The 144,179-nt window shown below is 39.0% G+C and overlaps 5 protein-coding genes and 2 long non-coding RNA genes across 14 annotated transcripts; 4 read left to right on the top strand and 3 right to left on the bottom strand.

The window, feature by feature from the left end:
* Positions 1 to 19,048: 19,048 nt before the first annotated feature.
* LOC140224459 (uncharacterized) lies at positions 19,049 to 21,485 on the bottom strand. Its single transcript, XR_011899732.1, has 2 exons — positions 21,178 to 21,485; positions 19,049 to 19,105 (listed from the first exon to the last, which is right to left on the bottom strand). It is a non-coding gene; the product is annotated as an uncharacterized lncRNA (long non-coding RNA).
* Positions 21,486 to 30,380: 8,895 nt separating this feature from the next.
* LOC109038961 (hepatocyte nuclear factor 4-beta) lies at positions 30,381 to 44,264 on the top strand. The gene is made up of 8 exons (XM_019054240.2): positions 30,381 to 30,598; positions 32,022 to 32,226; positions 33,718 to 33,812; positions 37,386 to 37,516; positions 38,174 to 38,311; positions 39,092 to 39,212; positions 40,537 to 40,671; positions 42,610 to 44,264. Exons 1-8 carry the CDS (start codon positions 30,523 to 30,525, stop codon positions 42,891 to 42,893), a joined length of 1,185 nt encoding a protein of 394 aa, XP_018909785.1. The 5' UTR covers positions 30,381 to 30,522; the 3' UTR covers positions 42,894 to 44,264.
* Positions 44,265 to 59,584: 15,320 nt separating this feature from the next.
* Positions 59,585 to 71,569, top strand: LOC109038945 (uncharacterized). Of its 3 annotated transcripts, XM_072299550.1 has the most exons (8): positions 59,585 to 59,815; positions 60,169 to 60,228; positions 63,528 to 63,608; positions 64,718 to 64,795; positions 65,112 to 65,285; positions 67,935 to 69,663; positions 70,424 to 70,543; positions 71,129 to 71,569. In XM_072299550.1, the coding sequence occupies exons 1-6, from the start codon at positions 59,737 to 59,739 to the stop codon at positions 68,273 to 68,275; spliced, it is 813 nt and encodes a 270-aa protein (XP_072155651.1). In that variant the 5' UTR covers positions 59,585 to 59,736; the 3' UTR covers positions 68,276 to 69,663; positions 70,424 to 70,543; positions 71,129 to 71,569. The 3 variants fall into 3 exon arrangements, with proteins under 3 accessions (XP_072155651.1, XP_072155650.1, XP_072155652.1); XM_072299549.1 differs by lacking the exon at positions 70,424 to 70,543; XM_072299551.1 differs by lacking the exons at positions 60,169 to 60,228; positions 70,424 to 70,543.
* Positions 71,570 to 76,924: 5,355 nt separating this feature from the next.
* On the bottom strand, positions 76,925 to 83,266 carry LOC109039069 (pyrroline-5-carboxylate reductase). The gene is made up of 8 exons (XM_072299548.1): positions 83,111 to 83,266; positions 82,486 to 82,584; positions 81,688 to 81,783; positions 80,638 to 80,794; positions 78,872 to 78,956; positions 78,299 to 78,438; positions 77,924 to 78,135; positions 76,925 to 77,164 (listed from the first exon to the last, which is right to left on the bottom strand). Exons 4-8 carry the CDS (start codon positions 80,668 to 80,670, stop codon positions 77,104 to 77,106), a joined length of 531 nt encoding a protein of 176 aa, XP_072155649.1. The 5' UTR covers positions 80,671 to 80,794; positions 81,688 to 81,783; positions 82,486 to 82,584; positions 83,111 to 83,266; the 3' UTR covers positions 76,925 to 77,103.
* A 5,455-nt stretch (positions 83,267 to 88,721) lies between these two features.
* On the top strand, positions 88,722 to 102,289 carry LOC109038943 (DUF1676 domain-containing protein Osi16). 2 transcript variants are annotated; one of them, XM_072299541.1, is made up of 4 exons: positions 88,722 to 89,116; positions 93,268 to 93,628; positions 97,390 to 97,482; positions 98,952 to 102,289. In XM_072299541.1, exons 1-4 carry the CDS (start codon positions 88,808 to 88,810, stop codon positions 99,332 to 99,334), a joined length of 1,146 nt encoding a protein of 381 aa, XP_072155642.1. In that variant the 5' UTR covers positions 88,722 to 88,807; the 3' UTR covers positions 99,335 to 102,289. The 2 variants fall into 2 exon arrangements, with proteins under 2 accessions (XP_072155642.1, XP_072155643.1); XM_072299542.1 differs by lacking the exon at positions 97,390 to 97,482.
* A 140-nt stretch (positions 102,290 to 102,429) lies between these two features.
* On the bottom strand, positions 102,430 to 121,409 carry LOC109038962 (uncharacterized). Of its 5 annotated transcripts, none has more exons than XM_072299543.1 (4): positions 119,623 to 121,409; positions 114,617 to 114,983; positions 109,536 to 109,849; positions 102,430 to 104,889 (listed from the first exon to the last, which is right to left on the bottom strand). In XM_072299543.1, the coding sequence occupies exons 1-4, from the start codon at positions 119,680 to 119,682 to the stop codon at positions 104,740 to 104,742; spliced, it is 891 nt and encodes a 296-aa protein (XP_072155644.1). In that variant the 5' UTR covers positions 119,683 to 121,409; the 3' UTR covers positions 102,430 to 104,739. The 5 variants fall into 5 exon arrangements, with proteins under 5 accessions (XP_072155644.1, XP_072155645.1, XP_072155646.1 ...); XM_072299544.1 differs by having other exon boundaries at positions 114,644 to 114,983; XM_072299545.1 differs by having other exon boundaries at positions 104,753 to 104,889; positions 109,481 to 109,849.
* A 1,788-nt stretch (positions 121,410 to 123,197) lies between these two features.
* LOC109039057 (uncharacterized) lies at positions 123,198 to 127,774 on the top strand. Its single transcript, XR_002009672.2, has 2 exons — positions 123,198 to 123,880; positions 124,091 to 127,774. It is a non-coding gene; the product is annotated as an uncharacterized lncRNA (long non-coding RNA).
* Positions 127,775 to 144,179: the final 16,405 nt, after the last annotated feature.

The raw sequence follows: 144,179 nt of genomic DNA, 5'->3' as shown, positions 1-144,179 counted from the left end.
CTTTGTTTTGGTTGTTTTGGATGGGAGGGGGATCATTGCCAACTTTTGACGGTTTTCACCAACCGCACTTGCTGCCAACCTTACTACATCTAAGATAATTTTTCTCAAAAATTGCACACGATTAGCCTTAAAAATATGTAAAGAATCGCATAATAGTAGCATTTGGGTAAATTTCTCGTTACGATAAGCAAAGAAAACTACATTTTGAGTCATTTTGCATCACATTAATTTATGGCGTCTACCATTTTTGGGTCCTAATGGCTCCATTCAGCCTAAGATGGCTGAGCCAATCAGAGGTGGTAACACCAGTGGCCTTACTCTGCTCAATATAGGTACTCTATTCGTTGGTGAAGACATCGACCTCCTTGTTCTAATGATAGCTTTGACGCCTGCATCAAGCGACGTCCTATTACTCAAACCAGGTAAGGGCAAATATGCAGCCCAAATTTTTAGCTCAAATCAATTGCGAACATCGCGAATGTAAATTGGAAGAACAGCATTCTGTTTATCCATGCCGTCGGTGGATGTGATACCACTTCAGCATTTCGTGGCAAGGGCAAAGGCAAATTTATTAAACTGTTAGAAAAATGTGGCGAAGTCTCTTGTATTTCTGAGAAATTTGATGAAACCGACTGCATTCAAGATGAGCTTTGTCAAGCGGGTGAGCAACTCGTTCTTTTGCTGTATGGTGCTGAAAAATCAGTTACTGCTTTGAACAAATGCAGATTTCAATGTTTTAATCGTGCTTTGGCAACGCAAAAAACTGAGGTGAAACTGCAAACGTTGCCTCCAACTTCAGATGCGTGCAAACAACACTTCTTACGTGTATATTATCAAGTTCAACTCTGGAGAGGAAGAAAACGGAATCCCAAGGAATGGGGGTGGAAATCTTCGGAACTCAGGCTTCTCCTTGTGCCTATGCTCAACCCGCCTACCCCCCCCCCCCCCCCCAAGAACTTTTACAAATCATCTCATATACATGTTCGAAAGGCAGTAGTATACCGCTGCTTTTGTAAGAGAGCTGGTCCACCATGCAGTTACATTTGTCTACATTTTTCCGGCTTGGGATGCAGCAATCAAGCAGAAACACTGATCGAAGAGGAAGCAGAGGATGAATTGGACCGTGTTAAACAGAAAGGAACCAAGCCACATCAGCTATTGCCAAATTTAACTGGGCAATTTAATTTTTTACGAGAGATCGTTCGTGCGGATTCCTTTGAAATTTTTAAGGAATTTACTACAAACTATGGAGAATTTTCACTGAAATTTGCACGACGTCCCGCACAACCGTTTTCATGAAAAAAATTAACTTGCCCGATAAAATTTTGCAACAGCTGATGTGGCTTGGTTCCTTTCTGTTTAACGCGGTCCAATTTAAACTCCCTCTTTCTATATTTTGTATTGATTCATTTCCTTTTAGTTACTTTGAAAAAAGAAGATTTGTTGTTTGACAAATTGTATTTGAATAAGAAAGCATAAAATAATAACATTATCTTCAAGCGCGACCGTTGACATTTATTAACTCTACAACATGCATGACCTAAAGGGGGAGGGGAAGGGGGGGGGGGGTTCATGATGAAAGGAAATTAGCACATATTTAAATGGATAATATGACTTACCCTCGCGGTAAATCTACCAAAAAAGTGAAGCCGTTTCATCTTGGACCGCAATAATTCATGGCGCGGCCAAGCCGAGCCTCACCGCGTAGGAGCCGCCGTTGGTTCGGACCGCATAGCGCACCGGGGGCGGACCCCCTAGTAAATTCATAAGCATTTCTAGCATGGAAATTTTATGCTCTTTCATTCCGGTGAGAACACTTTTTTGCCTCAGACTCGCCGTTTTTAAGATAATTACAGGTTTTGTTGAAAAAACGCGATTTCTCGCAAGATTTGACTTTCCTAGCCGCAGGAAACTACCGCCATGTCTCACGAACCAGAAGTCGCAACTTGATAAATGTATAGTGTTTCTGATAGGAAATTTTATGATCTTTTTAAAAGGTTCAGTAACATTTTTCCGTAGGATCGATATTTTTCAAGATATAAGCTAAAAACCGGTCGCCGGCGGCGTATTTTGGCCCCCCGCCCCCCCCTTTTTTCAAGATGGCGGCCTTAGCGGACGGCCGATTTTGGTAAACTTTTGATATGTTGTTCTGGTAGCCTAATGCAACATGTTTTCGCAAAAAAACCTTCTATATATAGATTTTCCCAGAAAAATGCTAGATTGACTGGACTATAAGGAGCAAATCGACGGCGTAAGTTCGCAATCACGTATCTCGTTTGCGGTGTCTGTAAATCTCCGTCTTTATGTTATTTTTTAAAGGAGAACAAACTGATACCATTCCTTGAAGTTTATGCAGAACTTTGTTTGCACAGAGATGAAAAATCACGGTAGTTTAAAGAATTGCCGTTGAGTAGTTTTCCGTTTAAAAAGTATAGTAGGTATGACAGGAAGTCTGCGACGTCACAAACCGAGTTGTGTGGTTGCTGACTTACAACGTCGAAATGAATCAGCAGGATTGCCATGTTTTCAGTTTTGGAAACCCCAAACAAAGTGGCTGCCCTGTCAATGTATTATTTGCTCTTTGCGTGGAGAGTTTGACTTGATACAGTGGCGGACTCTCTGGATGGAATGGGACATTCCCTCCATTACAGCATCAACTGTAAGAGTTTTTTTTTCAGTTTTGGAGTTTGGCTCGGAGGAAACCGGTGAAACCATCGTGTTTCTCGCGAAATTGTACATATGAATCAGTACACAAATCGCTAATTCCTGACATATGCAAGATCTCCATCACCTTCCGATGTTACCTATCCTCCTGTTGTGCGCGGGCATCACTTTAATTTTGCGTGCAGCATGATCATTAACAACTTTTATGACTTAACTACAGTAAAAGCTCGTTAAGACGAAAAATGAATTTTTTTTACATCGACAATTATGGAAGTATCAAAGGACCGAAAAAATTTCGTCTTAAGCGGATTTGCGTCTTAACCGTATTTCGTCTTAACGAGCTTTTACTGTACTTTTTTTTAACCTCTAAATATTCGGAAGTAAATAGCCATGGGGCTGGGTAAGAGTCTAGAAATGAAAATGGCAAATTCATGATATTGAAAAAAGGCTGTAGTGTTGGTTGTGAAGAGGACTGGCATTACCGGGCATTCTTCAGCGTATAGGTACATATTGAGGCGGACATCTGCCATATTGGAAAAATAAAAAATGACCCCGAAAAATGATCTGGAGGTCATCGCAGACCTCAAGAAGTTTCGCAGCTTTAATGAGAGTACCTACAGCAGCTAGTGTTGCGTTCCGTAATTTATCCGGCCACGTATGGTACCAATGTAAGTAAAAGTTTGGTTCCCTTGGCATAATTGATGAGAGATTGTCATCGGACACCAAAAGAGTCTTTGTTCACAACATGAAACACAATTTAGGGTTTCCTAATCCGCCTATCCGCCAGAACGTACAATTTAACTGATGTCTAGGGTCACATTTGAAGACAATTATTTTCATGATCTCTTATAAGTCACAGCCAAAGTCAATAAAACCATCCAAATATATTAAAAATAGTCGGATAAACATTTGAAGACTCTTAGCCTTTAAGTAAACTGTCGATTATTTGATTTAGTTGATTAACTTTGAATTGTTTAATTTGTTGAAATTGATTTTCCTACATTATAGCCAATATCATATTAAGAGAATGTGTTTTTTAGATGTATTTATACGTTTCAACCTTTTTTTTAATGTTAGTGTGTATCTAGGTCAATTCATAATGATACATTGCAACGTACGGGAACTTTCGGGCCAGCGTAAGCTTAGTGCGTGTGTGCGGCATGCGGCATGTCGCTTGGGCAGTGCAGAGGACGCGCGCGCGCGTTGCGCTGCGGCGCGTCCATTTTGCCCCAAGTGTCTTTCCTTGCGCGCGCCTTTCTCGGGTGTTTTGCGGCTTTTGTGTTGCAGATACGACCAAACGGACGAAATTTTCGCCCTTTAGGGCCGTAACTCGGCGTTTTCCACTAGAAAACAGTGTTATTTTGTCTAAAAACCTCAAATTTCAACCTGTGTCACTTAAGTCGTTTGAGCACCGGGTAAAAATTGTTTTAAAATTTTTTCCTTGCACAGGGCTTCTAATCTATCCACACATCAACTTTTAAGACCAGGACCTCCTTCGATTTCGAAAATTTAAAAAATAAGAAACACCCTATAGTGGTTACTTATTGCAAAATGTAATCCAATTATAGGAGAAAGAAAGGTAGTGAACAGTTTTAATAAAATCCACCAAAAATAGTTCAAAATAATTAAAGTGAATAAATCCAACCTGCAACTAGTATTATAAGAATGTCACCTACCATTCTTTCTCTATAATTTCTCTTTTAAGACGCGGAGGTTAAAACAAAGAAAGGAAAAACTCTGGATGATAATGAAACCAGGATTAACTGAGGTATTCAAAATGCCAAAACAAAGATATCAACTAATAATAGAAAAGGCACCTGAATATGAATGGGAGGAGGAATAGGCGGTAAAACAGGGACAAGAAAAGGAGCCGCGTGAAAAAAGTGAAAACGAGTGCCGCGGGAGGAAGGAATTTTGAGTTTTCGGGTTTTATTATAATATCAAGGGACGTGACGTCTCTCATCCGGACGGTTGATTTATATCAAGGCTATTTGGGTCCATTCTGCAAAGACGAGACTGCGGTGCCATGTTGAGCGAATATTCATTCAATTTTTTTCTTTAAATGAACAAAAATCATGCCCGTGAAATTGTTACGGAACCGTACCTCACTGGAAAAAAAACACATTAGATCTAGAGTCCAGACTCTTAAAAACATCGACAAGAAAAAGTAATCTTGATTCAATCGGATTTTTGCTTAAATCAAGAACCAAGCCTCTTAATTTGAGCGGATTCCTTTTGATTTACGCAAAAATCTGATTGAATCAAGAGTATTGTTTCTTGTCAATGTTTTCAAGAGGCTGGACTCTAGATCCAATGTGTTTTTTTTTTTTTTTTTTTTTTTTTTTTTTTTTTTTTTTTTTTTTTTTTTTTCCAGTCCTTGTTAGCTAATTATAATTGACCAGCGGAAAATAGTGAGAACTTTTCGAACAGAAAGCTATCATACTGGAGACATCATTCTCTGAATTAAAGACGGACAGTGTGGAAGATTTTCATTATGAATGTTTTTCCCAATAAGTGCTCGAACGTTCCTGTTAATATTGATCGGAGCCTGGACATATTTTGATATTGATGCCAATTTTTTAAGCTACAACCATTAGAACATGAGTTTTGACTAATGCGGTTGACATATTCAAGACTTACTTATTTGATTCAGTTAGAAATGCAGGTTGCTTGAACATCCACAAATTTCCTTTTCTTGACTCAACGTAAGTTACAGAGAGGCCATCTCTAGTTTGAGTCGTATTACACCCAAGTTCGTGAAATGTTACATCTGAAAAACCAATGTCAAAACGACGCTTCAAATGTTCCGATTGATCAGAAAGCGACATGCTCTCTGATCAATCAGAAGCTAGGTCTAGTAAAATTTGATTGTAAATTTTTTTTAAAAAAAATGATACTAATTAGGTGACAATTGAATGTTTACTCAGTTAGTTTTTGATAAAATCGAGTGTATTCAAGTTTATGAAATGATACATGCTTTTTGTCATGAACGGTGGACTATGATGAGAGGACACTTTCTTTGACGCGCGAAGTCACTCGTCCGTCACTTCGGCGGCATTTTCATAAATTGTGCCATGCATGGCAGCGTCGGATGGCATTGACCGACAGAGACACCTTAGTACTTAGGCGATTCTGTCCCTTGCTCTGGTTTTTGGGGAGGCCCTCTGATTAAATATCCGCCGCATCACCCAGGTATAAACTATCGACCTCCACGAGCCGAAAGAAGAGGCTCTGTTTTGATCCCTCGGGATTTTAATACTTTTTAATGAACTTATTCCCCACGACGCTGACACCTAATGTATAATTCAGTCGTATTCCATCCTAGTTTTATTTATGACCACGCTAATACGGATGCACTCTCCGATACATCGAAGCTCCTATACATCCAAGTCGTGCGGGCATTGTACTGATTTGTGTGCGACAAGTTAGTTTGCATGAGGTCCCAGCAGCGTTCAATTCTAAAATAATGGGGAAATTAACAATATTCGTCACAAATGTAACTGTGAATATTTGCAGCAGTATCTGAAATTTTGACGAATTTACCTCTTGAAGTTAATGGCGCTCCGAAGTGCGATAATTTTCGCTGCAGATTTTGAGGTAAGGAGTAGTGGCAGCGTTTGACGGCTACACAATAAGAGAGGAAAGCTTGCTCGCAAGTCACTCTAATCGACCGGTAGGTTTCGTCACGGTGGTCCTTTTTTAAGTAAAAACTTTACGTTTGTACATCAGTTTCATAAAATGTGGTTGGTTTGAAGCCGTGAATTTTTCGTGTCCAACCATTACTCAGAATTAGCCTAACTTCATTTCACGTTCCTTAATTTTCTCTTATTTTATAGTTGCATTTTGAAAAACATGACGCTTCAAAACTTTTTACGTCTTTTACTTTATAAATATTTCACGTCATATGTTGCTTAATTTTCTGTCGAAAAATAAAACATGAGAGAAAGTTACATAGGCAATACCTGATGAAGGTGTACGCTGATTTTGGTTTGAGCCTCCCGAAGCTAGTAAGACCTACAAAAGTGCGTTCACAATTGAACTTGTAAAAACGCAGGATCTAATCATTCAAAACTGTTTTACAATGACCTACAAACATTTTCCTGCTGTGCTTGTCTACTCACTCAGTACGCTCGAGAAAATCTTTGAGTTGAAAAATTGTGTAACCTTTCTACTCCCGCGTTAAAGTCTCCTGATGATAGCGCTCAGTTTTCACAAGGGATCAGTAGATGAGGCACGACTTTAGGCATTCTGATACATGTTTCGTAACTAAGTTTTCAAGGAGAACACAATTTGAATTCAAGAACATAAAACCTATGTACTTCAGTTAAATCGCGAACTAAATGGTACTGTTACAGTCTCTACGGTATTAAAATCTGACAACCTTAAACTCGGCTCCTCGGGTCAGTTATTGCACGTTGTATACATTTTGAACAACACAAAGTTTTTCTGCGACCAGGCAATTCAAATTTTCCGCGGTCAATGTAAAATAAAAACGTAATATCTTAGTTAAGGGTTGATTTCAGTAATTTTCGTTTCTCAAACTGTGTTTTATGTGAGATTTTGATCAAGAAACACGTGTCAGTATACTTCAAATCTTACTTTATCCACTGGTTTATTCATCAGTTTCAGTTCCAGTGCAGTGGAGACTTAATTAAACCACTCACGATGTCCGCACTCACTGTCACCAGTTCGCCTTCAATTAACTGGTATGCAATGTGAGCTACTCAGGAGGAATAATAGTCGCTTGAAGTAGTTCGAGCATGCAGTTCGTCAATTTCAGTTTCAGTCCAGTGGTGACCTGATTAATCCTTTCACAGTGTTTCGCGCTCATTTTCACCGTTTCGCCTTCAAGAAGCCGGTAGGCAATGCGAGCGGCTCAGGAGCAGTGGTAGTTGCTTGCAGCAGGTTAAGTAATTCAGAACACAAAGTAACCCAAACCCTCAGTTGATTTTGAGGCTCCTCAGATCTTCCAGTGGTACAAAAACAACACCGACACTGCCAAATACACCGAAAACTGTATCAAAATTTACACAAAATTTGCGATTTTTTACTTCCTCTTATAACTGAAAGTAACACAAGAACACGATTTTTTTCTCAGTGTAATATTGCACTGTAACATCGAAATGAATAATAATAGTAATAAAATACATCAGTGTATGAGGTATCATATGCGCGATGGTGAATGATAAAAAAAAAATAGATTTCATGAAAGATGCGTGCATTTTAAAATCATGTAAATTAGGTGCGTTTTATGTTTCGCATTTAATTTTGAATGCAGTGGTAAGATAATTTAAGATGAGCCAAATTTAAAAATACCATTGCTCCAGTCCCATAGAGGCGTTCTCATCTTACGGAGTGCATCACACTGAAATGATATATTATGTGAACAAAAAAAATGATAAATTAGCACTATAAATAATATGTAACAAATGGAGTAAACCCGCAAAAACGGCACACAGGAAAAACTCGATTCAGAAAATAATTGATATAATTGGCTACAGGAAAGTAATGGTCATGTTTAACGTTACTTCTACTTCGGTTTAAATCCACTATCAATGAAAATATTTACGGTCTCATGATGACCACCCTGAAGGACTTTGGCAGGATAGGTGACTTTGGCGGCTAGGTGTCGCAGAGCACCAGAAATCACTGTGAAAGCGACTTTTATTTATATGTATATGATGATTGCATAATCTATTGAAATTTCAAATGTTACCACTTAATTTCCTCTCACTATTTGTATTGCGAGTAAACGACAAGTCATTCATAAGACTTTTACATTTAGTGGAGAACGTGGTACTTACGCTGAAGTATCAGTGCGTGTTGTTCAAGTTTTAGGAGTGAAACAGAATCCCGAATCTTCAACGATAGAATATATGTTGTAGAATGAGAATAAGGGTGATTCAGGTGGTCGAACATGAAAAGAACACAAAAGTAAAAGGTTGTTAAACCTGTGCGCGTAGCTCACTTGGCGGTCACCGAGGACCAACCGCGGGCAACCAAAACTCACCGAAACCACGGAACACCAGGAAATCTCGACCAGCATAAATGTGTCAATGTGTCGATGGACGCGAGCCCTAGAACAATACCGCATCGCCAGATTCGACATAATTTACTGATTAATTCCGACGAAAAAGCGGAAGAAAAAAAACCAACGGTTTCGAAAAACCCACAAATTTCCGGGTCCGACACGCGATAAACAACCGCCGACTGAATAGCCGCACCGGTGCAGAATTCCGGGAACCCGAAAAAAGAACCCCGAAAAAAAACGGGCCCCACAAAAAATTATATGTTTACCAAATGAATCGGGTCCGCATGCCCTTTGTTTAAAGCTGAGCCGATCCGTTTTGGGCCGAGATAAATCATAACAATTACACAGTGCTGTTACCAGAACGGAATCGACCGGGGCTAACGGTACCTGGAACTCACCTCCGACCCCCCACCCCCTCTCTCCAGCGCTACACATAATCAGGCCTTTCTTATGCATTTTATCGGGAAAGAGGATGGGACCCGTGCTCTGATTCAGGGCTAAGGTAAGATCTCGGAGCCGGGCTAAGTGACTCCCGGGGATCGGATGAAGGGAGGGGGAGGGGGGCTATTGGCAGTCTATTGTTTCTGGTCTTTTATCAATCAAAACTCCAACTCGAGGCCCGGCGGATTCTGATTTGTGTACACCCTCGACAAAACCCCGGAAACACATTTACGGGCTGGCTCCTGCCGCGGGGATTTATAAAAAAATGGAGCGCGGATGAGGATGAGCGCTTGAGGAAGTTGGTAAGACTATATTCTGCATACACGCATGCAGCCAATGTTTGTTTACACGAGGTATAAGTTACACTCGACCGCTGTTGCCGTCAGGGATGCTCAATTCGAGAGTTTTGCAGGCTCCATCCCAGCACTAATTTTTTTAGTTTGTTGAAGAGAGCTGCATTTCAAGATTTACCGAGTTCGTAAGTCTTCACTGGAAAAAAACACATTGGATCTAGAGTCCAGACTCTTGAAAACATTGACCAAAAAAATACTCTTGATTCAATCAGATTTTTGCTTAAATCAAAAGGAAATCCGCCCAAATTAAGAGGCTTGGTTCTTGATTGAAGCTAAAATCCGATTGAATCAAGAGTATTTTTTCTTGTCGATGTTTTTAAGAGTCTGGACTCTAGATCCAATGTGTTTTTTTCCAATGTTCTTAATGGTGTACTGGAAGAAAAGTAGCTTGGATCTAGAGCCAAGACTCGCAATAACATTGACAAGAAAAAATACTCTTGATTCGATCCAATTTTTCCCTGAGCCGATAAGAGCCGAGCCTCTTGATTTAGGCGTATTTCTTTTTATTCTAAGCAAGAAGTCCGATTGAATTAAGAGTATTTTTTCTTGTCAATGTTTTTAAGAGTCTGGACTCTAGATCCAAGCGACTTTTTTTCTTTTGTGGTGTGATCTTTTAGGGAACATGGTAGATTACGTCATCTATAGTGTTAGAAAGTACCATAGTATATTCGACAAGAAATATTAATATTGATCACTGAAAGTGCACTATTGAGATTAACGTGAAAAACCAATGGGGCGTTCTATTGCGCACGGTTATGGTGTAATTTACATGTCTATCGAAGAGCTATATTGCCGCTAGTATTTGACAAAAAAAAAAAAAACTCGACACTTAATTGGATATTTCTAATTTTTTACCGGCTACGAAGCTCAATTATTAAAGAGCGATTCTGAGCTTGGCACGACTGGCCAGTTTCAATGCTTTTGAAGCCCAATACCGTCATCGGCTGCTAGTATTGGCTTTAAAAATATCTACGAGCAAACATCTTTTGCTTTAATTTAAGTCAGGCTTTACTCTCAGATTTTAGATGAACTTCCGTCATAACGAAACTCTCAAGTTGGTGTAACACTTGTGTTCGAATGTTCATGAGGCAATCTGCAAGATTTACATCACGCTGGACCAAAATGCGTGATACAACTATTTCAACTCCTGAGTCGCTCAAATTGCATCCATTGAGTCGAAGGCGAACTTAATTTCTAAGTCTGATTCGATTCATTAACTATCTTTAGACTGTGCATTGATAGAAATCTATAAGTTAAATTCGGAGTGATTCGCACACCGGGGTTTATTTTGCCCACAGAAAATCCGAGGAATATGAATGAAGAGTGAAATTCGCTCTATAAGGGCCCGGTCCTCTTAACCAAAAGAGTAGGTTCCTGGTTCAATTCTACTCTTATATCACTTGGATTTTCATTTTCTGGTGATAAAATAAGCGCCGGAAGGAAGCGCGTTCTTGATTTTACTGAAAGATTTTTGACGTTCTATGGATTTAAAAAAGAAGCGTTGATTTATCCTAAAAATGTAAATATATCATATTTCTCGCAGTTTTCTAACATCAGCTTCACTGCAGTTCCAAAAAACGGGTGTCAGACGCCACCCGGGCGACTCGCGAATGAAAAGGACAAGATTTTTCCGCAACATTCCTATCAACTTCCGGAAGTGCACACAATTTCACACACGTATACCTACAACAAACAATTCCTCGTGTCAGAAAACTATGAAAAATATTTGGGCACAACCGAGGAGAAAAGCTTTGTTTTCGTTCATTGAAGCACCGGCAAACAAAGACGCTATTCGTGGTCAAAGAATAACTCCTGGTAGGCAACAGCCTCACGAACCCTTTCATCGCGTGCCGAGCTCGGGCAGTTTTGTCACCGTTGTTGGTCATGTCTTAGCATGCTTAGGTGCTCCGGGGTTCGGATACCTCCACGTCGAGAAGATGAATGCCCCCTTTCCCCTCCACTTTCACCGTACCTCTCTCTTTCGCGTAAACGTGTGAGAGTTACCTGGATTCTGGAAGAAATACTTCAAGTTGATTCTTATGCATCATCTTAGCCCTCTATGGCATAGCGTTACGAATTCGCAACAACGTATTTTCGGGGTTTCTAAAAATTGAATCTTTCCTCTGTGCACTGATTTTGCTAAATTTTATAGTTTTTTTTTCTTTTTTGAAAAATTGATTCCCTTAACAGCGAAAAAAATCACAGCGTGATGACAACGTTTGGAACCAATCATTCAATTTAGTTTTCAGGAAAAATTATATAAAAATGTTCAATAAAATATTTTGCGACAACTCAACTCGGGGATCATTGCCGCTGGAAACTTATTATTTTTGAGTGGATGCAATATCTATCTCATATCAAATATACTTTTTCCCCGTGTATCTGAAAATCTTATTAGATGTTTTTTGCGATAATGGTTTCTTTAAAATCGTGTACATATTACAAATTTAAACAGAAAATTTGCAGGTGTCTGAAATTTGATGAATTTCGTGTTTTATTGGAAACTACTGAATGATCTGAACACGAGGATACCCTTGGTTCAAGAATTGAACAATTATTGGAGAAGATATGACAAAATGATCTTATCTAATCTGCTAAAAAAACGTGTGCTTAAATGGGAAATGCCGTCAGATAACGTCACTAAAGCAGTGCATTTTCTCACTTTTAAATCTATTTTTATACTATTTCACATATCAGAAATAAATTATGAAAAATACTGCGAAATCACCCCTTAAAGCTCTTTTAGAAGAAGCACTAAAAAATTTGCTTGCAAATTCTCCATTCTCTTTCGCCTTTAGTAGAAATACATAGTCTCAGAAAAATTATCCTAAAATTTTCAATACAATCCGAAGGCGAAACTCGCCGCGTAGAAAGCACGTTTGAGCTACCTGGCGACAAGTCGAGTGAATGACAATATTTTGAGACAACTCAAATTCGGGATCATTACCGCTCGGAACTCATTGTTTTTGGGGATTTCGCTTTCAGCGGAAGATAGATGTTTTCGGCGGACGCTGTGGATGGCGATTTTTACGGTGGTGTGCTCAGTTGAGTCAAAGGGTTGACAGAATGAATGGATCGTCTCGCAGTCGCAACGACCACCTACTGAGGCGCAGGAAAATCGCGGTGCAGCTTAACAATGGCGCCTTTATGTTGCATTGTTCTAACTGGCTACTGGAATTGGCGATTCTGGTAGCCGGAACTAGAAGATTCTCTGATAAACCACAGCAATAGTCTTGCGATCCACCGATGCCAGGTTAACCACTAAATCAGTGACTCATTAAAATGGGATGGGAATTGAAAATTTACAGGTGTCTGAAATTTGATAAATTTCGTGTTTAAGTGGAAACTACTGGGTGAACTGAACACGAAGATACCCTTTGTTCATGAATTGACCAATTATTGAAGTAGACATGACAAAAGGATCTAATCTGCTTAAATACATATGTTTAAATGGAAAATGCCGCCAGACGACGTCACTAAGCGGTGCATTTTATCACTTTTAAATCTATTTTTATACTATTTCCCATATTAGAAAAAAATTATAAAAAATAATTTGAAATTAGCTCTTTAAGCACTTTCAGTTGAAGCAATAAAAAAGTTGCATGCAAATTCTCCATTAGTTTCTCTTTACATATTTTTAGAAATATTTCCGTCGAACTTCACAAAACATTTTGCAAATTTTGTCAGGATCCATGCAAACTTTCAAAGAGGATATCCGTATCTATAATAAAAAAGCACGTCACTTAATTACATACCTCATTTATTTTGTTATAAAGAAATATTAGCATAGCCTCGTATTCAGGGACAGTAAAATTTGCCCGACTTCTGTGGGCACCAACTTCTTAAACTTAGTGGGGTGATCGATCAGTCTAATAATAATAGGAGGGCTCTGCGTCCAATGAGCAGGGTTTATAAAATAGTAATGAAGTGCATGGTCATGAGTTTTGTATTACCTATTCGTAAAGGAATAGTGATATTAAAAGCATCATCCTAAAAAAGAACAAAGCAACGGGTTCCTCCAGCACTCATGTTCGGAGGCCTAGTAGACAGTACAGAGGGGTAAACCCAGAAAATAATACTCTGGAGATTTTGCCTTCTGGTGACTGATGAGTAACAGGTTGAGCATGAGCAATTTATTCGTTTTTTCCCCCTCTCTTTTTCACAACTAAATTTCACACAAATTTTGAAAACTGTTATTCACAAATCTATGACTCATTAATGTGACGAGATGATTATCAAAATAGTAATGCAAGTTTTCCACGAATCTGACTCGACTCTAGATCAATAATAAGTTCTTGCTTCAAATCCCGGAAATGACGACAAATTTTCACGAAACTTACAATCAAGTTTATCGCAACAAATTCTACTTGTCATTTATCCTGGGAAGCTTGAAGAAAGTCAGTATAATTGATATGCCTGTATTCAGTGATGTCGCAATTGTTTTGTTACGTTCCTTGTTAAAAACGGCTTTAAAGTAACTTGTTTCCCAGCTTACAGTCAAGCTTTGTACTTTTGTGTCCGGAAAGCCACCTATGTATTTGTGACAGCGTTACCTCAGTTGTGTGCTAGTAGTTGCCTAATGGTTTTGTGACCAAAGGGTGGTGACATAACGCGGCGCTGGCGAAGGATGTAGATTGTTTTTCCAGAAACCCTTTCGCTAGGCGCTCTCGAGATGGCTGCCCACAAATTACTAACGCATCATTAGACGGTGTCAAAGGGATGACCAGAATCCTTTCAGCACTGGCCCACCCTTCCTTGGCCGCGTTCCCATTTCCCGATTCCCTTTCTCGCCTGACAATCCAGACGGCTCTCTCTATATATTCCTACTGTCACCCCTTTCCCTTCACGCCTCTTGTGCGCTGACCACCGGTCACTGGTCACCGGCCACTCCTTTCCTTTTCTCGATCACCTGCCGGACGCTTGTTCCTCCTGACTCAAAATCTGTGTTATGCCGTAATTTTTTCAAATCAGCGAACATTGTAATGCAGTGTCTGAGGGTAGTAGCACTGAATATATTGGAATTTGGAGTGTAGCCGAGTGCTAGAAATAGTGTAAAATTTTTTTAAAAGTTTCTAAACTTCTTTATAAGGGTCTAAGTTTGTTAATAAAATGTAAGTTTTTTGAAGAAATTTTACATTATTTCTAGCACTCGGCTACACTCCAAATTCCGTAATTTTTTCAATACTTGCTGAAAATGGACTAGAAAATAAGGTACAAATTCCAGCATTCTGATATATGTTTCTTGACCAGAATTTAACTCCGAGAAGGATTCGCGAGACGGAAATTACTGAAATCAATGCCTACCCAAGATATTAGACATTTTAGTATATCGTCACCCTTCGGCCAAAGTATCACAAGCGTCATGGGACGTTTCAAAATTCCCGCCGCCATTTTATTCTTTTACAGATAAATAGTTCAACGAAGATGTCCGAAAATTTCATTGAATTTTCTTTGGACTGCCGATAAAAAAGATAGATTCAACCAAAAAGTTTTCTGTAAAAGGATAACGTGGTGGCAGAAATTTTGAAGCGTCGCATGGCACTTGTGATATTTTGTAGGGAAGGTGACGATGTATTGGTTACGGGAAGTTTGAATCCGCCGCTCGTAAGAAAAACTGTAGTCTACTTGTGTCATATCATTCAATACAACAGTTTAGACAGATCTCTCAATCGAGGAACGTTTCTTCCCCGCCTTGTGTTGTTCAAAGTTTTAACGAAGTACAACAGCTCAGTTGCAGTGCCGAGCTTGAAGTTACCGCATTTTCAAAGAGACTGTTACGGTAACGTCTAGTGCGCGGTTTGGCTTGCGTCGACTTTTATTTTTTCATGACGGGAGGTTTGAATTCACGCGTTCAGAAACTCAAATATCTTGGTTAGGAGTTGATTTCAGTAAATATTCTTGAACGAATCCTGTTCTACAAAAACAAACATAAATGTAGTTTTTAATAATTTTAACTTGCGCCGCCCCGCTGACCGCATTGCGTTTGGCGCAATGCGTGAAGTATTCCTACAGTCTTGTATGCGCTTTGAGTCCGATGCTGCACGCATACTGAGTTAGACGCAATGCGTGGAGTATTCAAGCAGTTTTGTAGGCGCTGTGCGTTTCACGCCGCCCGCTGCTGGCCGCAGCGACCGCACTGTCTTTGACGCAATGCGTGAAGTATTCATGCAGTTTTGTAGGCGCTGATATGTGTTACATGCCGACCGCCGCGCCGCGGTTTTCTCCTTTTCATCTCAAGTTCTCGTCATCATTGCTCTCTGCGCCGCGCCATTCCAGGCCAAATTCCGTATTCGGTTTCTCTCTTAGTCTTAACTCGACCAATTAAAGGTGCTGTCTATTGTATCACAGAAATACGACAAAATTAGAGATTTCTTCTCAGGAAATGAGAGATTTTGTCACCTATTCTCGTTTGGAATTTTTTTTCTGCATCCGATTGTTCTTTACAGTTACATTTAAAAAAATTGCAAAATTTGCTGCCCCCTAAATTTGCCGCCATGGACCGCGGCCCATATGGCCACCCCCTAAATCCGGCCTTGCTAGAAGGTAACTAAAAATAAGGTATCTCTGGCCAATTTCACAATGAGATGATGGTTTTACTTTTTTTAAATTTGAAACCCTATCACTCACAGATTTCTGACGAATTTTTGCGAAATTTTTGACCGAACTAAAATGTAATTACACAATTTACTGGTAATTAGATAATGTTTTACGATTTTTTTTCTCAAGACTGCTTTAATAGAAACTCATAACTCACTTGTGTTTTATACAGTAACTTGGATGTGCCTGTTGCATATTCAAAAATTGAAGGCGCCTCAGGTGTACTGAAACTAGACTGAGTTGGTCGCGGCGCCTTGATGCTACTGTTCGTGTTCCGCGGATGTGCTTGTTGCATCTTCAAAAATTGAAGGCATTCCTTCTTTTTTTTCTTCGAGAGATGCTTGGGACTTGTCAGTCGTAGCACCCCGATAACAGAGCACCTAATACAACTATATGTGTTTCATGTATGCTGTGGGAGGCTGCAAATACACGGCAGCACCCGAATGACGGAGTATACAGATAGGGAAATTATTGCTATCTGCATACTTTTACCAAAACGAAATTGTCACTCTCTGCTTGGCAGACGAATTTCAGGCGTCCATGGATTTTCTGATTTCCAATTTTTGAAATATAAGAAGACTGAAGATGTGAGAAAAGGGGGATTGCCTTCAATTTTTGAATATGTAACACGCACATTCGTGGAATGCAAATAGTTGCATTGAGGCACCACAGTCAATTTATATTTTAGTGTGGACATGTTCATGCTTCGAATATACTATAAACCAGGACTCTGCGAGGAAAAGTGAGTAAAGATGATGTAAATGAGGAAACAAAGAAAGACATGAAATGGAAAAGATCGTAAAGTTATGAAAAGTAAGTAAGGGATCATGAATCATTATTATAGAACATGATAACGGGGGAAATTGTCACATATTCAGCCTTCAATTTGGAGCGCCAGCATTTGCATGACACGCATCTTTATATGTACGCTGAGTGCGCGTAAGAAGTATATTAATATTTCTGAAACTGATTGTGAGACAAAGCTTGATCAAAGCTTTGTCAAGCATAAAGCTTGCAAGCTTTACATAATCTAAGAGTTTCTCTCACGAAGCATCGTAATGTCTGTTCGGAAGAATATTCCTCTATCACATCTCTTGGTTAAAGTTTGGCTGAAAAACCCTTTGGCTACAGCTTCCCAGATGTAGCTTGCTTTATAAATTTATTTTAAAAGCTTTGAAATACTCCTTAACATTTAAAAATCGATATCAGAGTATCTAGATGGAGAGTGCTGAAATGTCAAAATACGAGGCTCTTAGGGTCCAGATGGAGAGCCAACCCTCTAACACCAAAAGCACTAAAAAATTCCGCTGCCGATCTTTAGATTTCAATATCAAACCAAGATGGCCAAAAATGTTCATAAATGAGCGTCCCTTCGCAAAACTGGAGTGAAGTTTATGCAACAACTAAGTCATAATACGTGCTTTACAAACAACGGGTCGTGAAAATTGGAATAACATATCATTATGGATAATTTAAGTTCATAGGTTGACTGCCTTTTTGGGCCTTAAAAGCTCCATGATCTAACCTCCAGAATGACCGGAAAGTCCGTGCTCTCCCCGTATTACGCTCTTACATCCAATAACTTGCATTGTGACCGAGTTGATCAAAAAGGCACCGACCCACATTAAGTTGAAACTGAGAAAAAGAGGTTTAAAGTTGTTTTCCTGCAGAAGGCTTGATGTAGAAAAGAAACTTAAACCCCTATATTCACAAACTAATTTATTTTTTGTGACGTTCAGATTTGGCAGGAGAACATAAACGACTGGCGGAACTCAAGAACATTCTAAACTCAATTTTTTTTTGGAAATGTGGGTTGGTTCCTTTCTAATAAACTCGGTTCATTTGTACGTAGACAAAAAGTATGGACCTCGAATGTCGGTGACATCGACCCGACACAAAGGTTTTTGTCCGCTACGATTTCATCGAGTTCGTATTCAAAACTCGGCAGCCCGGTAAAAGCGAGCGTTGATGCAACAGCGACGGGAGCGTTGCGCGATGACGTCAACGTGTTGCGCGGTTGTGACGTCACGGTTGTGGTCAGCTGACGCGGGGCTGGCGGCGGCCGTGGCGCTGGCCGCTGGCCGCGACGCCGCACATTGGTTCCAGAGCCAGATCTAGGCGGCATTAATTAGAGTATCACCTTTGTTGGCATGCAATACATGTTTTTATATGTTTTTTGGGTCGCTGATCACGAATCTGAAGTCAGTTTTACTCCATCGTTAACTAAAACATGGTAAATTTGCGAAAAATAGCAAATTCACGCTCAAATACCGGAATAATTATTTGACAATTTGGCTTGGAGCTTGAGCTATAATACATTTGACTAATTTAATGATTAATCATCCAAAACGACCAACGATTTTACTATTCTTCATTTTTGGATGATTATTTGAGAAGGGAGGGAGGGGGGGGTTGCCACGTTGAGTAACTGAACGAAGTATACCTGCATGCAATTGACACGATCTGTTTTCGGAATCTACTTCCATAATTTTGAGGTATAAGAAATGGCAGGATGAAAATAAAGTAAAAAGCGTCCTAATAATACTATTGGACAGGGAGAAAAGGCATTGAACGTGTCGGACACTGGTCCGTTGTTTTTTTAAATTAAAGAGGTTGTAATGTATTTTGTATTTTTTTTTTTTTTTGAAGTACCTACGAATAATCAAGAAGAGCAAGAGTCAGTTTTCGTCCGAAATTCAAGAAATATATTCAAATTTAAAATTCATGTATATTAAAATGTACAACAACTAAATCGCATATAAATTTGATGAATAATTAACATCATGAACACATTTAGCAATCAAAATAAGTCACAAAAAATTACATTGAAAGAAAAATTTCACTGGCTACGAGAGGAGGTGAATATTCTTGCGGGTAATGATCACATTTTATAGATTCAGACAATGGTATGCCAAAAAAAGTAGGTAAAAGTCGCAGCTTTTGTGATTTTTATGTTTTGTTATTTATTGAATTAATTAGGAGTTTTGAACTTGTGATGTCTGGTTGGAGGCTCTCAAACCTGTAACAACAAGAAAGAACAAAGAAATCATGATAAGAAAAAGAAATGAAGTCTTTGCTGAATAATAAAATGGAAAAGCCCTTACTTCCGGGCATATAATAATCAACGAAAAGGAAACACTACACAATAATTTACTATGAATCGATAATTTTAGCGATTTTTTTTTTTTTTTTTTTTTTTTTTTGAAATTTTATTTGCCATGATTGTTTTGAAAAACCAAGTGAATAGACTCCTCTCTAAGTGAATATCAAAGAAAAAAATAGTTTTATATCATTGCTAGAAAGGTAGAACGGTATCACCAACCCGTAATGTGATATAGCCAGTTCTCATGAGAACCGAGCGGGCGACCTTTAAAAGGCTGTATTTAAAAAACCGGCAAAAACTGGCAAAAGATATTTGTATCTACATCATGCCTAGGATTAGTAGTAACTAGAAATGGCCGTTTAAAAGGTGTCGGAGGGTGACAAAGTAGTTATTTTCAGCCACTAAGGGCGTATCAGATCATTTTTAGCACCAACATTAAACGTCTAATCAGTGTTTTGCGGCCCCTAAAAAATTGTATTTGCCATGATTGTTTTGAAAAACCAAGTGAATAGACTCCTCTCTAAGTGAATATCAAAGAAAAAAATAGTTTTATATCATTGCTAGAAAGGTAGAACGGTATCACCAACCCGTAATGTGATATAGCCAGTTCTCATGAGAACCGAGCGGGCGACCTTTAAAAGGCTGTATTTAAAAAACCGGCAAAAACTGGCAAAAGATATTTGTATCTACATCATGCCTAGGATTAGTAGTAACTAGAAATGGCCGTTTAAAAGGTGTCGGAGGGTGACAAAGTAGTTATTTTCAGCCACTAAGGGCGTATCAGATCATTTTTAGCACCAACATTAAACGTCTAATCAGTGTTTTGCGGCCCCTAAAAAATTGTATTTGCCATGATTGTTTTGAAAAACCAAGTGAATAGACTCCTCTCTAAGTGAATATCAAAGAAAAAAATAGTTTTATATCATTGCTAGAAAGGTAGAACGGTATCACCAACCCGTAATGTGATATAGCCAGTTCTCATGAGAACCGAGCGGGCGACCTTTAAAAGGCTGTATTTAAAAAACCGGCAAAAACTGGCAAAAGATATTTGTATCTACATCATGCCTAGGATTAGTAGTAACTAGAAATGGCCGTTTAAAAGGTGTCGGAGGGTGACAAAGTAGTTATTTTCAGCCACTAAGGGCGTATCAGATCATTTTTAGCACCAACATTAAACGTCTAATCAGTGTTTTGCGGCCCCTAAAAAATTGTATTTGCCATGATTGTTTTGAAAAACCAAGTGAATAGACTCCTCTCTAAGTGAATATCAAAGAAAAAAATAGTTTTATATCATTGCTAGAAAGGTAGAACGGTATCACCAACCCGTAATGTGATATAGCCAGTTCTCATGAGAACCGAGCGGGCGACCTTTAAAAGGCTGTATTTAAAAAACCGGCAAAAACTGGCAAAAGATATTTGTATCTACATCATGCCTAGGATTAGTAGTAACTAGAAATGGCCGTTTAAAAGGTGTCGGAGGGTGACAAAGTAGTTATTTTCAGCCACTAAGGGCGTATCAGATCATTTTTAGCACCAACATTATACGTCTAATCAGTGTTTTGCAGCCCCTAAAAAATTGTATTTGCCATGATTGTTTTGAAAAACCAAGTGGATAGACTCCTCTCTAAGTGAATATCAAAGAAAAAAATAGTTTTATATCATTGCTAGAAAGGTAGAACGGTATCACCAACCCGTAATGTGATATATCCAGTTCTCATGAGAACCGAGCGGGCGACCTTTAAAAGGCTGTATTTAAAAAACCGGCAAAAACTGGCAAAAGATATTTGTATCTACATCATGCCTAGGATTAGTAGTAACTAGAAATGGCCGTTTAAAAGGTGTCGGAGGGTGACAAAGTAGTTAAATTCAGCCATTTATGTGGAAAAATACGTGAAAATCACGTAAAATAGCGTTATGTCTAAGGGTTTATCTAAAGCTGTAGACTTAATCTAAAGATATGATTTCAACATGGTAAACCTTAAACTTACCTTCAATTTTAGGATTCCTTTTTAAAAACTGTGCTTTTGTGCCGAAAATGGCGACGAACCTCACATATAAAAATCACTTCACTGTGATAATCGAGGAAACTGGTATGAACTGCAGAAAGACGACCTGCGCGCTTACCTTTGGAAGCTTATAATTTTCTTATCACTCATCCAATCATCATGATATTTGGCCGAGATACTCTCCAGAGTATGTAGTATCGACCAGTGGTGCCATTTTTCATTTTTATTAAAAGTCAATTTTTCGAATTAATGCCGCCTAAATCGGGCTCTGGAACCAATGTGCGCCGCGCCGGCCGTGGTGGGAGAAGTTCAATGGCAAAGCGTGGCCCATATTGGCAAACAGCGAGCGTTCAACCCGTGACCCACTGCTCACGAGTCGACGTTGCCGCCGCCTACTGGCCGATTATCGAAGCTCCATCGACAGCGTGTCCAACGACCCGGCAGCGGCTCGATTATTGAAACTATGTCTCCCTATCGAGAGCTAAGGAAAAACTCCGCCTAACAGGCAATTTGCACAAAAATGAGTTTGCGATTTTGCCGCATTCTACAGTGAGAAAGAAGCAAGCTCTGCCGTGCTAAGGAAGAACGCCGTATGAACCTTCAGGCGTTGCCAAATTTCCTTTGATTAAACACGAATTTCCAGGTATACTTATGGATCTTTTTCCTCCAAGTCTTTCGATAATTTTGCTCGCAATTCTATCGAAAAGTCCTGAAAATTTCAAGGGAAAATATTCATAGCTTTTCTCAAAAATAAGAATTTTATCGAAGGAAATTTGGCAACTCTCGAATGTTCATACGGCGTTCTCCCTCAGCACGGCAGTATAGTCAGGAGACTTTAACGCGGGAGTAGAAAAGTTACACAATTTTTCAACTCAAAGTTTATCTCAAGCGCACCTAGTGAGTAGGCAAGCACAGCAGAAAAAATGTTTGTAGGTCATTGGAAAACAGTTTTGAATGATTATGGTAAAAACAAATTTTCCGGGGAACTTTTTGTTTCTAATTTCTCAGATACTACGGATCTCCATTTCACCTAAAGTTCCTGCAAATGTTAATGAAAAATATTCATAGCTTTCCTCAGAAACAAACATTTTAGCGAGGAAATTGGGCAACTCTTGAATGACCATACGGCGTTTTTCCTTAGCACGGCATAGCTATAGTGTTTTTAGTTTTTTTCATTCCTGTAAGACGCTATGATGCATGGGAAAATTGCAATTCCAACCTAAAAATTACAAAAAAATGGCCAAGTTTTCTCTTCGTCCTGCAAAATTGTCAGTCTGTAGATACGCGGTATTGTTCTTTAGCCATCGCTACCTTAATGAGCCCTATCTCATGTAGCTCTATCTTAACCACTATATATTTCCCATTTCGATGCCTTATCAGGCTGCTTTAAACTTTCGATAATTGGCTCGTTGCTCGACGTATACCATTGAAACTTACGGCTTTGGCGATTGTAATTAATTCCCGAAGCAGCGATTAAGTTACAATTAACATTAACACCCTGATGACTCGAGAACAAACGCTTCGGCTATAAATAAATGTCCTTTCAACCGTCTGGTTGTTGAGATTAGGATTGTAATTAGGAACTACAATTCCTTGCCAATTTTAGAAACGGCATATGTACCTTTAATTTCCCTCTGCAGATGGGTGCTTTAATGTATGAGTTAGCAATTGTAGTTCCTTATTACAAAATGTAGTCCAAATGGAAAGTTCATCTGTAAACGAAAAATTTCAGGAGCGTAAAAAGAGCAGTACTCGTCACAGTAATTCGTGGGCGAGTTGATGCCTCACAGTAATGCAACAAGATGATACTGGAAATGTCAAACCTTGTGTTGGTGCTAAAATCAACGTAGAACACTCTGACGGGGCCAGTTTCCCGCCATTGATCCTTTTTTTCGGAGCGCAATAGGTCAGTTATGCCAGTCACAGAATCGTGTTTAGATGATCTCGGATCATCAACTGATTACGAGATATATTCAAACATTAAGTTCCGCGCCCAGTTCTGACGGAACTACCACCCCTCAAAAAACACTGTGTCATCTACTCTGCCGTGCTAAGGATAAACGCCGTATGAACATTCGAGAGTTGCCAAATTTCCTTCTCCAAAATGTTTATTTTTGGGGAAATTTATGAATATTTTTTCCTGAAATTTTCAAAGACTATGGTTGAAATTGAGAACAAAATTATCCGACAAATTGGTGGAAAAATATTTATAATTTTAACAGGAAAGTCAAGTTTTATCAAATAAAATTTGGCAACACCTGAAGGTTCATACGACGTTCTTCTCTAGCACGACAATACTATACGTGGCGGTGCGTACCATGGTTTCTTACGCCTTTGATACATCCGTATTTAAGTCGAGCAATAAGTGCAAACGTGCAGTTTGTTAAGTGATAGTGTCCTTCCTTGTACGTATCTTAATTTCCGTGTGAGCCCTGTTTTATAAATGAATCCTTGCTCTCTGGGGCTCATACGGAAAACGAGACACGCCATTACATTAAAGGAGCGACGATAGACTGGTGAACAGAAAAATCCGAAACCATGACATATACTACCACGGTGGATGACATCATATGCTGCGTTTTCCTGAAGGCGACATCTCTGCTTGATATTGAAAGCAAAATTTAAGCGTTTGGATATATTTTACTATTGGTATTTGGAGTGTAGCCGAGTGCTAGAAATAATGTATAATTTACTTGTTTTTACTTGTTATTTTTTTAATTGTTTATCAATTGTTACCATCGATGAAATCCTTGTTTGAAATTAAATTATGGCCTTTGTGATATCGATTTTGTGACCCTGACGATGAAGCGTTTGCTTCTGAAAGCTTCGGTCTATAAGTTTGTTAATAAAATGTGAGTTTCTTAAAGAACATTTTACATTATTTCTAGCACTCAACTACACTCCAAATACCAATATACCTATTCAGTGCTACTACCTTTCAGACATTGTATTACAATGTTCGCTGATTTTGATATTTTACTATGTTTCGTTAATGAACAAACTGAAATCAACGAAGCATGGTTCCGAGACCAGCCCTATCGACTCATTCCATGTATCGTCTTGTCAAAAAGTTAGTTTGACCTCAGAGCTCAAATGTCGCATCGCCTAAAGGACTGTATTCATGTGGCATTTGGATTTCTGAGAAGGTGGAAGTACGTTTCCTCATATTTGCGATTAACTCCAGGCCGAACTCTTTGAAATAATGAATTTCTGTGTCTTTTTGCGCCGGCCATGTGAGTCGAGCTGAAGAATAGATCGTATTCGATATAAATCAATCAGGTGATATTGTATCGATATCGATTGGTTCAATATGTAAACATAGCCTTGAAAGTCAATTTAGAAATCTAACGTGACGGGTCTTTTGTGATCGAATTTTTATTCTGTCTAGCATCAAATGTCAATGGTACGTGAAACTGTTAGGAATTTTCTCATTTTCAGCTTTTCTATATTATATCCTAAAATTTTTGTTGGAGATCAGCCGGCCAGATTAGCCTAGTGGTCAGCGCGTCTGACTCTAGACCAATAGGTCTCGAGCTCGAATCCCGATGGTGGCGACAAATTTTCACGGAACTGGCGAGTGGATCTGCAGAAATAGATTCTACTCGATCGTAATCCCTGAAAATTTGTTAGCCGGAGCATAGAGCATGGATGTACCAAAATCCCCATGATGTCTACTGACAATAAAAATACTGTCCATAGTTGGCTGTATACCCCTACACTGGAAAAAAAAAAAAAAAAAAAAAAAAAAAAAAAAAAAAAAAAAAAAAAAAAAAAAAAAAAAAACACATTGGATCTAGAGTCTAGACTCTTAAAAACATCGACAAGAAAAAATACTCTTGATTCGATCAGATTTAAGCTTAAATCAAAAGGAAATACGCTTAGATTAAGAGGCTGGGTTCTTGATTTAAGCTTAAATCCGATTGAATCAAGAGTATTTTTTCTTGTCGATGTTTTTAAGAGTCTGGACTTTAGAGCCATTGTGTTTTTTTTTTTTTTTTCAAGTGTAAGATGGGGTAGAAATGATTAAACCTGCAAAGAAAAAAAAGAAGTTTGAGGTTGCCGGCTAGGTTGGCCTAGTGGTCAGCGCGTCTGACTCTAGGCCAATAGGTCCCGGGTTCGAATCCCGGTGGTGGCGACAAATTTTCACGGAACTGACGAGTGGATCTGCAGAAACAGATTCCACTCGGCCTTAATCCCTGAAAAGAGGGTTATTCATATAGGCGAAAAATGTACCCAGCCCGGAATGTACGAAACTTTGTGAGCTGATAGTACTAGTTGAGAGAGGCTTATCCCTAGCTCCGTTTTTGCAGGAACCCCAGGGAAACAGCGTTGCCATTTTTTAAAGTCGTAACCTTCAAACACCCATAACTTTCGCAGAAATGCAGTCACAGAGCTCGTATTTATACCAAAAGATGCAAAAAATTACGTTCTATCGACCAATGCCAAAGAAATTCTAATTTGACTCCATTGTTGCCACGTTTTGGCAATTTTTTTAATTTTCGTAATTATTTAAAATCACGTTACCGCCTAAAAAAGTGTTTGCGGTTGGTGGGGATTGAATAAAAACCTGTCGGAATTATTGTTCGTTTGATTCCGCATCCATCGATATATTATACTTTTCTGAGAGACTTAGGGAACACGAGTTATAGCGATTTGAAAATTCGGCAACACGCCCTATACCCCGATATTGACGCTCGTTTAGGTACGTTTCGCAACTCCGTGTTAAAGCAAAACGCCTAGAACAAACAAAATTCGAAAAGTCAGTTCATGTTTTGCGCTTTTTTGAAACTTTCACATGATTTTTAGGAATTCAAGTAGCGGCGGTGTTGCCGGTTTTCAATGAAAACCACCGCTGCCATCACAATTTAAAGTAGTACTCATTTAATCTTATCCCAGCTACATTTGCTAACCTAAACTGACCATTTGCGACACGGTGTTGACAACATTGCCTAATTTCCGTCGGAATTCGCGTAGAGGCGGGGTTGCCAGTTTTCATGGAAACCGCCACCGCGATCACAAAAAAAAATGTATTACTTATTTAATCACGTTCAGCCTTATTCTGTAGTTGGAATTGTTTATTTATCGGATCGATGGTTTCATCTATCTCTCTGCAACGGCAGTGGTGCCTGACAGTACCGAGATATCGATACTGTATAGAGATCAAGAGCAATGGATCTAGGCCCCTCGCCAAAACTACTCATCGGACCGCTTGAGTGATTCGGTAGCTTTAAATTTCGATATCTCGTTACTGTCGGTCACCACTGCCGTTGCAGAGGGATAGAAGAAACCATCGATCCGATAAATAAACAATTCCAACTACAGAATAAGGCTGAACGTGATTAAATAAGTAATACATTTTTTTTGTGATCGCGGTGGCGGTTTCCATGAAAACTGGCAACCCCGCCTCTACGCGAATTCCGACGGAAATTAGGCAATGTTGTCAACACCGTGTCGCAAATGGTCAGTTTAGGTTAGCAAATGTAGCTGGGATAAGATTAAATGAGTACTACTTTAAATTGTGATGGCAGCGGTGGTTTTCATTGAAAACCGGCAACACCGCCGCTACTTGAATTCCTAAAAATCATGTGAAAGTTTCAAAAAAGCGCAAAACATGAACTGACTTTTCGAATTTTGTTTGTTCTAGGCGTTTTGCTTTAACACGGAGTTGCGAAACGTACCTAAACGAGCGTCAATATCGGGGTATAGGGCGTGTTGCCGAATTTTCAAATCGCTATAACTCGTGTTCCCTAAGTCTCTCAGAAAAGTATAATATATCGATGGATGCGGAATCAAACGAACAATAATTCCGACAGATTTTTATTCAATCCCCATCAACCGCAAACACTTTTTTAGGCGGTAACGTGATTTTAAATAATTACGAAAATTAAAAAAATTGCCAAAACGTGGCAACAATGGAGTCAAATTAAAATTTCTTTGGCATTGGTCGATAGAACGTAATTTTTTGCATCTTTTGGTATAAATACGAGCTCTGTGACTGCATTTCTGCGAAAGTTATGGGTGTTTGAAGGTTACGACTTTAAAAAATGGCAACGCTGTTTCCCTGGGGTTCCTGCAAAAACGGAGCTAGGGATAAGCCTCTCTCAACTAGTACTATCAGCTCACAAAGTTTCGTACATTCCGGGCTGGGTACATTTTTCGCCTATATGAATAACCCTCTTTGAAAGCCTGGAGCATGGATGTGCCTAAATCCCATGATATGTCTAAGGACAATAAATACTGTCTATCGATGGCTGTAGGTTCCAACGGAATATAAGCCACTAAACCAGCAAAAAAAAAAAAAAAAAAAAGTTTGAGGTTATGTTCTATTGTTTTGAACCAAACGATACATCGAACCAATATCGAATACGATCAATTGAAAACAACAGGAACGAAGAGGATGAATCAAGAGGACCCACGACCCGGATACTGGGAGCAATAAGAGGTGATGGTAGTGGCGGCTCAGCGGGAATGAGAAAACTATTCGAGGAATGAGGAGAGGAGACAGGCTTGTCGTTCGTGCTTGGAGCTTACTGCGTCAGGACACATCCTGGTCTCCGATCTCGTTCTCAGCACTCGAATAATTAATCACGCAATGAATCAAGGCGAGAAGACGGACCGATTGGCACCTGTCGCCTCGCAACTACTTCACACCGTCCCGGGCCTCGCCTAATACAACTTTAATCGTATTCAATGAACTTCAAAAAATGTTACTGTCCAAAATAGAAGAAGAAGAAACTAGAAAAATGCTGTCATCCGTGTCGATAATTGAAACGGATGGTTCCAGAAAAGCCAAACGCTGAGGATTGAAATGTTGAACAGTAGGAAAATTCATTCCAGGGAAGAGATTCTGAGTAGTTTCAAGGAACAAATGAACGTATTAATGCTAAAAGAAACTATGTGGATAGGGTTTCCGTGCAATATGCTTCCATTTAGCAAAATAAGCTCTAATAACCGGAGATGTTATTTATACGCAAATGCTCTTACCCGATCTGGGTGTAGAAATTTTAAAATTTAAATACGGATGGACACAGCAAATCACTCACAAAATAATTTTCCTGCTCCTGGGCTGGGTCAAATCAAGCTTTATTATGCTGTGTTATTCTGACGATGTAAACGGATGGCTCCAGAAAAGCCAAACGCTGAGGATTGAAATGTTCGACAAAGGGAAATTCATTCCAGGGAAGAGATTCTAAGTAGTTTCAAGGAACGAATGAACATTTTAATGCTAAAATAGGTTATGTGAATAGGGTGCCCGTGCAATATAGTTCATTTTAGCATACATATGTTCTCATAATCGAAGATGTTATTTACGTAAATGCTCTCAGCCAATCTGGGTGTAGAAATTTTGAAATTTAAATATGGATGGACACAGCAAGTCACCCACAAAAAAATTTTCATGCTAAATCGATATTCTCAGCTGGGTAGAATAAGTCTCATTCTATTGAGTCATTTACAAACCTTTTTTTTTTTATTTTTTTCAAAAAAAAAGAAAAAAATAGACAGACATTCTCCATGGGATTGCTCCAAGTACAAATATCTATTTGAATCTTCTTAAAAAATTTCAAACTAGCGATTGTCTTTTAACTTTAGCAGATTTTGTCAATTTGGAAACATTTTTCTTCCAAATTCTTTACGAAGTTGAAATTAGGTTGGCAATTTAAAATTTCGAAACAATGTTTCTCTCGATGTTTTTCCCCCCATTGTTTTAGTCAAGACTGTTTTTCTAAATGCAACTTTTTCTTAGTCTCTACTTGGCATGAGATGGTTCACTACCAAATCAATATAAACGCGATAACCCTGTCAGCTACAGCAGTAAATTTTCAACACATTGAACTAATATATAAATATTTGTACAACTTTTCATATCTAAAACTATTTTAAACTTCATGCATGCATCTGGTATCTAAACATTTTGAAGGAGATTTTAGCCCAGTCCACTTACACTCGTGTTCACAGAGAATTCGATCAGTACCTGTTCTGCCCACGGAATCCTACCTATTAAAAAAAAAAAATTGAGTCTGTAATTTTTTTTTGATAACAGATTAAACTGCATCTGTAACATTTGTCTTCATCACGCGAGTATTCATTGATTGCAGAATTTTAAATTCAGTATTTGGATAGCTAAATTAGTCCACCTTTGAGTTTAGTCCAATTTTGTCATGATCTGTTCCGACGAGGATAGTTATCCGACTTGCACCTAATTAACGGCTTCTCTTGGCGGATAATTATGATTTCCAATTGTGGGAAGGTGTGAAAATTCCCACGGTTCTGCGAGAAGATTTGCCGTGTTGAGGAAACACGCAATGTAAACACTGTGACGGTGCCAAAGGTTTTCTAATGAAATAAAAATCTCCCGGTAAACTTGCTAAACTTTTTATTCAATTTACTCAAATTACATTTTAGGATTTGTACTCCATTTTTTCTACTGGGTCTCCAAATTTCTAAGATAATTAGTCGTAAATCTTCTAAAAGAAATGACTATTCAACCGGGGTAACTTTGGCAACATTTAGATGCTTTTACACCGTTCTTTCAATGCAGAGTAAAGCTGGAACTGGTGTTTCTAGTAAAGAGAATTATAATCCTCGCAACCATCCTCTCCCTAAAACTATGACAGAGAGGATTGTAACGCCAAACTTAATTAACGTAACTGATGGGCTTGGAGGACAAGGCGCATAAGTGCATTTTTTGAAAAAATTGCGATATTTATGATTTCAAGTAAAACTAGTCTTGATGCATATACTGTGAAAAATTCGCTCCCAAATTCAAATTTTTTAGCATCAACAAGTCAGTTTTAACTTTATCTCCGTCATTAGGATCCATGTAATTTCGAATCTTTAAACACGTATTTCTGGCAGTATCAAAAAATGCACTTATGCGCCTGGTCCTCTGAGCCCCTCAATTTAGGGTTGATGGATTCTAGTGGGATTGATCCAGCAAGGTTACGTCAGGGAACCACGCGCATACGATTGGCTCTTACTGTCCAAAAGCGTTTGCCCAAACTCCGAGCGATCGCATCTCCTCTTGTCTCGCGATCGCGGGGTTTTCCTCCGCAAACACTTTGAATGAATTTACAATGCATGCGTGTTTTCCATACATTCCGTGCTTCCCCTTTCTAAGAGATGTTGATCAAACCACCCCAGTTTAAGCTACCTGGCGTCAGTTTACCGTGGCTTGTACGTGGTGATTGGACTCCGCTGCAAAGTTTTCGCGGGTGCATTTTGTTTTGAAGACTGTTATCAGTGCGTTGAGATTGGAAATTCGCCTACCGGTGTTGTTTTAGTTTGATCGCTCTATCAAGTGTTTTACCTCATTTTCTTAATGTGATAATGATACACACGGAAATGTATTTTGAGGGGGTGGAAATTTTTGATTTGGATGTTGAAGCTGATCAGATTCTAACAGGTGAGTTCTGTAGTGCTTATCAGTATTTTTAAGTAACTTGTCGCATTCTAAAAGGGGAAGGTACTGACATGTTGGTAAGGTATTCTTTTCTCGATTTCGTGTGTTAGTTGGGACATAAACAAAAATTATTTAATATTTTTAAGTGTCTTAAATGGCCCTTCGATGACTAAATTGGGTCTTAAATACACACAAAAAGTCGTTAATCATCGAATGCGATCTCTATAATAGTATCTAAAATAGATCTCTCTCCAATAGTTGACATATGTTTATCTCATAAGAAGATTTCAATTTTTTTACTTATTTACTTTTTGTTAAATTTTTGCCCGCGTAAAGATAAGGGACCATTTTTAAACTCTCAACATTCGAGAAAAGTGAAATGATCAATGGTAAAGACCAAATTTTGCGGGAAAAAAAAATCAAAATAACATCAACAAGCAAAAAAGAAAGAAATAAAATATATCATGACAATATTACTTCCAGTGACTTCAGATTAAAAGAGTATCAACGCAGTGTTCATGACTACCAAATTCAGTTTTCTTAATCACTTATCGATAAATGACTGCATGTTTAAGAAGAAATTTTTTTTTTTTTTTTTAAACGCGTTAGAAGTTAATTTTTTAGCAACATTCTTCGGAATAAGTAGAAGTTCAGAAAAGTAAATGTATATTCACAAGTAAACTTTGTGCTTGAAAAATCAGCATTAGTAAGATTCTAGCGCTCGATGTTTTTTAAATCACTAGGAGTGTAATTTCATAATGAGCATCCAAAATAAAAGTTCTATTTCATTTTTAAATTAGTTCGATCCGATTAAAGATTGATTCAGGTCGACGTAGTATATCGTGTCTGTTTTTCAAAACTTCGGATATATATCTAATATCTTGAATCAGGTGTCTAAAAGTGTATACTTTTCTTTTTCTCTTTTTCTGTTTTTTTACCACACTCCATATGAGTAGGAATAATAAAAAAATTGAGGTAGGGTGCGTTGCGTAGTTTTTTTTTTATTTATTTATTTAATTTCGTGTCAGTTTGTGTCAGAATTAGTGCGGCGATTAACTCGAGTATGGATATTTGTGCATGATTTTAGGGTTACTTTCAACGGTCAAGTTGTAAAACTGAATTTGCCTAAAATTCGAGTTCTGTTAGTTCCTTTGCCCATACATAAAAGTGAATTACGTATTTTTTCATAGGACGTTGTGCGCCTTCGTGTTAGCGGGTAGGCAATAATACTTCTACGCTTTGAAACTGTCGCATCCTCTGAGATATCTTAAGGGCTTTACGTTCTTACAGGAACAACAGGGCAAGGGCAGAGGGTTTTGTCGTTTTTTTTTTCTTTTTTACCTTCTGTATCATGACTTAATATTTGTTGTATCTCAATTCAAGTATAGTGTATGTTTTTATTAACTTTGGGTGTAATATTCCGCAGGGCAAGTGATAGGAGAAGAGCCAGTGAGTTCGACTTCATCAACACCACCGCCAACATCAACGACGACATCCGACGTGCCTTTGAGCCCCTTCTGCGCCGTCTGTGGCGACAAATCGACCGGTAAACATTATGGCGCCCCGTGTTGCGACGGCTGCAAAGGCTTCTTCCGCCGGTCTATAAGGAAAAACTACAACTACGCCTGCAGGTTCGCTTTTTTACATATCTTGCGTATATTGTATAGCTCAAATCTACATGAACCCCCTTAGCAATTTATCATAAAAAAATTGAAAGGTTTTCATTACTCGCTCATAGACTCTTTAGTATCAAGATTTTATTTCGGCACACTTGCAAGATAATTTTTTGTTGAGGTAATTTCCTTGATTTTAAATTTTTCAAGAGATTTTTGCTCACGATATTTTAACAGGGGGCTATCATTTAACGTACTGCTCACTGGAAAAAAAAAAAAAAAAAAAAAAAAAAAAAAAACACACACATTGGATCTAGAGTCCAGACTCTTAAAAACATCGACAAGAAAAAGTACTCTTGATTCAATCAGAATCTAGCTTGAATCAAGAACCAAGCCCCTTAAATTAAGCGGATTTCGTTCTGATTCAAGCAAAAATCCGATTGAATCAAGAGTATTTTTCCTTGTCAATGTTTCAAAGAGTCTTGACTCTAGATCCAATGTGCTTTGTTTCCAGTGCTGGGTGCTTGAAGAACCATAATTTTAAAAAGTCCTCACGCACTATTCGTTGTTAATAATGTATAACATAGTTTAGAGGGAAATACCGTCCAACCGGCTGGGGCTGTATGGGAACCTTATGGACGGAGCCCCCCAAGCTCTGTATACTTCAGCCCCCCCCCTCCCCGCTCCTCTGTCTTTAGTGCGTTCGCCAATCGATTCCTAGTTGTCAAGACAAGGAAATTAACCGAAGGGATGCCAGGAACGGTGGAAGCACCTAGAAGGTCGCCTGGTTGTTTTTCTTGCCTTGGCGTTTAAGTCTCCTCGTCAGTGACTGTAGCGGAGCGGAACTCCAGCGTCTGAATTGTTGAATCGTTATTGAATGAACTTGGTCTATACACATCCCTATCGTGGCAACGCTAACTCGTGCATTTTTCTATCCGATTAGAAAATTATTGATTTTGAATGAATTATTCAAACAATAGCGATTTCTCAGAATCTTTGGTTTCTATAATCAATATAGGTTACTACCACAAACCAGGTTACCACTCATATTTGGATTGCATTTTGCAAAAAGGAAACCAGGACCATTCAATGTCGCTAAGATTGTGCAACTTTCTTCGCCCTGCAAATATAAACTGATTATCTATTCCAGTTTTACCTTTACTCTGAAGAAACTATGAAATCAAGACGAAAATTACCTTGATAAATTTGATTGTTTTCAATATTTCAGTAATTTTATTGCAAAGAATTTATGTTGCACAATCCTAGGTACATTGGAATGCTCTTGGTGCCTTTTTGCAAAATGCAATCCATTTACGATAATTATCGTATTAACCTTTTTTATTAATTGCTCCAAACGACCAAGTGCGAGAGAAGTTGATGAACCAAACTTTAATTCTTATTTTTCAACTTTGACGAGCTTTAGAGCAAATTAAATTGTGATGATGTTTTTACATGTTATTACAAGACCAACCAAAATACTATGAACATTTCTCACATTTCTTTATGCAGATTTGATCGCAACTGTGTTGTGGACGTTGAAAGTAGAAACCGGTGCAGATTTTGTCGGCTGAAGAAGTGCCTAGAAATTGGGATGAATAAAGATGGTAAGCAACTCTTCTCTGTTTTCCGCTGTTCATTTGGAGAAATGACCATTGCAACACAGATCTACAGTCTCTGAGACGTAATGAATATCATTGAGCCTGTGTACAAAGCATGCATTAAAGAACAAAATGTTCTCTATTCAAAATTTTACGTAGAAAACGCATAACACAACGAGACGTCTGGGAATTGACAGCTGAACAAGAAATCGGTGTTTATGAATAACATTGTTTGATTGGCAAAAAACATAAGTGATGCCATTTTTTTAATCTAATTTCTATTTGATCTGTATCAAAAATACCTAGTCATATCACGATCAGGATATGATTGCTGAGCTTCCCGTTGTGCAAATCGTATTTTGCGTAAAATTTTAAAGAGAAAATATATCACGGTTTTTTATTAGTTCAGTTCTAAAATAATTAGAAAGGGAAGAAGAATCTTGGTACTATAGATTTTTTATTGCAGGTTATTTACTTACATGCTGATTACTAGATGCATGATTACAATGATTACATGCTGAAGGCCTTTTTGGCCTCTCATGGTCATCTTCAGAACAAATAGAAAAGAAATATTACATACTGGTATCAAACAGATGAATAAGCAAAAGAAAAGAAAAATAAACTTTAACAATATAACTGGCAGATAAAACGAATTAGCTACAAATCACAGTGGCCAGTGCACAATCAGGTGATATTTGTGATAACACACTCAAAAAAAAAACTCCGGCGACTGGACCCGGTTGTTCTCGATGTTGGTGACTCCGATGTTATCGGGTCGTGAAAACGTAATTTCTGGGCACAGCAGCCGGAGTCCGCCAGGGGTGCTACGGGCTCCGAGGTCGGTCGATCGGTTACTGCCCAGCCGGAAGCTCCGGCTTCCACGGTCGGAATTTTCGACCCGCCCGGCCGGAGTCCGATAGTCCGTTACTCAGTGTTCGGGAAAATGGCGTCGCCATCGGATTAAAATTGAGACGGCCCGGTGCAAATTCGCAGAAAATTATAATGTTTTACTTCAATTTTATTCAGTGCGTGAATTTAAAGTTGCCGCCAGCCTTCGACATATTCGGGAGCGATCGAAGCCACCACTCAGCGTTGTTTATTGAGGTTAGTCTCTAAATAGCTTTGTCATTGCTGGTCACCGCTCATTACGTGTGTTCGTTTTTCGTTTAATTTTGGAGGTTTTCAATCTATTTTCTTGATTCTGTGTGGTGCACGATTGATTCTAAAGTTCTGTGTGATAACGCTTGTCAAATACTTCCAGAAATGCGACGGGAATGAAGTTAAAATTGTCAGTTTTGGTACCAGTACACTGAGCTCATACCCTCTCCTGTAAGTTCGTTTGCAATTCACTTATTTTCCCCCTACTAAGGGAGAGAACTTAAATCAAAGAAAAGGAATCAATTACCTGCCACGCATCTTCCCACAGAGTAAATTATCGCCACACTAAAATACTGATAATGTAGGCACGAGAATGTCCATTTATTCCGAACTATATTCTGTCACTTACCTAATTGCTTTGTTCTGCCTGTGTAAGAGGATACAGTTTTTATTCCATTTCGATCTAATCTCTAACTCATAAATGTTTTCAACTGTGAGTAGTATTGCAGTCTCTGACATCTCCCCTCTCCGTTACAAAAACAGCTGTTTGATAGCGGAAACTGTACCCGTAAAATGTAGAACCTATCCTGCGCAAATTATCTAATAGTGAGAGCAAGCTCGAACGTTGTTACCGTGAATAATCTCTCTGATTCCATATCCCAATTCTAGGGAGCTCAGTGTTACTGTAATAGTGGTAAAATCCTGTGTGAATCGCGCTTCAGTTTGCTGAAGGGAAGATCTATAATTTTAACAAGTGTGACAATTTTCGGTGGTATATTTCTTCGCTAATATTTTGTGGAAATTGTATCCGGTAGTTATTGCGGAGAGTTATATCTTGAAGTTTTGTCAACTTTTACTACTGAATTTACACCTTGAAATAGTCTCAACCTCATTTTCAAGATTCTGAAGCTCTTCTAGTCGTAAGAAGTAAAAATCTGTAAGTAAGTACCTAGACCTGCGCCAGTGGTTTTCCTTTGTTAATCATTTAGGTGATTTCCTACTTTGCATTCGTATTTTTTATCGAGGGATTTCTTGTTTTTGACAAATTCTGAATTCTCATTGAGTGAAAGTAATTACATTTATTGAGAACGGGCTGCCAAGTGATAAAAATGATTTTTCAGTTTGCATTTTCGCTGCAATGAGTTTTAGAAATTTATCACCTTCGGCAGTCTATTCTACAACTAAAATAGGTAGCAAGAATTTTTGATCCATCTAAATTTGTTCCTTCATGTCTCAGTGGTTGGACTATTTCCATAACGTTGTACCCAGTTAATTGAATATTGATGGCTGAGAGGAATAATTTTCCAATTTTTTGTTTGTTTTATCCATGAAACATTGACAAGTATTTCACAGACTTAGTAAGCAATAGGCAACTGTTTCAAATCTATGAACTTTACTCATCTTTGCCCTAAAAATAAATTCCAAGGTATATTTTGCAAAGTTAAGAATCAGCCGAATACTTCCAAGCCAAGTTCATTCTGGTATCTAAAAATCAGAGTGCTTTATTTTTTTCTAGGAAGGCTTGCAACATTAAAGTTAGGTTTTTGAAAATCTCTCTCGATTTTTTTACAAGATGAATAAGCTAACATTCATGTGCTGCTTTGCTTACTCAATAAGAGAATTACTTATCTCTTTTCTCAAACTTGCTGAACTATCAGCCAAGAAGTTCAAATCTCTCTTGATATCTCAAACATGATCAACAAGCTAACGTTCATATGCTCCTTTTCTTTCTTTCTTTTTTTTTTAAATAGGTATATACTTCTTTGTTAATAGTTCATAACAATTTAATTTCAGGAATGTGATGGATACATCACTGACTGAGAAAGATTCAGATCAGATTCAGATTTCATTTATTTTCTTTATTAATAAATGAAATCTGAATCTGATCTGAATATCTTTCTCAGTCAGTGATGCATCCATTACATTCCTGAAATTAAATTGTCATGAAATATTAACAAAGAAGTATGTACCTAGATAAAGAAATTAGCGTCTGCCCAGAGCATTCCGTGTTTTGATAGCCCGGAATTCGCGGCTATGGAAGCCATCGGTGAATGACCCTCACAGCCGCGAATTCCGGGCTGCGCGTCCGGAGTGGTCCGGGCGTTCGGCGTCCGGAGTGGTCCGGGCGTTCGGCGCCCGGAGTGCTCCGGCCCCCGGACGCGGAACGGACGGTAGTCGTATATAGCCCGTACAGTCCGTGCTCCGGGTCCATTACTTTCGGCTCGCACGGCCGGAGGTTTTTTTGAGTGCAAGAAACAAACAGTTCGATAGTCACGTACAGTCCGAAACACTTTCCCGGCGTTGCTGTCCAATCAGATAGCTGACAATTTCCCAACTAGGGGCAAGTTGTAAGATGGGAGAGCCAAAATGTGCTATTTAATCGCTACGGGTGAGGAGCAGCATTTGTTGTCGTAATTTTTCCACCTATGAGACGCTCTAATATCTTTAATTTCTATTTCATTATTTTGTTGTGCGTTACAGCGGTTCAAAATGAGAGGGACCGAATCACCAGAAGAAAACCACGATCGGAAGAGCAAGGGATCAAGGGGATCTCAACAACAGCCCTTTTAACTTCGGAGAACCTTGTGCAAATGAACTCTCTGTCAGTGGAGGTAACTAAACAAACATATAAATTTCATTAATACAGACATTGAAAGGAACATGAAAGCTCTAATAATTTATTATGTAAATTTGAAAATGTGTACGACGTCCAAAAAGCTGCCATTCAATGTGCGCTGTCTTTATACAAGATTTCAAAATTTTAAACGACTAACCTAAGCTGCTACGAAACTGTTTTCATCCTTATTGCGTTTTGATGATTTTCGGTGCCATTTTGAGTTGTTCTAAACTTTAAACATGATCTACGTTACTTAAATTATCTAAGTCATGTGACTTTAAGCCTATGTTGCATGAGTAAATCACCGTTTTTGTAAAGGAAAACATCTCAAATGTATGCATTTTAATTTGATAATGTACAGTATATTTTGGGTATTGGAAAGAAGTAGGGTTTCAAATTATTGCTCTTCATTCGTTTGATTTTTTTTCTTTAAAAAGAAAAAAAAAAGAAGAAAAAAAAATTGGAGATTAGACTTTTTACTTCTTATCCCTAAGATTCATTGAGGCTCTTCTGAAAAAAACACTTATGCGCATAGGGTAACTAATGGCACATAGGTTGTTTTTAAACCGGGCGGGAATAATGTATAGTTCCTAATTGCAAAATGCAGTCCAATTAATAGCTGTTCAATTCATTTTCATTTAATTTGTTACAGAACAATGAAGTGGGCCCGAGCTTCAAACGAGTCGCAAACGTCGCAGATATCGTTCAATCAATGTCGCAACAGTTGACACACTTAGTGGAGTGGGCAAAAAGCATAGAAGTTTTCAGCAATCTCGATTTTGACGACCAGGTAAGATCATATACCATAGTGTGCGCTCTACAATTCGCTTACTATGAGGAAAAAATGGAGAAAATTCTCTAAAAATTTCCCCTACTCCTATCATATCGACACACAACTGGTCAGAAATTAAACAATTTATCTCAGAAAATTAAATACTTATTTTGCAGGACACCCAATGAGAGAATGGCAACAGGAGGTTTTAAATGTAATGAGGATGTGCGAACTATCAGGGGGGCTGTGAAAAGATAGGGTACCGTAGCAGTTCGGTGTTGCAGAGCGCCAGAGAGCACAGTGAAAGCTGCACTTGTGTATCTTAGAAGGGCCTCATGCGTCCAGCACATTTATCACAGCTTCGAGAATTCTTGAAGGTTTGGCGCCTAAGCCTTTTTAAAATTAAACGATTTAAATATCTGGGCCTACACTGCCGTGCTAAGGAAGAACGCCGTACGAGCCTTCAGGCGTTGCCATATTTTCTTCTAGTAACCACCGAATTTACTGGAAAAATTCTGAATATTTTTCTTCAAATTCTTCAGAAAATTTTGTTCCCAATTCAATCTAAAATATCGGATAATTTTAAGGAAAAATACGCATAACTTTCTTCAAAAATACGTGTTTTATCCGGGGAAATTTGGCAACTTTCTAATGTTCATACGGCGTTCTTTCTTAGCACGGCAGCACAAGTGTTATCGATGATTATGTCGTTTTTATGCCTATTTATCGAATATTGAATACTCCTTGATTTTAGATGAACCAAAAATGTAAGGTAAAATGTGTTTTCAAATGTTTCAGGTGGCACTCTTAAGAGCTTTCGCAAGTAAACATTTGCTCCTAACCGTGGCTAGGAGGTCACAAGATCTGAACGACTGCTTGATCCTCGGAAACGATTGTGTCATTACAAGAAATGTTTCAGGTGAGAATTAATATTCTAACATAATCTCCTTTCTGAAACATATAAATTATCAATGGTAAATTACAAAAGCACTTCCATCTTGCTTTTTAGAAGAGAATCGATCACTCGTAAAGCCTAAAACGCAAAAAAAAAACAAAAAATGATGCATTGATGATTTATTATTGCTGAGGCATAGATGCATCCTGAAACACAGTGTTGAGCAGAAGAGAAATAGATTTTTTTTTTTTTTTTTTCATAACTAACAAAATTTGATTTTGATGGGAGCAAATTCTGAAATGCGATCATTCATTCCCGAAAATCCTCATGCACCAAGTCGTTGTCTCTTCTTTTTTGGGTTAAATTTGACTACAGTTTCTATAATGTTTTCAATCCGATTTTAAATTGCCTTCTTTTAATACATTCATTTTTTTTGACCTCTGAGATTTAGGACAGGATGGTATAAATAGTTTTGTACTGTTTCTCTCTTATTTTTATCTTTGATGCTCGTGTTCTCTTGAGATTGAATGATTCAATTAATATATTCCGTTTGAAGAGAGAAGAGAAACTAACTACATTGCTGAGCATGTATATTTCTAGAATCTCTTTTACGTGGAGGGGGGGGGGGGACAAACAAAAAACGGTGTTTAGTGATTTACTTGGAATACAAAGTACTTATATGCCGGGAGATTTAATATGTCGCAGATTAGTGTTGTTGTAACTTATTTTCCTAGTAAAGTTCAGCTCTCATGGCATTAAGTTACATAATAAGAAACTTGTTACATAAAAGTACATTTTCTACCGGTTACCAGATACTATGTTTCAATTTTCGGAAGATACCAGTGGGCCGATTATTGAAATTGATAGACAAAGCGATAGACATAGAAGACATGGGGAGTATGGAGCGATCCAATTGGTTGAAATGGGTGGTTCCCATAGACTAAGGGAGAAAATGATGGACTAACTATCGGTTCCCTCGTGGGGTGCCGTTACTTAGTCTATTACCTACCTTCTATGTCCATTCCAACCACCTGCTTCCACCAATAGGATCCCTCCATAACTTTTTTGTCTTCTTTGTCTATAGCTTTGTCTATCAATTTCAATAATCGGCCCGCAGGACCGGAAGCGTTTTAAACATAACGTGCCGACAAGTAGCTACTCTCAAATAAATAGCTAGAATGGCAAAGTATTAGTATCTTAGATTTGAGGGGGGGGGGGAGGGAGGGAGTGCAATTTTCATGAGAAAAATTATTAAAAATATATGGGGAAATTTTCAACAATGAAATAGCATAAAATTGAACAAAATTCTAATCTTGCTTATGGTAAACTTTTCTATTATTTGTTGCAGATATGACGGAAAGTGAGCTGGATATCAGTAACGTAGGAGCCGCCGTCATGGACAAAATCATAAAGGGCCTGAGGAAACTAAAAATTGACGAGACTGAGTTCGTTTGCTTAAAGGCGATCCTTTTTTTCAACCCAGGTAAGACAATTCATACTAACTAACGGCAGTGTTAACTTTCAATTAGTCAATTATACTCATGTGGTAAATATTATGAGAACATGGGCTCGGATAATTTGACATGGACTAAAACGGCCAAGCTGGGCCAAAATGAGCAAAAAGTCCGAGTTTTAGCGTTGACAAATGAGGGAGTGCTCAAAAATTACGTAACGCATTTAAGAGAGGGGAAGGGGGCAAGCCTGAATTATGGCAAATTCCAAAGGGGCGGGGGCAAAATTCCAGAGCCGCGTCATGGTCAAGCAATTGCGTAACATTCTGGGGAGAAAAATATTTTTGTGCAACATTTTAACTAAAGTGATGGAAATGGGGTTGGGTGGAGTTTTACCTAGAAGTACATAGGGTGTTCAAAAAGTTTTGCACACTTCCGGATTTTGAGCGGACGAAAGCAGTTATCGATTTGAAATTTATGTGTGCTTAAAGTAGACGTAATTACCAATAAAACAAGACCAAGAACAACTCTCTAGCTTAAAAAATGACAGAGATACAGGGTTTTGAAAATGACATTTAGCGTGACCGCCTCCAGGATTTTTAGCTACAAATATGTTTATCAAGGGGAAAAAAGTTAAATGAGAATTGAGTGTTTTTATTGAAAAAAACTTACAAAATCTTACGGAAATTGACGAACTTCAAGTTTCTTCATCTAATGACACGGGTGACCTAACATTCGGCTGTTTTTCGAAGTATTTTCCACCACTTACAAAGCTTCAGCCGCTCTGTCCAATTCATAAGGATCGTCTTTTCGAAGTCTTCTTGACGGAGGGTTTTGAAGCATTTTCGAACAGCGGTTTTGATCTAGGCTTTGGAATGGCTCTTTCCTGAGTTAAAGAAATTTCTAAGAGGCATACAGTTTGATTCCATAGCCATACTATTTCTACTTTTATTTTATTTTACTTTATTGTCAAAATTAACTTATGCTTATTGATTTCAACCTGCCTATAAAATTTTAGTATGCTAGGGGCAATGTTATCAAATGGCGCACCGCCTTATTCGGATCACACCAGATAGGAGCCTCACATATTTAGAATAAATTGATGTGTGATAATTTTATTTAATGCTTCTGAAATTGAACCACGGAGGACAATGTCTTTTTCTATAATTTAATGGTTTAACGCTAGGGTACTTTTCTCCAAATTGTTCTTTGAAATTTTCACTGAGGAGAGTTCTATTTTCATCGGTGCCCATCTTTTTTGTTGAACTTAAAAACGCACCTACATAGAAAATTTTGTTTTGATAATGCCGTCAAAGCAAAAATTAAAACGTCTCATATCTGCTGAATTCTTTTTAGATTTTTTCAAATCTGCGGCGCGCCACCATTTAATAAAAATTGTATTTTTCACTTTGATGTGATTCGTCAAGCTCCAGTGACGTGGTCGAACTGAATTGCGATATATCGCATCGATTAGGTAAAAAATCTCGGCAGATTTTGGATTTTTAGCAAAAAAAGGACGATTGCCCCCGGACATGAGCCTACAGAATCATTCTAAACCCAAAAATTTGCAAAATTCAGAGGAATGAAAGCAGAATAGTGTTTGGAAAAAAACCTTGCATTTGATTCTGCTATCGAATTCTGTATCGAATGCGAGGTTTTTTCCAAACACTAATCTGCTTTCATTACTCTGAATTTTGCCGATTTTTGGGTTTAGACTGATTCTGTAGGCTCATGTCCAGGGGCTATCGTCCTTTTTTTGCTAAAAATTCAAAATCTGCCGCGATTTTTTGCCTAATCGATGCGATATATCGCATGCCGGTTCGAACACGTCACTTGAGCTTGACGAATCACCTGCTTAGACACAGACTGACAGTTGAACGCTTCTCTAATAGGAACGTATAAGAACTTTCCCGCTATGTTTACACCCGTATGACACTGCTTTCAAGCCTAAAATTTTCTGATGTTTTCAGATGCCGATGGTCTTAATGATGAGGAAACAGTGCATGAGCTCCGAACTGAGGTGGAGGTGAATCTGCAACGCTACATCTCCGAACGCTCCGACTCTGCTGGAAGAGCCATGAACATTTTGCTAACCATCATTCCGTGTCTTCAGTCCATCGCTGACCAGCTCGTCGTTCAAATTCAAGTTGCCGATCTCTGTAATTTGGCCAACATTGATAGCCTCATTCGGGATTTACTACTTGGAGGCTGTCGAACAGAAAAGGTGGAACTCTCAAGTTCACTCCCTTCTTAAATCATAAACACCCAGTTGTTTTCCTTTAAAACTGTATTTGTATCCTATGTTCAATGATCTACGAAATTTCACTTCCAAAAATGTTCGCAGCCGAATTCTGCATGTGCACCAGTGATGAATTGAAGGTTTATTTGATTTGATTGAGGCGTTGGGTGCAGAAAGAGCATTTCTTGGTTGCGTTGTTTCATAATCTCCACTGCTAATTTATAGTTTAGAGAGGAAATGATAGGGTGAAGTTACGGAAATTTGTCGTTTTTAGCATCCTAAGATCATAAAGAAAATTCAGTAAAAGTTTAAAAAAATTCCATAAATTTACTTTTATCATAAGGGATATTGCGTTAGCAGAGATTCTGCGATAACGCGATCGAAACATGCCCTTTCTGCACCCAGCGCCTCAATTACGAGCGTTATACGCGCATGCACTGTATATCTGTCATTTATATCAGGATCATGCTCTCTCCTTTTTCCGAAAATTGAATGATTCTGGCTACCCGGTAAAATTGTATTAATAATCACACATTTACTCAAATAACTCATGTTAAGTTTGTTTGCAAAGTTGTAGAGTTTTGCCATATGAATTAATCAAGTCTTAAAAATCAATACAATTGTCAGAAAATCCGCAGGAGCGGTCTCTTAAGTTACTCAGCTGCATTGTCATTTCCTCCACAATTTTTATCTTTAGGAAAGCATTTATTTGTACATATTTTGGCAATAAATTGTATTCTTAAATTCCAGTCTAATGATTTACGTTTGATACTGCAATACAGATAATCACATTTGGAAACATGAAATATTTGAAAAAATTATAATTTCTCCAAGTTTGAAAAGATTTTTTTTGCGTGTTGAACAAACCTAATTATCCAGAAATAGCTCATCATTCAGTGGAACAATTTACCTTTAAAACATTTGAAAAATTTTGATGGAAAATACATTCGTGGCAACGAAATGCAAAATTAGGCACCGTCGAACCAATTGCATATTCTCTCTGATTTTAAAAGCGTTTAAATTGAAATGTCCATTTTTTTCACGATAGCTCATGCAGGTTCTGCTTGATATTGAATCACATTTGTGGCGAACGCTAAATCCCTAAGTTTCTGAAATTTGATGAATTTTAAAAATATTTATACATGAAAACTACTGAATGAACTAAGCATGAGGCACGACGACATCCTAGGTTTCTAAATTGGACAATACGTTATTGAAATTGTTATGACAGAATGGTTTAATCTGCTATAGTACTCAAGTTTAAAGAGGAAACGCCGTCAGCCACCGTTGAGTCATAAAGCAGTAAACTTTTCTCCTAATAGATTTTTTGCAATTTTCAAAAAAAAAAAAAAAAAAAAAAAAAAAAAAAAAAAAAAAAATTAGAAATGTGCATTCAGCTCCCCGAGGACACTTGTATGAAGTAATAAAATTTTCGCGCGCAAATTCACTATTAGCTAACCCCCGGGTCGTAATGAATCCGGACCAATACCAAGGCTCAAACTTCTGCATTCATTCGTGCATTGTTGCTGCGTCAAGATCTATATCTAACGAGTTTTTGTAATGAACTCAAACCAAAAAGGATACGTGTTTGAATATTTGGCAATTTGTGAGCCTGATTAAAGTTGCATTGGAATACCTTCGATAAGCAAGTTCCACGCCCGTCAAAGTTGCCAGATTGTGCAATTAAATGTGGATATTTTACGTGTGTTTGAATGGGGAAAATCTCCAATTTTTCATCACTATCTAGCAACTATGACACCCGTGCGTGAAGGAAGTTAGGAGCCTTGACATTAGTATCTGCACACGCCTTTGTGCGTTCCGCCATTTTTTCGTAAAACAAAAAGGGGAAAATTCCATCATGAAATTAAACGCTGAAAAATTTTTCCCCGATAAAATCTCAGATGAACGATGGATTGAATTTTCGAAGGAAAAGGAAAAGAATTCGAAGCTACAACCGGATACTTATAGATTTGAAAGGATCGAAGTTTAGTTTTTTTCCTTCGAGTTTGATGATGAGTCTTAAACTGCTTTGATACGAACGGCATGTGGTCATCAAATCAGTTGAGAGTCAAGATTCCATTTCCTGAAAATTGGTTCCAACTTCTTTTTTAGAATCCTCAACGAGTAAAGATTAAGAATATCTGCATTTTTATCTGGGGAAATATGTCAACTAGAAGCATTTATCTGTTATTTTTTTAAAATATTTCTTTATTGCTTACGCATTTCACGAAACTTAATGGCTTATTGACCTATCAAATCTATGCACGTACAAAAGGCATTCAAGAATTAATGTACGATTCCGTTTATTGAATGAACAAAAAATATATCAAATTTCAGGTGAATTTTGTTGAATTACTCAAAACTCACTTTCGGAAAATTGCTCAAGGGAGCTTTGCAAGTTGTAGAACTTGAATTATAAACATAGTGCTGGCAATGATGTGTTGCATTTTACCCTCTTGGGTGTTCAGCCATTTTTATCATCCTGACGAACTATTTGCCTCTCTGGTCAATGGGCTGTTATCCACATTCTACTTCCTTGTTTCAGGAGAGGGTCGAAAGGATAAAACTATGAATCTTCAATTATTATCATAACTGTTTGGAAAAGAGCGGAGTCATCTTGAAGGAGCTAAGGCTATTGGTATAAAACTTTGACGCGGCCGTCAAGTTGATCCTTATTCAGAAATTAGGGTGCCCATGAGAAAACACGTGCTTCAATTTCAAATACTCTGTTAAAATTTAGTTCTTTAAAACTAGAGAGATATTCAAGAAAGTAGACAAATTAGAGGTTGCCATTAGAAAATCAACATGTTTTCATGAACAACGACATGCATCTTCATTAAACGATAACTGAAAAGTATTGAGTCAAGCAATATGCCTAAAAATGCTATTCAAATGCCTCAGATATATGTACTTTTACCATGAAACAGACCATGGTGCGAGATTCCTAAAATGTTATTCCTTTTTCTTTTCGCTTATTTTATTTAACGGGCGTTTAAGTCTCCACGGGAGTCTCCACCTTGTAAGAGACCATTACGTCGAGGTCCCTTGAATCTTATCTTTTTTAGCACATTTTCCTAAACATGGATTAACGTCCCGACAGGATACGTTACGAGTAAAAAGAGAACCGAAGAAACCGGACTTAGAATCGAAAAAACTTCCTTGAAATTACCAAAATGACCATGAGGTGTTGATTGTAGGTCTTCATAGGCACAAAATAATTTTACACACCTCTAGACTGTGACAGAGGATCGACAAACGTTACTTTAACATGTAATGTGAATGGAAGAATCTTGATGGCGGATCTTCTGTCGCAATCTAAAAGTGCGTAAACTTATTTGCCATGGACTACAGGGTGAGTTCGTCTATGATATTTTGCCCCGCCCCCTTTCCATAAACAGACAGCTCAACGAGAGGCTAATATCGATCACAAGTCGTCACCTTCCGGCCAAAGTATCACAAGCGCCATGCGACGTTAAAAATTTTCTCCGCCATTTTATTTTTTTACAGAGAAATTTTCGGTTGAATCTGTTTGAAAATTTCACTGAAACTTATCGGCAGCACAAAGGAAATTCATCGAAATTTCCGGACAGCTTCGTTGAACAATTTATCTGCAGAAAATATAATGACGGCGGAAGTTTTCAAACGTTGCACGGCGCTTGTGATACTTCAGCCGGAAGGTAACGAAGTATCGATATCCCGGGGTAACTTTCACACAAGGGTAAGGGAGGCGCTGCTGATGCAAGAGCTCTGGAATATCCCGTTGGTGCACCAGGGGCACTAGGACATAGCCTTTGACTGTAACTCGTCGCCGGGGCCGGTTCGTGGCGTAACGGACATCCCGTCCGATGATGTAACTGTTTCCTGGAGTAAGTTATGCAACCCTCCGGCAAGCTCCCGGTCACGGCGCCGTTGTGCAACCGAAAGGTCACCCCCTCCTCCGTTCGGCGGGTTGACTCTTGGCGGCGGCTAACGGTTTGGGCGCCAAATTTGGAGGGGGCATCCGCGGCCGCCGCGGTCGGGACCGGCTGCGCGGGAGGGATTTCGCCGTGCCCCGACCCGACCGTGCCCGCTCAAAAGACGCTGCCCGGTGCTTTTGAGCCGGCCGCTAAGTCACGCTAAAATGCAACGTTGCCAAGTGGCCGCCAATTGTTCGTGGAGGTCGAGCGGACGATCGGTAAGGCAGAGGCGGATCTATAGGTTTCCAAACGGAGGGAAGGGGATACACTGAAAAAAAAATCTCTGTATATTTACTAAGAAAAGGGTAAAATTACCAAGAATTCAGGGTTCTATTTGATCCCAGTTTTTTCTTGGTAAAATTACCATTTATGGGATTGGTAATTTTACCGAGAAATCTCGGTAAAATTATTGACTTTCTCGGTAATTTTACTGGACCCCGGTGAAAAACGCCAATAATTTTTATCGACTGTGGTAGAATTACCGAGATAAAATGGCAAAGTTACCGGGAATCGATTACCAATAAAAGTGGTATTCTTACCTGAAAAAAATACCGGTTTTTAGGCAAACTTACCAGTCTGTCTTGGTAAAATTACCAGTAATTGGTAAAAAAAAGTGAGATGTTAAAGGTACCAACGGACCTTGGTAAAAACGCCGATAATTTTTTTTCAGTGCGATCGGTAAGGCAGAGGCGGATCTAGAGGTTTCCAAACGGAGGAAAGGGGATAGAAAAGGGGGGTCCGGAGGGCTTCTCCCAGAAAATTTTCGAAATTTTCAAGCATCCAATTTGAGTCAATTTCGTCATGAACTACACGGAAAATAGCAGTATGTTAAAACCCAACTTAATTAGGGGTAGTACCCCAATATATTAGGTTACTAACCCAAACGTTGCGGTACTGCCACAAATAATTTAAAATGACCATATCATCCAACAAAATGGGGTAGTGCCAAAATTTTACGAGATTTCTTTAACACTTTTCTTCCTTGTATTACCAACATAAGCGTCCTTCTTCTTCCTTTTTTTCATTCCTTCCTTTCTTCTTCCGTCCCTTTTTTTCGAGTAAACGGAGAGGAACGTAAGCCCCTTACGCCTACCCTTGGATCCGCCTACATGACATTAGGATGAAAAGGATTTCGGGAAGTGGGTTTGTAAATCGAGGATTACAGTTTCACGCTAATGTGCGGAATTTTCATTTTAAATCATAAATATAACGGGATCATTTTGGTTTACATGACGTTAAGTCAAAATGATCAGTCGAAGGATTGGGATTGAAAAAGGTAGGCGTTATTTGACGGTACGGGTACGGCAGCATTGACTGTGAGTAGAATTTTTCTAAGTATTGCTAAGGTGACTTGACGTGATGACTTTTTGACCGATAACCGGAAAACTTCCGATCGCTAAAGTGCTTCCACCGGATGAGCAAGCGAACGCCATCTACTGTGATCTATTGGTAATATCTGGCTGCGACATTTGAGACAAGAGTCTCATATCTTTGGACGGGGCTAAAGGTAACCTCGTTGTTGAGGCTGAGAGAGGTGACAACTTTCTTTAATTTTCACCCTATTTTATGCATACATTTTGGTTTCTCAGTTAGTTACCCAACTGGAGGCATTTGCTTAGTACATAACAAGTAATATAGGTAGATGATACAGCCAGTAGGTATAGGCTTTTTCCAGCTAATTATAAAGCGTTCTCTTCAAATGTGGAGACATACACACACAAAAAATGATGTTTAAGTATTACATGAGTCAATTTTTTGTTTCTTATTTACTCTTCCTCTCCTTATTGCACCCGTAACGCCAGCTCAGACCTCTTTTTTGCCTTATCAGACGCGTGGCAGAGACCTCTTCCAATTTCATTGGTTTATTCGACCAAAAAGAGGGTATAACAAATCTTTGAATTTTTGAAATTATCTAAGACTTCTCAAGTAAAATAGTTATGTAACGCACCTAGACAGACAACACTGAGAAAAAAATTCCCTTGGATCCAGAGTCCAGACTCTTAAAAAAATTGATAAGAAAGAATACTTTGGATTCAATCGGATTTTTGCTCAAATGAAAAGGAGATTCGATTAAATTATGAGGCTTGCCTCTCGGTTCAAGCTAAAATTCGATTGTATCAAGGGTTTTTTTTTTCTTCTCCAATATTTTAAGAGTCTGGACTCCGGACCCGAGAGACTTTTTTTCCGACGGAGGATGTCCCTCAGCCGATGTCGCGCTCAAATTTATATCGCAAAGAAACATTTCCTCTCAGTGACGTCATCGATAAAGTACATGGAAAGAAACTCATTGGCGGCAACGTCGGAGGCCATGAGATGCTTGGCCAGGCTGGAGGACACAAACTACAGGGGCAGAACAACGCCGGGAGGCTGCCAGACGGTGCGAAAATGACACTGACGTCGAGGAATCCTCCAGGAAATGGAATGTTTTTCGATGGAGAGCTGGCAGCGTGCACCGTGACCTAGATTCCAGGCTCGTCTTCAAAGTCAACGAACTCTGCGTATTAATAGCCGGAACAGTTACAGTTCATCTCAACCACAACGCCGCGCCATGCGGCCCACAGTGGCGTCCGTGGACGCGCTGCGCTACACCGACGACTTGGCATTGAAAAAAAAGGGGAAAAAACTCTGACCGTTTCCGGGAGAAAAAACCGTTTTTCATACTGAAAAATTACGGTTTATAAGAGTTTTAAAAAAAGGTATATACTCATACCTAGATTTTAAGCGCTCAGCCGATAGGGAGTGCTTTTTGATTTCAACCTATCTTTGGAATTCTAGTATACTATTAGCAGTACGTTCAAATGGCTCACAGTGGTTCGAGTCTATAGGATACATCGGAAAAAATTTGGAAACTTAAAGCTTTTAACTTTGTTAATACAAAATTCTGAGGTTCTAAAAGTGGTTTCATTGATTTCCTCGTGAAATTTTCTTCTCGAGGCACCCCTTGAGATTTAATATGTGACAATGCGCGGTTTTAGTAAGAAAATTCATGTCCGACCTCTCTAATTGACTCGTAGCGTACCATTTCAACAACAAGATGTCAGAGTGGGGCCTAACATATCTAGAATTGATCAATCTTAATTTGTGATTCCTTAATTTAATACTCCTGATGTCGAAGCACGGAGGACAATAATCGTTTTCCTGAAATTAATTTATTTTTTTTTCTTTCTTTTTGCCAGCGAAAGTTTACTTTTCTCAAAATTGATAGTTGAAATTTTGGTGAGCGAGTTCTCTCATCTCAAATTAAGTGCTTTTCCTCTTCGGGGAACTCAGAAACGTGTCTACATAGAAAACAGACAATCGCTTCTGTTCGCACGAATAAGAGCTTTTCCGCTTGTTTTTAGTTACGGATACAAGATATTTAGCTACACGAATAAAACGTTTCAGTTCAGAGACAAAAATGTGGCTGTGTCGCCTATAGAGTTCCTGTCTGAGCTAATATTCTATCTAAAACTTGGGAAGTCATCATTTAAAATCGTTATTTCGATTTGAATGTGACTCAATTTCGGATTTTTTTAACGCTGAGCAAATCCTGTTTTCTTTTCTACCCGTGCGTTAAAGTCTCTGAAGTACATTAATTTTGTAATTATGGACTGTATTTTTTAAAAGAATCTCGGGCACGTACAGTCATTTCGGATTTTTTTAACGCTGAGCAAATCCTGTTTTCTTTTATACCCGTGCGTTAAAGTCTCTGAAGTACATTAATTTTGTAATTATGGACTGTATTTTTTAAAAGAATCTTGGGCACGTACAGTCTTTTCCAATAATTGCGCGGCTATGTTTAAACATGCTCTATCACTGATTTCCCTCCACTGATGACCGATCAAAAACGTTTCGAACGATTTAACTTTGATTTGAACAAAACGTAATTCACCAAATTGGCTCGACGCGTAAGTCAGATCAACATCTATGAGTCATCAAATGATTTCACAAATTGATTTTAATTATTTTCACGCGTTTTCGATGTACAATTGTACCGTTGTAAAACCTCCCTCATGAATTTTGTTTTACATCATTACCTCTGGAGAGCTATTGGAGGTTCTTGCCTATGTATAGTATCCGTTAATTTTGATTTTGATCCATTGTGCGACGTTGGACGCATGGCCTCTGCACCGGACTGGGCTCAAATTTTGAATTTTGTGGCCACGCTTGAATCGTAAGACCTCGCTTGGATATTAGCGGTGATAGGCGAAGGGAGAGGGGAGGGACTTGAGCTCGCGTTGAGCATAGTGAATGGAATCGAGCAAGTGATTTGCGCGGCGTTGGGCTTTTGAAACTTCTAAATCGAACGTTTTCAAAAGTTCTTACGCTTAAGCGTGAATTGATATTTGCTGTATCACAAAGAAATTTTTCAAAAGCTTCTTTGGTCAAATGTAGTGTTGATACTTATTCAGACTCAATCAAAATCGAAATTGACAAAAAAATCGAGCTGTTCAACTTACTCAGGGCAGAAGGTAAGAATAATACAATCAAGACAAAACAATTTTAATAAAATGTAAATAAAATAACAAAAATTAAGACAAAACGAAAAAAAAATAAAAATGAAATTGAAAAAATATAAACTTCAAAGGAAAGGCTTTTTTTAAAAAAAGAATCAACATGCTGTATTTTTTTTTTTCAATTATTATTTAAATAAACTTAATTTCCCTACTCTCCGCATAATAATCTAATCTACACGTATATTTATAATTTTCCATGCAAACGTATCGATTTTGATAATATTAAGAAACCTTATACGTATCATATGACGGCATTTTGTAAAAGTAAAAAAAAATCCAATATTTCTCTCTCTCTCTTAGGAGAAAACTTCCTGAAAACAGTGAACAATATCTTAATTATTGTTTTTGAGCTTCGAATTGATTTGAAATTGAAGTTTAGGAGAGAGAATATAATGAGATGCAAAGAAAAAAGATGATCTGTTCAAAAGTAAAAGACGATTTCAGCAAATTTTGTCCTTACAGCGTGAACTTTTTCTTGACGTGCTAAGAAAAACACCTGTTAAGCTGTGACTTAATACACTGGCTTAGAGAGCGAGGCTTGAAAATACCGTCGTGAGGGCAAGAGACTTCGTGTCAGTGCACGATACTTGTTTTGGCCTCATAAAACGCCTTCAATATGATGGATATGCAACTAATTGCACGTGTAATCGAGATAGCTCTTTTGCATTCAAGCGTACGTTATGCACTTCACGTTCTTGTGTATTATAAAATTTTTTCGTTGAATGTTAAGCAGGTACAGCACGATTCAAGTAAGATTATGTTCAGCATTAAAATTACCTCAATATGCTCGAATTAGAAGCTTGTATCAACTCATTTAGACTCAAGTTACTCTTCTAAAACATTATACGAACTGGATTTTGTGATAAGTGACTATTATGTCTGTTTCATCCATAAAACGGCCTACCTAAATAGCTAATCTAATGGCATATATGTTGTTTTAGAATGAGCAAGAAAAAGTAATTTTTTATAGGAGAATGTAGTCCATTTGTGAAACGACTCGCCAGCAAATCCTCGCGGTTGCATACCACATACTTTAATTTAATAAAATTCAACTTGCACGAACTGTACAAACAAAGGAAGAACAGGACTAGATGGTAGATAAATACTGTTCGATACTTGTTGGTTTAAGAATATATAGCACCCCAGTTTTGCAAAAGTCAGATATGATACTAGCTGCTGCCAATGGAATAAATGAATTCACTGGGGAAAAAAAAAAAAAAAAAAAAAAAACACACATTGGATCTAGAGTCCAGACTCTTAGAAACATCGACAAGAAAAAATAGTCTTGTTCAATCAGATTTAAGCTTTAATCAAGAACCAAGCCTCTTAATTTGAGCGGATTTCCTTTTGATTTAAGCTTAAATCTGATTGAATCAAGAGTCCTTTTTCTTGTCGATGATTTCAAGAGTCTGAACTCTAGATCCAATGTGTTTTTTTTTTTTCCCAGTGTTCGAAAAAATTGAATTTAGGGTTTACACCGGTTGATTTTGTGTGCGATATTCGTGCGCGAAAATTATCCCGATACCCCTCGGGAATTCGCGGCTGGACGGCAACCGAGCCTGATCTCATCGATGATCAACCGCTGACGAGATGCGGTAATCCACCATCCAACGGCTCATCGGTTCGCGATCGGACTGGCAGCGGCATCCATCGTTCAACCGATCTTATAAGGCCAATTAAGAATCGGTTTCGACCTCATCGCTGACTTGTCCAACCTGTTCTTGGCTTCGGTTCTCCAGCCAGCGTTGTCGGACCCTTTTCACCGATGAACCAACCCTAACTCATCGATGACGCCATCAGTTGACAGCTCTGTCGTGTTATCGAGAGGAGGATAGTAACTCCAGAAATGAAGGTTTGAGAAAATGGGCTGAAAGTTGCCTGGTTAGGGTAGGTGTGAACTCCTAGACTGGCCGTACTACATAAAATGGTAAATTCCTGGATAGCTGTGATTTCCAAAATTTAAACTCCTGGGCGAATGAAATTATCTTTCATAAACCTCTGAACGGTCGTTGGGTTGTGTTGCCGATCATTGATGATAATCACAAAATCATCATGATACGAAAATTGATGAAATATTTGGTAAAAAAGTACATGCCTGGAAAAAACTTCTTGCTAGAAAAGTACATATACCCAAATTGACCACACCGTTCTTGCTATCCTCTCCCTTTTTGGTCACGCAACAGGTTATTGAGGATTAGTGCACAACCTTTTGCGCACAACTATTTGTCCTTCATGAGTGCGTTTGAAGTATCATCAAAGTTGAAGGCAAAATGAGACGTCTGGTCTTGACTCCAACTTCATGACAGGCTTAGGGACGACTTTTTTCTATCAAGACGAGATGACAATCCCTGACTTCTGGGTAAACTTACTCTTATTTTTTCTCAGTTCCACGACACAATTGAGCCCAAATCCTTGCGTAAAAAATACCGCTATGATGTGAAAAATCAAGAAAACAAGGCTTCTGAACTCATACGGCTCTTTGATACCACTATTCGTGCTTCATGAATGTGCTTGAAGTATCATCAAAATTGAAGGCGGATTGAGACACTATGCTCTTGGCGCCAACTTTTGGCACTGAAATAAACCTTGAACTATAATAATGACCTTTTCGTTCCATGCTGGGCAAGGATGTGCTATCTTTTGCATGCTTGCCTCCTCACATTTTTGCCAAATAACCAACCAATTCTAGTGTTATGGTGATTCGTCTTGGATTTTCGTGTAGTCATACTGGCATGCGATCCGAAGCATCCATTGAGTAAAATATCTCGACTGATTTCCAAAAAACTGACTTTCTAGCCAAAAAAAGAACGATTGACCCTGCGCATGAGCCTGGACAATCATCCTCAACCAAAAAATTGGCAAACTCAGAGAAGTGAAGGTTGCAGCCTTCTCGGGGAACACCTCACACTCCATACAGTAATGAACATCTAAGTCGAGTGTGAGGTTTTTCCTAAAGGAACTCCTGCCACTTTTTTTCTGAACTTTATAATTAATTTGGTTGAAAACGATTCTTTGCGCTCATACAAAGGGGCCATCGCCCTTTTTCTGCTTAAAATTCAAAATTCTGCCGAGATTTTTCACTTGATCGATGCGATCTATCGTACGCCAGTGCATCCGTGCTTTCGAGCGATAAGCTCTAACTTGGCATAAGCGCCTCGAATCCTCATAAGCCCCGCGCAGGCGCACAAGTGGGCACTATGACGTAGAGGCGGCAACGTCGGACGCGCGTAACTCGGGCAGTGCGACCAGCGAGCGCGAGCGAGACAGAACGAGGAAGCGCCGTGGAAAAAGGCGCGGGGCAGTGGGAGGATGGCCAGCAGGGGAGGAGGGGCGGAGAGGGAGCTGGTGGGGCGGGGGGGGGGGAGCAGAGACTATGGTAATGAACTTGAATAATTGCAACAGCCGCAGCCGGCCATCCGCCGACTTCCAACTTCCAACTTCCAACAACTGGATGATTTGGTTTGGTCAATCTCGCCGGGAGGTCGTTGACTCGGACACGATGTTTGATAGTACGCTCGAGCGGCCCGCCTGCCAAGTCGCGCCGAATCACGGACAAATCCTCCACGGAGCCATTGTCAATGTCGGCGAAATGAGGCTCATCAGCGGAAGCGCTCAGCGGCGCAAATGAATCAGTTTCCATCGGATTTTAGGACGTATAATCAGGTGAGTTCTGCACAGGGCCCTAGAGTCCCTTTATAGAGAGAGTTGAGACAACGCGGCTTATGGATGTCACAAACGGGAATAAAGATTACACAAATCGGACGTTTTTGTAATCTTTGATCAACCCATTCCTGAATACACATTTACGTTTCCTCCCTCATTCCATTCGTTCTTGGCCGTACCCCCAATTCCCCGATCCATTCCAGTTTATAATCTTTGCAGTTGGTGGAACTTTAATCTTTATTACCATTTGTGACGCTGTGAAGGCCTAAAATACGGAAACCAATCAGAAATAGATTCGCATTAACTACACTCTCAGTATGAAGGGACTCTTCAGGACCCTGGACTCCCGTGGGAGCCAATATGAAAATCCGTGAGCAGTTACTGGTGCTGCAACCCGGCGAAGGATCCGCGCACTTAACTGCTATTATAGTAGTTGTTGGAATTCACAAAAAATCCGTAGAATAATATATCTACCAGAAATCGATATTCCTACCCTTCTATACAATGCAGCAGCGGGCCTTTCCATGGTTGCATTACAGGGCATTACAGGATTTGCTTTCCAAAATTGACTGGAAGAATTCCTTTTTTTTTTCATAAAGATGCACCTGAGCACCTCGGTCTCAGGACGAGGACATTCATAAGGCAACCGAAATGGACTCAGGGTCGGATTAAAGGGGTGGCCACATGGGCCGCGGCCCAAAGAAAAGGCGACCAAATCTCTCATTTCCTGAGAGTACAGTAATTTCGCATTGCGTCAAACACAGTGCGTTCAGCACCGCTCGACGTAAAACGCAAAGCGCCTACAAGACTGCAGGAATACTTCACGCATTGCGTCAAGAGAGAAACCAAACATGCAATTCGGCCTGGAGCGGCGCGGCGCGGTGCAGAGAGCAATGATGACGAGGACTTGAGATGAAAAGGAGAAACCCTCGGCGCGGCGCGGCGGTCGGCATGTAACACATATTAGCGCCTACAAGACTGCATGAATACTTCACGCATCGCGTCAAAGACAGTGCGGTCAGCACCGCTCGACGTAAAACGCAAAGCGCCTACAAGACTGCATGAATACTTCACGCATTGCGTCAAAAACAGTGCGGTCAGCGCGGCGCGGCGGCGGAAGTTAAAATTATTAAACCACATTTATGTTTGTTCTTTCATGATTTTTTCGTTCATTTCTTATAAATGGAGGGCCTTGTCTACACAGAGATAGGTTTACGGAACTTAACTTTCGCGCAAAGTTCCGTGAAATTTTGCTGGTAGTGTTGACATAGGGCTTTCGCAAAAAATGTGTCCAACACGAATGAACGCGTCTTATGCACCCCTACCCCTCCGGCACTTGATGGTTTTTATTGATGTTTCAAAACGAATGAGAAGGGGGCGGCAAAATACAGGCGGCCCATGGGCGGCAAGTAGGTGAATCCGGCCCTGAATGGACTACTGGCGTAGATCGGCCGGAGTGTCGAGGAAAGATCACGTTCAGAGTGAAAGGATACGTGAAATTATAGGCGTCGAAAACAACATAGTGCATGAAATTTTCATGAAACATTTTGTCTGTTATGGACATGTGCATAATGTGCAACGGATGCCAGATGATAGATTGCCTAAGAAGGTTGTGGATTTGCTCCCCCCTCCCCATCCCCCTAGCAAAAAACGTAGAGGACGCCCTGCCAAATCGTGGATTGAGGGAATGAGGCAGGAAATGGGGAGATGCGATCTGCTGGAGGAGCTCTGGCAGGATCGCTATCAGTGGCGGTTGGGTGTCACAGAGCGCACAGAAGCGCTATGAGAGTGACTTAGTTGTAGTACACCTGAGCAATTTTGACAAAACATTGTCTAACCTTTTGCATGATATCAAAGGAAAAATCACTGTATTTTAAGTTAAAAATTCCTAAGATTTTCCTGGTGAAAATGCAATTAGCGGTGGAAATTCGGCAACATTGAAATGTGGTTACGTTCATACCTGAAGGAAACGACAACTTAAGGCGTGCAAGTCGGCAACCTACGATAGCATGATAATCTATCGAAGAAAATTGGAGGAAATGGGTGCCAAAGTAATTCTTTTGAAGAATCATTGCGCCAACATCTGTTACTGAGGAAGAGTATTGCTATGTATATCCATAAAGTACCAGAAATGATTTAAACTTATAGACACTGGCAACATTCTCAAAGCATTGTAAAATCTCTATTACTCGGATGCACCTCCTTTGCTCAGTCAGGGTAGTTTCACCCTAATGAATTTACTTAGATGATACTTTATATACCCTCGAAAAAACAGTTGGCACCTTAATTTTACGTCCATAAGAAACAGTAGCAATATAAACTGCTTATAATGGAAGTCTCTTTAGATGTTTACGCTGCCCACTAGAAGAGTTGGAATACCGCTCAACAACCAGACAAAGTCATACTAGAGAAAAATAAAATAAGAAAAACAATATAACAATTGCTTTTGCAATGAAGGTAGATGACCCTCATAAAGAAGTAACAGTGTGCCTCTAGTCTGATACAGTGGTGCTGGTGCTGGTGTAGTCCACCGTTTAAAGGTGATCAATACGCCTTCATTTAGTGAGCATGCAACACTTACTACAAGTTTCTAGGTAGTACCAATTTGGACCCTCATTTGCTGAAATAATTGCATATGCATCGTTGATACGTGCCCATAAGATACATTTGTTGTTTTAAAAATCTCGATGAATGCTTCATGCATGTATAAATTCATTTTTTTGTCCTCGAAAGACGAGACGAATTATCCCGATCGTTATTTGCTGCATTTTAATATACATGTATGTATGTTAAGCCATACATTTCTTGTAGAGCCAAAAATTCAGTAACTACAAATATTTCAGCCGTCTTGGGTGTTCTTGGAGTTTAGTATGTTTTTGCCATTCTCACAAATTATTATCGGAGACAATTATGCTTGATTCAGCGATCTCAAACCGGAATTGGAGGTAGGTTCCACTTGGTTTTGATGAAGCTTATCCTTTAATCCAACCCCTTTGATCTTTAATTCAATCTCTCTACTAATTTTGCTGTTCAAGTTTGAGCGAGTGGGTGTGCTTATTTTAAAAGCTATCAGTTGCTATCTCCATCATTTCAAGTTTCTGTAGCACGAGTATGGATACGATGCTTGTTTGCTAACTCCTAAATGATGCATGCTCAAAGATGCTTAGAAAATTGCCCGCGTAGAAACGGAAGGCGCAACATGAGCAGTGCAGTATTTGAAACTACTCGTGTTTCCGTTTTGGTGTGTCTGTTGGATTGGAGGGATTGACTCATAGGCAGTTGGCTTCGGTCATTAAAGCTGAGTTAAGTTTCACAGAACAGGACAAAGTGGTCTGCTCGTAAAAACTGCCCTTTCTACCTGCCACAAAGAAAAATTTTCATTTGAAATTATTTTTGTTAAATTGCAGGAGCTCTGTTTTGACTGATTTCTGACCAAGAAACCCTTAGTTGTATACAAAAATCATTACCTACTTCTGAATTTTTACTAACTTAACGCCTCTCGCTACATTGAACAAGAAAAAAAAAAACCAAATTGATTCAGAGAAAGGAATCAATTGCAAAAGGATGTTTACTACATGGAGTTTTCCTGAGCAACTAACGAGCGCACCCCTTGTTTGCTATAACATTTGGTCTCTTTTCGGTAACTTGATTTAATGATTTTTGAAACACATCAAGGAGTAAGGTTTGTTAACTATTACATATCCATGATTTTTGAGCAGTCTTTTAATAAATTATTAAGGCTAGCTCTAAGCCTGAGAATGTTACGTTATCTGGAATTATTGCGATGGTAATTATTTCTAGTAAACCTTTGTACAGTTTAAGAGTATGATGCGTCAAGATGGAATTTTAAAACTCAGACGAACAACATAGGTTTAAACTTTTCTCAGGTTAACTATTTATCCAACTTTGAATTGTTTTCCTTCAATTCACCAAATTATAACTTTGTTCAGGCACTGTGCTGTTTATTTCAGGCCAACTCCATTTGGCCTATTTTCGTTTTTTCTAGGGCAAATTATCAATGTTTATGGTTAGTTCCCTTGATTTTTGAGAAAACGCTACCCTCCTGAAGTAACCCAACCCTCCCTCCCCCCATCATAGTATCATCCATCAGAAGCCTGAGGCGGCTTATAAGGATTGAAATCGTGCTTTAATGTAAGACTCATCTGTTTTTCAGCTCACACATTTTTCAATCTTGTTTCGTCAATGATAAAAACATGAGTTACGGAGAAAATACGTCATTTAAACTTGCGCAATACATTTCTGCTCATTTCTTTTTTTGCGAGATATAACCCGGGTGACAGGGAACAGAGTGAAAGTGCGTGTTGTTGCTGCAGTATTCCAGTCGTCAGCCTATTGCTGAAATAAGAGTACTGTGTATTGTATTAACTATATGTAGATTTTTCCAGTAATTTTGGATGATTGTTATACTTTCACTGGAATCGTTCAACTTCAAAGTGAAATAAGTTACGTCAACAACTGGTGTCATGCAATAGTTTAAAGGTCAAATCAGCTAAATTCTTTCAGTTTTGCAGAATGAAGTATGATGAGCGGAAGAAAATTATTTTTAACAACGAACTTGCACTTTAACAATATTTCGTTAAGTCTCCTGTATTTTTCTCATACTTGAATAAATAATTATAATTGATACGGCATGTGCGAATTGAATGTGTGAATGATAGAGAAATATGCAACTATTTAGTCAGTACTGTTTTCTTAGTTTACGTTTGTGACATCAATTCGACCATGAGACTGTCGGTCTGTGTTTCTGGGATATGTTACATTTCTTGTCTCATAGTCTTTGTCATCGCTGGCTCTCAGTCAGGTAATGAATAAATCGCAATTTTTACTATTTATAAGAAATGTGTTGAACAAAACTTAAATAATTACCTTTTAAGCTATGCATTTTCCACGTAAGTAGAAAATGTTATCATTGTTTAAGATATTCTTTGAGAAAGCCCTCCAAATTTTTCGTTTGAATATCCCACTGAGTTGCATATGCTAGCTTGTAAAAACATTGATGATAATAATATAAACGTAATGCATAATAAAAGTAACATTGAACCAAAAGCCTTCCTCAATTAATCTCATTACGCGTATTTAGCACTCCGCTAAGAATGTGATTTTTTAGTAGTTTAGAAAGGGCATAAAACTTGGTAACCTGTGATTTTCTTGCAGGCAGAGATCCTGCCCTCCCAAATGTCTCCTCATCAAAAAAATCTCCATCGTCGTGGCAACGTAAGAAATTCTCATCGATAATATTACTTTAATTTTAAGTGGCTATTCTTAAGATATAAATACTTTGAAGCAATTATTTCTCTACTGCACGCAAGAGATACAGCCATATAAATAGTCATTTCACTAGTAAAATTGAACATTACCGCAATGGTAATTTTCAGACAGTTTGAAATTTACTCGTTAAAGCGCAAGTTGCGTAGTTAAGGAACGTAGTTTTTTATACTTCCTGTGCTGGAGGGGGGGGGGGGGGGGGCAGGCACCTAGCTGGGGAACAAGCAATGGCAACTCGCAACAACTTGCAGTTGACGGAAACTGACAATTCTAAACATAATATTATGAACATAACCTGAACAATGATGAAATAGGGAGATACGTATCAAAGATCACATTTCACTTGTAAATATCACAAACGAACAAAAATAACAAATCGGAATTATCGGCAACCACCAAGGCCTGAAGTTGCCATTTGTTCGTTTCTCGTGACTAGAATACTGCCCCCAGACGCGGGGAATTTGAAAAAGCGTGTTCCAAAATCCGCGATGGTCCACTGAGGAGTGGATTTAAGATTTTCTAATGTAACCATCGTATCGTGATTTTCGTGTCATTTTACCCTGCAAAAGTCTATTCATGGCTGCATCTCTTCCGTGCAACAGACCAATTGCAGTTTTTGCTCCAAATATATTTATAATATTTTTTTTATTATTATCAAAAACTAAACTGTGTAAGTCTTTATTATAGCGGTTCCAAAAGTGTCTACAAAACATGATAAGTCCGCACCATCTTGTGCGGAAATCCGTCTTCTTGAATATGAAAAGTTCAACATTTGTCTTCAGGATTATCTAAGCATTTTCACATGACATATCGCTGTTGATCGTGACTTCTCGCAGGAGTCTGCAGAATCAAGATTTGTTCCGGGGAAAAAATTGGTTGAATATGATCGTCAAATGTTTCAAATGAGAATTAATAGATACCTTTCTAAAATTCAACACCTACTTTGCTCTGTAGTGACGCATGCTACGTTGGAATCAGTCAGAGGTTGAAAAAAAGATGCAAAAAAATGACAATTACAGAATCTTGTGCAGCCAACGTCAGTAACAGTCAAGGTTTTTTCTCTCACCGATGCGTTGCCAAATTATTCACGCAATCAAAGTAAAAAAGCAATTTTTCTGTGTTTTTTATGCATACGAAGCGCTCAGCCGATGGGGAGCTCTTTTTGATTTCGACTTGCCCAGAATTCTAGTGTACTAGTGGCAATACATTCAAATGACGCACCGGCTCAACAACAAGATGGCGGATTAGAGGCCTCACATATTTATAATAGATTTATCTGTTATACCTTTAGTTAATGCTTCTGATATCAAAGAACGGAGGACCATAATCGTTTTCCTGTAATTTATTTTTTTTAACGGTGGTGTACTTTTGTCATAATTGTTAGTTGAAATTTTAGTGAGGTGAGTGTTTTCAATCAACGTTGTTCATCTTCTTCGGGAAACTTGAAAACGCGCCTATACATATCGTATAAAACAGCTGAGTGCTTCTCTCATACGAACGTTTCATAGCTTTTCTACTTTTTTTTTTTTTTTTTTTTTTTTTTTTTTTTTTTTTTTTTTTTATCGTAGCTGTGGAAGGAGCCATGTAGAGCCACTATACAGGGTGTTCGAAAAGTCCCCTCCCCCCTCTAACTTTTGACCTAATTGAGGTAGAGATTTGAAACTTGGAGGGTGTTCCTAGATCAAAGGGAGCTACTTTTTGACCCCCCCAAAATTTTGGGGGGACCCCCCCTTGGGAGGGTTACGGACCCTAACTTTTTTTTTTCAAATAGGAAGACCCCCTTTGTGATACCTCGTTCGAAAGAACATAAAAAAAGAAAAATTTTCGCGCAAACCCGAAGTCAATATCTCAAACCGTTTCAAAATGGCGGCCAGTCAAAGTTCAAAATGGCCGAAAATTGGCACCTCTGCTATTTGCACATGGATTTGCTTGAAACTCGGTGTCTGGGGGTATTTTGGCACGAGAAAAACGAATTTGACGTTAGATTTTTAAAAAAACCCTAATTTTTCAAAATGGCCGCCGGTTTAGGCTCAAAGTGGCCGAAAATTTGACAAACTCGATTTCTTGCCAATGGATTCACCTGAAATTCGGTATCCGGGGGTATTTTGACCCGAAAAGAACGAATTCGACGTTAGATTTCTAAAAAAACCCTAATTTTTCAAAATGGCCGCCGATTAAAGTTCAAAATGGTCAACAATTGGCAACCTCGACTTTTTGCCGATGGATTCGCCTGAAACTCAGCTTATCGTTTTCCTCCTACCCAGAAACACCCAAACACCGAGTTTCAGGCGAATCCATCGGCAAAAAGTCGAGGTTGCCAATTGTTGACCATTTTGAACTTTAATCGGCGGCCATTTTGAAAAATTAGGGTTTTTTTTAGAAATCTAACGTCGAATTCGTTCTTTTCGGGTCAAAATACCCCCGGATACCGAATTTCAGGTGAATCCATTGGCAAGAAATCGAGTTTGTCAAATTTTCGGCCACTTTGAGCCTAAACCGGCGGCCATTTTGAAAAATTAGGGTTTTTTTTAAAAATCTAACGTCAAATTCGTTTTTCTCGTGCCAAAATACCCCCCAGACACCGAGTTTCAAGCAAATCCATGTGCAAATAGCAGAGGTGCCAATTTTCGGCCATTTTGAACTTTGACTGGCCGCCATTTTGAAACGGTTTGAGATATTGACTTCGGGTTTGCGCGAAAATTTTTCTTTTTTTATGTTCTTTTGAACGAGGTATCACAAAGGGGGTCTTCCCATTTGAAAAAAAAAAGTTAGGGTCCGTAACCCTCCCAAGGGGGGGTCCCCCCAAAATTTTGGGGGGTCAAAAAGTAGCTCCCTTTGATCTAGGAACACCCTCCAAGTTTCAAATCTCTACCTCAATTAGGTCAAAAGTTAGAGGGGGGGAGGGGACTTTTCGAACACCCTGTATCTACACTGCGAGGAAAAAAGTTTAGTCATATGAACCAAATGTACAGTGTTCAATGTCGGCCATATTGATTCGTACATACAACCACTCTCTAGGTTGTGGCAACCGTATCTTCGGTTCATGCAACCGAGCCTGTTCGTAAGTTCTGTTCGGTTTGAATGCTCGGTTGCATGAACCGAGGATACGGTTCCCAGAACCAAGAGAGCAGTTACAAGAATCGTACTACACGGCCGATATTGAACACCGTGCATTTGGTTCATATGACCGAAGTTTTTCCTCAGTTTAGTGCTAAAACAAATTTTGCTTTGATATTTCTTTTTTTTAGGTTTGAATTCTAAACAACCACTTGAGCTCGTTAAACAGGGTTCAATGAAAGCGGGAATTCTAGCAAGGAAGTTTTCTAGAGGTATGGTTATTCTTTCACCACATCGAACGTTAATTACTTGACTTTTGAGAACCAATCGGGAAAAGGTTGTTCCATTTGCCAGTGGAACTCTGCCTAGAATGAATCTTATATTTTCATGTATTGATGGGCATGGTTTCGGACGCCCAAATATGGTCGAATTTTTTCCCTTGTTTGTTGCAGGCCAATTGCCGTTGCGTTATCATACGTATTGTATCAGTTGACTTGACAACATTATTAAACTCTAAAACAAAATCTGCGCAATGCTCAGGTAACTTCAATGCCCTCAATTCCTGAAAAGATGAGTAGATTTTATTCTTGGTAGGGTTCCAGTGAAACAGCTTCTTTCATTTTCCTGATAAATATATACGTTTAGGAATAGGTCATGGCCAAATAAAATCATTTGCACTGGCATATTGCGAAGATTTGCTTGAAATGTATTTTATTTATTCAAGAAAGGTTCTAAAGTTTCCTTTCAATCGTTTTTTTTATATTTAATTTACTTTATGGCTTAAGAAAAATTATCTGAAGTTTCTTACGTAAAATTTCCATCTATCAGTGCGAGTAAATAAATGTTGCATTAGGTAAAAACTTGCAACATTTTAATGCAGCTATTGGGTCCATTTGGTTCTGACCTATTCATTTCATAAAATCTCATGGAGGCCAGGTTTTGTTCGTAAATAGGAACAAGCATTGAGTCCATACATTTTGAAACGTCAATTTTTTTTTAATGTTTTGTTACGGTTATGTAAATTCATCGTGAACTAGTATTACAAATAAACCTTAAAAGGTCGTCAGTGAATCCACAAAAACAAGAATCTCGGTTTACGACGTTGCAGAGCTCCCATTTTACTTTCTACATGTAAAAATACTTTACGTCACTTGTTAAAAACTTCCCTGATTTTTACACTCAAGAAGAAGAAAAATCTGTGAAAATTTCAAGCAATAAGGTGCAAAACGGCCTTTACGATTTGAAGAGTTTACAAGAACTTAAGTTTTTTTGTGGGATGTTGCTGAAATTAAATAAAACAACGATTGTTCGTATGGAAACGTTTTTTAAATTAAGTATGGGGCAACAATCTGATCATTATTTTTGTCTATTGTAATTTCAGTTGCCAGTGGTGTTCTAAGAATGAGCTCTGAATATCCTACCTTCAAGGAATTGGATGCAAAATTGCGTGCATTTTCGAGTAAGTATGCCATGTAAGAGCGATTGTTTCGAAAAAAAAAAATGTGAATTTGCATTTTATATGAAATGAACAACCTATAAAATGCGATATTGAAAGTCTGATAGACAATAAGCATGACAATGCACGGGGAGAGAGACTTAATTCAATCAGGTAGAAGCTTCACACATTGCGGATGCCCTGTCTTTTCATTTTATAATACTCCTTAGTCATTCCAGTTTCCTTTGCCGAAGCCGTATACTTACGGTATACAATTTAAATTTACAAAAGAGCGCTGTTTGAGCGTAGTTTTCATATTGAATCTTTATATTTTTATTAGAAGGTGCCCCAGACAAGGAGGCAGCGCTCCAGGATGTGATCTCAATGGGCTCCCTATTGTATTACAAAGAGAGAACAAAATCTACCCCTACTCATACGGGAGACCTTGGATATTCTTCAGACGGATCTGATTCAAAATCAGCGACATCAGCAACACTCAAAAGGAAAGCTATTAGTAAGTTTATGAATTGCATTGATGTTCGTGATATTGGCTTGCTGTTCTTTTGGTAAAATAATATATACTTATTATTACCTGAATGACTTGGATTTACGGATGAACCTAAATTATGGGGGAAAAAACATTTAAGTGAGCTTTCGATGCATATCGGCGTAAAAACTGCTCAGAAAAATAAGAGCAGTGAGTGATCTTGTCTATACAGGGTGTTTCAGACCACCCGTACCAGGCCTTTTTCTCAGTTGGTTTAGGTCGTACGAAGTCGGATATCGCGGGGTTGAATAGGAAATCGACCCCAAGGAATCCGAATTTCGTGGTCCCGAAACCCCCCCACCCCCCCTTGGGGGGTAAAGGGGGGGTCACGATGCTAAAAGTCACGGTTCCCGACCGAATTGCGGATAGATCGCATCAGAATTGAAAAGCACGAAAAATTTCACGTGGAATTGACCCCTAAAAATCCAAAATCGGACCATCCAAGGCCCAAAAATGACCCCCTAAAGAGGGGGACAGTACCCCCCTCCATAATTTCTCTGTGGTCTCAAAATTGACGTAAATTCTCCAGAAAAAGACGGTTTCCTAGGTAATCGACCTCGAGAAATCCAAATTTCATGGTCCCGAAGCTCCTCTAGCCCCCCTTGAGGAGTAAACGGGAGGGCCCAATTTTAAAAATCGGGGCTCCTTTCCGAATCGCAAATTGATTGCATCCAAATTGAAAAGCAGAACACATTTACATCTTAAGTGACTCCTACGAGTTCTAGTAGACCCCCTGAATGGCAGAAAGTAACTCCCTGAGGAGGGGGGCTTCGCCCCCGCCAAAAATTTCTCAAGATTCCTCTTTGGTCGCAAAATTGACGTCGATTCTCCAGAAAAAGACGGTTTCCCATGAAATCGACCCCGAGGAGCTCAGGGAACATAATTTAGAGTCCTCGGGGTCGATTTCATGGGAAACCGTCTTTTTCTGGAGAATCGACGTCAATTTTGCGACCAAAGAGGAATCTTGAGAAATTTTTGGCGGGGGCGAAGCCCCCCTCCTCAGGGAGTTACTTTCTGCCATTCAGGGGGTCTACTAGAACTCGTAGGAGTCACTTAAGATGTAAATGTGTTCTGCTTTTCAATTTGGATGCAATCAATTTGCGATTCGGAAAGGAGCCCCGATTTTTAAAATTGGGCCCTCCCGTTTACTCCTCAAGGGGGGCTAGAGGAGCTTCGGGACCATGAAATTTGGATTTCTCGAGGTCGATTACCTAGGAAACCGTCTTTTTCTGGAGAATTTACGTCAATTTTGAGACCACAGAGAAATTATGGAGGGGGGTACTGTCCCCCTCTTTAGGGGGTCATTTTTGGGCCTTGGATGGTCCGATTTTGGATTTTTAGGGGTCAATTCCACGTGAAATTTTTCGTGCTTTTCAATTCTGATGCGATCTATCCGCAATTCGGTCGGGAACCGTGACTTTTAGCATCGTGACCCCCCCTTTACCCCCCAAGGGGGGGTGGGGGGGTTTCGGGACCACGAAATTCGGATTCCTTGGGGTCAATTCCCTATTCAACCCCGCGATATCCGACTTCGTACGACCTAAACCAACCGAGAAAAAGGCCTGGTACGGGTGGTCTGAAACACCCTGTATGTACATTTTGATTTCTCATAAGAGCAAAAAGCCTGTCCAAAAATTGCCTCTCTCTGGGAAAACTCAGGGATTTTTTACACATGGGGTCTAAACAGCACCTCATGTCCCAGCTTGTGTTCAATGCTCGTTTTTGCAATACAGCGTTGCAAAGTTTACTGTTTTTACCATTGAAAAAGCGTGACTATTTTTAAGTTTCTTGACTGAGGAAACAATTTTAGTTGATTCCTCTTTATTTCCTTAGCCACAGTAATATCAGCTAATGAACAAGTAAAAAGAAATCGACTAAAATTGTTTTTTCGACTAAAGGAATTCCAAAATTTGAACACTTTTCAACAGTAAAAAATGTTAAGTCTGCAATTCTGTATTGACAAAACGAGTCTTGAACTGGATCAAAAACTTTCACTGAAGGATTGTCGCACGGAAAAAAGTATTTGGGGTTGCCTCCTAAAATTGTGGCACTGCCCCAATTCGTTGGATGATATGAACAATTCCAATAAATTGTGGTAGGAGCTCAACTCAAGTTGGGGTAATGCCGGAATGTTTGGGTTAGTAACCTAATTTATTGGGGGTACAACCACGATTAATTGGAAATGTCCATAACATCCACAACCCCTACCTCTATTTTCCGTGTTCATTGTACCGTCTAGGCCGCATTTGAACATAACCTTGAGTTCCCCCATAAAACGGAAGAAGCCCTTATTTGGGGTATTTGGTGAATTTATACCAATTTTGAGGAATTTCTTGGAATTTATAGTGTTGCATCTAGTCTCTTTTGTGAGTTTTGGCTCTCTACAAGATTTACTTGAAGTAGCACTCATATCCTTTACAGAATTTTTACTACCTACAATATACAACATTTTTATCAAAAGTGCCCCGGCACAGGAAATCCTCAATGCTTGTTTTCATTGATCCACACGATTTTATTTTTTTCAAAGATAAAAATGTATCAAACATTTCGAAACGCCACAATCAAAGTCTAATTCTTCCATGATAATTTCATTATCGAAGTGTTTCTGATGTCCAGGAGGGAGGAGCAATTGCAACAAGTACTGTTTCGATATCTATGGTGATATCTACCGCTCAACCCGCGAGATGGACCCACAAGCACCACCATTCGTCGAGGGCGTTCTCATCCCTATCACGAGGGGTTGGGATCTTCCACGGGCCAGCAGCGGTAGGTGGGATATCGTCCGGCGAAAATTCCTCACGCGACAACCCCTCCAGTGCCGTTGCACCATCTCCGATGAGTTCCGCGACCTCCTCACTGCCAACGGAGAGAACCCCGAAGAGTTTGAAAGGTCGTCAAAAAACGAAGCTCTCCAGTTTGTAGAGCAAGCTGTGGCCCGGATCAACCGGAAGGGGTGATTTTTCTCCTGCGTCTGGATCATGAGACGTTGACCGAACTTTTTTCTCCTCAATAAAAAATCCGCCTAATTAATGATCGTCAACGGAGGGACTGAGTTTTACTCTTATATGGCTATTAGTCTTGCGACTTTTGAAACTTCTAATCGGTTGAAAAGTGACATGTTTTCGATATCTCACAGAATAATATACAATAAGTGAAAAATTACAATGAATGATTTATCTATGTAATACAATTTAAAATACAATAGTCCAAATATAATTAAATACACCGCGTTTGTAATTATCTGTAGTCCTCTAATTGACAAGATGACAGCTAACTTGGTTAAAAATTAGCGCATTGAGAGATAATTCGTGAGATTAATCGATCTATTGAATATATAATTATATACTTTATAAATTTTACCTATTGTTACCATTTTAACGTTCAATTGTCAGAATAAGTTAATTTAAAAGTTTTGCTTATCCTGCACTGGAAAAAATATTTTGAAAATAGTTTTTTATTAATAAGTGTTAATGACTACACTTATCTTTGTTAATAACATAGATTTTTCTTGTTGCGTGAAAAATTTGTATCTGTATCTGATTCATTTGTACGACTTGTACGATCCCTTACAGGGAGTTTATGTACCAACTTTAAAATAAATAAATAAATAAATAAAATAAAAAGAAAAATTTGAAGAGAGTTATCCGCATGAGACGCATAACACATTTGAAATATGAATTTTCGCGGTTGTAGGTAGTAGGAATTCAGTCGTGGAGGAAAACTTATTCCATTAAGCAAACTGAGCAGTGCTGTCTGCTTGCACAGATTTTTTTTAAGATTATAACTATACATTTTTGGTATTGATGCAATAATTATCTACCAAAAATTATTCGAAAATTTCGAAATGCATTTCGCTGAGACAGCTAATCTTTGCCATATTTTCATTTTTCACCAGTGTAAAAATGATTCACTTATAATTAATTATTCTTCGAGTTTACATAGCAATATCGATCACTGTGCGGGGAGCTCATAACACGTGGCGCTTACACAGCCGATGTCACACTACTAATCTTGATATCAGCGTATTGGTAAAGGAGAAATGCGTAAGTAGCCTTTACTTTTGAACTTTGTCGTGTAACAACGGCAATGGGCCATTGAAATGAGTAAGGTTTGTAGGTAATGTTTGTCAAAAAGCCTCCACTTTCGGCGATTTCCGAGCGGTGGAGGTAGTTTATTAGCAGCTCCCGTGATGAAGATTGAAATACGGAGAATTTACACAATTTAAAAACAGGCTGAAAATCTGTTTATGGAAGGGAAAATGTCCGGGAGCTGCTATTGCCTTCTGCTGTCGCTTTTGAGTGTCGTGCTGCTGAGATCTAAATTGTGCGCTGTGTTGGCAAGCGAGGTAAGTACGTGGTATCTTAACTTTAGTAATACGTTATGAGCATGGTTGATTCGAGTCAAAATAGTTAGCGCATTGATGATTGTATTCTGCGTCATTTTTTAATTAGCAATTTCTTTCAGGGAAACCCCATATGATTGACACAGTAGTAAAATAAGTTTAAAAAAACATTTTAATGGTAACATCATGAAAAGAGCGAAATTTTACGAGCTTCTGATAAAACTAATGATTTCAGGTTTGGGAAAATTTCTTTTGAGGGATTTGGATGAGTGGATGGTACAAAAAATGTAAAATACAGAGGTTTCGATTTATTAAATTTGAGCAAGCTTAAAGAACGGAATGAGCTTTCTTCAAAAGCTACAAGACCTGCGATTCGAGTTTTATCGAATTTAATGACAGCATACAGAGGGCTTCTTAAAACTTCATTCAATTATGTATAATGTGATCCATATGAGCCACCGCAAAGATTGAAACTGTTCTAAGAACGGTTTTAACTAGTTAACAAATTAAACATTAAGCACAGAAATAGTAGAGTATCATTTTGAATAAATTCTAAAGAATGTGTCTTTAACGTTAAAACCCAACGGAATGGTCAGTATCAGTTTTTAACTTAAAAATACTTTTTACTGCTGTAAGTATCAGGAAATAATTCGATTATATTCATCAATAAGTGGTTAATTAACATTTAGACACTTTATTTCAAAATAAAATGCAAATAAATTACGAATAAGCGTGTCCGCTTACAGATCTCTTCATTTCTTAGGAGTTGGTTCATGGAAAGTCTGGTGACATGAAACTTTCATTTTTCTGGGAATGCTGTAAAGGACATGCTGGTTGTGGACCGAAATCAAAATGTCTAAACTCCTACAAAATGTACATAAAGGCGAGTCTCTTACTTTGATCTACAGTTGTACCAGGGTCAAAAGGGTTATTTTACAGGAAAAGGGGAAGAAGTCATATTGGAGATAATAACCTTACCGTTTAAGATGGAAATATTGGCTTTGGGGTCGTTTTACCGCGAAAGTTCAAATGAGGGGCTTGTAGTGCAGGCGTGTAAGTACAGTTTTTGAAAAAAAAAATGTGATATTTATAATTTCAAGTAAAACTAGTATCAATGCAAAACTTGCTCCAAAATTCCAAATTTTAAGCATCAAAACATCAGTTTGAACTTTCTTTCCGCCATAAGGATCCATGTAATTCCGAAATTTCAAACACGCATTTCTCGAAATAGCAAAAACTCCACTTATGCGCCTTGCCTTCCAAGCCTCTCAAATAGGATTCGGATTTTTTGTTAGCTATTACATGATATATAGGTGACATTTTACATTTGAAACTGCAGTGAAGCATTTTTTCATGAAATTTTTTACCTCAGCTTGTTGTATAAACTACAACTGGGCTCGGTTTATTTGATTTACCTATTCTTCGTTACAGGGAATATAAATGGTCGGTGTGTTGTTGCTTGTTACAGGAGCAAGCGGATCTGATTCGCTCCACAATTGAGCATGACGGCTGCAAGCGATTTGAGACACTGGACAAGAAAAACGATCCGAGGTTCATGCTGGCTGATGCCACTTGCAATAGCGCTTGCCTCATCGTAGCTGATCTCCATAAAGAAGAACATCCCAACATCCCTAGGGTCACCGTCGCCGGTGAATGTAGACGCTCCCTCACCTTACAGTTCAAGTGCATGTGCAAATTCTACCAGGGGCTGTTCACGTGGCACAGTTTGCGTAAGACGGTCAGACATTTTATAGACGACATAATTGACGTCGACAAATGAGCTCATGCATCTGCACTTGGCAAGCATCTCTGAATTGTTATCGACGGTGATTTACCATCGTCCAATGTCAGACCCTTTGAGGCATTTACAGAACTTGTCAATTAAAGATCTTCAACTCCCCCTCCCCCCCCCCCAAAAAAAAAGTTTTTTAGGATTTTTCAAACATTTTATTTAACTTTAACCCACACTGAAAAAAAAACATATTGGATCTAGAGTCCAGACTCTTAAAACATCGACAAGAAAAAGTACTCTTGATTCAATCAGATCTAGCTTAAATCAAGAACCAAGCCTCTTAATTTAAGCGGATTTCGTTTTGATTCAAGCAAAAATCCGATTGAATCAAGAGTATTTTTTCTTGTCAATGTTTTCAAGAGTCTGGAATCTAGATCCAATGTGTTTTTTTTTTTTTTTTTTCAGTGCACGATTTCCGCATCTCTGAATCATTTGCACACTCAGAGGGATAATCAAAGGAAAGCACCGGAAACGGCTTTGATCACCATTACTAGGACATTTGTATGCTGGGAGGAACTATGTTGCACGCAAACTCCATGTACACCGTTCTTTCTAGCATAAGTACGTTCAATTATGTCTAGGTACCTCAATAATCTCCGATAAGCATCGCAGACACTCGGAAAATTCTACCTATGCTCTTTATCGATCATTGGAATGCCTTTGAAAGATTCACGATATTTGTGTACAAGAGTTTTTTTTTTTCATTATTTAAGTTTCCTTTATTGAGAAATTTACATTTAACATTACATGATAAAGACTTTAACAAACATAAGGAGAAGGCAGAGAATTTAAACGGCATATTTGAGAAGGACAAGATTAAAGAGAGAGCACCGGAATCACATTAAAGCATGAGGGGTCTTCGGAAGGTTCTTGATCATTGACGCACCACTTTTACAAAGGTAAAATGCAGTTATTCTCTGCCTTAAAGACACCCGTGAATAGGTCAGTTGCGCTGGTCTCAGATCGTATTTTGATGCTTCATTATTGCAGATTACTTGAAAATAATGAGTTTAAGGTAATTATGGATAGATAGAAAAGATACAAAGATTATTTAAGGTGTTTGTGGCGAACACCCTGTTTATCGACCCTTTTTCCTTAGTTTAAATGGCAGATCAATCTATATATCGCAAAACACACCACGCCTCTGCCTTGAGGTTTATCAGGAAAGTTACAAAATAAGTTTGCATCACGGTCATATGCTAGGTAAAAATAGTCGTAAAATACATCAGAGAACGGGCTAATTTGTCATAATTTTCCTGGGCGAGCCTCCATTTTTACCAGAGACACCGAGCCTCTCCCTGGAAAAGTGGGATCTCAAGCCATCTTCGGAAAATTGCCCCAGATACGCCTATTGGCTATTGGTATACCCCGACATCGTTGACGCCAATCGGACAATGGGCGGACACTGGAAAAAAAAAACACATTGGATCTAGAGTCCAGACTCTTGAAAACATTGACAAGAAAAAATACTCTTGATTCAATCGGATTTTTGCTTGAATCCAAACGAAATCCGCTTACATTAAGAGGCTTGGTTCTTGATTTAAGCTAGATTCTGATTGAATCAAGAGTACTTTTTCTTGTCGATGTTTTTAAGAGTCTGGACGCTGGATCCATTGTGTTTTTTTTCCGGTGCACGTGGATGACACCAATGACCGTGTTTTTAGAAGATCTTAATGAAGACAAAAATTTGGTACTTTGGCAGCCTTATCATTTTTCCATTCAAAAGACACATTTCTTACTTACGAATACAGACTACACTATGGTGGGACTGAGGAGGGCATTTATAACACTAGGTTTGCCGACAGGTTCAACTAGTGGCCCGAGATGAAAGCGAGAGTTGAAAATTCGGCCCGGCTCGTGCGTTCATGGGGGCCGCTCAAAAACTGAGTAGGAGGAAAAGAGTGAAATTAAAGAAAAGCCTCTGGATGAGACGAGGCCAGGGCGGGGGACGGGGGAATTAGCGTGCGCCGTGCATGGCGCAAGTGTGAGTGAGTGACTGCATAAATCTGGGCCAAAACAATGAGTGTGACTAACTTTCTTACGCGGGAAACCAATCAATTACATTCCTATTTCGACTCGAGTTTCGCTTATCCGCCGGGATGCGCCGCGGCCGCGCCGCCAACGCGCTCGGATGGGGCCTCTCTTGCCCCCTCCATGGTTGTGCACGAAAAAATCGATTTTGTTTGTTTGGCACCTGTTGGATCACTAGAAACCCGTTATTTCGAAATTTGACAACGCCGTTGCCATTACGATGCTTCAAGCCTTAAAAAAGTTGCATTAGACATAAGTTGTGTCAAAATGACCTTATATTTGCATTGTAAACACGTTTTGATCCTAAGTAGAAAATGACACTCAAACACAAAGCATACCCATAGAATTTTCATTCAATCATTGTAGTGAGACATGTCTTTGTCAAATTCATGAAAATCACCCGAAATTATCCTTTTTAGATGACATTTGCACGTTATGTAGTTTCCTGTATCCAGGCTTGTATCTTTGTCATGACTTTATCGTTTGAAGCACAACTTTTTAACTTTAAAAAGCTTGAAATAATTCAGATGTACTGGCAGATCTTTTAATTCTTACGAAGGTGTGTAAATCCTATCAGAACCGTGTACTGACTTAAGAGTAGGTAGTTCAGTCAAGTTTCATTTTAAAGCTCACAGAAGAATTCCGTTTTTTTTAAAAAAAAGAAAATGTCCTGAAAAACTATATTTTTGCAGGTTTTATTTGGAGTATTATGTATTTCTTTTTTTCCGTTTTAAATTGTCCACTAGTGCTTGAGTTTCTTCGTCTGATAAAAGTGTTTTGAAAATTGTAGAAAAATGAACACTTAAGCTTTTTTCCGAGCCCCCCACCCACATTTATTTGAGGTTTTTAAAAAAATTTCACGAGTTTTGCTGATACATTTAAGTCAGAAAGGTAACGATAACGACAGGTATGAGCCGTTTTTACGTAGACCGAGTCTGCAGAGGTGGATCAACATGTCCGGGCGCGCGCTCATAGACAGCCTAGCCACGTAACAGCAGCGTCGAAAATGCTGCATCACGGAGGCAGCCCCGAATTTTCATCGGATTCGCTGCTCCAATTCGGGGGGACCCCACATCCTTCACTTTCTATCCGCGGTGGCACGGTGTCGCGTCAGACTCAGATTCGGGATTACTCGTCACAATCCGCGATTCAATACGCACCGGGTGAGGTGTCGCCCCCGTCGCGCCGGCTGCTCTGGGTGACGGTAAACCACAAAACTCCTCGTCCGTGACGTTACCCACCACCCATCATTCGTGACCTACCGTCGAAATCGAACGCGCGCCCAGGACTGACGGCAGTGTGTTAGCTCTGTGTAGAAAAAAATCAATCTTGCGATGAAAAAAAAAGAAAAAAAGGAAAACAGGAAAAAGAACTGAAACACGAGGGTGAAATTTTTGAGGATGATCTTGTATTAAGAGAACACTATTTGAGCTTGAGGGTTGATAATAACGACAGGGCCGGATTAAGGGGGGTGGCCACAAGGGCCGCGGCTCATGGCGGCAAATCTATAGGGGGCGGCAAATTTTGAAATTTTTTTAAATGTAGGTATAGAAAATTCGAATTTAGAAAAAAAAATTACAAACGAGAAAAGGCGACAAAATCTCTAATTTTCTGAGAGTATAGTAATTTCTACTTTTGTCGTCTTTCAGTGATACAAGAGACAGCACTCTATAATTAGTCGAGTTAAGAGAGAAACCAAACACGCAATTTGGCCTGGAACGGCGCGACTTAGAAAGAAACGATGACGAGGACTTGAGATGGAAAAGGAAAAGCCCTCGGCGCGGCGGTCGGCATGTAACACATACTATTAGCCCCTACATGACTGCACAAATACTTCACGCATTGCGGGAAACAGTGCGATCAGCGTGAAACGCATAGCGCCTTCAAGACTGCGTGAATACTTCACGACTGGGGGGTCTTCTGGAAAAAAATTTATACAACAAAAAAGTCTTCCTTCGACCCATAGAACACACTCCTGCAGTCAGACCCGAAATCTAAACTCATTTGTATTCAAACACTAACAATAGTAAATTCTTCAATTTATTGCTCAATCAAGTACTTGACATAATGGTTGGAAAAGGCATTAAAATTTTTCTTTGGTGGATAGCACGCCTAGAAATTGATCAATGCTTATCATAGAATCGTGCCTTCATGGTAGAAACGTAATGGACAAGACATTTTAAGTCACCAATTAAATCTCCACCACTTCCTATTTAGCCACCACATTTCTGAATATAGTACCGACAGAAACATGGCATTCTATAAACACGGTTTTCGATTTTATCAACCGTGATAATGTATATTATGCCTTGCTGCTGTTTCTTTCATTCCATCAGCAATGTGCGTAGAAAAATCAAAGTTCCATTTAAAAGCCGCAAGTAATAGTCTTGCTCTACGTATACGATATCTCTATTAAGGTAGGTGAGGAGAGTAAGAGAATCGATCATGATAGAATTGGGGGATTATTTCCATATCAAAGACAGAAATTCTGAGTAATATCTTCATCTTTTAACGCTGCAATAAAAAGATTCAGGAAACGTATAAACTTCGGTTGTGCAGTTTTCATTACATCGGCAGTAGACCAGGACTAGACAGAATCGCTCGCCTGGAATTTTCACCAGTTCTAAGGCCAGCGAAATGCGGAAGTCTACCCTTGAGTGGTCATTCATTAGTGGCCAGTCGAGTTTTCACTTTCGTCGGCGGCGAAATGAAAATGACATCACGAATTGCAGGGGAAGCAACGGTCAACATTCGTTACGTTTTCCAGTGGCTAATGCTCTTGTGAAGAGTGATTAAGCGCATCAATGACATCATCAGATCTGCCGGTTTTCAATACGCACTCGGCTCCTAACTTCTGTTTCCGGTTGAGGTTTTTTTTTTGTTGTAAGATGAATTCTCAAAGATTAGAATATATTAATTTGGTATGCGATGCATATAATATTAAAACATATTTGTTTTAATGGAAAAATATGAGGACGAAAAAAGCTGTGGTTAGATCTGACGTAAAATCATAGAAGCTCCCTCTTCGAACCGTCCTTATTGGGTCAAACTTGGATCTTTAAAATGCTGGGTAGTAATCGATATGGTCAGTGCAACTTCTAACCATTATGGTAGGTTAATAAATTACGTGCTCCAAAAGACGTTACTTTGATGACTATGAGTGCGTTTGAAGCTCATCATCAATTTGATTATATTTTGCTATTCGGAACTTCAATTCCTAATTCAGTTTAGAAACAACGTACGTACCAAGAACGTATAAATTAAGAGTTGAAGAACAAATTTTGTTATATTTAAAAAAATTGTTCATTCTATACGAAAGGAAGTGACGTTCTGAGATCAGTATTGCTTCAATGTCATGATTTAAAGAAAACACTTTCCGCTGAAATTTTTGTTTTTCTCGCTTCAAAATTTGTCGTGAGAACTGTTGAATTAAAATGAAACTTATTTCCTTCAAAAGTTTTTTATTCATTTGAGCCCAACAAATTTCGAAACGGTGGCAAAAACTGCCAAAATGAATGGGGAAAAAATTAAGACTTGAAATCTCAAGCGAGGAAAACAATGATAGGATACATATGTAACTTTCTTTTTTCCTTGATGAAGTTCACTCCAAAGGTGTTGAATTAACTCGTCATCTCTTTGCTCCTTGCAACTGCTGCATTGATTGTATCCATCATTCCACCTCTGAAACAGCAATAAACTTTTTTGAGTGTGAGATGATAAAAGGACAAAAAATACTTTTAACTTCAGGTGGTTGATTAAAATGGTTAAAATTATTCTCCATTCTCTGTATCATTTGTGAACAGAGTTATTATATTTTTTACTGAGAAAATTTTCAGAATGGCCCCCAACATCTAACTAAATTTCTAGCTCTTGTTAGTGAGACCTTTTAATACCACATGCAATCATTCAAAGTGATAGTGGCAGATTTATTTGGAGCATTGTTGTCAAATTGATAGCAGTTACTAAAGTGGGGGAACTTCTATTGTTAAACCACTAAATTTAATTTAAGATTAATTATTTTTGGTTTATTGCATATTTAAAGCATTTTTTTTTAACTATGAAGTTTTAAGTTGCTCTTAAATACATCCACTCCTAGGTATCGGTTCCTCGAAATGTAAAGCTTCTAAATTTTGAAACTGACATCTTTTCAAAGTGTATGTACGCTTTATTTTAAGTGGGGCAGTTCGTATACCAAAAAAACCGTAAGTAAAGAAAATTTTGAGCTATTTACTAATTTTAGGAGTAAAAATAATCCCTGAAATGTTCAAAAGCAAAGAGTTTTGCATCTATATTTAGCTTTTGCTCACAGTCCATTGACAGTATAAGAAGAATCAAAACAACTTCTGGTCAAATTAATGTGCGATAAATAAAGTTTCAACTTTTTTGTGAGCTTTTCGGCTGCATTTGCTGTTCCTTTTTGCCTTTAAAATGAGAACTTACCGTATTCCTGCTTTTTCTAGAGCGTAGACAGCTGCGATAGTTGTTCCGCCAGGTGAGCAAACCTGGTCCTTCAACTGCCCTGGGTGTTTGTTCGTCTCGAGCACCATTTTGGAAGCACCAGCCATTGTTTGGGCAGCCAATTGGAGGGCCATATCACGAGGCATCCCGTTTTTCACTGCACCATCAGCCAGAGCCTCAATTATTATGAAAATCTTGAAAAGAAGAATTTACGTGAAATAAAATTAAAATACCGATCCATTTTGACATCCTTTCTGTTCGAATGAAAATAAACCCTCAAAAGGGTACGTGCAACAAGGGTCCACTGATCCATTAAAGTAAGATAGAAGAGGTAAAGTAATAAAAAAAAACTCTTACATATGCAGGTCCGCAACCAGCTAAAGCAGCAAAAGTTGGGGTCAATGACTCTGGAATTTCTGTGACAGTTCCATTTTTCGCCATAATTGCTTTCACAAGTGCAACATCCTCGGAGTCCTTTGCCAGTTGATGACAGATAGCTGTTTAAAGGAAAATAATTATAGGAGTAAAGGATCAATAGTAAAGTCTTCAAATTTTGATGAGAACAGAGAGATGGTCAATCTTGCAATGAAAAGCTGCATCAGCGTCTTGTACATACTGACTACGTACCTGACTGCACATACAATCGAACGGTTTGCGCATGTGCAAAGACTGTACATACAGTCGAACGGTTTGCGCATGTGCAAAGACTGTACATACAGTCGAACGGTTTGCGCATGTGCAAAGACTGCACAGTCGGCAGTGGGCCACTGCCGAATGTCCATTTCGCTCACAAGTGTCATTAATTGCACAGTCTGACTGCTAGTGTGACAGCAGCTTTGTATACTCATATAACAGAAAAAATTACAGCACCACCTGAAAAATTCTAAAGAGAAGAAGAGGGAGAGGAATTGTAAAAAAAGTTGTACAAACCTGAGCAACCAGCACCGACCATCAAAGGGGTATTAGGAATGACTCTTACTACCCGGTGACTTTTCCCAAAGGTTTCACCAATTTTCTGGAGACAAAAATTAATTACTTAAATGACGCTTTTTGGTATCAATGTGAGGGGCCAAAAAACTGCATAAGAACTGAGATGACAAAGCGAACGTCAATCACACAGTTTATACTTTGCTAACATTAAACAGTCATTTTAGCTGTCATCTTGATTTTGAAGTGCTTAAGTAAAAAATATGAATTTTGAAGGAAAGATGAAAACAACTTTAAAAAAAAATTACAGAACAAAAACTAAACTTGTATAGTTATTTGCTTGTATGTGTAACAATTGTGTTGGTGTATTGATACTCAACTGGAAATTGCACTGCAAAATCGAGTTTCTCAAAAATGTAGACACTCAATTTAACCTATCAGTCCAAAATGATATGCTGAAAAAAAATTAACCCTCTCCCTAAAAATAAAAGCTACCAATGACATGACGATGCTGAATCCAAAAAATCATATAATTCCGATTGCAATGTTGTAAATTTGTTGTTGTACTTTAAATTTTATTTGCAAAACCAGGCAAGGCCATTTCTTGAAACCTTCCTAATTTTTATTTTCCTCGTGAATCATGTTCTAGGTATGATAGTTATTTTTGATGTTCTTATGGGAATAATAAAATAAGAAATCTTGTCAGACACTGCATTCTATTGAGCACTTCTATTTTATAAAAATAAAAAAAACAGTTGCTGAATTTACATAACATGTGACGGATCATATGGTGACAAATTAATAACTTCATACTCCCGATTTGACACCTTAAATTATACCTTCCCGAATTTGACACTCTACACACATGCCAAGCTCAACAATAAATCTATTTAACAAGGTATTCTTTAATGGTTTCGTCATTAAATCTGCAATATTTTCATTTGAAGAAACCTGCTGGATAGTTATTTGTTGTTCAGCAACTTCTTCTCTCACAAAGAAATGTTTTATTGCTAAATGCTTGGTCCGCTTGCGGGAAACTCCGGATTTTGAGCTATGCCGGGATCACACGCTGAATTTGGCAGCTGAATATGGAAGTCAACAGTCATCGCTCAACAGCTAAAATTTCGCAAATTCTAGCTATTTTCATCCAGATGTGTATCAAATCTATTCGAATAGTTCAGACAAATCCGACATTATCCGATGGTCGCTGAGAATCGTTGCTGAATTTTGCGCTTAGGCATCAGGCCGATGACTTCCACATTCAAGCCACATTCAGCTCCCAGGCTCCCACATTCAGCGTGTGATTGAGGTGCTAGTCTGATAGCTGCGGTGTTATCAATGTGTAGAACAGGAAGCTGTGGTAGGTAGCTATGTCCAAAAAGTCTGTTTAACCCTATAGATTCACTCGTTGCTTCTGATGCTGCAATAATTCATCGTCAACAGTTGTCAAATTTACTTCCTGCTTCTGAAGTATATATTGTTCTGGGCAAGGTTTTTCTTAATTCGTCATGCTCTTAATTTGCTTTCATTTCTAAACCACACCCTTAAAAGATCACATTGTATTTGTAGATGAGGGAACTTGAATTTAACAATAAGGAATCATTACTTTTCTTTTTCGCTGACTTGGTTATGTTTATAATTTACATAAATGATGAACTAAACCAAAACTTTGGAGGCAATTTTCTCCAAAGGTAATTTTTGGACTATGAGCTTCTTGCACATACCTCCTCAATTGGGATTTGTGTTTTTCAAGTCTTGTAATCGATTACCTGTTCTAATGTGCTCACAGTAGTGCCCGCCATGATAGAGACAAAGAGTACTGATTTACTGGGAATTGCTTTTTCACCTTTGAGTCCAGTAGAAACTGGTCAAACATTTGAGGCTTCATCGCTAAAAACACGACTTTAGCTTTGCTGAAAACAGATGCTGCAGACAAAAATTTCCTTGTCAAAAGTAGAGATTAAAATATTCCTAATGAAAAAAATTACACTTTTTTCAGAGTATTTTCATTTTACCTGCAGTATTTTAAATGAATCATTTGTTCTCTTCTGACTGCAGTTTGGTTTGGTACTGGAATTATCTTCTATTACATCTGCAAGACTGTTTTGATTTGATTCGTTTTACATTTCAGCAAGGTGACGAAAGTTTTATGTACTTATTACAGGTATTTTGCTATCCAATATTGTTGTGAGGTAGTGTGTAAAGTTGCCTTGTTGCACTGTGCTGTTGTAAAGTTGCAATTACTTTCCTTGTTTCTTGCCTATTTGGATCTACCCGTAAGTTGTTTAATAAATAAATTAATGAATATCCAACTTTTTTTCAGATTTTTCGATAACTTATTCAGAGCTCCAAGGACTCAGTCTCAGGTAACTTTAATTTGAAACCTATGATTTCAATATGAAAATTAATACTAAACAAATGTTTATCCGTTTCAATGGTTCAAATGCTACAAACATTATTTTTCTGCAGATAAAAATGGCCAGTAGAACATTGTCAAAATAAACAGTTTAACTCAGTCCTCGTCTCAACTGATGCCAGTAAAATATTTAAATGATGTCAATGAGAATCAGTAGAGAATTTAAGTGTTCAAATGGCATTTTGACACAGTTTTACTGTTTCATTTTATCAGGACGGACGGTCTTTCATCGCACACTGCAGACGTACTTCAACATGTACAGTATTCTTTTTTCAATTTTCTTGAAGTGATCACACCACAATATTGAATTTTATAGGATGAACTGATTATTGAGAAACTCTTGAAACTAGTGACATAGCATTCAATACCAACAGTATGGGTGATAAACGGGGAGGTAACTTACTTATACTGTGAGTAGTTTCGACATTAGCAGCCTTCCATGGTGAGAAGTTTCTTTCAGAAGGAGCAAAAACAATGATTTGAGCAGGTTCCAGAGCACCTGTTACAAAAGTTAACAACATCATCGCTAGAAAGAGATACCTATGTGATGATAGAAAATCCAGATGAAACAAAGAAGGCTTTTTAAAATAATACAGCAGATAATTCTGAGCATTGTTGCTTTCGCCAACATTTCAATAGCCTAAGTGCAAAACCTCATGGCGCCACTACAAAGTTCAAAATTTCTGCCTCTATTACAGTTTTTCAAAAAAAAAAAAAAAAAAAAAAAAAAAAAAAAAAAAAAAAAAAAGTCAATCTCATAGCTTAAGATACTTAAAGAAGATTCTGCTGAGAAAGAAAAAAAAATCAAGTAATATTTAAGAAAGTATAGGTTCACTAATTTTACAGAGGAAAAATAAATAATGACAAGAAGTCTGCAACGTCGCTATTGGAGATACATGGTTTTCGACTTAGGCCATCAATTTGTAATATTTAATGTTGCGTGCACTGAAAAAAATGTGGCACTTTCATTCTAAAATGATAAAAATTGAATGAAATCAAAGTACTGCAAACGAGCATATCATAGCAAGATGACTCGCTGAAAAGGATCCACTTGGTAGTTGGATTTTACCTACTTAATAGTTGAACTTTCCGTGGGACATGTATAAATCACAAGGAACTATGTGCATAGATTTGGCGTTTAACATAGCTTCTTTTAACATAAATCCATCCAATTTTACTGACTAAACATCGCAGTGCATACCTGATTTTATCAAGCCGAGTCCTATGGCTTGGGCCATATTGCCAGCTCCGAAGAAACCCACTGTTACATCCGACAGTTTTGCCATGTTGATAAAACTACCTAATAGAATCATTTAAAAATTAAGCATATTAGAAAATTTGGTAAAACCAAGTCTTGTATGAGACCTTCACATTACATATTGAGTGTTTCTCTATAACAGGAAAAACCAGTGCAATTCTTAAACAAGGGTACTTCCTCGAATGATCCTGGTTAAACACGGCAGTGGCAAATCCTTTGGCAGTTTTTCCTTTTCGGCACCAAAAAATGACACTTTTCGGCTCGCGTCCTAAATTTTAATTTTTCTTAAAAGTTTGCAAAAAAGCACGCATCCATCATTTGAGTTTCCTTCCTGCTGGTAAGCTTTTACGAGGTTCTTCTTTTTTTTGAAGTTACCGCTGGCTTCCCCCAATTACTTTGAATCACTTCGAAATTCATTTCACTCCGATACTATTCAAGACACCTTTAAAACTTTTTTAAAAATTTTAAAACACTATGATATCCAACACGGTGCGTAACTTTCGAAAAATAGGTACAACCGAGCGGAATAGTTACAGAAAACACAAGTAAACATAGACTAAAAGCATACCAGTATAAAATCGTTGGACGACACGTCGAGATCGCGGCCACTACTGAAGGAATATTTGTGAGTGCTTTCACAGCTGACAGGTCAAGGGTTGGCACACGATGCCTCTGATAAACACAGCAAGCTCATTACAGGCGGTTGCGGTAGCTGATAAGTTAGGGTCAGTTGGGGTAATTCCGTCACGGGGTAATTCCGGATGTGCATCATGGCGGTCGTAATATTGAGGTTAGGGAATTTTCGCGGTAGTACGTTGTTGCCAACGTTCAGTTGTAGTCGGGACGAGATTTGGTATGACCCGACGACTAAATCTCGACGATTTTCGACGATTTCGCTGACTGCGAAGCGGTTCTCAAGCGGCACGCAGCGCCCCACGGCCAGGGGTTGGGCCGCATAGCGGCCAGGGGGCGGGGTCCCTCTTGTAGAAAATTAGAGTAAGCTTCCAATGAGCTACAGCCGGTTGCTATGAGTTGTGAGCCGGATCACTGTTTACTGTGTGTGTACTACAGTCCCCATAATACATGGTCACATGGGTCACAAGACTGTGCTGGCTATACTCACTCTATCTATACTCTGTGAATAGGCTGTGTGGCGGCTGGTGGCTCGATGATAAACATGCGGGTGGTGGGTGGGGAGTGGAAAGGTAGAAATCCTCCAAAGTAAATTAAAAGCATATACATTTTAAAACGTCACAAACGAGATACGCAACAATTGAGCCATTAAGACCTTAGACGAGAGATCAAACATGCCTCTTGACTGTAAGGTTGGTTGGTATTCTTAGCATTTAGTGGTGACTGGTGGAGCCAGACATTTTCCACGGGTAATGGGTTGTCCAACGGTAAAAAAATTCCTAAAAATTACGTAAACTGACGTTATTGAGGAAAATTTTTCTGGTCGTAATTCAGGGAGCCCAGAACTCTTATTCCCCATCCCGGGTTCACCAATGTCAGATATTTTATGAAAATCTCCAATTACTTTTGTAATATTCTTAAAATACTGGCATTGTAAAAAGTCTCGCCTTTCAATTAAACTCATTTCGCTAAATATTGGCGTTTTGATTGCTTTTTTCTCCAATCCTCACTTCATGTCTCAATGTTATGATTTCATATTTTGCGTTATGAGAAACTTTCACTGACTCTAGGGAGTTAACTCCTTTCGCTCTCCTTACGCTCACAGTTTGTGAGTGTCCAATCGATAAAAAATAACGATTTAACGCAATTGAGATCATCTTTTATCAGCCTCAATGGGACGTATTTAAATCAAAAGGAACTATACTATTTTCGACATGAGCCCTGTTATGCATGTACTCTATATGTCTCTCAGGGCCCATTTTAAAATAGATTTAGTTCCTTTCAATTTAAATGCGTCCAATGGTTCATCGCACGAGCCGATGCCGTTGTGGGACTGACTTTCTAACTCATCCTTGCAAACGGCTCGGCGTGCCAAATTCCCACCTGTTTATTCGATGAGGTAAAAAAAGATCACCCAGCCAAAATCGTATTTATGAAAGAGTTTACGTTCAATTATAATTTGTGTCGCACGTGATGAATCTATCATGCATGCGACCCAGTCGGCAATTCCATTTTTTAACCTCCCGGCGTGCTCGGTTCAGCGGGTACTTTTGATTCACCGAGAGGCGAGTCAATGGAAGTACAAATGTTTTCGAAGAATCGACAGGAATTGGAGGTACGTGCGTGGATAACGAGGGCCGATGGAGTCGCGGTTTCCTGGGTTCACTTTTCGTCGTTTAAATAAACGCGCATGTGCATGTTCGGTGAGAAAACGAGGAAAGTCGGGATTCGAGTGCAGTTGAACAGAAAGGAAAATGAAACGCGACGGCCTGTCGGACACACCTGCGCTGCCAGGAAAATTCAACGGTTTTTCGCGGGTTTTTCGGTGTTGGGGCCTCGGGAGGATACGTGTCTATCCTACGTTGCAACATCAATCGGCAAAGCACGAAATGAACGTATCTTCCAATGCGGGTGTTTTCAAAATTTCCGCTCCCTGTTTATTTTTTGATAGCGAAAGAAGCAAACTATATAGGCTTGAAATTCATACAGAATATGCTGTTAACGCATAGAAGAAAAATCAAGGGATGTTTCAAGAAATTATGATGATTAGTTTACTAAGGAAAAAATGAAGTATGATAGGAACTCTACAACGTCGCAAATAGAGATACGTGGTTTCGCAATTGGCCATCACTATTCAAACATTTCGAGATTTTTTTCTTGCACTAATTTAAATATCATTAAATATTGAGAAAATTCGTCCATTGTGAAATTATTGCCGTGAAACTATTAATATGAACACAGCTAAATAAGAACCTGTAGGTTCAGATAGATCAATATAATGTACGTCGTTTTAAGTCGTATAAGTTGGTTCCTTCGTGTCTAATGTCAGTCCAATGGAGTACTAAAGATTCAAAGCACTAAAATTGTATGTGAATCACGTTGGGTCCATGAAAAATAGCCACGATTTGACTCATAATTGAGCACTACTGTCTGTATTTTCAATTATAATAGGTCAATTCAAACTTTTTGCAATATACTTCCTTGAGAAGCACAGGAGCCGGATTAAGGGGGTGGCCACATGGGCCGCGGCCCATGGCGGCAAAATTAGGGGGCGGCAAATTTTGCAATTTTTTTAAATGCAGGTACAAAAAAATCGGATTCAGAAAAAAATTACAAACCAAGAAAAGGTGACAAATATCTCTCATTTCCTGAGAGTACATTAATTTCTAATTTTGTCGTATTTCGGTGATACAAAAGACTGCGCACCTTTAATTAGTTGAGTTAAGAGAGAAACCAAACACGTAATTTGGCCTGGAGCGACGCGGCGCGGCGCAAAGAGAAATGATGACGAGGACTTGAGATGAAAAGGAGAAGCCCTCGGCGCGGCGCGGCGCGGCGGTCGGCATGTAACACATATTAGCGCCTACAAGACTGCATGAATACTTCACGCATTGCGTCAAACACAGTACGGTCAACAGCGGTCGGCGCGGCGTGAAACGCACAGCGCCTACACGACTACATGAATACTTCACGCATTGCGCCAAACACAGTGTGGTCAGCGCGGCACGGCGGCGGAAGTTAAAATTATTAAACCACATTTATGTTTGTTCTTTCTTAATTTTTTAGTTCATTTCTTACAAATGAAAGGCCTTGTCCACACAGAGATAGGTTTACGGAACTGAACTTTCGCGTGAAGTTCCGTGAACTTTTGCTAGTAGTGCTGACAGGGCTTACGCAAAAAATGTGCCCAACACGAGTAAACGCGTCTTATGCACCTCTCCTCCTCCGGCACGTTCACTTGATGGTTTTCATTGATGTTTCAAAATGAATGAGAAGAGGGCGGTGAAATACAGGCGGTCCATGGGCGGCAAGTAGGTAAATCCGGACATGGAGAAGCATCCTACAAACTAATTCGATGGCCGGTTTGTCTTCGAGAGACCTTGATTTTTTGGTAAGAACTCCAAGAAAGTGATTCGCATTACGGTGTGTCAAAAGGTCTAATTCTGACTCGTACATTAAATTTGCAAATATTCATCATGTCTACCGTGTCTTATGAGAAAATTCGATGGGGAATATCAAGGGGCTTAGCTTAATCATCCCTTACTGTCCCTTAATTTTAGAGGGTTAAACCATCATTGATACTCTAATATTCAATGTAATCATGGTGCCTGAAAATTAATCGATGGCACCATTAGTGCCCAAGGGAACGGATCTTTGATCATATTAATGAATTTGGAACCAAATTACTGACGTGTGAACTGAGGCTCCAAGTTATGAAAATGAAACTCATCGTCATGAGTTTTTGTACACATGAAAGCAAAAAAATCAATTAAAAATTGATGGATAGCTGCGCAGAAATTGATTGGTCGCGTGGATTTATGCTTGGCTGCAGATCGCGCCGTCTTGATGCTCAGTTGTCAATTTTACTCCGAATTATTTATTAAGCCTGTAGAAACATTAAACAGGAAAAGTCTCAATATTTCAATCGATTATCCTGATATTTTTAATCCTCCAAGTCATTTTTTTGCCATGAAGTTTACTTACCATTTGTTTACCATAACATATTTCAGTTCTCCTCAAAATCTGGTAATTTGTAACGTTTATCACATCAAAAATCTCATTCTATAAATTGCAAAACTATACGGAAATAGGAATTCAACCATCCTTGTTACTCGTGTATTTTCCGAAGGAATTACACTACTTTTTTAGTAATGACCAAATTCAATTCGAGAAAAGATAAAGAAACGGATCGCCTAAAATTGTAATTACACTAAAATAGCTTGACCACATCAACGAAGCAAGATCTAGTTTAAAGTTTCATAAGTTGCTATGAGGCACGATTCTAAAGGCACGCATTCCATCGCGCAAGTTGGACCCCAAATGGGACGCGACGATCCGTCAAAGGAACTAAATCGAATTTCCTCATGAGAGGTTTTCATGTCACCTTTGATCGCAGGCTTGCTCGTCTATAAACTCAATACAATTGTACCCTTAACTTTTTTCTGAGGGTTGGGGGATAAAAGTCTTGTGTGCGTGTTTACAAGAATCTCTTTACATGTGCAAAGTCTCATTTCTCAAAACATGATTTAACACATTAGGTATGACACACAGTTGAAAATGTCCGGGTTTGATGTCACTCTGTGTTACTTTAGGCTACTTATATTGTGTGTCAGGGAAACCCAAAGGGTTTGGTTGCTCAACACAATTTAGTGTTTAATTGCAGGCTACTCTGAGACATCAGATCATGAAGAAAGTGTCCTGCCGAGCTTATGTATACTCTTGTTTTCCACTTAACTCTCAAAGCCTTTCAGTCAAAGGTCGCACTGCCCTGTGGCTAGCGCATGGGCCTGCCGCCGATGTCTTTCAGGTTCGATCCTAGAGTATGGTGCCTAATTTTGCGAAGTTGTAGATTTTCAACACAAAGATTTGGTCGATTTGACTCAGGGGAAAAGTAACTTTTGAAAAAATGAACCAATAACTTGTGTTACAATTTCGTGATGTACTTCCTAGATTAACACAAGATCTCGGTTCCTTCTTCCTACTGTGTGGGCGTAACTAGGGATCACAAATTGATATTCCTTTATGATGTTGCTGAGAATGTAACATTTGCATACTGACATGGCATGCATTCTACCTAAGGAACCTGCATTGCAATGTTGCGACATATCACACTTTTTTCGATGCTGTTAAAAAAAAAACACTACATTCGAGTTTCTATTTTACTGCGCAAACCGGTCACTCTGCGACAACTAATTCGCTCGTAATTCCTTGTTTCCTGATTCAAGTATTGCCAGGAAGAAGTTGCACATCTGGTAACATTGGCATGCTCGTGATGTTCCTCTTTGCAATGCCATCCATTATCATCTATCTAGATGCTCACTGGACACGTCCCCCGTCTTCGATGATGTTAATGCAATTTCGAAATTACCTCGTAAACTTGTCACCCGCAGATGGACAACGTCGCGTCAGGGTCCGGGGGAAGTGTGCGAAAGGGAATAAGAGGGGGTTCGCGAACCCCGGCTTTTCAGCGACGGCGATTCCCTCTCTTCGGCGACGCTTTTCCTCCGTATAAAACGGCGCCGAGCCGTCTTACGTGATTTAGTCGAGCGATTTCCGCGCCGGAGTCCACTTCCGTTCCGTCGAAGGCGCCGACCGCGCGCGCCGATTTCTATGCCCGCGCCCGAGCGCCGCGATGCTCCTTCCCCTCGGCCGACCCTCCCAAGTGCCCAAGCGGATTCGGTTTAGGATGCTCCTGGCGAGCTGCCTCTTCGCGCTCCTCCTCGTCGTCGACGGCAAGCTCATCCGGGGCCAGGTCTTCTCCCCCGCCCCCGAGAAGCGCCCCCAGGATAAGGACAAGGACGCGATCAGTGATGAGTTAGTGGTGAATAGTATAGACAACCCCATGAATATCTCCGAGGAGAGCGTTAGTGCTGCCAGTCAGCCGAGCGATTCCGCGGCCACCAATGAGACGGATAACCATGTTGAGGATATCGTCAAGCAAGTAAGTTTCAAGTCCTTCGAGGAACTCACTCACGTTATTAGAGTAAGCACCACCGTAGGAATTCCTCAGTTTCATCAAATTGCAGATCCAAACAGTGTCTAGAAAATCTGGCCAGCGGGCTGATTATTGAAATTGAGGGACTCGCAGGACAAGGTTGCATCAGTGCAGTTTGTGGAGAAAATCGATATATTAATGATCTCAAGTAATACTTGCCTTAATGTTAAAATTTCTCTCCTAAATTCCAATTTTTAAGCATCAAAAAGTCAGTTTGAACTTTCTATCCGCCATAAGGATCTATGTAATTTCGAAACTTCAAACGCGTATTTCTTAAAATAGCATAAGACCTGCACTTATGAGTTTTGTCCTCCAAGCCCCTCAATCTAATGACAATGCGATAGACAGAGGAGATTAGGAGAAAATACAAGGATCCTATTGGTCTAAATGGGTAATTCTCAAAGACCCAGGGATGATGGACTAACTGCAGGGTCTCTCATGGGCTGCCGTTAGTTAATGTATTACTTACTTACCTCCCTTGTCCATTGCAACCACCCGCTTCCACCAATAGGATCGCTCCATTCTCTCATAGTCTTCTTTGTCGATCGCTGTATCTATCAATTTCAATAATCAGCCCGCTGGGTGGCCTAGTGGATAGCGCTTTTGAGACGAGATTAATGAGTCCCGCGAGGTCTAAATCTAGTGGTGGATACACGATTTCACGGAATTGACTTGCGGGTCTGCGGGAACAGAATCATGGCATAATTCCTGAAAATTTGACAAGCTTAGAGTATTGATAGGTTCATACTCTCTCATCAAATATGGTTACAAACTTGCATCCACTGAAAAAAAGTATGGTGACATTTACTATGAGTCTACTTGATTTTTACACAGTGATACTATTTAGTGGAAATAACCAGAATTATAGTAGTATCGCCAGAACTCTGGTGATTCTTACCATAGTATGGTAAATGCCACCATAGAGTCTGGTGTTTATTACCATATTCGTATCACTGTGTCAGAGATGGTAAAATCTACCGGCATATTTTTTTCAGTGTCAGATACATCAGAATTTCATCAGATTAAAATGTACATAACTTTTTCTCAAAGCTAAGGCTTTTCAAATTACACTTCAAATCGCCATAATAGCAGTTTTTATCTGGGTTTTTTCGTCGCAAATTGTTTAGGGCCCTCCTAAAAGAGATAAAGGAAATAGCGCAAAGTCATTTTTTTCTGAGTTTAAGAGGGGAAAGGCCCCTTTTCCGATGAGCGAGAATGTATACTGACTTTTTTCTGAGACGTAGCAGAAATTATTTAAAAATAGTTGTAAACTCCTAGACTGACCACATTAAAATAGTAAACTCCTAGACGGCCAAGATTTCCAAAATATAAACTCCTAGACAAGTGAAATTATCTTCAATTAATCCCTAAAAGTTCGTCGAGTTTTGTTGCCAATTATTAATGATAATCACAAGATTAGCATGATATAGTTGCTTGAAAAGTACATAGACCCTGACTGACCCAACTTCTGTCACCCTCCCTCCTCTTTCATGAGGAATCAACAATTTTTTTGAGAATAAGCACACAATTGGCGCATGTGGATCATTTTACTGCCGGTGAAATTCACTCGTTCGACCGTCACCTTTCCAAATTCGACAAAAGAATAGAATTTTTAAAATAATATTTTTGAAAAATATAATGTAATTATGCAGTGCGCAAACAAGACAGGGGAAGAAAAAACCTATTCTTAAAAAGTACAAACGAGGGAAGGAATATATATTTGATATGAAAAGCTTGTGAAACTGAACAATTTCCTTCTGTGAGAAGAATTCCTGTTTTAATGTAAAGTCTGAAACCGCTGAAATCTGAACCGACTAAACTTGTTTTTCCCCGTTACTATTTATCTTAGAGTTTTAACTCTAATGCATTATTTATATATTGCGCACATACAATGCATTTGGAACTAAACCGATTTGTGATTTTGTGTGTAGGTATTAGGTAAAATGTTTAGTAAGTTAGAGCTAGAGTTGTTCGGCATTGCTACAAATAAAAGATTGATTGAAGATCTAACTGAAAAAGGTCAGTCTTTCATACTGAGCGTTTTTAATACTCTGCAGAACACTGCGTCAAAATTTTAAACCATACTTTGGATTACGCGCAATGCGGTGAAAACCGTTTGAAAGGAATCATCTCTAGAGCTTGTAAAAAACGCTGGTAATTAAGGACGACTTCTTTTATTCAAAACGAAACAACTACCTCCGATATTTGGGCATTTTTTTCTTTTTTTTGGCAGGGGGGGGGGCAAGTTTTTCTCAATTTCACACCACTATCAAACCAGGATACGATTTCTTGCGTCTAAAATACGTGGAGAAGTAAAGAGATGACAACAGAACATGGCTCTTGAATTCCGCGGCTCTTCTCGTGTGCCCATTCATAAATGTGCTTGAAGTATCATCAAAATGGAAGGCGTAATGAGACCTTTGGCCATGTAGAAAGTGAGAGATTCGTAGGTTTAGTGTCTGATGTGTTTAAATCAACTTTAACCCAAAGGACACACATGGATAAACATAAACAGTTTATACATTAACGTAAATAGGAAAAAATATATTTTCATGATAAAGTATATTTATCTAATTTTACAAAGCAGAATTTTCCAGATAACTTCATGTTGAAGGGTTGCGTTTGTCTGAAAGCGCAAACTGTCCTAAAGGACGGAGGCTTTCTGCAGAAAGTGCACATTTTGACTGACACGAATCATAAATAACTAGTTAAGTTTTTAGTAGCGTAACTTGTGAGCGTAGGCGTAAGCGTCACTGATGAACCACCATGATGAACCACCATTGAGATACAGACAATTAACAATTCATAAGCAGAGGTAGAGTTAAATTTTAATCTCCAGTCAAAAAAATAGGGGAAAAAAATGTTTTTCTTCATTCAAATTTTCAACCTAATGGATATCATCGGGAAAAGAGGGACGAGGCAAATCATTATTGAATCCGCGTAAGTGCAGTAGTAAATTTTTGCTAAGAATGTCTAACGTAACAGTCACTTTTACAGCGCAGCTTCGCGCTCTACACCCAATCGCCCTATTGCGGTATTGTCCCATACACACTCCCACAGATCATCAGGCAATTGACATCACCTGATCTCCTCATGCGAGAATATCCAATGTCAATTTTTTTCCGGACAAGGGGGCATGCTCCTTAACAGGATTTCTTATCTTTATTTTTAGGGGAAAAATGAAGAGCCTAAGTAGTCTGCATACAATCAGTTGTAAAAATCTAAAAAATTAGTTATAATGAACTTACGATCAATTTTTACGGATATCTTGTTCCACATCTCTCGTCAATATCTTAATATTTAAAAAGAACTAGCGATATCTTTCAGTCCGATCCTCACGAAATGTTTTTCCGAGGATAGTGATGCGTCTGAAAATTTGCGAAATGTGATTGGATTCGATCCCGTGAAATTCCTCAATTTTTTTTTTTAAAAAATTTTGGATTAAGTATTGCTGAAGTCCTATTTTCTATTTTATCATTTCTAACTGGACTTTTTTCTTACTCTTAGCGAATAAAAAGTACAAATATGTTGAGATGCGAGATCAAATTTTCCCTGAAGTAACCATGAGGCAGCTTTGCCGCATTCGTCGTCCCCAAATAAGAGAAGGTAGGGGTCGCAACTCACACTGTAGAAAGGCAAACATGTAATACATCTTAACAATTAAATCATTATTCAAAAAATTGACAATGTTGTGATAAAGATCAGTAATATTTTACTCCATAGGCACCATAGGCAACGCTGGAATTCAGTCCCGGCGTGAAATGCGCTCTCAGTTAGTGCCGAATGCGACGAACACTGTACAAATTTCATTTTAACCCCTAGATGCAACTATTCGGGCTCCACGGATGTCCGTGTTGTATATGCACGGAATTGAAGGCGTTTTGACAGCCCAGCCACTGACCGCTTCGGTGATATGTCGGTGATCTGTTGATATGTATATCGCGATATGTTGAGCATGATTTGTAGAGCATCTACTCATGCTTATGAAATGTCTTTGGTGTATATGTAAAGAAGTGAGGATATCCTTTCCTTTCTTCTTGTTTTTCGAATTTATTGGTGGATGAAGTAAAGAAATGGGTAATTGTAACATGTTTCAGGTCATAAGCAAAAAATGCAGCCATCAATACTCAATGACGTGCCTGAAGTTGGATGTAGTGAAGCTTGTGGAGCACCTGGGCTCAGCGGAAAGCTACCAGATTCTGCCGGGAGTTTCAATAGTGTACTCAAAGTCAAAACGCAACGATACCAGTCTGATTCCGGCCGATTTGGCCGTGTCCCTTGTTCGGGACGCCAACTCAACTGAGAAACTAGACAGGTTTCTTTTTCAGAAGGTTGACAACTTCCTCAGTTCTTTGTCGCTCAACGTCAAACTTCTCGACTCAAGGGTGATCGGAAGCGTTCGGAAGTTCAGTGTGAGCGCTTTCTCCAGTTTCTTCCCAAGCTTTTGGCCTGAAGAAGGTAATTGATATTTTTGTTCTAGGTTTTAATTATTTCGCACACAGGCATTTACACCAATACGCATGAAGCCCCCAGATCCGTAAACACTTCTAGAGCCTAGATAATTATCTAGGTTTCACCTAACTTAACTCAACTGAAGTAACTGGACTTTCTTAACTTGACCTAACCTAACCTGACCTAACGTAGCCTAACTTGATCTAAACTGACGTTACTTGACCTGATTGACCCGACCTAATCTGACCTGGTCAGACTCGCCGTATATTCCCCTGAAGTAGCCGACATTTTTGTACAACAATTTAAAAAATAAGCATGCACAATTCCGAGTGGTAATTTGTAGATGGTATCATAAGGAGTAAAATATTTGGCATCCGCGATTCATTCTTCAGGCCGCATATATTATTTTGTAAATTGCGAATACGCATTATGTAAGTTTGAAATCAGTTTTGATAGTTCCGGGGTATACAATTTTTCTGTTGGCTCGATTTTTATTGTACATCACATTGCACCTTCTAAATTTTACTTCAATTTATTGATCAGTTTGAAAAAATTGGCTTAAATCATATTAGATTTATTTTTTGCAGTTACACTAAAAAAGCTCAGTTTCTGTTTTTAATGTAAAATTACTTCATCCAGCCTTGATCCTTTTTGCAGCATTTATTTAGAAATTGGATAGATTTTTCTACTTTTATTAGAGTGTATTTGCATTAAATCGTGAAAATAAAATGATTTCCCTGGCAAGAATTTTCCAGGAAGATAAAAGATATAAATGTGAATAAAAAATTGTGATATTTATAAATTCAACTGACTTAATTGAAGCAGAAAAAATTTCCAGAGCCCCCTATGATATCCTTTTTGTTATCGTTTAATTTTTCAGTGGAAACCATCACAGTTTTTATTGAGAGTAATAATTTAATGATTCTGCCTTTACATTTTTGAGTTGTTCTTTTTCTGAGTGGAAAAATATGATGCTCCCTCTCAGAAACTGAATTTTATAAAAGCAACTATGAATGCCGTCATTTGACACATACCCAACATCAGACATACGATCCAACCGAAGATTAGTTTTTTTTCATGCTCTGATTACTGATCCACCCAAAAAGAGCTCCACCGATTCGCACAAGACACCCGGGCCGTCATTCGCGATTTTCAACGATTTTGGCAATGTCACTGGCCGCTTTGACGGATCAGCCAAAGCCAGGAGTGGGTGCGTTCATAGAATCGAAAACTATCTCGTCGAATTTTACTGATTGATTCTCAATAGAGAGTGTAAGTGTAAGGAGGTGATGGAGCTGAACATCCTGTTGTCTGCGTTCCACATGGCTACTTCGAGGCCCCCTCACTGTTTTGGTAGTTATTCGCATCGCCTCGAGGTGTGCCTCACGTGAGTTTTAATAATGGAGCAGCTCGGACTCTCCAAAATCAGGAGGAATTTTCTGTTTCATGCAGTGAGATAGAAATTACCCATTTGACAGTCACGAGCGCTGAATTTAAAGCAATGCAATGTCTGAAAGCGCTTGAAAGTTATAATTTTAGCTTCCACATAACAAATCAATTTACCTAAAACGACGGTTTCAATCGTTTTTTGTCAAGAGAAGTAACACTAGAGGGCAAATGAACTAGATTTTGCGACTGAGAACTTACAATTTCTGCCTCATCCTTAAAAGAAATCATGTGCATAGGAGTACTAACGATACATACATTGTTTCTAGACTAAGCCGGACATTGTAGTTCTCGATTGCAGAATTTAGTCCGAGTACGACTCATCAGTGACCATAAAGAATGGAACCTCCTATTTTGAAGGTCACGTGATTTGCCTTATGTCGAGACCTGATATATAAATATTCTGACGATTCCTGATTCGTAGTTGTATAAATCTTCTCAAGTGATCTTCAATTGATACCAGAGCCGATTTACCTACTTGCCGCCCATGGGCCGCCTGTGTTTTGCCGCCCCTTCTCATTCGTTTTGAAACATCAATAAAAACCATCAAGTAAACGTGTCGGAGGGGGAGGGGTGCATAAGACGCGTTTACTCGTGTTGGACACATTTTTTGGGAAACCCCTGTCAACACTATTAGCAAAAGTTCACGGAACTTTGCGCGAAAGTTACGTTCCGTAAACCTATCCCTGTGTGGACGAGGCCTTCCATTCATCAGAAATGAACGAAATAATTATGAAAGAACGAACATAAATGTGGTTTAATGACTTTAACTTCCGGCGCCGCTCCGGCCGCGCAGACTGCAGTGTGTTTGACGCAATGCGTGAAGTATTCACGCAGGCTTGTAGGCGCTATCCGTTTCACGCTGACCGCAGTGACCGCACCGTGTTTGATGCAATGCGTGAAGTATTCATGCAGTCTTGTAGGCGCTAATATGTGTTACATGCCGACCGCCGCGCCGAGGGCTTTTCCTTTTCATCTCAAGTCCTCGTCATCATTTCTTTCTAAACCGCGCTGTCCCAGGCCAAATTGCATGTTAGGTTTCTCTCTTAACTCGACTAATTAAAGGTGCTATCTTTTGTTTTACTGAAAGACGACAAAATTAGAAATTACTATTCTCTCAGGAAATGGGAGATTTTGTCACCTTTTCTCGTTTGTAATTTTTTTTTTCTAAATCCGATTTTTTTTTATACCTACATTTAAAAAAATTGTAAAATTTGCCGCCCCCTAGATTCCCCGCCATGGGCCGCGGCTCATGTGGCCACCCCTTAAATCCGGCCCTGATTGATACCAGAGTAGGTTTTTAGCACCGAACGCTTCAAATATACCAAGGAGTTGGACCCACTTTTTAAAACACCAGACATGTTACTTTGTGACCACATTTTGCCTGCGTGTTGTAGGAAACGATTAACCCGCGGTAATAAAGTTATCGGACAAGTCAAAAAACTTAACCGAAAACAGTTTACCGTCATTTAAGTTTTTTTTCTGCAAACGTGAATTTTAACCCAACAGATGCAAATTCCTCTAATTTTCTCTGTTTCTGTGATATTGAGAGAGTCGGACCTGAAAACCGCGATCTTAGAAAGCTAATTTAACCTTAATCCAAATTAAACAAAAGCATACTTTTAATCTAGAATGATGTATCTCATTTCGTTACTTTAAGTAAGGAAATGCGCAGAAGTAGTGAACGATGAATTCTCCAATTTACCGCTTAAAACTAGCTGAAACTCCCTCCTATTCATAATTTTAATTCTCCTGGCTTTTTACTAGGGTTCTTTGAATATTCATCTGAGAATAAAACACATCTGACTGACCTTAAACATTGAACAATATATGACACACTATAATTTTAGCTTCAATGGCATGCATCAGAATTATAGGCTTGCGGTGGTGGTGCTTTAAAAAAAGAGCACAGCTTCTTTATCTTTTTGGGGTGGGCAAAGGATTTTATGGTCCACTAAATCATTATCATTTCTAAAAATTTTTAAGTTTCATGTAAGTATTGTTTGCAATGATGAGGGTATTAACCTGCCACAATAATCTCAACTACCATGCCTTGAAATTTACACTATTTTTCGTTGTATATTTTTCATTATGACTCAGTCAAGGGCAGTCCTTCACTCACTAGGTCCTCAGCTGATTTTCCTTGATATCTTTACTGACTCTTTCACTCGAAGAAATCTGCTTTTGCAGCATGCAACATGTACTTTTCTGACTACCGCGTTAAGTATTAGGGTAATTCAACTCCATTCTGAGCGAATGAATGAAAATAAAACTATTGTGATGGAAAATTCACTATTCTGACGAGTTGTTTTCATTTGTAGGTACTGAGGGCACTGAGAAAGTCGTTGATAAGGATGATAAGGATGATGAGGATGATAAGGATGATGAGGATGATGAGGATGAGGAGAAAAAAGGTAAGCAAAAGGTAGAGGTTACCTTTACCTTGCCTCTATAATTAGAATCATTAAGTGAAGCTGAAAGTCATTTTTGGCACTTAGCTCGCAGATTGAAAAAAATGAACTTTAACTATAATTAACGATTTATTCGTTGTGCAAACCGAAAATACTTTAATCATACCTACTTTTACTGTAATATTCATCCATCCTTGGCCGATGAAACAGTGAATTCTCTCACAATAGTTTTATTTTTGATAAAATAATGTAATACTTTAAAGCACAATCCTTTCGAAACTTACGCATCAAACATTATGTTTCATCAATAATTAACGGTAAAAATTCCTATCTGTACTAACGCCTTCATGTTTGTAGTGGCTTGAATCTCTATGACCTCTTTATATTCAGAATACCATACTCATGCACGCTCTATCTCTGTCTAGTACATGGGAACCTTATGTTAATATGATTTGCGCATGTATCAAATAGGCACTGTAGATTTAGACACAATTTAGATAACAGGTAAAATTGTCAATCAAAGAATTAACTAAAAATATAAAATAAAATGTGACTCCTAACTCGAATATGACAATGAAATTCTGTTGATGCAGTGTCATTCTAAGCCATTAGAGTCTCCTAAAATTCAGTTACTATATGCAACCCACCTTTCGGGTCTTCTAGCAAATATTCTGAACTCATTCTCTGTTAGTTTTTTCATCCCTCTCAGTAAAAACTGTCAAATATAAACTGAGAAACCTATGAAAAATACTTAACTCGATGAGTATTTTTCTGCTTACTTACTACCTTTTATTTGATTACATTTTGACATAGTCTCCAGAGAAAATTTCAGTTTAAGAATAAAACTATGATATCCGAGGCATTGATTTGACTACATTTTGCAATAAAGAACTAGTTTTTTGGCTCATCATAGAAAAAACACATGTGCCATTAGTTTAATTATGCAGGTAGGTCCTTTTCTGGGGGAGCTGGCGGTCTGGAAATAAACTTCTGAACAAGGTACAAATAGACTGATTTAGTGGCTACGTCATACTTCAATTGCAAACAAACACATAATCTTGTCTCTGATTCGCGCCCTTCGCGCCACGGTGGTAAAATGCATCTAAGTGTTTCTTACAATTGAAATTTTTCGTGTTTAATGAGTCCTTAATTGATTTATGACCTATTGATGACTATAAATTGCAATGCATTAACACAATTAACTCACACAGAATCGGCACATTAGTGAATGTTTGTTTTTGGTCGAACCACTGAGTTGATATAACGTGACATAGCATCTCAGATTCATGTCTTGAAACCAGCTCGCGGCCGATTTCATTGTGAGATTCTAACCTAGAAATCGATACGTTACAACATCTATGTTTTTCTAGTGTAAGATTTTGAAGAGAAACCAAGTGACGTTTTCTTCTACTTTCAGACCTTATCTATTGGCCCTTTATAATTATCCACGTCATTTGCTTGGGTGATTCCAGGTCGGAAGAAAAAAGACTCGTACCACGCGGCGGCCATGTGGTCGGCAGGGACGTTAGCGGCGGTCGGGTTCTCGGCCCTGGCGGCCATGTCCGGCAAGGCCCTCATGACGTCCATGATCGCCCTCCTCTTGGCGGCCATGTCAGCGTTCAAGCACCACGGAGGCGGCAAGACTTCCCACTACGAGATCATCACCAAGCCGGCCCACTATCACGACCATGACCACCTCCACTCGGCCAGCTACACCGGCGCCCCCTACAGCTACGCCCGGCACCTCGTCATCGCCCCCGCTGAAGACGACCGCAACGGGCCCCCGGACGAGTACAAAATCCCCTTCAGGCCCTACCCCTTGTCCCCCACCTACATCCCGGCGCATGATAAATGACGCCGGGCTGATTGGGCCCCTCAGATAGGCCCCGCGGATGAGTACAAAATTCCCTTCAGGCCCCGCCCCTTGCCTCTCACCTACATCCCTGCTCATGAAAAATGACCTAACGTCAAGATAATATAAGAAGTAGACGACATTGTTTGTCTTGCAACAAGATACATTTCTGGGCCAAATTTTTTTGAAAAGCATCAAAAACTGGGGGAAGCGTACATCAACTCAGTGTTACCTGATATACCGGGATGGGCAAAAGAAACGCGCGACACGCCATTCGACGATGTGCCACAAATAGGGGGTCTCCATTTGAAAACTTTAATATTTTGAGGGGGTGCTCAGCGGTCGGGGGGTCGTAACCCCCCAAAAAGTTGTCCCCCTCGATGATTAGGACAGCAGCCCAAACCAGAACATTTTAACTTAACAATTGAAAGAGTTATGGCGTATCGACCGTTTGTTTTGCCCATCCCGGTATACGAGGGGCCCAAAGCGTCAGGGGTGTATTTGTCACAAGGGAGGACAAAAGTCAAATTGCGAAAAAGAACATTACGTTATAATACGTCCTTTGGAGTATAATTTTAAGAGGAAGGAATGATCAATCTCCAAATTGTGCGTCGAAATGCTTGTCACTTCTTTTCCTCAGACTTATCTCTTATTTGAGCTATGCTGTTGTGTGCAGAGGTCATTGTTTGGAATCCAAAATTTCCTCTCAAAAATTACAAATCCTCACATTGAGCTCGGAAAGGTTAATGTGCAATTATCAATAGTATCTAGATACGGCCATCATACATTTTCCTCAAACCACGAGGCTAAGTGGAACAAAATCCAGAAGGTTTAGATTACGGAAGTGACTGAAAAATAAGTTAGTCGAGTGGGTCGCGGTTGAATAGCATTTTAATGGTTAAGTTTCACAGTGAAGGAAAAAGTAACACGTTTTACCCAAACGTCAAGTCACCATGTCCAATGAAAATAGAGATACTGGCACTGAGGAACACAGTGAGTTATGTCATTCAAAAATTGCTTAAGTCATTTATGCCAAAGTCTCCTCAACCATAGTATCATCGGGTGCAGATTAATTTAATAATCATTGGTTACTCTACATCACACGCACTATTGATAATGCCCAGGGTAGAAAATACCATGATTATACTGTTTCAGATTAAACGTAGACGATTGAGATTTAGACGAATCTTTTCATTATTTTACGGCGCTTTAAAATTCTACATTCAACAATCAAAATAGGATTCCAAGACCTATAGACATGGCGTATGGAGAAGCAATAACTCTGTCCAAAAAATTCACTTTGGGTGGCTACGAGACTCAATTAAGATGATTGAATGAACCCATCTCCCTTCAGTCAAAAAGTTTCCTATTTTTTGGGAACCCAGGGAGTTTCATCACCTCGTATTAAGAGAAATCACTGTTACGTGCGGCATAGCTTCATAAGTCCAAGGTTGGTTTTGCCGAAACCAAAATGCAAATTTCATCGTCCACATTTATAACGTTCGAAAAATGAAAACTTGCTATTCTGCATTATCGCAAACAGCTTTGAACTTGGGGAAAAAATTCCACAAAAAGGCTGTGTTATCACAAGGTTCCGCATTATAACCATTATGTCTATAAAATGACTAGGTTTCCGGAAACGGAGCAAAAGGACTCTCTTGGCAAAATTCCTCCTTGGCTCATTAAGTATTTTATTTTTGACCCTCTTTCCTGCCGTGTTATGAAAAAGAGCCGTAAATATATTTCTGTATGAGCCACCGCTAGCATATGTTCTTGTGTATCTCGAGGCTCATCCCAGAATGAACTTACTGCGTTTTTTCGTAACATAGCAGTCTTGGTCGGTTTTCCGAGAGTCATTCTTACATATAACGTTATGCACACACGTCATCATTACCTAGGATGTAGTATAGAATTAAACTATGCGTTAAGATCTTACTCGGAAAAAGTGGTATGAGAAGTAGAAGTTTTTCTTTCTTTAGAAAGCATATCAATGAAAAAAGTGCTGAATGGAGTATCTCCATTGCGGTTTATCAAAATCGCCGCTCCTATTTCGTTTTTTCAAATGGAGTCAAGCCAACTTTGAATGGCTTAAAATTGGTACGGAATATTCTGCTAATACAGTAGAAAAATCAAAAAAAAAATGTCAAGAAATTACTTTGACCAGTTTCCCAAAAAATAAAACCAGGAAAGTACGACGGAAAGTCTGCGACGTCGATAACAGAGAGATCTAGTTGTGCACTTGGGTCATCGGTATGAAAGGACATTCACAACAGTGGTGCGAGAATTTTTTTTTTAATTTTTTAACGTCTCAATTTATATAGGGTTTAAACACATTTTTTTTTCAACACTATCTTTCCCTGTGATGATTGTGAAAAAACCCTTGGATTAATTTTTTAATCAAAAAATTAGAACAATTTCAACTGAAAACTGCATTGAAAAGTCCAAAAACAGGTAGTTCTGGTCATAAATTCATTCAGCTGAACGAAAGCAGAAGAACGGCTCTCATAGGGTTCACTAACCCAATTGCAATGGTAAATGACCAATTTTGAAATTTTTGGCACCGATTCCGGTTGCAACTACCCGAGTTTGAAGCTCAGCATAGGCTGTGAGCAAGAGAAAGATTAGGTCTTTTCTTTTTTATGTATTCCTATGTGTCTTTCTCGGTGGTAAATTGTTTCTCCTAATGTTATTATTGCTCAAATTCAGGAAAATTAGATACCTCAAACTCCTGTATAATTAAATTGGTCCATCATTTCGAGAAAATCACTCAAGTTATTCGCACAATATTGTTATATAGGGTCATGGTTGTGAAAAAACGAGAAAAAATAATCTCAGTAGTTTATAAAAAAATGGACCATAAAAATGATAAATAATTTATTTGTAAAAATTGCTTTGTACAGTTTGTTCTGTGTTAATGTTATTTTAATTTATGAATTAAAACTTAATTTATTGATTCTATTCACCATTCCTGATTTTCTCCGATAGAATTAAGTACCTACTTAAGTCGGAAATAAAGTGTTTCGATTTTTGTGTTTTTCCTATTTCCTAATTCTCTATTTGAACCACCGATCATTCATGAATGGAGAATTTGCAAGTGTCTAAAATTTTGTGAATTTCATCTTTAAAATGGTACTGCTAGGAAAACTGAGTCAGCGGATAGCCTTGGTTTGTAAATTGATCAATTATTGAAGAAAATATGACAAAATAACCTAATCTGCTAAAATACGCATGTTTAAATGGAAAATGCCGCCAGATGACGTCATGAGGTGGCACATTTTCTCACTTTTAAATCAATTTTTCTCCAATTTCCCATGTCAGAAAAAAATTATGAAAAATACTGCGAACTCAGGTCATCGGGCACTCTCAGATAAGGCAATACAATTTTTGTGTGCAAATTTTCCATTGTTCCATATGCTACAAAAATCTACAAAAGCATGTTGTATGTAACACTTGTAAATATAACCGAAATTTCTGTTGTAGGGATTTGATTGTGAAAACACAATGCCGAGGTATTATGAAAATGCTTTTTCATGAGTAAGCATTTTCATAACACCTCGGCATTGTGGTTTCACAATCAAATCCCTACATTCATAACTGGTGTTACGGTGATTGGCATCACCATGTTCAAGTAAAAAATTTCTGCTATCATTTACGAGTTGAAAAGTCATCTGAAAACAAATTTCAATTATTTTATATCACCTTAAATTACTTTGATTAAAAACAACCAAAGAAAAGCAAGATCAAACGATTTCTCTTAGTTTCCCAAGGAGCTACAATTATAAATGTTGCCGGCAAGGCTGGTTATTATCATCTAACAGTACTGTGTTAAAAATCAAGTGGACTTTTTGTGGATTTGCCAGACTTTTTCAGTGTACTTAATCGTATAATTTATTTGCTGGATGACTTCACGAAATCACGAACATAGAATCAACGTAATAAATAATGACTCTTTGGTGATGATAGTGTCAAGATTTGCGTCGCATTGTGCGAGCCATTTAATTGGTACCATTTATGAAGGGTTGCAAATATGGATGGAAACAGACGTCTCGGTGTCACTCTATTTCTGAATAATTTTCATCAATTTTTTAACGGGAATCGAGCTATCACCGTAGGCAGCAATGAAAGAAGTGAAGCTCATGTCAATATACAGTTAATAGATTATAATAATTTTAACAGCTCGCAGCGACATCGAATCACAAATGAAGACTGACATACTTTTCCGCAATGCTATCAATGAAAAGTAACATGCGTTAATCGAATTTTTGATACCTGACCTAGCATGTAATCAGTCTATCTCCTTCGGATGATGGTAAGGGGGCTGTTGGGATTAGAAATGCAAGATAATTATGAAAGGTATTTAAAGGAATTACCTAATTGTAATGTATTTCAGAGATTGCATTTTTAAACTACAGCTTTGTTTTGAGATTGGGCTGCCTTTGACTAGGTAATTGATAATATGAAATACTAAAGAAATACGAAATATTAGAATATAGACTGCCTCGCGATTTCGGAAAAACTATATTCACGCAGACTAAGTTGACGAAAAACATCATACTCGCTTAAATCATTTCACTGAATACTTCTGAAGAGATTCTCTGTATGCTCAAATGGTATTTGACAACATACTATCTTTTCACGGTCATAAACTAACATCTCTCTATACGTTTTTTGTTTCATTTTCATGAGTGAAAAAAACGATATCAAGAGATTTTGCAAGATATGTTTAACTAGATTCCAGATTTTTTTTCTCTTTTTAGTCATCAAATATGAATATCGAAATGAGTGACTTAGTGTGGCCTTTCTCTCGCTAAATGCCCAGTGGAAAGATACTAAACTATCCTGTTCGACTTTGAACTTACTTCTAAAACATTTGTGGATTTCTTAAAAGAAAATAAATATATTTTTTACTTGCAGGAGCTGAGGGTATTATTACGTTACATTACACCGTACATGAAGGTATTTCTGCTAAACGGAACCAGAGACAGGTGGGAAAGAAGGGGTGTGCTCGTTAGTCGAGGGTCGTAAGAAAGAATGGAAATTAAAAAGCGCCAGTGACGTCATTGGCGACGACGAAGCCGATGCGCGACGATCCAACAATGCATTAACTCATGAGCCCTGTTCATAACGTTCTTGTCACATATCCATGACTCATGAGTGCCACCTACACTTGGCGCTTAGTTCCGTTTGGAAGGATGTAAAATCCCGCTTTTCCATTTCCCTAAAGGAAATCGCGCCCAATTTTGTCTTATCAAGCTTCCTAGAGCACACCCTAACATTACCACTTGCCAATAGACCCCTTTAGCAGAAATACGTTCTTATCACGTCAAAACCTAAATTGTGCCATTTGCAATGTCTAAATAATGATTTCAGCTCTTACGCAGAGATCTAATATGCTAAGCTAAACTAATTCAGTTCAAATAATAGTAATCAGTTGCAGGATCCCTTTTGATTGGTAGATACTGCGGTCTCGCCCATTTTCGCGGTGGTGCTAGTAAGTCCGTTAATATCGCGAGAAGCCGCATTTTTTCTTCATCGTCTATGTCTGGGGGAACTTTAACCTGGAAACAGAAACATTGGAGTGAGAAAAACTTCAAATTGAACCGTCATTCTTCAATTAATACTCACGCAAGCAACCACGATATTATTTTGCAACTTTTTAATTGGTGTGTATAATACATGACATAACCCCAAGCTTTATGGGGATGGACTGATTTTTTCTAACACAAGCACAACATTTAAGAAAATTAAAACTCGGGTTATGTGAGGTCTAAACGAGTTTCTGCGTATCAAGTTACCAAAGAGAGAAAGATTTGCACTGACTCTCAAAGAGCTTTGATTTCTTTTTTCAAATTTTGACTAAATTCTGCAATGAGGAATTACTATAAGATTAGCTCATTTTAGAAACAAAATACGTCTCATAAGATATATGTTTATACAGGTAATTTTATGAATGAACTAGAACTAATAATTCCTCATTGCAAAATGTGGTCAATTTAGTGCATGAAAAGTCATGAGAAATTAGTCATTTGTAGAATCTTGTTAATTGTTCGTGGGTTGCTTGTAATAAACTGAGTATGCATCGCACAGTTGGAATATTAGGGAGAGCATGCACACCATACAAAGAGGTTTTTTGTTTTTATTCTATTTTTCAACCCAAAAAATTTTATCGAATCGAAGGAAATTGGTTCAAGATTTCCTACTGTACGTTCGTTTTACTGATTTATATTACCAGATTTCAGATTTGGAAGTAAGTTCACGGTGGACGAAAATCCTTACTTAAGTCAAACGGAAGTTCAATGTCACTTGTGAGATCAAATCTAACTAACGTCTCCTACTGAGGTGTTGATCGTGTGCTTTGCTGGTGATTTGAAGGCGTTTTATTCTTTGCAGTGTTTATAAAATCATTCATTGCGAGAACAAAACGAGGGAACTCTCAAACGACCTGGATGTATTTTACTTCTGTTTTGAAACGCTTGGTTCCATTAATAGTTTAATGAGTACGCCAGATTCAAACGACGAAAATATGATTAAAAATTTGCAGAGTTCACCCGAAAATTTATCATTTTTTCAGATTTGTGCTTCATCAAGCAAATTGTTTGGTAAGTAAGGCTATGCGGACTCTATGCAAGTAAGAGAAACGGCAGGCTGAATTTTCTCAAAATATTCTTATTTGCGCACAAAAAGTAATGACCTATTGGTTGGTTTGTGTTGAACAAGGCCACGCTTTATGACTTTAAAGAAATCCCTTCTTTTTATTGAGCGCGGAAAACTTAATTCTTCGGGACACTGTTCCCTGAAGGATGTCAGCAAAGAACCTATGGTTTGATAAAACCTCGAATGATGATAAACCGGCGTGAAATATGAATTGGTAATTTCTCATTCACCCGCCTCCTACGTATCTTAATACGTGTGTAACACTGTGCCGATGCGTATTTCTCTTCAGTATTAAAATTTCCAATACAAGATTAGTACCAAAGATGAAAAACATGTAAATACAGATTGCTGATCATGTCGTTTAAAAATGAAAGTTTTTAGCCAATTTATGGTGTGCTCCTGAAATTTAAGAAAAAAAGATCATTCAACAGAGGCGTAGCCAGGAAGTCCGGTTGGGTCTAAACTCTTTACTCTTCCTCCACCCCAAATGACTCAATACTCCCCATTAAAAACAAGCAAAACTTCATGATTAAAATTGAAATACGTAAAAATCTCGAGTTTTAGAAATTTGTTACATTCGTACTCCCCTCTCCGATGAAACGATTTTTGTCAAAGCCCCTACTCTCTCCTACTAATTTAAAATTTCTGGCTACACCACTGCCCTTTCATACGGAATACGAAAAATTGAAACTGTTGCCTGCGGGTCTGCTAAAAATACACTGAAAAAAAGTCTTAATATAAAGCTATTATATTAAGACATACCGTCCATTCCAGGCTCAGAAGTGGAAAGTTTTGAGGACTGGCGCTATAGCTTCGAATGCTCCGGATTCAGAGCTCAGAGCAACGGATGCTACCCTAGGGTGCGTCAAAAAAAATGAAAGTCTGAAATGTTCCGCTCCCCAGGCGGCAATCGATGACGTTTGGTAAAAAAACATGTTTGCCAAAATTTGGGCCAATTTCAACCATTTTAAATGGTGCCAAAGGTCAATTTTGTGATGAAATTATGATATTTTGGTTTAGACCTCGATTTCGTACAAAAAACTCGATTTTACGCTGAAATCGTGCGTTTACGAGAAAAATGCCAAAGAACTCGACTTGTAGAGGATGAAATTTTACACTAGGGGGACGTCTTTGTGACCGATAAAAATCAAATTGAACTAGAAAAACTCAACTCGGTATTTATTTTTTTGGTCCTCAGAATTTCCGAGGTCTTACAAATTAGAGGTTTAAAAGACTAATTTTTCACGAAAATTAGTCGAAAGAGGGTATAAATGAACTGTAGGCAAGTGTTGAGGATGCAAATGTCATCAGAACTTCCTCAGTTTCAAAAAAAGTTCCAACAATTTTGCACAATCCTCCAAAAAGTGTACGGCTCGAGAAGCAGGATCGTGCTATAATAGTAAGGGGAAAGTGCGGTTTGACCGGGAAAAATTGCGTAACAAACTTTCCCTATGTAATCGTCATCAGTAGGTCCCCCTGAACAACTTCCCAAAAGTTAAAAATGGCCCGACCCCGGAACACCCCTCAAAAAAGTTAAAATTGAAAATGGCGGCCGTAATAAGAGGGTCCGGGAAATCGGTATTTTAAAATGCTCATTCTGTCTCATCATGTTAGGTATCATTTCCTATGTAATTTTGGTCGTAGATTTCATAAATGAATTCCGCAAGGCCCCTTCTGAGCTTACGTTTCTCTCGGTAGTCGTATGTTTCCTTTAATTTCCTTTATTAAATACGTTTATAACATCAAATTTAAGTTTCTTGGCCATAAATACATGAAAATAATGACACTTCACATTCCTTGTTCCTTCGATGAATATTTAAAAAAATGCAACCTCCTGCCTTTCACATTTGGCCGCCATCTTTGATTTGGAGCGCCTTCTTTGGCCGGAGGACCATGTGGAATTCATTTATGAAATCTACGACCAAAATTACATAGGAAATGATACCTCATCATGTTAGGTATCATTTCCTATGTAATTTTGGTCGTAGATTTCATAAATGAATTCCACATGGTCCTCCGGCCAAAGAAGGCGCTCCAAATCAAAGATGGCGGCCAAATGTGAAAGGCAGGAGGTTGCATTTTTTTAAATATTCATCGAAGGAACAAGGAATGTGAAGTGTCATTATTTTCATGTATTTATGGCCAAGAAACTTAAATTTGATGTTATAAACGTATTTAATAAAGGAAATTAAAGGAAACATACGACTACCGAGAGAAACGTAAGCTCAGAAGGGGCCTTGCGGAATTCATTTATGAAATCTACGACCAAAATTACATAGGAAATGATACCTAACATGATGAGACAGAATGAGCATTTTAAAATACCGATTTCCCGGACCCTCTTATTACGGCCGCCATTTTCAATTTTAACTTTTTTGAGGGGTGTTCCGGGGTCGGGCCATTTTTAACTTTTGGGAAGTTGTTCAGGGGGACCTACTGATGACGATTACATAGGGAAAGTTTGTTACGCAATTTTTCCCGGTCAAACCGCACTTTCCCCTTACTATTATAGCACGATCCTGCTTCTCGAGCCGTACACTTTTTGGAGGATTGTGCAAAATTGTTGGAACTTTTTTTGAAACTGAGGAAGTTCTGATGACATTTGCATCCTCAACACTTGCCTACAGTTCATTTATACCCTCTTTCGACTAATTTTCGTGAAAAATTAGTCTTTTAAACCTCTAATTTGTAAGACCTCGGAAATTCTGAGGACCAAAAAAATAAATACCGAGTTGAGTTTTTCTAGTTCAATTTGATTTTTATCGGTCACAAAGACGTCCCCCTAGTGTAAAATTTCATCCTCTACAAGTCGAGTTCTTTGGCATTTTTCTCGTAAACGCACGATTTCAGCGTAAAATCGAGTTTTTTGTACGAAATCGAGGTCTAAACCAAAATATCATAATTTCATCACAAAATTGACCTTTGGCACCATTTAAAATGGTTGAAATTGGCCCAAATTTTGGCAAACATGTTTTTTTACCAAACGTCATCGATTGCCGCCTGGGGAGCGGAACATTTCAGACTTTCATTTTTTTTGACGCACCCTAATGCTACCCCCAGAACTTTCGGCTTCTGAACCCTGAACGGATGGTATTTCCATATAACCCGTGATAACGGCTATCATAGCAAGAGTTTTTTTATTTTTTTTATTTTTTTGTGTGTATGGCTTGATATGCTGATTTTTCCTCCGAGCCTCCTCAACCTACGGAAAGATGAATTGAGGGACTTAGAAGACATGGCACATAACTGCAGCTTTAGACATAATTAAGTTATCGTTCATTTCAACTGTAGCTCGTCGATGAGTATATTTTGTGAAAAATTCACGACTTAAATAAAATCTTTAAGCATCTAAAAGTGAGCTTGGGCTCTCTTTCGCTCTAAGCCTCCATGCAATTTTAAAACTTTAAACATGTATTTCTTGAGATGGCAAAAATTGCACTCGTGCACCTTGTCCTCGAAACCCCTTAATTGTTAAAGTGATTGAGCTGTGCAGACCTACGGATGAGGAGGGGGGTCAATGCGGAGTGTAAGACGGATAAATTTCCTTTACTTGGGCTCTGTACGCATTCAAAATCTGATCCTCGTCCATGAGGTTCTTGCGGCCCCCCAGGACGTCGTGGCGGCCATTAACATCAATCAAAGCACCTCCGCAGTTGGTCAGTCGACCGCCGATCCCGCCGAGGCCGAACTGCCGCCAAGCGCTTCCCGCGGACAGGATCAACGACAGGATGGACAGCATCAGCGCCTTCCCGGTCAGCATGATCAGCGAGGAGGCCCCCATCGCCGCCATCGTCCCGGCCGCCCACCACGCCAGGTTGTTGTTCCCTTTCCGCCGGGCCAGCTTCGACGCCTTCATCAGCCGCCCTGCAACACGCAATGCAAACCAATCACATCCGCTCCTACAACTATCATGAGGCGAATGTTCGCGAGTGGATTTGGTAAAGTAACTATATAGAGAGAGTGTGGCCATTTCTGTGCCGGTTTTTCATTGGTCGCGTGAAATTAGGCTGACACGATGTTCTTACGACCGTAAATAAACAAACAAGATGGCTGTTATCAGCAAGCAAGTTTGAGGTTGTGCACATCTTGCATCCTCCCGTGATAAAGGCGAAAGGCGATTTAACAGTGTTTTAATGTGTTTTTCATGAGTTATTCGTAGGTATATTAATTTAAATTGTTACTGCTGTATAATTGAAAGTTTTGTCGAATTTTAGCTTCTTATCGGTGTCACGGTGAGCCGCCGTCTTGTTTGAAATTACGGCCGTAAGAGCATCATGAAGCCTAAAAACTCGTTGACCAATCAAAAAGCGGCACAGTTTTCCTGTAGTAAAAAGATACGAATGACCATACTTTGTCTATAAAGGTACTCTAGATTTGGCTGAAGTTTTTAACGTACTGCAACTTCCGTTGCAATAAAACGAAATTCCCTCCAGGTGACGGGCGCCGACAACATTTGGTTTTCATATCGGCAGCATTGACAACCGCATCCAAAATTCTCGACCCACCTCCCGAGGTGCATGGGTCGAAATGTGGATGGATGCAAACGTTTGCCAAAATTCATCAAGCAACTGCCGCAGAGAGTTCTCTCTAATGCCCTTTGCACACGTTGTGAGTTTTAAGTTGAAAGTAGGGGTCATAAGTGCAAAACTCATCGATGATCGTGAAATTTGCGGGGCCCGCGCTTTCACAATCATCGATGAGGGTTATTGCAACACATCTCACGATCATCGATGAGTGCTGCACAAATGACCCTCACTTTTAGTAAAACACTTGCAACGTGTGCGAAGGGCAACACTACCGATATGGTCGAAAAACTCGACCAAATCCACTCGCCAAAATTCACCTATGCCCGGTTTCAGGACCTTTCGTCAACAATTTTTCGTCCTCGCACCTGTTTTGACCAGTAGTTTACGTCCACGCGTAAAATAAGCAACAGTGACTTGGTTGAGGCTTTATGTTTTAGTCTGTATGTAAAATTATATGAAAAATAAGAAATTGAGAGAGTAGAAGGTGTTATTATGGTGACTCGTTTTTTAAATGAAATGTTACTTTCTTCTTTTCATTCATCTATATAAATTGTCATTGGTGAATATTTGGTTTTATTTCTATCCTTGAAATTTTTTATGTACAATATACCTTACATATGAATAGGTACTTTTTTTATATATTTTTTTTACGAAATTATTACTTCCTTTTGAAAACATTTACATTTTTAAAACGAGAAAAATATTTGTAGAACCTTTTCCAAGCGATGGCATCGATACTAATCTCAATGAGCCGTAGTTGTGCCAAAAGAAACTGTAAAAATGAATAAAAGAAGAAAAAAAAACCAAGAAGCATGCAAAGTTTAGTTTTCATTTCAAAATCATGAGTTAAAAAACGCTGACTCTACGAGTTTAAATATTAGAGCCAAAAAGAGCGGAGCGGAGCGGCGCGCGGCGTGCTCCGTGCTGCGAGCGTGAGAGGCTCACTGGCGCCTACAAACCTAAAAGGATACTTCACGCATTGCGAAATGCTTGAAGTATCCGCTTAGGTTTGTAGGCGCCAATGCGCGTTTCGCGCTGACTGCCCGCCCGTCGTGCGGCGGCGCCTAAAGCAACTATTTCACAATAGAGGTGTTGCGAAGTATTATACGAAATTGAACGTATTAAGAATGACATGCATTCTTTAAAAGTACAGATCTTTCCTCGCAAAATAAATCAAGATACTTATCGTACACGGGAAACATCTAAGAGCCTTCAGCTAAGGCGAATCAAACAGTTTACCCGGTTAGGTATAACAAGGTAGGAATTTCTTGAAAGATAATTAAGTCCTCTTGCACCAAAGAGGTGTAGAGAGTTTTAGTGAATTTTGTCTCATAGAATTGACGCTCCCCAATTATTACCTAATATCTCAATTATATATTATTCTCCGTTGGACCAAAGGAACAAAACATGGAAAAAACAAGCAAACCCTCATTCTTCCAAAATATTTTACATTTCCATCCAAAAACGTCGCGACTAATAAATTGTCGTTTGTATATTTACATGTGGACCAATTAACTTTGGGTCTCAACTGGTACGTGGACCAAAACTCCCGCGCCGACAAAACACGTGAACGCAAGCCAACTGGAAACACTGGTGTGCGAACAAAAAATCGTTGACAAAATGTCCTATAACCCCTATGCCCACTTCTCACGCGCTGAAAATTGAGGTCACTGATGCATCGTTGAGTGGTAACGTGCCCTGAAAAGTGGGCTAAAATACGTGATTTTTAGCGATCGATGGGATCGGGGCTAATCAGCCAACATTTCACTTCTGTTCATAAAATGGCGGCCTGAGTTTTAGAGATTCTCGTAATATTGTAACAAGTTGTAAATGTGTACATTTGTGATACTTTTTGTATAAAGTGAATAATAGCTGAAAATGAATTTTGATGATCAACATTCAACAACGACACTGATGACTCATTTGCAGCGTGTAAAGACGGTTTCAGTTTCACAATACACTCGAAAAACCCGCAACTAAATCTGCCATGATAGGGCAGAGAGCTGTAAAGTGTAACTCTAAAATTTTCAAAATCGAGTTTCTCTCAAAATTCATCTAATCTAATCTATGTGGAATCACTGATTGTGAAAATATAAAATGTGTATTCTTTGTATAAAATAATTATTTCTTCATTAGAATCTTGTTGTTTCACACAAAACAGCCGCAAGGAAAACTATTTCACCAGAGAAAACCAATGACAGCAGTAACCTTAAGTAACTCAATAGTTCATAGGAATTCAGCATAAAGATAATGAACTTTTTATCGGAGGAAATTTGGCAACTCTTAAATGTTCATAGGCGTTTTTCTTTAGCACAACAGTTTGATGATTTATATTTTTGATGTAAAAAAACTGATTAGCTCTCATTGATTGATTTCAATAATTATCATTACTTATTCAGATCAAGGTATGAGTAAAGTTGGTCGAAAAGTTTCCATAAATAGACATTAGATTCCCAAGAAATACGTAAATTCTTCGAGCAAATTTGGTAACGTATAGATGTAGGTCTACGCACCTTGCGTGGCATCGCATTAGACATCTTGTAAGAGAAGGTCATTGAAGAAGAAACAGTTTCAAATGAGAATCTTCTTGTCACAATAGATCATGAGAATTTAGCGTGAAGCGGTGGAAGGTAAAAACGCCTTCAATAAAGTGAATAGGCACAATGAGCTCCTAGGAGGTCGAATAGTGGTATCACGCCCCTCAGCACACATCTTATATGATTTTGTGTTTAAAAGCGTGTCGCTTTTTGCTTCCGTGCAAAGGAAAAACGCCGTATGAGCCCTCAGATGTTGCCATATTTCCTTCGATAAGCAAAGTATTTACTTGAAAAATTGGGAAAATTCTTATTCATATTTTTCTAACAATTTTGTTCGCAATTTTATCTAAATTATCTGAAAAGCTAAAGGAAAAATACGCATAGCTTTCCACTAAAATGAGCATTTTATCGTAGGAAATTTTGCAACTCTTGAATGTTCATATGGATTTTTTCCGTGCATGACCAGCAGTTTAGGTGATTCTTTCGGCAGTTAAAAACATTTACTAACTTCAATTGGACTACATTTTGCAATTTAGACCTATAAATTCCGGCCCGGTTTTAAAACAACGTATGTGCCATTAGTTTCCCTATGCACATATGTGTTTTTTCAGATGAGCCAGAATTTATAGGTTCAAATTGCAAAATGCAGTCCAATTGATCGATTTGAATACTTTTTTCTAGGTTCTCCAGATCAATACATACTCGAGATATATGTGTTTTAACCTTCTCTCGCCGCTCTAGCCGCTCTGGCCGCTCTGTCCACCATTAATGGGATTTTTCATTCAATGCATTTTGTCTGTTCGGTCTTTGATCCCTGCAAATAGACTGATTTACTGACTACGTCATTCGATATAATATCGACCTCAGTGGCCAAACCAAAAAAGTAAAACAAATCTTATGCACAAATTCTGTGTGAGTTAATGGTGCTTGTTCATTACAGTTTAGTCATTGACGGATCAAAAATCAATTAAGGACTAATTAAATACAGGAAATTTTGATTGTAAGATACACTTGAACGCATTCTATCACCATGTCGCGATTCACGAAGGGCGCGAATAAGAGACACGGTTATGCGTTTGTTTAAACTCGATCTATGACGTAGCCACTAAAGCAGTGTTAGGGGAGCCTTGAGTTAGGTTGTGTTAACTTCACCTTAAGCCCAATGTACGCTATCAAACTCTCCATTGAACATAATTGAACGGAAAGTTGGATGGAAAGAAGGACGCAAAAAATTTTGATTCAATCACTGTTGCGGTGTGATATCGTCATCAGTCTGCGGTTCGCGAAGATATAGCTTCAGCTCATGTCGGTCGGAGGATTTCGTTCCAACTTTTCGTTTTTTTTTCCGTTCAAGTGTGTTTGAAAGTTGAATGAAATGTGACGTAACATTCAAGTTTCTGTTCAATTTTTTATCAAATCGTCGTTTTCTCTCGTCAGTATCACACTGTCCAACTATTCATTCCACAAGTTGCATCCAAGAGTTGGGTGAAAAGTTTGATAGTGTGAATTTGGCTTAACTCGGCGCATGTAAGGAGCCCGGCCCGCCCCTTAGCGAGACAGAATCCTACCTTTAGGAGAACTCGTGAAAAACGTACTGAAAATGTCCTCTCCGAACTGTTTGAGCGTGGCGACGGGCTTGGAGTCGAGGTAGTCGAGCGAGATGGAGAAGGCGTCCAGGTAGCGGTCCACTTTGGCGACGAGGTAGTCGTCGAGGTCCTCCAGGGAGCGGGTGGTGTCGAGGCTCCCTTGGGCCGAGAGGGTGGCCACCAGCTCCGGGGGCAGGCGCAGGGGTTGCGCCGTCGAGTTCCGCTTGTGGATCGTCACCCCCGGCAGGATCTCGTACTGGTTCTTCTCGTCCAGAGTCTCCAGGATCCGCAGCACGTCCAGCTTCACGCAGACCACGTTGTACTCCACGTCACATTGCTTGTCAATTATCTGCAGCAGGAGAAATTCTTACAATGTAATATAGAACTTTCAAAACTTTCCCATGTTGAAAAAAAAACTCAGGCCAGCGGGCCGATTATTGAAATTGGTAGGCAAAGCTATGGACAAATAAGACAAAAGGGATATGGAGGGTTCCAATTGGTGGAAGCAAGTGGTTTCAATAAACAAAGGGGGTAGGTAATAGACTAACTAACGGCAACCGACGAGAGACCCTTCAGTTAGTCCATCATTCTCTTCCCTAGTCAATAGGGACCACACATATCAACCAATAGTATCGCTCCATACTAACTATGTCTTCTTTGTCTATCAATTTCAATAATCAAAATACGCGGGTTATATAGACATACCGTCCGCGTTCCGGGTTCAGAGGCCGAAAGTTCTGAGCTCAGCAGCCGGAGCAATCGAAGCTACGGCTCCAGGACCCGGAATTTTCGTCCTCTGAGTCTTGAACGGAAGGTTTGTCTATATATCCCGTAACTATTTTTTTCAGTGCAAAAAGTCTTGCTCAGAGCTGAAAAAGAATTTTAGTGATTACTAGATTACTGTTTATATCGATGGTGAAATTACAAAACCATGTCTCCATTGCAGTGTTCCAAAATCTCCGCTCCTATTTTATTTTTTCGAAGGAAAACTATTCAACTGTACAATTTGGAAACGTCTACGTAATATTCTGCTAATAAAGAAGAAACATTGAGGGAGTTTTCAAGAAATTAAGTTGACAAGTTTTCCAAAGAAAATATGACCGGATGTCTGCAGCGTCGCAAACGGAGGTACTTCGTTTTGTACTTTGGCCATCGATATAAAAACCCGGAAATTCGTTTTTGCTGAACTCGATGTAGTAATAGTGCATTTTTCTATCATTCTCAGCTGCTGCATCTCTAGCCTTAAAAACTTAAACAATTTTTCTCAAAAAGCCCAGTTAAGTGAAAATTGTAACGCTAAGCAATACGGTTGGCACGAATCACCATTGATACGTACAAACAGTGCACCCTCGTGTTCACCCCTTGACTGAACCATGTGAGAAAAGTTGCTTGAGACTAATTGCAGCAACTAAGATTGGTTGGAGAAATGTACAATAATTGCACCGGAGGGTCGGATTTTCCTACTTGCCGCCCATGGGCCGCCTGTATTTTGCCGCCCCCTTCTCATTCGTTTTGAAACATCAATAAAAACCATCAAGTGAACGTGCCGGTGGTGGAGGGGTGCATAAGACGCGTTCACTCGTGTTGAACACATTTTTTGGGAAAGCCCTTTCAACTCTACTACCTAAAGGTCACGGAACTTTGCGCGAAAGTCAAAGTTCGTAAACCAATCTGTAATGGACAAGGCCTTCCATTCATAAGAAATGAACGAAAAAATTATGAAAGAACTAACACAAAATTTGGTTTAATGATTTTAACTTCCACCACCGCGCGCCGCGCTGCGCCGACCGCACCGTATTTGGTGCAATGCGTGAGGTATTCACGCAGTCTAGTAGGCGCTATGCAATTCACGCTGACCGCACTGTGTTTGGCGCAATGCGTGAAGTATTCATTCAGTCTTGTAAGCGCTAATATGTGTTACATGCCGATTGCCGCGCCGAGGACTTCTCCTTTTCATCTCAAGTCCTCGTCATCATTTCTCCCTGAGTCGCGCCGTTCCAGGCCAAATTGTGCGTGTTTGGTTTCTCTCTTAATTCGACAAATTAAAGGTGCTGTCTCTTGTGTCACTGAAAGACTACAAAATTAGAAATTACTATACTCTCAGGAAATGAGAGATTTTGTAGCCTTTTTTCGTTTGTAATTTTTTTTCTAAATCCGATATTTTTTTATACCTACATTTAAAAAATTGTAAAATTTGCCGCCCCCTAGATTTGCCACCTTGGGTCGCGGCCCATGTGGCCACCCCCTTAATCCGGCCCTGTAAAAATCGAAGAACAAATAATAAATATCCCAGTGCTGGAACAATTCTGCAACATCCTTAAGTTGTTAGAATTCGAAAGAATAGAGAAAATTAAAAAGCTGTCATTTTTGTGCGTACATTTTTCATGTAAAAACTATTTGAGCCTTTCGTATATTTTCAGTGCCAGAGGCAGTTGAACTACCCTGCCAGCATAAAAAATCATTCTGGTGTTCTGTTATGATAGGTTGATTTGTCTCTCTTGCCTAATAAATTTACCAATCCCGTTGGACATGCGAAATAGGATTTTCCCCCAAGAAAATAAAATTTAGCCGAACTTGAGAGTCGATGTTTTCTTTATTAATACTTGTTGCCCAATGCCCATACAGGTCCTACCTTAAAAGGAACTTCTTTTCTAACGAACACGGTCTAAATCAATTAAGATATTAAAATATTCTCAATCACCCAACAAATATTATTCTCAGTGAAGATTGAGGTAAACTCTGTTAGCGTCTTGCTAATCTGCGACGAGTGGCGAATATTACTTTCAGAAGTGTTTTCCTTTCTATTTTCATTTTTAACGCTTCAATAGCTTGATTAGAATCATCGACTTAACTGTCACCCTTGCCTCGATGCCGATACGCGTCAAACGGAGACATAAACGTCTCTTTGTCTTTATTCTCGTGACCTCTTTCAATACTTATCAGAAAGAATTTAGCTCACGGTATCTTTTTTCCTAGATACAATCATCCTTTCGTATCATAACTTACAACCGTATTTACGCATGTCAAGTTTTAAAGGAGACTGCCCTCTAATTGCTGCTTTCATAATGCAACATCATACAAAAATCAGCTGAAAGTGTAACATACACGTGTACTTAATTCGTAAAATTATGGTAAAATTGTATAGAAAAATACATCATAAACTTTCATATTAAACTTAGAGAGGGTCTAAAGTGCGGTAGAAAACGCAGCAGGACTCTCATGAGTTGGTGGTGCTGCACAACGTCGCTCCTTTGACGTAAGGGCGTAAGTCCATTTCCACATGAGACCTGTTTTACAAATAAATCCATGCTCTGAGCTGCCGTGCTAAGGAAAAAAGCCGTATGAGCCTTCAGGCGTTGCCAAATTCCCTTTGGCAAATCACGAATTTTCAAGATGAACGTAAAATCCACTTCGGTAATAGTTTGTAACCCAATGGCAAGTGTTTACTTCGATCGCATTTTAAAGGATCAAAATAAAAAAGATGAATTGATGCTGAATTTGACACTACCGCTGGAATGCTAATTAGACTCATTAAATAGCAACCGTATAGGTAAACCGTATAGCGTAAATTTTCGCGCCCACACGGATATGAATGGACGGCATTACCGAAATAAATACCCGCTCGAAAAAACGTAATTATGGTTTACTCTTTTCTTTTCTCTCGTCCCATCTCAAAAATTTCATCGCGCGGACACAGTGCTACCAATATCACTTATTATCGCGTCATACCGGTGCTGAATTAAAGACAAGTCAAGTATGAAAGAGAAAATATTTTGGAGATGTGTTGGTCACACCACCGCTCAGCGTAAAATGTGCGTGCAAATGGAATGTTAACGATCGGTCATCAGTAACCGCCATTTAAGTGTGCACATTTTTTATGTTTTGATTAAGTATGCTGGTTCTTCTTCTGCCGGAAGTGGGAGGGGAATGGAATGTTCAATTAAATGAAGTTATGCAGACGCAATTTTCAGGATGTCTAAACACTTTCACTAAACAAGGAAAGTAAATGAAAATAACAATCCTTCACGGACTCAGAATCGTATAATCAGATTAAATCAAAGGTGATATGCTTTCTTATCTAGAGTTTTTGTCACAGTAAGCCACTGTCCCATAGGAGCCACAAAAAGCCATAGGATTTCCGCTGCTTCATTTTCTTTTTAAAACATGGAACTGGGAAGAAAGTTCAAAATTTTCTTAGTAATCCTTGTGAGACGGCTGGTTCGTTTTGAGTGGAAAAATATACAAATTCAAGATACAGAAAAGCAAAGCTGTCTTTATTTCCTTATTAGATTGGTGAAATGTTTAATTTCATTCATGCGAAGTAGTAAAAGGCTCAGACACAGATTTAAATAAACCAGTTTCCCATGACAGAGGAGACTTGTAATTAAATTTAGGGGATCATTGCTCTGTGTGATTTGAATTTTTGCTGCATTGATCCAGAATCTAGGTCAGATTACATCAGTCACAATTTTGCATTTATATAGTGGTGGCCCTCTTTTCTTTGTTTCCCTTATGACATGTTTTTTCTTTTTTTTTCTTTGGATCAAAAGGAGAGGAGATCGTTCACCTCACACCTCGATTTTCACAACATTTCCTCTAAGCCTTTCTTGAGTTACATTGCCATTTACAAAGATTAATATTCACTCATAATACGAGCCATCAAAACAAGCAGATCCCTCCATTCTCAGAACATCTCAGTCTCCTTTGGCTGGAATATTTGGACTACATGTTGCAATTATGAACTTTAATCGAACGTATTTCTGCCAAACGGAACTATGTGCATTAAGACATGAGCCCTGGGACCCATAAGAATATATGAATAATAGGGCTCACGTCATAATGGACATAGTTCCGATTGGCAAAAATGCGTCCAATTTCTGGCTCATTCGTAAAAATACGAATGTGCATAGGGAGACTATTGGTATATACGTTGTTTCTAAACTGAGCCAGAAATTGTAGTTCCCAACTACAAGATGATAACCATTTACCTGTTGCACTATATCCGATGCATTGGTGACACTCTCCGATCTGGGAGTCTCGGCCGTCATGTCATCGCCCTCGTGGGTGACACTAGAACTATTCAACGCGAACACACACTGACACACGCACAGCAGAACTAGGCCACGGAACTTTTGACCGCGACGAAAAATTGCATCGCACTTGGACGGCGGGCATCCGGAATCCACTTGGTCAAAACTTTAAGAACTTGAACTTTAAGAACTTGAACTTAAAAGAAAGGATTTAGAGCTGTGGTTCGCGGGAGCTCTGATGGTGAGCACCTAGCGGTGGCCTAGGGGCGTCTTCGTCATTTTGGCGACGAATTTCCCGGAGCCGGATCCGGCGCCTCGAGGCATGTCCACTTTTGTGAAACGCTCCGCCTCCGAGGCCCGAGTTTTAAGCGGGCGGTGACGAATCGTTTTTCGCCCCGAGTCTCGGATATCGATCCATCGATCACCCACAATAACTGTCACCAGCTCCCTTGCATAACCGACACCTAGCAAAAAAATATAAATCACCGAAAACCATTGGCAAAAAAAATATAAAAGACCGAAAATCGTTAGCAAAAAAAATATAAATAACCGAAAATCATCAGCAAAAAAATATAAATAACCGAAAATCTGTGCAAAAAAAAATATAAATCGCCGAAAATCATTAAAAAGGCTAAGATAGCATAATGGATGACAAAATCGATGGCCAAAGTGCAAAAACAAGTATCGTCACTTTCCGGCTGAAGTGTCAGAAGTTATAAGCGACGCTTAAAAATTTCCGCCGCCATTTTATTTCTTTGCAGAGAAATTGCAGGTTGAACCTGTTTTAAAATTTCACTGAATTTTATTGACAGCACAAAGAAAATTCAGTGAAATTTCTCTGTAGAAAAATGAAATGTCGGAGGAAATTTTTAAACGTCGCATGGTGCTTGTGATACTTTGGCCGGAAGGTGACGATATCTTCACTATGATGTTTCAAATGTACTCTCCTATTTTAGTTCTTTGAGAAAAAATACCAACTTTATGGCTTTAGATTTACACAGAATATATATTATATTTTTCCGAAGAAAAAATAAATCATGACAGGAGGTCTGAAATGTCGAAAGTGGAGATACGTGGTTTCGCACTTTGGTCATTATAATGTGTCTGGTAATCCCTTAACGAAGGCTCGACTGTCATGGCAGTGAATTTTGCAGCTCAGAAATGTAAACTCAGCTGCAGCCAGCATACAGGAATCACCAGCCATTTTTACACATTATTACACAACAGTGTGTTATAATATCCTGTGTGAAGTTTTGGTTTTTTGTTTTTAACGATTAACATGGGAAATGAGCTGTAACCGGCGCTTATGATGGGGAAAGGGGGGGGGGGAGATGGCGGTAGTAGTGGTCGCAATCGTACCGATTGAGAAGTCTGCAATCGAAATAACGTAGGTGTTCGATTGCTCGATCGATCGGAGATTGAGGATAAGAAGCCCGGGATGACTTTGTAAAACAAACGGAGCTCCTTGAGGACTGGAAATGCCAGGCACTTGAAGAGTTGAAGATTACCGGTCTATTTACCATTTTCACGGGTTGGCACAGCCGGCTGCGCACTCGCGGGCGTCCCGCGTAAACTATTCTCCAATAATTCCACTTATTCTTAGTTTTATGAGTCGGGAGGCAGTCGCTAAATAATCAGATTATCATCATTATTCGCATGTTTTCACTCCGACCTGCTGCGCCGCGCCGGCGCTGCGCTGTCCTGCTCCGGTAGATGGCTGAAATTTCCGCTGTTCTGGGCTTTTCCTTCTTGAGCTATGGAAGAAGGCGCGTTGGTGCACAGACAAAATATTTCAAAGATATTGCGATACAATGAAATGTACAAATCCTCCTCTACCATACTGCGGCCAACATTGTACTTTCGACATTTTTATGGCGGCCTCCTGTGGTGTAGTGGCTGTAGCGCTTGCTCTATGATCGGGAGATGATTCCCGGACAGGTGACCCGAGTTTGATGGTCTCAAACAACGGTTATCTGGGGCTGGCTTGATTATAGCCGGAGAGGGAATGGGACTAAAGGAACGGTAAAGCGCAGGATTATCCCTCTTGGAATATTTGAAATGTAAAACAAAAAAAAGTTGCTTGATTGGGTTCTTCCATGGAGGAGACTAAGGGGACGCCCAGTGAAAGGCTGGCGACAGGGGGTTTTAGAAGAAATGAGGGTTTGCCAACTCCCTAAAGGGCTTTGGGAGGGTAGGGGACTTTGGTAGCTGGGAGTCGCAGAGCGCCAGAGAGCACTATAAAAGCGGCTTTATACATACAAAAAAAATTTAAAAAAATTCAACGCTCTACTGTTGTAGGATAACACATTTGTAAAAGAACTAACACTGTACGGTTTTTAGTTTAAATACTATCAAATACATGCTAAGGACTGAAATCTTTCTGATCATTATTGGAGTGCCTCAAATTAACTCCCCTCCGAAATGACATTGCTTTGATATGGAAATTTGTGAGACAATTTTCCAATAAAAGTTTATTTTTGCGACAACTTTGGAACTGTAACTATCAGCCTCATGAGAAAAGAATGTCTAAAAAGTGATTGATGTTACTTTCCCTGATTAACTGATTTAAAGTATTTTTCTCTGGCTGGATATTTCATACTTACCATGACCTTCGAGTAAACTTCTGGTTTTCTGGTAAATTTGGAATCATAGCTTGGAATGAACAATTGATCTTTAAATTTGTTACTATATCCAAGCGGAGAGGGGTTAGTATGCTGATATTTAAGATTACCCTCCATATTCACAGATTGTCACTGCATAACGAAGTTGCATGGTCGTCAACAGGGGAAGGAGGGGGTACGAAAAAAAGAAAACAAAAAAGTCCAATTAGACCCAACAGTATTCACTGATTTGATTTTTTTCGTCTTTTTTTTGCAAACGTATATACCGAATATTTTATGGAGAAACTAACAGGCAGGGCATCAGGCATCAAAATTACACCTTTCTATGTCTTGAAAGTATGAGCGACTTAAAAGTCAAGAAATGGGCCGTTTCCAAACTGGCCAAAGTAGAGTTCTTGCAAGTGTCAGAGATTTAAAATTTAATTAATAATTCCTTTGCCAAATTTTGCGGGTAACACAATGGTGCCACTGATTTTCTCTAAAATGAACTCCAAAGCTCAAAAAAGCTCTCAGATTTGAGGCCGGAATGGAATTCTATGCTACCCTGAGAGTTCTACTCTGTATCAAGTCAAACTCTCCATGGAAAGATAGGGAGCAAATACATTAACAGGGCTGCCGTGTTTTCTGTATTGGAGTCCCCAAACAGAGTGGCAACCCTGTTAATGTAATTACTCCCTATCTTTACATGAAGCGTTTGCGACGTGATATAGAGGTGGGCTGGGCTCTCTGGATAGCGCGAGATATTCCCTTCATCACGGTCTCAACTTTGGGAGCTTTGTTGTGCTTTGAAGTTTCTTTCAGAGAAAACCAGTGGCACCATCGCATTTTTCGTGAAATTTTGCATAGGAATCAGTACACAAATCGTAAATTCCTGACACATGGAAGAGCTCTGTTTGCCAATGGAAAGCTGATTAAAAGTAAAAATAAGTAATTAAACTTGCAGCTGACGCTAAATTCATAAGAAACGATTTGTAGACATTTTTGAGATGAGGTGGATCTCCAAACTGAACGGTTCAATTCTCAATAAAGTAACAGGACAAGCGACTCAATCGTTTGTTTATATCTGTCCCACAGCTCCGTCTCTGTTATCACGGTAGATGGATAGATAGCTTCGATAATACGTGCCTTGAGCATCGCGACGCGACGACGACGTCTCAGCTGATGTTACACCATCAAATCTAGCCATCAAAATATCAAGTGATTGAATTATTCGATGACCTGGACCAATCACAGCGCTACTTTACCTTGATATTTTGTTGACATTAGCACTGGGCTGCTACAATGAAACGCGGCGCGACGTTTTTTTTTTGTTGTGTGTACCTAGCTGAATAAGCTCATTTGTTCGCGGATTCAGTCTTTGTGATTAGCTCACCTAGTTACTGTTAAAATTGTTGCCGTGCAACTTATAAGTTTTAGTTTTTTTCCTCTTTCAAGTATTTAATTATTCACCTGCAGCTTATATCATCTACTGCACCATCACATGCATAGCATTCGGTCAAGGAGAAGGCGTTACAGCTCTCTGTTAATTTAAATTCATTCAAGTCGAACGTTTATCGTTATTTTTCCTGTTACCTACAAGTTTCCATCTTTTGAAGGTGAGTTAAATCGTATTCCAAATGTAGTCATTATTTTTCGTGAATGTTTGGTTTTTTAGTCGACGGTATTGAATGATTTCCCATTTTGTCCTCTCGTTATTCATCTCTTTAAACTAACTGATTTTTTATTAGATTAAGAAACTTCGTGAAGTTAGGAGTTTATAATATTCATTTTTTTTCTTTATTTTTTCATATTGGTTTTTTTTATAGATTCATGCTATTCATACCACCGGACACTTGTTCATTTATGATACTCATCTTTACACGGTTTGGAAGCAGTTCAAAGGAACTCTCTAATTTTTTCCGCAACTATCAATATTTTACGATTGAGAAAATCACCGCACTGAAATAGAGGAGTAATCGTTTTCTTCAGCTGTAAGAGCCAGTTTTGTCGTAAATTGCTGCACATAATTCTGCACCGCCTCTTATGTTTACTTGTAGTCCTTCGCATAGTCCCCTTAGTATATTCTTATTAAATTGCCTCGATTTTTTCTTATTTTTTCTGTTCCTTTTAATTATGACCATCCAAATTTTACATACTAAAAATCATTCTGGTCAAAGCACGAACCAAAGCATGCATAAATTATTCAAAAAACTGTTCCTGGCAACAAATAAATATTTAATGTTCCGAAAACTAAGAACAGCTGTTAAAATTAAGCGAATTATTGTTGCTAAGTCCAAGAAACGTATAGCAGAAGCAAAGCCCAAAGGACCGGGTCTGAGGTCATACAAACGAAAACATAAACCGCTGCTTGTTCAACTTATGGAAAAACAACTAATCTGTAACGTATGCAACGAGCTCAACGAGGGGTTGATTATTCTGCAAGCCCATCGAAAACGGAAGAATAACTTAGACTCCAATAATAATGCTCTGTTATCGCAGCCCATTTTGCCTCCGAAAGCAATCATATTTAATAAAGATTAACTTTTTTTGTAACAGCTATACAAACATTCTTAGTTCACAATATCATCAAAAATCGTCTGTAAGTAGATTCTGCAACAGACAACTTACAGGCATGAAGGATGTTACATTTTCAAGTACTGTCCTTGTGGGTCCTTTCATCTAAAATTTTTGTGAATTTGAAGATTCATAGCTGAGAATTTGCAGTTGGGCGTGTGCGTGTAGCTTTACTTAAACATTTATTTGTACAAAGGGCTTTTTTACCTTAAAATTGAATTTTTACCTTTAGTTTTACTCTTGGATATTTTATTGCATTATTAAAGTTTATCTATTCCTAAGTCCTAAAGTTGTGAGAGTACCTAGTTTTTTTGTTTTTTTTTTAAAAAAAATTCCAGCAGTGTTCTTAATCGGCAAGTTTTTTTCCTTATTGCGCTCTTAATAAACTTGTTCACCAAAAAGACGGGTTTGTCATTTCAAGAGAAAGGTTTGTTTCACTTAGTAATATCTGGTTGCTTTAAAAAAAATATTTGTTGCGTAAAGAGAGGCCTTAATAACGCCAGGCGGAACTTAGAATATGATGGTGGAAGTCTCTTTATCGTTATCTAATTACTTTGGTAAAGGCCAAAAATTGCATCATGTTTAGGTGACTTTTTTCATTGCAATTACATTTTTTCTCGGCATTTTTAATCGCTATCTTGATGCAACGAGTAACTTCCTCAGTACACCAGGAACTAACAAAAAGAGCTATTTTTGTGGAATATAAAAACTCTATTTCTCACAGTGTTGACATTTTATGTCTATTTTAATATATCTCTCGTCTTGTACATTTCTTTTTGGGAAGAGTAACGAGATTAAATATTTTGTTTTTGTAATGATATCTTCGTGAAGTTTTTGTGCTGCAATGTATACTTCCATACTGTCTTTAAAGTTCGTCAATCACGAGATAAAATTTCAAACATTCAAGGGGAAAAAAGTGTTGGGATTATCCCCTAATTTTGTGGTACTACCCCAATTTGGTGGATGATATGGGCATTTCCTATTACTTGTGGTAGTGCTGCAACTCAAGTTTGGGTAGTACCGCAAACTTTGGGTTAGTAACCTAATAACTACCGAGAGTAATGGGGGTATACTATACCGCCATTAATTATAAATGCCTGTATCATCCAAAAACTCCTACCTCTTTCTTCCGTGGTCATTTAACTTTACTTAAAGGGGGGGGGGGGTGAAAATGAAAATAAGTAGAAACCCTCATCTAAAAGTAATTCCACGGATATTGTTTCGCCAACACTGCAAAATATTGATAGTCTCTTGATTTTGAAACATGGTGTCAAAAATCTATACAATAGAACATTACAAATATCCATCAATATTGGTTTGCAATGAATCGGACACTGGAAAAAAAAAAAAAAAAAAAAAAAAAAAAAAAAAAAAAAAAAAAAAAAAAAAAACACATTGGATCTAGAATCCGGACTCTTAAAAACATCGACAGAAAAAGTACTCTTGATTCAATCAGAATCTAGCTTAAATCAAGAACCAAGCCTCCTAATTTAAGCGGATTTCGTTTTGATTCAAGCAAAAATCCGATTGAATCAAGAGTATTTTTTCTTGTCAATGTTTTCAAGAGTCTGGACTCTAGATCCAATGTATTTTTTTTTTCCAGTGGACATATATATGCGCGAAATCCGATCATGAAGTAAATTACACCGGGGAAAAAAGTAAATTTTACTTAACATTCTTGATGTAAAAAAAAGTGTGCAAGAACTTACAAATACTGAATTACCCGCCAAAGCAGTTAGTATTAATTTTGGCATTGTTGAAGTAACTGCTGTAGCGGGTAATTTAGAATTTGTAGGTTCTCGCACACATTTTTTCCATCCAGAATGTTGAATCAACTTCACTTTTTTTTCAGTGTAAAATCAATTTTAAAAACTATTAGGGCCGAGTGAGGGAGTTCCTAAACGGCGCTAAATTGAAACTTTTTCTATTAATTTTGATACGATCGGGACGCTATAAAGCGCGTTCGAGAATCGGAACCGAAGAGGAGGAAAAATTGGAGGTGGGAGCCTTTTTCCCTGGCGCGATGGCCCACTTATTTATTTAGGAAGAGCGCGGAGTCGGCGTGCGCTGATTGCATTCCTGGTGCAAGTGATGCCGATCGTTTGAAAGTGCAGCAGAATCATAACCCCCGTGTTTGAACAAGTCATTCGTCATTTTTGCAGCAGACGTCTGCACCTGAGCGCAGTCGAGCGCACTCGCCCGCGACCAACGGCGGGCCTTCAGGCACTTCTGCATCCAGCCTCCGCTCTTATTCTCGCGGTTGCCACCGTTGGGGAAAGCTGTGAAAAATCAACACATTTTGAGAGTAACTTAGCACGGGACGGGAGGGTTAATGTACTGTAACTATTAGAAATGATAAATGAAAAGTCTTCTCTTTGCATGCATGTTGATTTTTACTTTGGTTGGAGGCCGTCCATACATTACGTACACGGAGAAAAAAACTTGTGCGTGGGACCCGAAGGTTAGGTCATATGGATCTCTGAATTTTTCAGATTGAGCATCTAAACACTTAAGGTCTAGCTGTCGAGGTTCGGATCACACATCTGAAACTTCAGTTCTTATATCTGAAGTACTTCGGTTTTCACATCCGAAAAACTTCGGTTCTCACATCTGAAGTACTTCAGATGTAAGAACTGAAGTTTCAGATGTCTGACCTGAACTTCGGCAGCTAGACCTTAAGTGTTCAGATGCTCAATCGGAAAACTTCAGAGATCCATATGACCTTTACTTTGGGTCCCACGCACGAAGTTTTTTTCTCCGTGTAACGCTCTGAGGGGGGGGGGGGGAGGTCGAGGAGAGCATTGATACCATTCGGGAAAGCTGTAAAAAATCAACACATTTTGAGAGTAACTTAGCACGGGAGGGGAAATACTAAAAAAACTGTAAGAATTGATAAATGAAAAGTCTTGTGGAGATGAAACTTCTAAGAAATATAGCGGGTTTTACACTTTCGGCAGACCAGCGAGTCCATCAGGGATGCTCTTGGAGTGCAATATATGCCAAGTGTACCAGTGTGAGAAGAAGGATGTTATGGAAGTTATTATGGGCATTTTTCAACTTCTATATCACGTAGGAATCGAAAAAAATTCGTTTGGTTCGTAGGATAGAACCCATGTTGAGCGGTGTAATCAGGCTTTACCCCCCCCCCCCCCCCTATTGATGCATGACCTGATGTTAGGGGACGAAAAGACGGAAGGGCTCCACAACGCTAACAGTTTCCAACGAGTATTGCCCCAAAATTATGACAGTAGATTTGTGTAGGAAAGAGAGAGAGAGTGCACTAGAGACCAGTCAAATGGGAAAGACACAGCATGATCCAGATATCGCTATGTGGGAGAAACGCCGCTTCCCAAATGTGGGAAATTTCAAATTGCGCCACCCCCGATGGTTCCACCTCCACGGCAATTTCCCGAAAAATGATAACCTTATAGCTCCTTGATGACATCAACTTACAACAGCGCCAAGACTTGGTTTTTCGACTCGATAGAGCGTTCAATCATTGGAGCCCCGTCACCAGAAACTGGGTTGAATATTAACCACCCCGTCGGATGAACAGGGAGGAACAGGCAGAAGACGATCGAAAACGTCACATTCATTAGACTTGGTTATCAAAATCAGCAAAATTCTAACCCTAGTGTTGGTGTCCGCCAAAAAACATCCCGTAATTCTGATGTCTGTAATTAACGGTAAGTCTCTTGCATAGTTAGTGATCGGTAGATATCCCGCCAAGCTAAAAATATAAGTATTATTTATTATCATAATTATTATATTACTTATTTTAAGTGAAAAAGTTGTCATTGAAAAATTAACAATGGCAAGACCTTTTGTTTAACCTTTAGATGTCCTAATATCTCGAGGAGCTACTTGAGGCTGTCAGAGCATACATGCAGAAATTTGAGGGGGAGCTGAACGTCTTCAGCCGAACATGGCAGCACTTCTAAAATTAATATTGATGATTCTGTTAATATTAATACTGTTGAATTAATGAAAAAGGTTTGGAGTGTAAACATGAGAACCATCCATGACTTCTTCCTAGAACTACATCAAAATGCATTGAAGGGGTTGTAAAAGGGAGAGACAGGCCGAAAGATGCAAGTGCTCTTGTTATTATACATACTTGCATCTAGATACACTGCTAACAAAATGTCTATTTTTGAGTCCTTTTCACAAGAACCGTCCACTAATTTTCTATTTTTTAATAATGCCATCAAATTACATTAAATTCGTGGATAGCACACTCGAGGTTGCAATGACCAGAAAATGATCATGAGTTATTTCATCCGTGACGTCAACCGCTGTCGCGGTCTCGGTTGATTCAGCGTTTATAAAAGCCGTGTCTACGCCTGCTGTCTTGTGTGTTCAAAAATTTCCTCACTGCTTCGCTTTTTGCTCGATCACAGTTTGAAGGAAAATCTAGTGACTTGCTCGCATTGACCAATTGAGCACTCTGAAAATGGGATCTCACACTCACGGTTACGACGGCTATCTTTCTACTCTGCACGTTGTTGAATATTATTAAAGTGAAAGCTGTAATATTATTTTAACTTCTAATATTTTCTACTAATTTGTGTAAAAAACCCCGTTTTTGCTTCGTTAAGTTTATATTTGTTACGTGTTTTGTTAATATTTGAGTGATGTCTAGACAAAGTGTACGCGCACTCAATTTTACGGGGATGGAGAGAGAAAAAATAGTAGAGCTAGGGATGCACTATTATGATCTTCTTCATTTCCCGCTAAATAACGTCGTTACAGTGACGGAAAATTAGAAGGGTATACCAGAGGATGGCAGAAGAAGTGAACAAGGTCGGCCTCAATTACAGAACTCTCTGACAATTTTTCAGCAGTTGTCTCGCAGTCCTTGGTATTTAGAATTATGAGTATACTGATCCGCAGGGATATTGAAAAAGCCGGTAGTTGTGCCTGATTTTGCTTTAGAATTGACGAGATATGAAATAACTAAAATAGGGGGGGGGGGGGGTGTTGCACTTAAAATTTCAATGCCATGGAACGTGCCATTTCCAGACACAGTCATATGTTATAATCTGCGATGGAATAAATTGCGGAATAGCGATATCATTCTCGATTGTTAATTCCGCATTACTTAGGGATGTTTCGTATTATATCGTATTGCGGTATGAGCTACTTATGCATGTATTATGTTAATTGAATACGTGGTATTGAAATCTCGGAGAATACGTCATAACCTCTGAGTATAACCTTTTGCCGCATCTCTGATTGAAGGAGCAATAATGAGTGCATGCAGCAAATAAAGAGCCATGCACAAAAAGGGCCAAAAACGGCCCGTTTTTGGACGGGACGTTGGGGGGGGGGGGGGCAAAGTCCCCGATTTTCATCCATTTTTGCAGGTGTTTTAATGTCTAATTCCGGCTGTTACGAGGTACCAAATCTAGATATTGAAGCGCGGTTTGCGGTGATTTGTTCAGCTATTCCTGTAGTATTTTTCCACATCTCTCACAAAGCCCCAAATGGTTTTTTGGGGGCGGGGAGGGAGGGGCTGTATTCATACTATCATGACCGTTAGCGCATCTTACTGACTTTACTTTGTTCTCTTCTCTCCGCGCCGCGGTCATGATGGTATTTTCTGTTGGGGATTTGTCTTCTTCTTTACATTTTACCAATTTTAATGTCCTCCATCCTCCCTCCCTTTCCCCCTTTTTACCCCCTCCCCCGAAATCCAAACACTTCCTCTCAAGTGCTTCTTCCTGTAAGGCAGATATGACGGGGTCATATGTGAGGGATTATTTTTCTTTCTTTACGATTGATAAACTTTAACCTATTTACTTCGCCCTTATAAGGGTAGGGGCCCCCGTTACCCTTGTATTATCCCCTCCCCCTGCCCGCTCCACTTTATTTGAAGTATTTTGCTCCCTCCGCAGCAGAAATGACGATGTTTCTGGCAAATACTTTTTTACGTATGTTTAGGTACTGAAATACTGAATGCATGGGAGCCACCCTCCTACTCTTCTCCATTATTCCCCCTCTTCTTCCTCCTCCCCTTCTCCTCTTGTTCGTCCTTCTTTTGCCTCGTTCTCTTTACTTTTCACTTTTCTTCTATTTTTTACGTGATGTCTTGTCTTTTTTAAAGGATGAAAAAGAGTTGAACATATTCTACCCAGAGCTTGGCCAGCTGGACACCAAAGAGGCCAATGCCTCTGGATTTGTTACAAAATGTAGGTGGGTAATAAAGCAAGTGTTCGGCTGCTTCAAAATGAAGTTTAGACTTTTCATGATGGCTGCTCAAAACTCTACTCTTTCTTATGATTACAATATGGTCTTAGTAGGTTGGGTTAATATACACTCCACAACGATGAAGATAATAATGAACGCCTTGGATTCCCTCAAATTCCATTGGAAGATTTGCATAAGCTGAGTCATCGGGTCTTACCAAATCGAAAACGCAATATCGTATTATGCTGAGCATGAGGAAGAGGGTATTTTCCTCGTGCAAAAGTTTTAACCTCCAAGAAAGCATTCAACCGCAGTTTTGGACTTCGCAAAAGACAACATAAGAATTACTGATCCGCTCCTAATTAAAGCGTATATGAAGTCGCGCTACCTGGTGGGAAGCACCATCACATTTTTGTACTAGTCGATAAGTCTAAAACTGGGATACAGGCTATCCGTGACTACTGTTGTACTTGCGAGAGTGGCTCAAGAACTGTTGGATGCTGCAGCCATTTGATGAAAATTATTTGGTTTCTAGGTCACGATCAGTAGAAAACCATCAAACTTCCTCATCCAGACATATGTGACGTTTCAATTACGATCAGTAAGTGAAAACTGTCTTATTTCTAAACTTTGATAATTATGTAAATAAAAGAAAAGCTAATTTTTAAAAAGTATCAAAGAAAAAAGAATACATAAATACTTGGTTCCACCATTCTTTAGAAGCAGTGTTAATAAAGGAAAATAACTCCCTATTCATTTACTTCTCCTTTCAGAATAAAGAATAAAATAAAAGGTAACAAATAAGTAAAATTAAAACACAAAAAAATTATTTACTTTGAAAAAATAAAAAATAATAAAAAAAATAAAAAAGAATGAAAAAATGAAAAAAAAAAAATAAAAACAGGGGTAACGGGAGCCCTTACCCTTGTACGGGTGAAGTAAGTTGGGTCAAAGTTTATCAATCGTAAAGAAAGAAAAATAATCCCCCACATATGACCCCGTCATATCTGCCTTACAGGAGGAAGCACTTGAGAGGAAGTGTTTGGATTGCGGGGGAGGGGATAAAAAAGGGGAAAAGGGGGGGAGGACATTAAAATTGGTAAAATGTAAAGAAATAGACAAATCCCCAACAGAAAATATCATCATGACCGTGGCGTGGAGAGACGAGAACAAAGTAAAGTCAGTAAGATGCGCTAACGGTTATGATAGTATGAAATAAGTTAATAGATTAATAGATAAACAAATAATAAATGTGACAGAAATAGCGGTGGTAGAGAGGCATGCTTAGTGTAACAAAAAATTAAAAAACTCCTCTGGCATTTAGTTAAAAGTTGTAAAAAGACTCCTGACAATGTGCTTGTCAGAGGTAGCGAGTCGCAGGGAGGTATGGCTCATGGCTCTCCTTTTTCTTGCTCTCGCTTCTCTCAGTGAGTGAGGGTGAGTGTGTGCTTGCGAAGGTAAATTTAGCTGAATCGTCAACATTTTATTTTTGCTTTAAGTCATATGCTGAATATTTGCTGATTTTAAGGATTTACCGTGAACATTGGCAGTCAAATGGGATTAATGTTTTCATAAATGACAAGACGATTATAAATTTGAATGTAAAATGTAAGAAGAAATGCAATTTTAAATGTTGCAAGACATTGTGAACAAATTTGCATACTGAACGTTAGTAACAATTTAGTTAAACAAGAATTTCTAAAAAAAGTTGACGTTTCTCCTAAAATAAAGCGCAACAGGGCAGGATATTATATTATTGTTAAAAACAAATGCCTTGGAAAGAGGCAAATACCGTCAGAGAGCTCAGATCCCGACCCAGTGGCTCATACATGCACTGAAACAAATAAAGCGCCCACTAGAGAGACCACCAATGGCAAGCCGCCTTCACGTTTGCATACTGAAGCCAAATTTGCTTTGTTGCTACAAATGTTGCGTGCAGCAAAATTGAAGGCAAAATTTGTGATTGAAATTTTTTCATTGTGCATGACCGGTCGTACTCTCTAAACCATTTCGTTTTTCTCAGTACACATATCATTCTCAGATCAAGGTTCTGATGCTCTTTTTACCATTTCTACGCATGATAAGTATAAGCGCAAAAATGGAAGCCCAAATGGTGTTAAAGAGAATTCAATCAGGGTATCGACAATCCCTTTTTTCAACTTTAATGTTTACAAGTTTCACAGCAGTAAAATTCTTGTATTTAAATATTTCTAGACCTTTTAAATGACCCGTTGTTCTTGACAAAAACTATGAAAAATGTAAAAATGTAAAGAAATTAATTTGACTTAAGTTGATCGGTGATAATTTCAGTGTAAAATACCTGTTGAAATTGTTATTCATTTACATAAAAACATTTAAAAAGACTCTTGTTTTAGAAAGAAAAAGCAAATTTTTTGTTCATTATTTTAAGTATGATTCTATTTTACACATAAAGAGCCCAGATGGCAATTGTTTCACGTCAAATGTGTATTGCAAAGAGGAGTATTGCAGGCATTAGTTGCTTCCCTCTTCCATCTTGAGGATTGGTAACTGTATCAGTTTTTTTTTTTTTTTTTGGGGGGGGGGGGGGGTCAATTTTTGAGGATTTTTTTTTATGTTCTGATGTGTCATTTCTCCTGTGCTGATAAGACCTTATTGAAAACTTCAGCTAGAGCAAAAAGGAATGCTATTAACTAAAGAAAATGGTTCAAAAATCACGATGAGCACATCGGAAAATTCTTCTTAAGCTTCGGAAGCTTCTGAAAGATTGTGAAGTTAAGAGTGTTATTCAGACTTTCCCGACATGCTCATCGTGATTTTTGAGCTAGAATTCTAGAATTTCTAACTGAAATTTGGAACAGGCCCATTTTGGTGCTTTTTTTTGACTGGACCAAAATTGATGGAGGGGGTGGAAATACGCGGTCGTCGATATTTCAAAATTTTCGAGCTTGGACCACTGGTCAATACTGTTATGCAACGCAAAAACGCCGTAAACGCCATTTTACATTTTTTGGAAACAATGTATCATAGCAGAAATACTTGTGTACCATAGGACAACGTTTTTACAGATTTTTTTCGCAAATACTATCAAGAATTCAACCTCTAAATTTGATTTGCATGGGTAAAACAGTTTTTATTTTATAAAGTGTTAAGTTACAAAAAACGAAGGAAAATCTTGATGGATTTACGGCGTTCTTGCTTAGCACGGCAGAAAAAGAGGGATTTAAGAAGCACAGCTGGCTATTGTTTTATGAAATACACCCTTGATATGTCAAGGGTGTATTTCTGTTAGAGAAGCTAGTTGCCTCTCCCTCTCACTCTGCACGTAGAAAAAAACTTCGTGCGTGGGACCCGAAGTTGAGGTCATATGGATCTCTGAAGTTTTCGGATCACGTATCTAAAAACTTGAGGTCCAACTGCGAAGTTGGGTCAGACATCTGAAGTACTTCGATATACAAGTGGGTCACACATCTGAAGTACTCCGATACATACCGAAGTGCCTCGATGTCTGACCCTAACTTCAGCAGCTCGACCTCAAGTTTTCGGATGCGTGATCAGAAAACTTCAGAGATCCATATGACCTCAACTTCGGGTCCCATGCACGAAGTTTTTTTCTCCGTGTGAAGATGGGAAACTTTTTTAGCATTTTTTGGCCAATTGCAGAGGATTTTTTACAATTTTCTGACGCGTCATTCCTCGGAATCAAATAATGCTTTCCCCATTCCATGGATATAGTCTAAAATCATGCTCCACTTTCATTTCCTACCTTGTCCGATTTAAAGAGGCCCGCATTCCGTTGACAACGCGACAACGTGGGGTATATCACGAGTCCATCAGGTAGGACGAGGAGATATGTAGACAAGAGGCCGCCGTCGCACAATGGATCGAGTCAATTCGAGTTGTCGGACATGAAATTTTTGACTACAACTGCACATTTTTATGTTTATTTCGTCATATTTCAGACATTAAGGCGTGCTTCTGAAAGAAAATTTCACGAGAAAACCAATGGAACCACTTGCAGAACCTCAAAGTCTTATATAATGGGCCTGTTGCATGCAAGAGATACAGCCGTGCGACTAGACTTTTTAGAGGTTAAATGACACGAAAATCACGATGGTCACATTAAAAAAGTCTGAAATACCTTCCTTACTGCGCAATTCGCGTTGTTAGGAACGCGCTTCTTTAAATTTCCCGCGTCTGGGGGCAGTTTTCTAACGGCAACTCGCGGCTATTTCCGGTCAACTAAAACTGACAACATAACCTAAAAATCGGAGCTCGTGATATCGTGAAATGAAATGTAGAAGGATTGCGTTGGATATTTAAAAGTTGATCGATTTGGTTACTGCATAAAGCGTATATGGACCACTATAAGAGATCACGTTGGGTTTGTAAACAAACTGAAGGAAAAAATAACAACAACAACAACGACTCGACATCTTCCGGAAATCACCGAGCCCGCCGTTTGCTCGTTTCCGGTGATTAGAAAACTGCCCCCAGACGCGGGAAATTTGAAAAAGCGCGTTCCTAACAACGCAAATTGCGCAGCAAGGAGTGTATTTCAGACTTTTTTAATGTGACCATCGTAATTTTCGTGTCATTTAACCTCTATAAAGTCTATTCGCGCGGCTGTATCTCTTGCATGCAACAGGCCCATTGGAGTTATAAGCGTTTAAAGTTTCCAAATTCTGTCCGACCTCTCTCACTGACTCGATCCTGTGTGCGTCGCTGCCGCACCGCGAAGCCTAGGCGCGGGTTCTTACTTCTTCCCCGAAACAATAGGCGGCGAGCAATTCATCATGCAACTGATGAGCGCAGCGTTTTCTGATGGACCCGCGCCGCGCCACGATCTGCCTGTCGACCGAGTCTCCGAAAAAGTTGCCTAGTTTTCCGTACCCCCTGCCACTTGGCGCCAGTTTTGAGGGTATTTTTGGACCGACCGGGCAACATCTCTGGGGTGGTGTGGGAGGAGGGGAAGGAAACGTTTACGTTGTACGCTGGAATCGGTGTCAAGAGCCCGTTGGTCTAACTTTCGCGGGTGACTTTTGAACATCCAACTGGCGGGCCCCCGGCTCAATAATTCAACGTTTGGATGTGGACATGCTAGAGATAGTAGTCAAGGATTGCACGGTGAGCATGGAGGTGTATCTTCTCCGCCGTAGCTTGTTTTCTAGTCGTGGAAAGAACTGATTTATGTATATACATATGTGAAGAGGCAAATGACAATTGAAAACATTGATACCTTTAACACATTGTAAAAGTTTTTCATTACTTTAGCTTTCCGAACCCTTTAATTTTCACATCTTCACTGATTTATTTCTACATTTGCAAGATTTGAGTCTATACCAATCAACAGGCGATGATAGTTTTCATATCTGCAAATTATGATCCAGGTCTAAAAGCGCGAAGAGTTTGTTGTAAACGAACCGCCCGGTGGCCAGAAGGAATTGAAGAGCCTCCTGGTGAAATTATAAGCTTAGAGAAGAAATAATGACGAACGATTTTTCCTCTCCTTCAACTGTTTTAATTTTTATCTAAATCCGAGGTAAATTTTGAAGTTCGATGGATATTTAAGTTTATTGTAATCTAAAGATTAAGTACTAATCTTCAATGAAGCTAATTAAGCTAAGTATAACGATGATACATTCTCTTCTTTCGAATTGTTGATGGAAAAGAAGTGTAAAAGGTTATGCTCTAAAATTGTGGTATCACCCTAATTTCTTGGTTGATATTTACTTTTCCAGTAAATTTGTATCGCACCGCAACATTTAGGTATAACCCTAATTTATTACGGTACTAACACGATTAATAGAGGTACTAGTGCAATTAATCGAAAATTTCCAAGTCGGAGATCAACACCTACCTCTTTTTACCGTGTTTTTTTAAAAGTCTTAGTGTCTTTGTTGGGTCTCGGAGAAAAAATTCCTAAATTCTTTAGACATTAGACGGATAAATAGGATAGAATCCAGATCATCTTGTTGCTACAAATTACATAATAAGCAATGCTCATTTAAAATAATCTTGAACATAAACTGATTTACTGTATACTGAGCTAATTTCATTTTGTGTCCTTAATTGGCTGAAAGCTTTTATTTATCCAAGTATCGAAGTATCCAAGTAAGATCCGTATGAAGAAAAACACTAAGTGAGATCCTTGAGGGACTAACTTCGTGCGCTTTCGTCCATTACATGTTCTTGAGTGCAGCGTTTTGGTAGCGATGCATAAAGAGTTCCACATAGTACTATCCACTGCGGGGGAAATAAAAATGTCAAAGCGCCTTCAGATTTTCTGTATGCAACACGGACATCCATCGAGTACGTATAGTTGTATTCAAAGGTTTTGATCAACGCAGGGTCCCGTAGCCGCGCACCTCTCGTCATATTGATCGCACTCTGGTTCCTCGTCAGAGACAGAGATCCTGAAATTTTCCTATCACTCATGGGAAAAAGATCTTTTATCTTAACTGTCATTTTGAGTGTTAAATTTTTGACGTTTGTTTGATGTTTTAATCGTCGCGACTGATAAATAAACATTTTGAGTGCGTTGAAACATAAGTCTGCAAATCTACTAGCTCAACATCCAGCTCAAAATATTACCAAAATGAATTAGTCCTATGAATTAATCTGTGGAGGAGGAAAAACCAACATTTAAAATGACCTCTTGGTGAATTCGTTTCGGACTGTGTGATATGATGTGTGTTTTGATATTCTGTAGAAACAATATAAAAACAATATATTCCGGAATGTTAGAGTGATCCTCTGCAGCGAGTCTTAGTGGGTCGCGGTATTTTTTTAGAAACGTCTGACTCTCCGTACTGCCGTGCTAAGAAAGAACACCGTATGAACATTCAAGAGTTGCCAAATTTCCTTCGATAAAATGTTCATTTTTGAGGAAAGCAATGGATATTATTCCTTTTAATTTTTAGAATCTTCAGGTAAAATTGCGAACAAAATTATCTGAAAAATTGGAGGAAAATATTCATAAGTTTACCAGGAAGAGAGAAAAAAATACTAAGAAGTGGCCCGAATACTGTATGTAACAAAGTGGAGAAATGGTGCTGGGTTCCACACCATTTCGCGGGAAGATCAAAGCCAAAAATTATATTTAGAGTCCAAAATAAATCTTTTAACTCTAATAGTACCAGTACAAAACTGGGGGAGGGAGAGTGTTCAGGAATACTAGGAAGTTTGCGTTTTATCAAAGGAAATTTGGCAACACCTGAAGGTTCTTACGACGTTTTCCTTAGCACGGCAGCGTAGGTTTGACGCTATTATACCAGATTCCTCTCTTCCAAAACTCAACATAAGGAAAATTCTATTTTTCCGAGTTAGCTAACATTTGACGTTGCTGCAATCAAGTTTGAGCTACTTACCGTCCGTGCAACTGGCGGGTTTTCGAGTTGCAGGCGTCTCACCAGCTCGTGCCGATGGAGGTGTTTGAATATTTCTTGGCGAATATTTCTTGACGACGGCGAGAATCGGGAAATATCTCACCATCACCGTAGTCTTTGACTGACAACTGGGAATAAGTCCGATTCCGTGCTTCGTATCATTACAATGGAATCAACGCCGGTCCAAAAACCCGAGTCATCCGCACTCGATTCCCCCCACCCCCCTCCTTTTCCTCCACCACCTCGACCGCCACACCTCCGTGAAGGACACTTAAAAGGTGATTTATGTTCGTGTGGTGCAGATACTGTCCGTGAAAGTGCCATCCATCCACGCCAAGTTTACGCCATAAAGCGCCATAAAACCATTTTGGCGGTCAATATCGGTCCTTGAGATGTAGGTCATTCAAGGGTATATCTATATGTATATATGAGTCGCTTTTGCGGCGCGCTGGGGCGCTCTGCGATGCCTATCCGCCACAGGAATTAGGAATCTGCTATGGTAGAGATCCCCCGGAAGCTGGCATCTCTCCATTGCTTGACGGATGCTCTCTACCCACCGTTTGCCAAACGGGAGTATGCATGAGCATGACCTCCGAAAACTTGGTCATGATTTAATTAATCATCTTATTGTTCAATGGTATAGATCTGGTGTAAACACAAAACTGAACAGCAAACAAGCGCATCGTATGAAATCATCGTTGAAAGCTTATGATTGCTTTGGTAACACGATAGACTGCTGGTTATAAATTCAGGAAACTCTCTTGTTCTCAGGCACAGGGGTCTCCTTGTGTCCCATGTAGGCTCCTTGATGAGCGATGTCACAGGTGCGGATACTTTTTCCTCGCGAATCGAATAATGGTTACCTTCGAAAAGAATATATGATTGTGGAGTTACCCGATGAAATGTGCAGCCATTGTATTCTTAATAAAAAAAATTCTGCTTTCAATAAAATACGATACTCTCGCCAATTTGAGGTGGGTGGGAATATCAAAGCTTTTCCTCTGATAATCTGTTCTCCTCCGCCCTTCATCAAATTGGTGGCGGTTGCTATGGGTCCTGCAGGCCGATTATTGGAAACTGATAGACAAAGCTATAGACAAAGACGACAAAAGGGATTTGGGGGGATCCTATTGGTGGAGGTTGGTGGTGGTAACGGACATGGGAGGTAGGTGATGGACTAACTAACGGCAACCCACCAAAGACCCGACAGTTAGTCCATCATTTTCTTCCTTAGTCTATAAGAACCAACCATGTCAACCAATAGGATCGCTCTATACTCCCCACGTCTTCTTTGTCTATCGCTTTGTCTATCAGTTTCAATAATCGGCCCGCTGGAGGATTCTGATGGACTCCGAGTGGCTAACAGGATCTATAGATACACTGCCGTAACTTTGAAGAGTTGCTTTTTATCCTAGCCCGCTTTGGCTGGGCGGCAGGTTCGTTCGACAGTTACTAATTATTGTTGAGCAGACTGAGTTTATCACGATTGTTATCAACGCTCACGCCTACTTTTCCTGCATTAAGTCAACAAGGTGCTTCGACTTAATTCGTTCCCTCTTTCTTCGTACAGTCTCCCTGAAGCATAGTGTTCTGGCCTATAGCTCCGAAATCATTAGCATAGAAAAGTTCTTATGTCTTTTTCACTTTATTTTCTCAACTTTGTAAATAACCAGTCAACAATGTTTGATAATGGTACCGGTCAAGTTACATTATTGTACAATAATACATCACATTCATACATTACAATAACTTACATCGTGTATGACTTTTTACTGATATGAAATTTCAGTTTAGAACTAAACTTCCAGGAATTTATTTAGGCTATACAAAGCCTTTTCAAGTAAGAATTACCGAAGAGAAGGAAAAAATGCTGTAAAGTCTTGAGTTTTTGAAAAAAAAAGTTTAAAATCCTTATTCAGCAATTGTTATATACTAAACAATGTTATTTCTGTGGTAGAAAATTGAAACTCTGAAAATCTGGCATAAAATTGACATTGAGCCAATAAGCCTTTTTTCACAGACTACGTTATTTTAGAGACCTACGCTAGACAACTCGCTTCATAAAAAATCAGAAACCATGAAAACGCATGGGAGTTTAGGAGTTTATGGCATAAAAGAACAGAAAACGCACACGAATGAATGTACACTTACATTCGTTCTTGTATTCGGAGCTCTCTTACAAAACGTGACAGTTTCGAAAAAAATTTCAAAATTTTGGACGGTCCCAAAGAGTGTCCTTTTTTTGGAATGAGATCAGTAGAATAGCAACACTGTTCCATTGCTTGTACAAGCATTTAGTTTAAAGCGGCCAATTACTTCGTCAAGATAGGCTTAACAGTCTTGACATGCTACGGATATTGGAAAACGTCAGAAATCGAGCATGTCTCAATGAACAAGATATGCATCTTCGTAGGAAAACGGTACAAAACAACCAAAATCGAATGCATTCTTACCCGCAGACGCATCTGACATACAGGTCACAAGGAAAAGCGTTGTGGTCGGTTTACCATGGCGCTTGGAGGCAGCCTACAAATATTTACGCCGGAGGTGACCCAAGCCTGAAATTAGCTAGCGTGGGCACTCACCTTTTACGCTGTCCCGCTGACCGGATACCGCTTATCTCCCGTGAAAATCCCATGTTGATAGGTCATTTCGGCTTAGCACGACACGACGACCTCACATCTCACTGACCAGCGTTCTGCTCCGTGGTTTTGTCAAGTGGAAGCTGACACGGTTCGTTACGCCGACGGTTTCGGGAGCTAATCTTCGCAGATGTACACGCTGCCCTACGCACGATGGTGTCCGATCAAGAAGATGCTCCAAAGATCACTGCCTTGCTAAGGTAAAACGTCGTAAGAATATTCCAATGTCGACATATTTCCTCACTTGGAATATTTATTTTTGAGGAAAGTTATCAATATTTCTCCTTGAAATTTTCAAGTCCTCTAGGAGAAATTGCTCAAAGCAGAGAAGTGCTCTCTAAAAAAATCAAAAAATAATTATCACAAGTTTTTCAGGTAATTCGTTTTTTGTGTAAAGAGTTTCGCTAAATCTTTTTTTCATGCTGGGTTTTTCCTTCGAACGGTCGATCACAGGATCGAGTTCGATGAAATATCTCGGGGAATCGGTGAGCTAAAGAATTCTCTGCGCATAGTGGTCGAAGTGCAGGATTAAGAATGCGCATTGCAAAAGCAAACTTTGCAGAGGGTGTTGTATCATGTTATACCCTCGCAAGAGTTTTATATTTTATGTCTAATCATAGTTCAGTGATTCTTACTCACTGCAGCCAACATGATGTGGTATCAAGACATCTCCAGGTACTGAAACACTAATGGCGATTCCAATTGCAATTGTTTATGCAAACATTGATAGAGTATGGTACGATATGCAATGTCGCACTTTAACAACCGGTAGAATCGGCTCCGTCCATTTTCCCGCTTTAACAGCTATTTACGGGGAAAATGTTTCTAAACTTGTTATAAAGGAATTAATTAATATCAATATCGTAAGATACCTGTGCAAGAATCTTATTCACAGAATGTTTGCGTGTGTATATTACAATCTGACCATGTGTCCAAAAAACATTTTTTGGACATCACGGGCAGTTGTACAAAATAAAATGGACCACTAGACAAGGTACGAACTTAAGCATTCTGATACATGTTTCTTAACCAGAATTTCATGTAGAATATGATTTGCGCAACGAAAATTCCTGAAACCAACTCCTAATGGAGATCTTAACATTTTTATTTCACATTGGTTACGAGGAATTTGAACTGCCCGCTCACAAGAAACTCAAAGCTCTACCTGAGTCAAATCGTGCACTACAACAGTTTCAGCAAGCTTCTCAATCGAGCAATGTTCATTTCCCACCATATGTTGTTCAAACTATAAGTAATTTGCTATAGCTGAGCCAAAGCGTCAAGATTGAGGTTGCCAGATTTGTGTATCGTAGAGACTGTCATGATAACGTTTAGCGCACGATGTGAATCACGTAGAGCATTGAGTTTTCATGAGCGGGTGGTTTGAATTCACCCACCAAGAATCATTAAATATCTTCGAAAGGAGTTGATTTCGGTAAATTTCGTTGTGTGCATCGTGTTCAACGTGAAATTTTGGCTTAGAAACATGCATCAGAATGCTGAAATTCGTACCTTATCTAGTGGTCCATTGTCCAATAAAACGTGTAAATAAATTTTTAAATAAAAGCTGCAACCAAGGGAATACCGATTTTTCACATAGTACACCGAAGATAACTACTTTACTTAACAGGATGTTTTGAGCTTAGTAAAATAATGAAACCCACATTAAATCATATTTTCATAGATTTTCATATTCGACTTTTATTTATCGTTGCTTCTTACGTCATCGATCAATGCGAACTTTCCACGATTTCCACCGAGGCATGTAAAGAACGCGGGGATACAGAGTTTCCCCCCTTTTTGGTGTGAAGTATTCTACGAGCCCTTGCCGTATAATATTGTAATGTCATCTTATTTCTCGTAGAATCAGATCAATTTGAAGCAAAAGACAACAGAGCAGGATCAGAGAAACCAATTAAACGGATAGCGTAAACGAGCGTAGTAATGATTGTAACCATGCACTCATGCACACACGTGCACTGTGCTATTCATTGTCCTCATATGAGCATAAGCTAATAGACGGCATATCCGTGTAACAACCACATTGTGCGAGGCATTCCAAGCCTGCACGAGCAGCATTTGAAACGTTCTACACATTATGCTCCCTTTATCGTACTGCACTGGTATTTACACAAATTTTGCGTAGAAGTCGGTTTCACGGCGCAATCTACACGGAGAAAAAAACTTCGTGCATGGGACCCGAAGTTGAGGTCATATGGATCTCTGAAGTTTCCTCATCACGCATCCGAAAACTTGAGGTCGGGCTGCCGAAGTTCGGGTCAGACATCGAGGCACTTCGGCATGTACCGAGTACTTCAGATGTCTGACCCGAACCCTTCGGTATATATCGAAGTACTTCAGATGTCTGACCTGAACTTCGGCAGCTGGATGCTGGACCTCAAGTTTTTAGATACGTGATCCGAAAACTTCAGAGATCCATATAACCTCAACTTCGGGTCCCACGCACGAAGTTTTTTCTCCGTGTATTCATGATTTTCGTCAAATTTTGGAGGCTGGAAACTTTTTTTTTTTTACATTTGTTCCGCCTGACGAATTTGCTACATTTGGGACGGAGTTGCCCATTCCGCAAAATGGGCGGAGCCGTTGCCCATTTCACGGTATGGGCAAAAAAAATGGTGCGGTGGCGATTGCAGGCGAGGCGTTTACGGATTCTCATGTTTTCATGGTGGCGATTGCGGAAAGGCGATTCGCGGCCGTGGAGTTCGCGGATCATAGAGTTTCGGCGGTGGCGATTGCGGACGGAGGGGTAGGCATTTACATATGCTGCCCACCACTCCTGCACTGTATATTAAAGAAAAAAATTACCGGAGAGACTCTGGATTCCTTTCCGTGGATGTAGAAGAAAAACACATTGGTATTAAATATTAGTTTTATGTTAGTCTAATAACATAAATAGTATGTAGATGTTTTATTTACAGTGAATTAAAAAAGGCATACCAAAAATCAAGAAACTGATAAATCGCCAGTTTCAGTCCATTTTTGGGATTAAAAACATGATGTGGATTTCACTTCGAAATTGGGCATGGGTACATATATATGAAAGATGTTGACTAGGTATTTGTTAACTTTTTTTAATAGCCTTAATACCAAGTATATTATTTATGTATAGAGCTTCACCTATT

The sequence above is a fragment of the Bemisia tabaci genome, chromosome 4 (assembly GCF_918797505.1).
Source record: "Bemisia tabaci chromosome 4, PGI_BMITA_v3".
Classification (NCBI taxonomy): Eukaryota; Metazoa; Arthropoda; class Insecta; order Hemiptera; family Aleyrodidae; genus Bemisia; species Bemisia tabaci.
Note: the sequence above shows the minus strand (reverse complement) of the source record. Positions and strands in the feature narration are given on the sequence as shown.

What these genes read in the sequence shown, in the direction of transcription:
- LOC109038961 (XM_019054240.2), top strand. Translation starts at nt 30,523, where the DNA reads ATGATACACACGGAAATGTATTTTGAGGGGGTGGAAATTTTTGATTTG. An exon ending in AGCTGATCAGATTCTAACAG is followed by an intron (nt 30,599 to 32,021) that starts GTGAGTTCTGTA and finishes AATATTCCGCAG; the next exon opens with GGCAAGTGATAGGAGAAGAG. An exon ending in ATCTCGATTTTGACGACCAG is followed by an intron (nt 38,312 to 39,091) that starts GTAAGATCATAT and finishes CAAATGTTTCAG; the next exon opens with GTGGCACTCTTAAGAGCTTT.
- LOC109038945 (XM_072299549.1), top strand. Translation starts at nt 59,737, where the DNA reads ATGAGACTGTCGGTCTGTGTTTCTGGGATATGTTACATTTCTTGTCTC. An exon ending in AGCAAGGAAGTTTTCTAGAG is followed by an intron (nt 63,609 to 64,717) that starts GTATGGTTATTC and finishes TTGTAATTTCAG; the next exon opens with TTGCCAGTGGTGTTCTAAGA. An exon ending in ACTCAAAAGGAAAGCTATTA is followed by an intron (nt 65,286 to 67,934) that starts GTAAGTTTATGA and finishes TCTGATGTCCAG; the next exon opens with GAGGGAGGAGCAATTGCAAC.
- LOC109039069 (XM_072299548.1), bottom strand. Translation starts at nt 80,670, where the DNA reads ATGGCGGGCACTACTGTGAGCACATTAGAACAG. An exon ending in CTGTGAGCACATTAGAACAG is followed by an intron (nt 78,957 to 80,637) that starts GTAATCGATTAC and finishes TTTTGTCTCCAG; the next exon opens with AAAATTGGTGAAACCTTTGG. An exon ending in CTGGTTGCGGACCTGCATAT is followed by an intron (nt 78,136 to 78,298) that starts GTAAGAGTTTTT and finishes CTTCTTTTCAAG; the next exon opens with ATTTTCATAATAATTGAGGC.
- LOC109038943 (XM_072299541.1), top strand. Translation starts at nt 88,808, where the DNA reads ATGCTCCTTCCCCTCGGCCGACCCTCCCAAGTGCCCAAGCGGATTCGG. An exon ending in TTGAGGATATCGTCAAGCAA is followed by an intron (nt 89,117 to 93,267) that starts GTAAGTTTCAAG and finishes AACATGTTTCAG; the next exon opens with GTCATAAGCAAAAAATGCAG. An exon ending in TGAGGATGAGGAGAAAAAAG is followed by an intron (nt 97,483 to 98,951) that starts GTAAGCAAAAGG and finishes GGGTGATTCCAG; the next exon opens with GTCGGAAGAAAAAAGACTCG.
- LOC109038962 (XM_072299543.1), bottom strand. Translation starts at nt 119,682, where the DNA reads ATGACGGCCGAGACTCCCAGATCGGAGAGTGTCACCAATGCATCGGAT. An exon ending in CATCGGATATAGTGCAACAG is followed by an intron (nt 114,984 to 119,622) that starts GTAAATGGTTAT and finishes CTCCTGCTGCAG; the next exon opens with ATAATTGACAAGCAATGTGA. An exon ending in TTTCACGAGTTCTCCTAAAG is followed by an intron (nt 109,850 to 114,616) that starts GTAGGATTCTGT and finishes TGCGTGTTGCAG; the next exon opens with GGCGGCTGATGAAGGCGTCG.